Consider the following 142,303-nt stretch of genomic DNA (forward strand, 5'->3'; position numbering starts at 1 on the left):
AGGGGGGATATGGGGCAGGTAGTTCGGGAAGGCTGTACCTTCCAAGTACTTTGGCCAATGGGGAAAGGAAGAGGGCAACGTGCGGCTGGGAGTTTACGGTAAAAGGAGGCTGCACCCTCTGAAACCCCGAGAGAGAAAACCCCGTGGCCATGTGCCCCAGTGAATTCTCTCCTTTTATTCAAATAAAGTTGAAGGACTCCTCTGTCTCCTTTTCAGACATAAACCTCTGGCATTTATGGATTTGCCTGACAGTGACAACATGGAATCTCATGGAACCAAGTGTCCACAGTTTCATGGGGCAGCCTCATAGAGTGCTGAATACCATTGTGTCACAATGGGAACACATGGAACAAAGGCTCCAGAGTGACACTGCAGGGCCTCATGGAATGCAAGAGATCATCCTGATGGAATGGAAACTCATGGAACCAAGGCTCCATTGTTTTACAGCAGGGCCTCATGGAGTGCTGGAGACCATTCTGCCACAATGGAAACACATGGCACAAAGGTTCCACTGTGACCCGGCAGAACCTCATGGAATCCGAGAGACCATTGTGTTTCAATGGAATCTCATGGAACCAAGGCTCCGTTGTGTCAAACCTGGGCCTGATGGAACCAAGGAGTCCACTGTGATGCAATGGAATCTCAAGGAACCAAGGGTCACTTGTCAACACATCAGGCTGTTGGGGGTTGAATTGTTCCCTTTTCTTTCTGTGGAATTCTTCCCATTGTTATGCTAAGTATTTGTGGCTACACCTTAGTAGCAATAGTTTTCTCTCGAAGGGGTGTGGGGGACAGGGTAGGACCAGAAAAGGAAAAATGGGACAGGGGCCTGGGGTCTCTCTCTTGCTCATGGAGTTGGAGGAAGACCACCAAGACTCCTATCTAGCATCCTCCCCGCCATCCTAACACCGGGAACCATGTTCCCTACTGTCGGACATTGCACTGCTGCCTTCCCACTTCATCCTACTACCTCCAGACACTCTGCCGAGCACCACGACCGACACCATGAGGGGGGAGTCGTTCCTCCATCCCTCTCACACCTGGCCACTGCCACCACCACCCAGCCCCCTTCAGCTGTGCGGGACCTGCCCTGCCCACAGCACCGGTAACTGAGCACAGGGAGAGGGAGCCTGTGGCCAAAAAGGGACTGGAACTGAGCTATACTGTTCTGTTTTGTTGTCAATTTTTATAGCTGTTGTTGTTTCTTTTGTTTGCGTTGTTAGATACATTAGTAAAGAACTGTTATTCCTACCTCCCGTATCTTCTGCCTGAAAGCCCCTGATTTCAAACTACAGTAATTGGAAGGGAGGGGATTGCACTCTCCATCTCAGGAAAGGGCTTCTTGCCTTTCCTTAGCAAATACCTGTCTTTCAAACTGAGACACAGGCTCTCATAAAACTAAGGAGAACATTGTGACACAATGGATTCTCATGGAACCAAGGCCCCATTGTGGCCAAGCGCAGCCTGATGGAATCCTGGTGCCACTGGGACATCTCCAGCCTTGGAGGAAGCAAGTGTCCATTGTGGCACAGCACAGCCTCGAGAATCACAGGAGAGCACAGTGACACCTCGGAATCTTGGGGAACCAAATGTCAATTGTAAACACAGTGGGGACTCGTGGAAGCCAGGAGACCATTGTAATGCAATAGAATCTCATGGAACCAAGTCTGAATTGTTACAAAGAGGGACCTCATGGAACCCAGGAGACCATTGTAGCACCATGGAATTACATGGAAGCAAATGTCCACTGCTTCACTTTGCAGCCTTACAGAGCACTGGAGACCATTGTGACACAATCAAAAAATGTGGAACAAAAGCACCCTAGTGACACTGCAGGGCCTCATGGAATGCAAGAGACCATTGTGGTGGAATGAAGTCTCAGGGAAACAGTTATCGATAAGTAAAACTTTACAAAAGGAAGGCCTTCTAAAATCATGGCTCAGGCCTGTTACTTTGGCAAAGTAGAAAAGGACTGTGGGAAAGAGACTCAACTGAATTAGGGGTAGGAAAACGTTACATAACCATCGCATGTTCACATTGTGGTGTATCGTGTTTGGTTGAATTATGTTTGTTATGCTTTAAAACTGTATAACTGATAATGGGCTAACTGCTTTAAAAGGGCTGGTTTTTGACACAAAGCATCTCTCCTTTGCACCTGCCTGGGGACTCTGTGTCACTACCGACCCTCACCCACAGCTGGTGCCTGAATGTGGAAGATCGACCTACCACGAAGAGCGGCCCGCGACTGAGACCAAAGCTCTGCAGACTCAAGGAGCAGCCCCCGGCAGCAGACCCAGACACCCCAAGCGACCCCCACCCTCACCTTACTGCATCTCAGCACACCACTGCATTCATCACTTTGAGGTGAGCAATGCAGTACATCCTGGAAGCAAAGCTGTCAGGTGAGCAAAAGCAGACCCTGAAGAATTTACAGTGGTTTTTACAACGTCAGAATAGAGACATTCCCAATGCTCAATTACTTGTTTTGCTGGATTGGATTTCCACACGTTAAAGACTTCCCCTCAGCCAGCATTTTTCATCTAGATGCCTGGTAGCTATTAGGACACAAACTTTTTAAAATTGCGAGCGCTGATGATGCCGATATGTCCAGGCACCTTGCATCTTGAAGGATTACTACAACAACTCACTCACACAGACTCTCGTTCTCGGCTGTCATCAGAGGCTGCCTGTTCTGGACTGCCGGCTCCTCCAGTGCCACCTTCCCATGGTGAGGCCCCTTTGCACAACACCTCCCCCACATCAGAGGCCCTGCAGCGTGCTGCAGCTCCTCCACTGCCTGCACCCCCCACCGCCGCTTCTTCGCTGCCTACCACAGCACCTCCTTCACCACCTGCCCCCCAGCACAAGCTCCCTCACGGCTACTTTACTAACAGCAACCCCTCAGCTGGTATTGGCCCCTGGGCATGCTTGGCCTCCTGGCTCTTCAAAGCCCCCTGTCCAATGCTGGCCCCTGGGGCATGAATGTCCCACTGACTCTTTGTAGCCCCCTGCCCTTGCTGGGCTCCCAGAATGCTGCAGCTTCTTCATCCCCTCTTGGGCTCCTGGGTGACACAACCCCCCCCTACTTAACCTTTGCCAAGAGCCGCCGGCTGGATCTGTGGCCATCCCACCCCCTGAGGAGATGGTTACTTGGGATAGCTATCCTGAATCATCCTATCCTTCAGACCCAGCACCTGTTGCAGTAGTCGAGATGGACATGACTGGCATCACCAATCCCTTATTATCTTAAAAACTTCTCATACCTTCTCTCTGGACTTCTCTCAGGCAGCTCCACACAGCACTGACTCCTCCCCTCCTTCTCTCTGCAAGTTTCCTTCTTCCTTCTGCATGATCAGCTAACCCCAACCTGTCCCTTACCCAGCTGCCCAACCCAGTCTATCCCTCACACATCGTCTTACCTTGTCTGTCCCTTGCATGACCGCATGTCCCTTCCTCCTCACAGCACAGCCAGCAGATTCCACCTCAAACTAAAGCAGACTCTGAGTTTCAAGCTCCAACTGCCTGATGGTCAGCTAACCCACTCTTTTATAACACCCATTCTCATTGGACAGGCAAGGCTGCTTCCGCTCCTCAGTAATCAATTCAGCTGTAATTCATTAAGGAAAATTGCCCTCTACACTATCCTTACAATATATGATAAACTATCCTTACAAACCATCTTCCCACAATGAGGCCCTGCCATGTCACAATGGACACTTGCTTCCATGAGATTCCATTCTTTCACAGTGCTCTCCTAGGCCCCATGAGGCCTTGCTGTGCAATATATGATTTGTGCTGTGCAATAATTGAGCCTTCTTTTTACTAGGTCTGGCAATGTCCCATCTGGCACCTGTGTCCCATGAGGCCCCACTTTGTCAAAGTAGAGCCTTGGATCCGTTAGATTCCTGGTTGTTTCAATGGTCTGCTGAGTTCCATGAGGCTGTGCTGTGTCACAATGGACATTGTGTTCCATATGCCCTGGCAATATCCAAGTGGCACCTGGCTTCTATGAGGCCCCACTGTGTTTGCAGCTGGCACTTGGTTTCGCCAGTCTGCCTTGTGTCACAGTGGTTTCCTGGGTGCCATGAGACCATGCTGTGCAATAATGGAGCCTTGTTTCCACTAGGCCTGGCAATGTCCCAGAGGCACCTGTGTGCCATGAGGCCCCACTTGGTCAAAGTAGAGCCTTGGGCTGATGTGGGTGAGGGTCAGTAGTGATGCAAACTGCCCGCATTGCACCATTCATTGCTCCAGTCCCGTGTACATTATGGGGACAGGATGTCCTGGGATAGTTTGGAACCTCTGTGAGCATAGACCCTGATTCACGTCACACACTTTTGCGTAGGGGCCATTGAACAATTGTTCCAAACACAAATACGGAACATATGTAAGCTCACATGGAGGACAGATGAGCTTGTCTGGATCTCTCAAAGGCTCCTGTGTCAGGAACGGCTTCAAAACCTACAGCAATTCATAGATGAACAGTGATCTCTTGGGCACCTACAGCCATCCTCTAGCCCTTGGAGCACCCCTGTATTCTGCATGCCCAAGAAAAGTGGTAAATGGAGACTCTTATGTGGCTTGCAGGTGGTAAATGCAGTCATTTAGCCAATGGGAGCTTTACAACCTGGACTTCCTTCTCCAGTGTTGATTCTTCTCGATTGGCCCTTCATAGTCATAGACTTAAAAGACTGCTTTTTTACCATTCCCTTGCATCCTGATGATGCACCTCACTTTGCCTTTTCAGTGCCCACCCTAAACCATGCAGAGCCAATGAAAAGGCATCACTGGAATGTTTTACCACAAGGCTTGTGCAACAGCCCAACGATATGCCAGAGAGTGGTACACATTACTCTGCAACCTTTGTGGCACCAATTTCCTGAGGCAATCATATACCACTACATGGACAGTATTTTACTTGTTGCTAAAGACCATACAGGTTGCTGTCATTCAGGCAATTCAAGCAGCTGGATTAGGTGTTGCACGCAAGAAAGGGCAGCAGCAGGCCCCGTGGCATTACCTAGGGTGGAAAATTACTCAGCAGATTATCTGCCCTCAGCCTGTAAAACTTTGTTAAAGATAACTTGATCTTAAATGATTTGCAGAAATGTTTAGGGTCCTTGAACTTGTTACGTGCCATTCTAGATTTATCCGCAGAGCATTTGCACTCCCTGTTTGCTTCACTCAAAGGTAACCCTGATCTCAACTCTTCCCGACAGCTAATTCCAGAGGCTAAGAAGGCCCTTGAACATTATGCTCAGGTACTGGAAAAGCGTCAGGGCTGGAGATGGGACCCAGATGAACCTATTGCCCTTGCTATCGTAACTAGTAAATTTCAACCTTTTGCAGTCTGGTTTCAGTGGTTTGCTGATGACAGAGATCCCTTACACGTATTAGAATGGCTATTTTTGCCTGATATGGTGACAAAGACTGTATGGACTGTCAATGACATGTTTGCACAGCTCATCATGAAAGGCTGCAAGCGGTTGCAGATGCACAGTGGCCAGGATCCACATGTAATCGATATGAACAAAGAAAACCTGTCATGGTTGTTGTCAGAGGATACTAAGTTTCAGATTGCACTTGCAGACTTTTCAGGACATTTGTCTATTCACTGCCCTTCACATTGCCTGTGAACAGGGGTGGGTAGCTGTTCCGAGCAGTGGCATGAGGCACAGGGTAGGTCTCCAACCATTCAGTGGTGGCTTCCACCATGGTCAGTACATAGCACTTGCCCTGGTGGGTTTGAGGCAGTGTGATGTAGTCAATCTGCCAGGCCTTCCCATACTTATATTTGGACCATCGCCCCCCATACCAGAGAGGCTTGGCCTGCTTGATGGCAGCACACGTCTCACAGTCATGGATAACTTGAGAAATACTGTCCATGGTTAGATCCTTTGGTCTCGTACCCACTTATAGGTGGCATCTCTACCCTGGTGGCCTGAGGCATCATGGGCCCATCGAGCCAGGAACAACTCTCCCTTGTGTTGCCAATCTAAATCTGTCTGCGACACCTCTATCTGTGCAGCCTGATCTACCTGCTCATTGTGTTCCTCATTAGCCCAACTCTTGGGGACATGGGCTTCTACGTGACGGACTTTCACAGGCAGCTTCTCTACCCGGGGGGCAATGTCTTTCCATTCATCGGCAGCCCAGAATGGTTTTCCTCTACGTTGCCAGTTAGCCTCTTTCCACTTTTCCAGCCAACCCCACAGAGCATTGGCTACCATCCATGAATCAGTGTAAAGGTAGAGCTTTGGCCACTTCTCTCTTTCAGCAATGTCCAGGGCCAGCTAAACAGCTTTGAGTTCCACAAGTTGACTCAATCCACCTTTTCCTTTGGTAGCTTGTGCAACCTGTTGTGCAGGGCTCCATATGGCTGCTTTCCACTTCCGGTTCATCCCCACGATGCAGCAGGAACCATCAGTGAAAAGAGCATAGCATGTTTCATCTTCTGGCAGTTGGTTATATGGTGGGGCTTCTTCGGCTCGGGTCACTTATTCCTGTTCCTCATCGTCGGCAAGACCAAAGTTTTCCCCTTCCGGCCAGTTGGTAATTATCTCCAAAATCCCTGGGCAATTTGAGTTTCCAATACGGGCACGTTGTGTGATGAGGGCAATCCACTTGCTCCATGTGGCGTCAGTGGCATGGTGGGTTGAGGGAACCTTTCCTCTGAACATCCACCCCAGCACTAGTAGTCGGGGTGCCAGGAGAAGTTGTGTTTCCATGCCAATCACCTCTGAGGCAGCTTAAACCCCTTCATAGGCGGCCAAGATCTCCTTCTCTGTTGGAGTGTAGTTGGCCTCGGACCCTCTGTAACTTTGGCTCCAGAATCCCAGTGGTTGGCCTCAACTCTCACCAGGCACCTTCTGCCACAGGCTCCAGGACAGACCATGGTTCCCGGCTGCAGAGTAGAGCACGTTCTTCACTTCTGGTCCCATTCTGACTGGGCCAAGGGCAACCGCATGAGCAATCTCCTGCTTGATCTGGGCAAAGGCTTGCTGCTGCTCAGGGCCCCAGTGGAAATCGTTCTTCTTGCGGGTGACCAGGTAAAGAGGGCTCACAATCTGGCTGTACTCAGGAATGTGCATTCTCCAAAAACCTATGACACCTAGGAAAGCTTGTGTTTCCTTCTTGCTGGTTGGTGGAGACATTGCAGTGATCTTATTGATGACCTCACTGGGGATCTGGCACCGTCCATCTTGCCACTTTACTCCTAGGAACTGGATCTCTTGGGCAGGCCCTTTGACTTTGCTCTTTTTAATGGTGAAGCCAGCTCCCAGCAGAAAATGGATGATCTTCTCTCCTTTCTTAAATACCTCCATTGCCTTTTTTTCCCACACAATGATGTCATCGATGTATTGCAGGTGTTCTGGAGCTTCACCCTTTTATAGTGCAGCCTGGATCAGTCCATGGCAGATGGTGGGACTGTGCTTCCACCCCTGGGGCAGTCGGTTCCACGTGTACTGCACAACCCTCCAAATGAAAGCAAACTGAAGCCTGTACTCTGCTGCCAGAGGAATGGAGAAAAATGTATTGGCAATGTCAATGATGGCATAGCATTTCGCTGCCTGGGACTCCAGCTCGTACTGCAGTTCCAGCATGTCCGGCACAGCAGCGCTCAGCGGTGGAGTCACTTCATTCAATGCATGATAGTCCACTGTCAATCTCCATTCCCCTTCAGATTTGTGCACAGGTCAGATGGGGCTGTTGAAGGGTGAATGGGTCTTACTGACCACCCCTTGGCTCTCCAGCTCACGGATCATCTTGTGGATGGGGATCACAGCATCTCTATTTGTCCAGTACTGCTGACTGTGCATGGTTGAGATGACAGTTGGTACTCATTGCTCTTCCACCTTCAGGAGTCCTACTGCAGATGGGTTTTCTGATAGTCCAGGCAAGGTGTTCAACTGCTTAATGCCCTCTGCTGCCACAGCAGCTATTCCAAAAGCCCACCTGAACCTCTTTGGGTCTTTGTAATAGCCATTCCTGAGGAAGTCTATGCCTAGAATACACCGTGCCTCTGGGCCAGTCACAATTGGATGTTTCTGCCACTCCTTCCCAGTCAAGCTCACCTCAGCCTCCAGCAAAGTCAATTCCTGCAATCCTCGTGTCACCCCAGCAATGGAATCAGGTTCTTCCCCCACATGTCCTGATGGTATTAATGTACACTGTGAACCAGTATCAACCAATGCACTGTGTTCCTGTGGCTCTGATGTGCCAGGCCATTGGATCCACACTGTCCAAAAGACCCGTTTTTCCTGTGCCTCTCCCTGGCTAGAGGCAGGGCCTCTCTAGCCCTGGTTATTATTTCTCTCCTGGGCATATGTACTGGAGGTTCCTTCAAGGGGATCTGACAGATCATCCTCCCTTCTGTAATACCCTGCACCTTGGTCATGGCAGGTAGAGGCTCTTTAGTAGAAGTCCCTTGGTTAATGTTCCCCTTCCTGAGTTGGCGCACCCATGCTGCCAGGACAGAAGTGGGTTTCCCATCCCACCTTCTCATGTCTTCCCCATGGTCACGCAGAAAGAACCACAGGTCAGCTTGTGGGGTGTACCCTCTCTCCCTAGCTGGGGGGCGTTGGGCTCTAATTTTGGGGTCCATGACTCGCACTGGTGCTGCATTGATCTTCCTCACCTCTTCCTTTATCTCCTTCATCTCCTCCTTAAACTCCTCTTTGAGTTCCTTAACCACAGCAGAGACATGAGCCTGCACTGGGCCAGCCATCATACTCTGATAATTCCTGAGCCTGTTGGCAACAGAACCCACTGTCACTTGGTTGGTATCAGCATTAATCATTGCAATAAAGGTGGTATATTGAGATGGTCCTAGGTTTACCAGATTCCACAACATCTGCCCTGTGCACCTGACCTTGTCGGAGTCATTGTCATGCTGTCCATCCCTCCCAAAGAGCACCTCCAGTATTGCCACTTCTCTCAGCTGTTGGATCCCTTCCTCAAGGGTATTCCAATGCATTCTATGGTGGTGCTCCTGCATTCTCTCTCTGTAGACAAACCTCTCTCTTACACTCATTAAAAGCTGCTCCCTGAGGGAAAGGAGGCCTGGCTCCCTTAGAAATATCTGATCCACACTTGAGTCTTGGGTTAAGGGTCCCAAATTCCTTGCCTCAGTACCATCTAGTTGCACACCTGTACCCATAAGATCCCAGACCTTCAGTAACCAGGTTGTAAAAGGCTCACGGCCCCATTGTACAATGTCTTTTTGCAGGTTACGGAGACTCGGTGATGACAGGGACTCAGTGATGATCTCCACTTCTGACTCCCCTGCTGGTTGTGAGGGCCCTCCTTCTCAACCCATATTATCTAGGTGCCTTGTTTTCATCTTAGACTTCCTCGTTTCTACCGGGGCAACTGCTGCTGGCTGTGAGTGCCCTTGCAGTTCAGCTGGAACCTGGACAGATGCAATGTCTGTGGGTCCCACTGCTGAACCTTCAGAGTCTCCCTCTTTAAGGCAGGGTGAGAGTTTCTCACCAGCTAGGGAAAGGTACTCCTTCAGCATCTGGCTCATCTCATGCATCTCCTTCACTAGGCCCCTTACCCACTCCCTGTGGTTCCTTTCTGAGATGATCTGTGGGGTAGGATCAGGCTCTAGGGCAGCATCCCTGTTTCCTAGGGTAGGTATCAGAGTGGTAATCCAAACCAATATTCCCTTATCTCTGAATGCTAAATAGAACAGGCATATCAGTAACACCAGCTACTGTATGATATCATTAGCATTTAGAGGAGATTTTAGCCCTTCAAAAACTGGTGGGGTAGACCCAAAAACTGGGTGAAGGGTTGGGAGAAAATTTTCCCTGGTGTCATTCACTCAAAGTAGGTACCATTATTAAAGAAACCTCAAAAACGTACAGTTAGAGTGTGATAGCCCTGAATCCATGTACTTGCCTTTCAAAGGAAGTTAAAAATCCATGAATTCCTTACCTTATTAACCCATGAAACAAATTGGATAACAGCCACAGTAGCTTTAGTTATAGGGCCCATGTTTAGATAAGGACCTGCAAATGGGAGGAATACAGCCACCACCATGTGCCACCTAAACCAGGGTAAGCTAGACCACATGGTGCCACCCAATGAGGTTTCTATATCCAGCACACAAAAAAACAGGTTACCCAAGAACTGTTATTCCTTCTTTCTCTCGACATCTTCACGCCCCACATTGGGCGCCAAAATCTGTCTTGGTTTGAAAGACAAGTGTCTGCCAAGAAAGACAGGAGCCTCTTTTTAAAACAGAGAATGTAAACCCCCTCCCTCCAAATTATTATAATTTTGAAATTAAGGGGGCTCTCAGGCAAAGATATGGGAATAGGAATAATAGTTCTTTACTAGAAAAATTAAAATAGAAATACAGTATTACAGAGAACAAACCCAAAAACACTGACAGTCAGAATATAAGTCAGTCAGGCTGTTGGTAGCAGTCCTATTAAATGGTGGCTGCAGCCCTGCTGGATGACAGATGTGGTTCAGTTGAAGCAGTGGTCCTGTAGAAGGATGCAGTTTTCCTCCAAAAGGTCCAGAGATGATGTGGAAAGGACCAGTTTCTCCTCTAGAATCCAGTGGAAAAAGGCTGCCTTGGAGTTCCAGATCCCAGTTTTTATCTAGGTAGGAAAGGCTTGGCTCCTGCCACTGGCTGCATCATCTCCCAGTGGGATGATGTAATTTGATCAGTCATACAGTGGGACCCAATGGGATTATGTAATTTTACCAGTCATTCAGAGGGACTCAACGGCCCAACATCCCTGCATGACCCTTCAACACCTCGCCAGACATCCCTGGGCCCTGAGCCAAGGTCACTGGATGCTCAGCCCCTCCTAGGTCAGGGCCAGTAGGTGCCACCCCCCCTTCTCTGGGGGCCTTCCCACCACTCTCCAGTGTTGGAGTCAGTAAGTCAGGAGTCTCTCTGATTTCTTCAGAGAGAAATCAGAGTGCAGGGATTGAATGAAAGTCTTTGGATGGAATGAGTAAATGCATAGATGGAGTGAATAAGTAAGTAAGTAAATGGAATAAATTTTAAGTGCTTTTAGTGAGTAAAAGGTCTTAGATGCCTGAGAAATAGTACATGTTCTAGTGAAGGTTGAAAAACATACTAGTGTTTCCTTGGAGGCTCCAAGAACCTAGTTTCAGACATAATAGAGTTAAGAATATTGCTTACATTTTTCAGTTAGAACAAGATAGGCCATGTACCTAGTTTATACATTAGCCTGGTGTGTTAAGAAACTAGAATTCTAATAGGTTAAGTGGTCCGAGTTTGTGTCTTAGCTAGTTGGAAAGTTTCTATAAAAGAACATGCATTAAGCAGAGCTGGTGCTCTACCCCATGGCTTTATGCCCATGTGCATTTTGCCACTGCATTTTGCCACTGCAGTTTTGCCATTACTTTATGCCATTGTTTTTGCCATTGCTTTTATGCCATTGCTTTGCTTTGTTTTTGCCTTTGAGACTGAAGTGCTTCTACAATAAATAACTTTATAGCAACTATTAACTTGCTTGGCTTTTTAAAGAAGAAAATAACCCGACAGTGTGGGTGCCCAAGAAGCACCCAAAGGTCCGCAAAACCTCACATTCCAGGACCCATGTCCCTCATTGTCACCCACCCATATGGATCCACCAGTGAAAGGCCACAATGATACCCATGAGCAGGACCAGGAACAACAAGGACCCAACAACCCTTGCACCCACTGCAGGAAATAGAGGGGGACACATTGGGATGACTGGGGTTACCCCAGAAATTCTGCAATCCCAGTGACCTCATGAGTTCCCCTCCTGTGCCCTGTTCCATTTGTGTCACTGCTAGGGACAGAGCAAAGGTCAGCCTGAGTCATCTATGATCCAGGGGCCTCAGACCCACATAGGAACCCTGTGTGACCCCACCTGTACCTCCTTGTCCCCACGATGTCACCTCCAGGGCCAGCTCTGGGCTGAGTGCCAGGAACACGTGGTGCCCATTCTGTCCCAGTGGGTTGGTGGCCACACACTGGTAGGTGCACAAATATGTCCCATATTGACATCCCCAAGCTCCAGGAGGGGACTCTGGCCCGCCTGCATTGAGCAGCACTGGGTCACAGGGTCACCTGCACGCACCTGGATTGCCGGGGGACCAAGAGTAATGGTGGCATTGTCCACAGGCACTGTGGGGACAGAGACAGAGTTGGCACCTGCCGGGGTTGGATGAGGATGTTCTGGGTGAGGTCACCTCCCAGCCCAAGAGTCCCGCTCACCAAGGACAGTGACCTTCAACTGGGGGCTCTCGGCCACACTGTCACCATTACTGGCCCAACGCTGGTGGTGGCTGCTGTCATTGTTCCCAATGTGCTGCAGCTCCAGGAGGGGGCTGGTGCCTACCAGTGTCCCCGAGCCCCCATGGTGCCAGGAGAAGGACAGGAGACCTGTCCCCATGGCCACGGAGCAGCTCAGCAGCACCAGTGCCACCTGTCCCCCCAGGGGCTGCACCAACAGGGACACCCCTGAGAATGGAAATGCTGTGGGAGACGAGGGACACCATGAGACTGTGAGGGTGCCGGGGGGGGCCGAGAAGGGGCTGGGGGACCCCAGTGAGGGAGAGAGGGCACAAGGATGGGAGAGGCCTGGAAAGGGACCCCAAGGAAAGATGGGGAGTTCAGGGAAGGGACACCAGGGAGGGTTGAAGGGACCCACGACAGAGGCTGGGTGTCCTGGGCAGTGACTGGGGGATGCGGAAAAGATATCAGGGATGGATGGGGGCATCAAGTCATGGCTGGGGGTTGCAGGGCAGGCCCGGGGAAAGGAAGGGCATACTTGGTGGATTGCGGATCCCAAGGCAGGGCTGGGGTTCCCTGGGCAGGGGTAGTGTGGGGGCTGTGCAGGCTCCCCAAGCCAATCTCCTCACTCACTGAGCACTGTGATGCCGAGCAGGGAGCTGCTGAACCACACACCGCCCCCCCCTCGAAGCGCAGCTCATAGCTGTATTTCCCCGAGTCAGAGACCCTCATGGCGGGCACCAGGACCTGCAGGGACCCCTACGGATCACCACCAACTGCCCGTCCCATTAGAAGCGGTAAAGGAGTGGGGCTAGGGTCTGCAGGGGGCTGGGGGTGCTGAGGCAGCTTAGATTGAGAGGAGACCCCTCGGTGAGCTCGGGGGGACCTTCCAGCACCAAGAGAGGCGTGAGTGCTGGGGAGATGGAAGGAGAATTTGTGACCCCAAGTCCCTGGGGAGAGGCTGTGGGGGGTCGGGGAGGTGGCTGTGGGGTGCTCACCTTGCACTATCACTGGCACCTGCCAGACTCCTTCCATCCCCAGTATTTCAGCCAGTGTTATCCTGGGGGATGGTGGCTCCAGTAGATTCCAGACTTCCCCATAATCTCTCGTCCCCGGAAGGAGCTGAGAAGTCAAGAGCAGCTTGGGAATGGAGCCCCAGGCAGGAAGGAGCTCCCAAACTGCTCCTCCTTGAAGCCAGTGGCCATCCAAATGTGGGGCCCAGCCATGGCCCAGCCCCACTGCACAGGGATGGGCATTGGCCAGCCCTGCTCTGGCCAGCCCCAGCTGGCAGCCAGGACCTGAGGCTCCCCCCGCCCCCTTGGCTTTGATTCTCACAGCTTTTGGGCTGCTTCAAAGGTGAGAATTCTGGGGGGAAAAGGCGTGGCTGTGGTTTGCTCAGCTCTGCAAGAAGCACAAAACCAGGGTGAGCCCAAGCAGTGGCTCTGCGAGGGCCTTTGATGGTTTTCAGAGCAGGGCTGGCTGGAAACCCCCCCTGCAGGGGCAGCTGCGAGGGAACCAGTGCGGAAATGCAGCAATTGATCATTTGGTCCCTGTGCCCAAGGCACTGAGAGAGCCCCACAACTGCTGCAAATGCCACAAGGATCTGCTCAACGACCTGACCGGGACCCTCCTCCTTGAACAAAACCTGCAGCCCTCTCAGAAAGAATGTTTGTGTTCTGGATGTGGACAGCAGAAGAGAGGGAAAAGTGTGGAAATATCGAGCAGGGGCTGCACCCGTGGCTCTGGGGCACAGGGGTGTCACAGCAGGAGCAGGGAGTGCCCAGGCAGAGGAATTGAGGGCAGGCTGCAGTGGATTTACCAGGGAATCAGACCCTGAGGAAGACACGGGCATTTCCAGAGATTGCTGTGCCCTGCTCCAAGGATGGACAGAGTTTCTCCCATTTGGGGAGCTGAATCCATGGGAAATAATTTCTAACTCTGGCCCAACAAAAGCCTTCCTTAGGGCTGGGTTGGTGCCCAGCAGGCAGGGAACAATCCCAGGGAAATGTTGGACACTCAGGGAGATTCCACACTCTGTGTTATCCACAAGCAAACACTGCTGTGGGATGCACCAATGGGCTCCTAAAGGGAACGAAGACACCTCATTTCTTTGTGATTTGTGTTTGTATTGTGAGCAACTTGTTGGGAGGGCAACCATTTAAAGGATTCTAGAAAGCAGACCATTTTCTACCTTGTCATATTGATTTTTTACTGAGTTAATTTTTGATTGCAAAAAATGGCCATGGAAAAGATTTTTGCCTTTATTCTATGGATGTATACTTTTGTCTAAATCAATTGGGCATCAGGGAATTGAACGAAATGTAGCCTGTGAATCATCAGAGCACAGTCATAAGACCTCCCCGTAATTTTGTGCATCCCAGAGGTACCAGGGCCCCACTGGGGACAGCAGGAACGTTCAGGGTCCCTCAGAAGGGAAGTGCTCAGGATGTACCACCTCTGTGACAGGAATCCCCAAAGACGTGGCAGTCCAATTCCCCTGGATCCCCATTGTCCTGGACATCCATCCTTGGTTCCCCACATTCCCTGAGCCCGTCACTCCTGGGAGCTCCATACCCCAGACCATAGTATAATGTCCCCAGCCTGTCCCCTGCTCCTTTCCTGTCTCCACCTTTCCCTCACCCTGCCCCCACCAAGGGCCACCTACACGTGGGGACGAGACGTGACCTCGCTTCCTGTCCCTTCATGGGAAGAGCCGCCAGCCAGGGGACAGGTGGCCACAGCAGCGAGTGACAGCCAGTGCCCATGGCCGGGGACAGCGGGATGGCCGGGAAGGTGGCGCTGCTCCTGTGGGGTGAGTGCCCCGGGCACGGGCCTGACATCCCAGGGATGGGCCCCGGTGAGGCAGAGAGCGGTGGGGAGGGGGCACAGGGGGGCTGCGGGGTCCCCTGAGGTCCCCAAGGCCAGCAGAGCCAGGGCACGGGCATGGACCCCAGTGTGACCAGAGTCGTGGGGTGGCCCTGGGGACAGGAAGAGGGGAACTGGGATGTGGGGATGGCAACAGGGGGATCGAGATGGGGGGACAAGGATGTGGCAAAAGGAACCTTGGGGCTGGGGCAGCTGTGGGGACAGGGAGACAGAGATGCAGGGACAGGGACAAGGGTCATGTCCCATGCAGATGGGCCATGGGGACAGGTGCCATGGGGATGTGGCCTTGGAGACAGGTGCTGTAGGGCTGGGGGAGATGACCACGGGGCAGGGAGTGTCCACAGTGTCCCCATGTCCTGCCTCAGCCCAGGGTGACCGAGGTGTCCCTGTCCTCAAAGTCTACGGGCTAGTCCAATTTTCCTGTTGGGACAGTTTAGGGAGAGAAACCACACCTGGTGCCCCAGGTGCTGCTGTCCCCACGGTGCCACCCCCAGCCAGCCCTGTCCCTTCTCCCTTCCAGCCCAGACCCTCGGCCTCGCTGGTGAGTCCTCGCGGGATGCCATGTCCCTGCCCCGCTCTCCCCAGCCCCGTGGTGGCCCTGCCAGGCTGGTGTCCCCTGTCACCCGCAGGTGCCCAGAGCCCCCAGCTCCTGGTGGAGCCCCCCTGGATGCCAGCAGTGCTGTGGGACCGGGTGACACTGACCTGCCAGGGCTCGGGGACTGCCAGTGAAAGCATCTGGTACAGGGACGGGGGGCTCTGGACACAGGTGGGACGCGACCGTTTCATTGTCATCGAGAGTGGCACCTACCAGTGTCAGAGACCCGGCAGTGGGCTCAGCCCCCCCGTGTTGGTGTCAAATGGTAAGCGGCAATCTGAAAGGCTCAGGGTGGCTCCCTGATAGGTCTGGCTGGGCTCCACTCCGTGCACACAGGGACATCCCAGGGCATCCCAGTGTGGTGGGAACCCTGTGGTGACATCTGTGCCACGGGGCTGCTCTTGATGTCCCTGGGACACTCCCGCGCAGTGGACACTCCAACCAGATGTCCCCGGTGCCATGAGCATCCACTTTGGAGCTGTCTCGGGCTCCTCAGTGTGACGGAACCGTCCTGTCCCACAGAGCGGCTGGTGCTGCAGGTGCCAGCACGGGCGCTGCTGGAGGGGGACACGGTGACACTGCGCTGCCGGGGTTGGCAGGACAAGTCGGTTACCAGCGTGCGATTTTACAAGGATGAGAAAGAGCTCAGGGGGTCCCTCAGAGGCACCGAGCTGTCCCTGTCCCCTCTGCAGCTGCACAACAGCGGTCGCTACCGCTGCAGGTGCTCGGTGCGCTCAGGAATGTCACAGTCAGCACCGGTGACAGTGACAGTGCACGGTGAGCACCCCCACGGCTGCAACTCCAATATCCTGACACCCCCAAAGCCACTTCTCAGAGTCACAGTCCCCACCCCCATCTCCTTCCCAGAGCTCTTCTCGGCGCCGCTGCTGGAGGGTCCCCCCGAGCTCCCCGAGGGGTCCCCCCTCAATCTCAGCTGCCTCAGCACCCCCAGCCCTCTGCGGACCCCAGCCCCCCTCCTGTACCGCTTCTACCGGCACGGGCAGTTGGTGGGGGGCCCGCAGGGGTCCCCGCAGCTCCTGGTGCCGGCCGTGGGGGTCTCCCACTCGGGGAATTACACCTGTGAGGTGCGCTCCGAGGGGGGGGCCGTGCGGAAGAGCAGCGCCCGGCTCGGCGTCACGGTGCGCAGTGAGTGCGGGGATGGGCACGGTAAGTCCTCACAGCGCTCCCAGGTCCATTCAGCCTTCCCTGGGTGCATGTCTCCCTGTATGAGGTCCCTCCACTGTCCACAGGTCCCACCATCCCTCTCTAGGCTCCCAAAATCTTCCCTGTGCTTCCCGTCAACACTCCCGATGCTTTGCTTCTCTGAATCTCCCTTTCTCCCACCCCTTTCCAAGCCTCCCCCCGGCTCTGCGCCCCCTTCTTCCTCGTTGTGATTCCCTCGCCCCCCTTTGATCCTCCCCTTCCCTGAGTCCCTCACTTCTCCCTTGTGTCCCCCAGTCCTCCCATGTCGCAGTCCCTCCTGTGTCCCCTCCCTCCCACAGGAATCCCGCTCTCAGGGGTGTCTCTGTCAATGCAGCCCCCCGGGGGACAGGTGGCACTGGGGGATTGCCTGGAGCTGAGCTGGGCAGTGGCGATGGGGACAGGTCCCCTGTCCTTCTCGTGGAATCGGGGGTCTCGGGGGCATCACTGGGCACCGGCCTGGAGCTGCAGCACATTGTGGACAATGACAGCGGCCACTGCCAGTGCCGGGTCAGTGATGGTGACAGCGTGGCCGAGAGCCCCGCACTGAACATCACTGTCCTGGGTGAGCGGGACCCTCGGGCTGAGGGTGACCCCACCCACGGCATCCCCAATTCCACACATTCCCATCCCACCTCATCCCCCCACTCCATCCCCAGCCCAGCCCAGCTCACAGCCCCCACCACTGGGTGTCACAGACCAGGGCAACTGGGACCGTCAGGGTCCAGGGATCCCCACCCAGCACATCCAAGCCCTGCATCCCTAAGCCCAGCTGTCACATCCCCCACTGCACACCAGGTCACATTCACCCTGCTGAGTGTGACCCTCCCAAGGCACTGAGACCCTTGGCATTGGGGTGATGTCCACGTTGATGGCCTCATGGCACCCATCACATCCCACCCATGCCATTCCACACCCCCTGCCGTTGGACACAGCATCCCTCATCCCACCCTCACCTCACCCTCATCCCATCCTCATCCCCCACCCCTCACCCATCACATGTCCTCATCCCACACCACATGATGACCCCCAGCACCACGGGGTCACTGTCCTGGGTGAAGGAGACCCTCTGTCCCCAGGTGCCACCATGCAGACTCCCTCATGACCCCACACCGGGTGCCAGCCCCTCCCCCGGCCTCAGCTGTGTCTGTGTCCCCGCAGTGCCCGTGGCCAATGCCACCATCACCCCCGGTCCCCCGGCACTCCAGGTGCGCCCAGGTGACCCCGTGACCCTGCGCTGCTCGGTGCAGGTGGGCTCAGCCCCTGTCACTTTCACCTGGCTGCGTGACGGGCAGGAGGTGGCCCGGGGTCCCCTCCTGGAGCTTGGGGCCGTCGATGTGGGACATTCGGGCACCTACCAGTGCGTGGCCACCAACCAGCTGGGACAGGACGGGCACGGCGTGTTCCGGGCACGCAGCCCAGAGCTGGCCCTGGAGGTGACACCACAGGGAACCACTGGACACCACTGGAGCAGAGGTGGGGTCACACGGGCTCATTGGGATTGCAGGAGTCCTGCCGTGACAGGTGACCCTGATGTGTCCCTTCTGTCCCCAGCAGTGGCCGCAGGCCTTGGCGGGTCCCTCCTCTTCCTGCTCCTGCTCCTGGCTGGGGCTGTGGGCTGGCACCGGTGCCACAACAGGGGTGGGTGACAATGGGGACAATGGGGACCCCGGGAGCTGGGGGGACACCTAAATGTGGGGGTGATGGGGCGGCACCCAGAGCTCCTGACTTGGGCAGTGATGAGAACTCAGGACCTTTGCTCAGGGTCCTGAAGGATTCGGGGTGGTGTTGGAGGGCCTTGCAGGGATTTTGGGGGTTCCTTCAGTGATCCCAGGGGAATTTGGAGGGTCCCCCTTCTTGCTAGTCCTGAGTATCTGAGATCTCTGGGGATGCAGAGCAGTGGCCTAGTTCTGGGGTTCTGAGGGGACAGGGATGCTCACGGGTCCTGGGAGACATTGAGGGAGCAGTGGGGTTTAAGGATTCATGAGAGGGGTCAGGGTCCTGGGGAACCCCACAGTTACCCCTCCCCTCTTTCCTTTGCAGCCTCCAGGAAGCAGCAGGAAAGGTGAGTGGGGGGCTCAAACCACACTCTCCCCTTTCACCCCAACCCCCAAGACCTCCCATCCCCCCCACACATCCCCTTGATTCCCTCAGGGCCCCCCCGGAGCCCCCGGCCCCCCCAGAGGAGGGGGAGGTGCTGTACACCCACGTCGTGATCACCAAGCAGACGGGGGGTGAGTCCGGGCTGGGACACAGGGACACTTCACCCATGGGTGTCCCCGTGCCCAGATGCCACAGCCAGTGTCTCTCGCAGTGTCCCCCTGTGCCACCACACTCCAGGATCCCGAGGTGACCTACGCAGAGCTGGCAGCAACCCATGGGCGACCACGGGAATGCGGGGACATCTCTGGGAATGTGCTGTGACACTCGGGGCACGGCTGGGAACTGGGGCACTGGAGGTCATTGCCTGAGGCAACCCCCCATGTCCCCCCACCTCCAGGCCCTCATTTGTGCCCACCCTGCCCTGGAGGTTGCCACGAGTGGGGGGTCCCATGTGGGGCTGCCCAGAGCTCCCCATTCCAGTGCTCCCAGTGCCCCCAGTAGCCCCAGGGGCTCCCTATTCCCTCCCCCAGTGCCAGGGGGCACAGGACCCTTGTCCCTCTTATTGGACTGTCTCGGTTTGAAAGACAGGTATTTTCTAAGGAAAGGCGAGAACCCTTTTCCGAGATGCAGAGTGCAACCCCGTCCCTTCTAATTATTTTAGTTTCAAATCAGAGGCTTTCAGGCAGAAGATATGGGGAAAGGAATAACAGTTCTTTACCGATATCTAACAAGGCAAAATAGCAGAAAACAACAGCTATAAAAATTGACAACAGAACAGTATAGCTCAGTTCCAGTCCCTGTTGGCCAAGGCCCTCTCTCCCTGCACTCAGTTATCAGTGCTGTGGGCAGGGCAGGTCCCGTGCAGCTGAAGGGGGCTGGGTGGTGGCACCGGCGGCCCAGGGGTGAGAGGGATGGAGGAGCGACTCCCCCCTCACGGTGTCGGTCGTGGTGCTCGGCAGAGTGTCCGGAGGCAGTAGGATGAGGGGGGAAAACGGCCGAGTGATGTCCAACAGCAGGGAACGTGGCTCCCGGCGCTGGGATGGCAGGGGAGATGGTAGCTAGGAGCACGGGGCGTCCTCCTAGCACTCCACGAGCCAAGCGAGAGCCAGAGAGAGCCTGCTCCAGACCCCCCTCCCCCTTTTCCTTTTCCGGTCTCCCCCCCACCCTCCACACACTCCCTGCGAGAGAACATTATCTATCGTTTGAAGGTGTAGCCACAACTACTTAGCATAACAATGGGAGAAATTCCACAGACAGAAAAGGGAACAATTCAACCCCCAACATGGACACAAAACATAGCTTTTGGATTAAAGTGGAAAAAATGGTTTTTGTTTGTTCAGCTCTGCCTGCTCAGCTCAGGAAGGAGGAGGGTCCCGGTCAGGTCGTTGAGCAGATCCTTGTGGCATTTGCAGCAGTTCTGGGGCTCTCTCAGTGCCTTGGGCACAGGCACCAAATGATCAATTGCTGCATTTCCGCACTGGTTCCCTCGCAGCTGCCCCTGCAGGGGGGGTTTCCAGAAAGCCATGCTCTGAAAACCATCAAAGGCCCTCGCAGAGCCACTGCTTGGGCTCACCCTGGTTTTGTGCTACTTGGGCCTTTTTTCCTCCACAGAAAGAATTCTCACCTTTGCAGCAGCTCGAGAGCTGTGAGAATCAAAGCCAAGGGGGCGGAGGGAGCCTCAGGTCCTGGCTGCCAGCTGGGGCTGGCCAGAGCAGGGCTGGCCAATGCCCATCCCTGTGCAGTGGCCAAGGTGAAAAGCTCCACAAAACCTTCCCGGGAGACAAAAAATCTTCTTGTGGGCAGAGCTGGGGGCATCTGAGCCAATATGTCCAATGCTTCCTCAGTAGCCCAAAATCCCTGGGAGATGCAGCAAAGCCCTGTGTTTGAGCACAGTTATGGTTAGGAGCATGACTGAATTTCAGGAACCCTGGCCCTAATTGCAAAATCTCCTTAAAGGGCCGCTCCTCCTCCCCCTTCAGTTGCTGTATCGGGACCAGCAGTGGCCCAGGAAGAGCAGCAGCTCCAAACGAGCTGTGGAGCCCCTGAGGAGCCCTGGCAGTGTCAGCAAGGAGCACCTGCTTTCCTCAACATCCCAGGGGAATTCAGCATTCCCAAAGCTGCTGTGCCAGGGCTGGAGGAGGAAAAGGCAGTGAAAGGCTGAGGGTTTTCAGGAGTTGTGCTGGAAAGGCCCGAGAGGTGCTGTTGTGGAGCTGAGAGCTGCCTGGGGTTGGGTGGTGCCTTCCTTGCGTTGGGGATCAGGGAGAGCGGTGGCGGGTGTTGCGCAGGGTGTGTGCCTGGCCCCGGGACACTGCTCCGCTGCCCCTGGGCACTGGGATCCAAGCTGCTGCCTTGGTCTCTTCTGCCCGAGCGCTGCCGGTGCTGGTGCCGGGAGCGATTGGTGCAAAGCGTGAGTTTGCAAAAGGAGCGATTTCCCCTGGTCCCTCCCGCCCGAGGCCGCCATGGCCCCTGAGGGGTTCGAGCGGCACCGGGGCGCCCCCTGCTGGCCGGGATTGCTCCCTGCAGCGCCCCCTGCTGGCCGGGAGTGCTCCCTGCAGCGCCCCCTGCTGGCCGTGGCCAGAACTGCACCAAAGATGAACAAACAGCCCTGAGCGCGTTGGAAATTTCTGTTCTCGTGTTGCTGTTTCCTCTGTTCTGTTCTATAAATTTTCCAGCAATGAACTGTTATTCCTTTTCTTACAGTTTTGTCTGCAAGCGCCATAATTTTCACGGTTATACAACTTGGAGGTACAGGTCCTCTTTCCATTCCAGGAACGTTTCTGCTTTCCTTGGCAGACGTTTCTCTTTTAAACCAAGACCATTTCAAACTCCTGGGTCCCCAGCAGACACTGCGGGACAGTGTCTGATGCAGACACTTCAAGACAAGAGAGGGTCAGACACTTGGCCACCTAATGCTCTGCTTTTTAAGCCCTTGGGCCATCAATGGCCCTTTCACAAGCTGGGACACCTGGTCACTTGGCCAATCAGGAGGTGGGTATGGAAGAGGAAAAAGCAAGGGTGGACTGTGGGGACCCCAGGAGCCCTGAACCTTCCTGGGACCTAAGCTCCTCCAACCACCCACGAGACCCCCAAGTCCCTACTGGAGCCCCAATTCCCACCACACTCCTGATTCCCCTCAGATACACCAAGCATCTCTGAACCCTCCAGAAATTCTCCATCACTGCAGTGCCCTTAACTCCCCCATGCCCCCAGCCCTCTGAGCCCCAGAACCCCAAACCTGGCAGGGAGGGGCACCCCCCAAACTCCCCCAGGACCCTAGAAAGATCCCCCAATATCCCTGCACTCCCCCTCTATGAACTTCCTGAATCCTCTAGGAGCTCCCAGTGCCATCCCAATGTTCCGCAAATCCCACCCTGGGCTGCCCCTGGAGCCTGAACACGACCCTCCAAATTGGCCCCACAACCCCCAAGACCCCCAGTTGAGGTCACTGTGGGCTCCGTTTCCCCCAGCCCAGGGGCTTTGGGTGCTGCCCCCACTCTGGGGGCTTTCCCCTCACTCCAGGACCCCCACGCCCCTCCCATTGTCACCCACCCTGGCAGTGCCACCAGTGACAGCCCCCAATGACAGCCAAGAGCAGGAGCAGGTACAGGGGAGTCCTGCCGTAAGGGTCGGTCTGAAATTCCCCTCGATTTTGCCTCCCGACCGTCGCAAGGAGACCTCGAGGACCCCCACCCAGGCTGACTCCCAACAATGGTTTACTGGCCGGGCCAGGTGGATGCTCATGACTGTGTGCTGGTGTATTGTGTTCACTGGACCGTGCTGTTGTGGCACCAACCAGAGGCTGTGTTGTACCAACTGAGGAGTGCTTGTCCGTACCTGTCTCCTGCAGCACCACACAATGGTCCATAAATCTTCCCACCTTTTGGCCAGAAGCCACTCGCTTTGGAGAAGGACTATAAAAGAGCAACCCTCTGGAAAAGACCCTTTTGAGATCTCTCCACTGATGAAGACCCCCTGGAGAAGATCCCTGAGATCTCCCCACGGACGAGGACTCGTCTATCGGATGACCCGCTAGGACGCCCGTCTCGTCTGTTGGTAGCTATTCTCCCATCCCTTCCTTTCCTTCCCCTTTCCCTATCCTATACCTCTCCCCTTTACCGTAACTGAGTTGTTGGCATTTGATGAAATGCATTGCTGTTGTTGAATAAACTGATTTTCTGTTGTTGAATAAACTGATTTTGTCGCCTGCATTTTGCCTGTTTGCACCTTTGAGATCAAAAGAACCATCACGACCCCCGCTATGCATTAATAGAGGATCGTGACACCTGCTGACATTCACAGCCACTGCAGGGGACAGAGGGGGACAGAGCAGTGGTCAGCCTGAACCCTGGAGGTCCTGAACAGCCCGGTGAGCCCGTGTGACCCCACCTGTGATCCAGTGTCCCTGTGGTGTCACCTCCAGGGCCAGCTCCGGGCTGAGTGCCCGGAACACGTGGTGCCCGTCCTGTCCCAGCTGGTTGGTGGCCACGCACTGGTAGGTGCCCGAATGTCCCACATCGACGGCCCCAAGCTCCAGGAGGGGACCCCGGGCCACCTCCTGCCCGTGATGCAGCCAGGTGAAGGTGACAGGGGCTGAGCCCACCTGCACCGAGCAGTGCAGGGTCACGGGGTCACCTGGGTGCATCTGGAGTGCCGGGGGACCGGGGGTGATGGTGGCATTGGCCACGGGCACTGCGGGGACACAGACAGGGCTGAGGCCGGGGGAGGGGCTGGCACCTGGTGTGGGGGGAGGGATACAGTTAGGGGATGGGGTCAATATGGGAGTCTGTGGGTGAAGGACACCCAGAACCAGAGGGCCCTCCTCACAGAGGTGTTGTGTCCTATGCTGGTGGTGGCCATTACTGAAAGTGGCATGCTGTGGGTGGGGTGAGGGTGGAATGGCTAGGATGGGGGGTTGCTGTGGGTCCTGCTCAGACAGGACAGTGATGTTCATTGCGGGGCTGTCAGCCACGCTGTCCCTGTAGCTGACCCAGCACTGGTAGTGGCCGCTGTCATTGTCCCCAGTGTGTTGCAGCTCCGGGTGGGGGTCAGTACCCAGCGGCATATCCAAGTCTGCCGGTGCCAAGAGAAGGACAGGGGACCTGTCCCCATGGCCACTGTGCAGCTCAGCACCAGGCAGTCCCACAGTGCCACCTGTCCCCCGGGGGTTTGCACTGACAGGGATACCTATGAGAATGGAACCCCTTGGGGGGAAACAGCATGGTTGGGGGATACAAGGATATGCAGGGAAGGTGAGGTAGGAGAGGAGTAAAGGGGACCCCAGTGTGGGAGAAGACTGACCCAGGCAGTGACAAGGAACAAGAGAAGGGACAGAGAGGATTCAGGGGCTCAGAGAGATGTGGGGAGTGCTTAGGGTGGAATGAGGGCACTGGGGAAAGAATGGGGAGAAGATGGGGGGTTCCTAAGGCAGGGCGGGGATTATGATGGCCTGGATAAGGGACTCGTGGGGGCTCCCGGTGCCCATCCCCGCATTCACTGCACACTGTGACGCTGAGCCAGGTGCTGCTCTTCAGCACGGTCCCCCTCTCGGAGCACACCTCACAGCTGTAATTCCCCGAGTGGGAGACCCCCAGGTCGGTCACCAGGAGCTGCAGGGACACCTGCGGGATAGCCACCAACTGTCCGTACTAATAGAAGCAGTAAAGGAGGGGAGCTAATGGCTGCAGGGGGTGCTGAGGCAGCAGAAATTTAAGGGGGGCCCCTTGTTGGGCTCGGGGAGACCCTCCAGCACCATAACTGGGAAGAGCTCCGGGAAGGAAAAGACAGGACAGTCATGACCTCCAGACTGGGGAAGGGACTGTGGGAGTTTTTGGTGTGGGGGTGCTGGGGTGCCAGCTGTGGGGGTGCTCACCTTGCACTGTCACTGTAACTGGCACCGACTCCTCCCACCCAGCTGATACCCTGAAGCCCTCTCAGCCCCTGCAGTGGTAGCAGTGACTGTGGTGCATCTTCAGGGTGAGAAGGGACAGCTCGGTCCCTCTGTGGGACCCACGCAGATATTTCTTATTGGGATAGAACCGCACCCCAATGAGTGACCTGGCAGCACAATGTCACCCTGTCCCCCTCCAGCTGTGCTCATGCTGGTACCTGCAGCACCAGCAGGTGGGGGTGGCCCCACAGGGACAGCGGCACCCAGGGTGCAGGTCAGGGGGCTGTCTCCAAACTCTCCCTGTAGGGACAGGAGTTCTTGTGGGAAAGTGGACAGGGATGGTCTCCAAAAGATTTGGAGAGGCTGAGAGACAGCCACCCATGCACCACATCTGTGTGGCACAGATGCCTTGGGGTCAGGGACACTGTGATCACCCTGGACTGAGGCAGAACATGGAGACATTATAGACACCCTGGGCACAAGGACACCATGGACGCACCCCATGCTGGCTCAGGTCACCCCCACCAGCTCATGATCCTATCCCCACGACCCCCTCCCTGTCACCACATCCTCACAGTTCTTCTTCCCCTACTGTCCTTGCATCCCAGTTCCCTTGTCCTTATTCCCAGAGCTACCTCAGCCCAAAAGTGCCAGTCCGCACATTCCTGCCCCCACATCCCCATCCCTAAAGTCCTGCCTCCCTATCCTGTCCCCAAAGCCACCCTGCATGCCCATTCACACCAAGGCCCACTGTAGGTAACACAGACTGCCTCTGCTGGCCTTGGGGTCCTCAGGGAACCCCGCAGCCCCCAGTGCCATCTCCTCACTGGTCTCTGCCTCACCGGGGTCTGTCCCTGGGGTGTCAGGCCTGTGCCTGTGGCACTCATCCCACAGGAGCAGTGCCACCTTCCCAGCCATCCTGGTGTCCCCGACCATGGGCATTGGCTGTCACTCACTGCTGGGGACACCTATCCACTGGCTGGTGGCTCTTCAGATGAAGGGACAGGAAGTGAGGTCAGCTCTTGTCCTCATGTGTAGGTGGCCCTTGGTTGGGGCAGGGTGGGGATCATCATGGGGATGCAGTGGGACATCATTTTCCCAGGACTGGGGGACTCAGGGGAGCTAAGGAGAGGTGTCCAATGGAATGGGATTTCTACAGCAATGGGGGTCAGGTGAATGGGGGTTTTGAGCAGACAGATCACAGGAGAATGAGGTCCGAGAGAGTAGGGGTCCAAGGGAGTGGGGGGGTCTCCATTGGGGGTGCTATAGGAAGGGGTTCTCATTGGAATGTGGGTAACAAGGATTTGGGGCATGGAATGGGGGTACTGGGTGAAAGGCTCTATGAGAACTGGGGTAGTGGGGGGGACATTGTTGAGAATGGAGGTCCTGGGAAATGGCACTCTATAAGGGTCGGTCCAAAGTTTCCCTCGTTTTTGCCTCTCAACCATCGCAAGGAGACCTCAAGGACCCCCACCCAGGCTGACTCCAAACAATGGTTCCCTGGCCTGGCCAAGATGGATGCTTGTCAGGTGACTGTGTGCTGGTGTATTGTGTTCACTGTGCTGTTTTGTCACCAACCAGTGATCGTGTTGTACCAACTGGAGACTGCATGTTCTGCCCAACTGCACCTGTCTTCCACAGCACCACACAATGGTCCATAAATCTTCCCACTTTTTGGCCAGAAGCCACTCACTTTGGAGAAGGACTATAAAAGAGCGACCCTCTGGAGAAGACCCTTGAGATCTCCCCACGGATGAAGACTCATCTATTGGTTGGCCCATGAGGACGTCCATCTTGTCTCGTTTGTAGCTATTTTCCCATCCCCTTCTTTTTCTCTATATATTTTGTTTCCTATATCTCTCCCCTCTATCACAACTGAGTTGTTGGCATTTAATAAAAATGCATTGCTGTTGTTGAATAAACTGATTTTGTCCCCTGCATTTTGCCTGTTTGCACCTTTGAGATCAAACGAACCATCATGACCCCCGCTCTGTATTAATAGCAGATCATGACATTAAATTGGCATCACGGACAGGATATTCTGGCAGACAGAAGCGATGCAAGGTTATGTGTAGTCTGTAGCAGGGGTAGGAAGTCTTACCCCAGCTGCACCTAGCTGGCCACCTTGAAAGGGTGAGCCTGTCTAGAAAGCAAGGGGGGGGTTTTCTGATTTCCCACAGACTGCAGACACCTTGGTGTAAAGCATCCCCAGACTCGTTTGAGGGCTCTGTCGTCAGGATTTCACAAATCAGATCTACCGGTGCAAAAGGCAGGACACTGTTGTTGTTGTTGTTGTTGTTGTTGTTGTTGTTTTCTGATGTTTGACTACTTGGTGTAGTGAAGAGACAACCTGGTGTTTTGTAACTAAGGAGTGCCTCCCAAGTAGTTTGGTCTCTTCTCCCGCACAGGGAAGGGAAGGGGGGCACACAGTGAAAGCTGTTTCGTTGTGTGTGGTAACTTAAGCAATAGACCTCCCTGTTGTGGTTTTTACTTATCCCTTCACAAAATGACTGAGAATTCCACTAGAACAGATAAAGCTGCATTTTATGCTCTATTAGCTAAGTATAGTGCCAGACTGTCACAAGGTGGGGAGGAATGGGAGAACAATAATTGGTTTAATCTGGAGAATGTGCTTGATAGAATATGTTCTTTGCAACATGAATCACAGCTCAAACTGGGCAAAAAAAACCCCATACGCTGCTCAGTTTTGGGAGCTTGTCTTGTAGCTGCCATCGAAACCCGCTCTAAGCGAGGAAGTGAGGAAAGCACAATTATAGATTCTTTACAAAATCTCATTCAAATTTTGCAAAAACAATGAGATAAGAAAGGAATGAGAACTGTTTGTTGTGAGATGAAAATCATTCGTTACAGGCTGCCCTAAGAGAAGAACGTGCCAAAAATTCAAGGCAGAATGAAACACTCACAGAAACAGAGGAGAAGGAAATTGTTCACATTCATCAAATTTATCCCTAAAAGGAGTTAACTATAATGAAAGATCTTGGGGAACACTGCTGCCCGAAATTGAGATCTGTGGTTAAAACACAATATACTTATCTTGGTCCTGATGATTTTGAACCAAACATATCTACAAAAGAAATCCCACATTCTGCTACTGAATTGGCAAAACTGAAAAAGGAATATGGGCGACTCCCTCATGGGACAGAGACTGAATATGTATTTCGAGTGTCTCTTACTGGGGGAGATCAGATTAAATTATCAGAAAGTGAAGCTGGTGGGTATTGGGGACATGGGGTTTTCTTAACAACTGGAGATAGAAACTACCCATGGTCCTTGACCCAACGTGCCGCTTTTTGGGCCAGGGGGCTTAACCCCTTGGAAAGGGGAGACCCTGTAACTTTAGTTGGTACTCCCGACCAACTTTTGGAAAACATTCACAAAGCTGCTTGCCTGCAAATGATACATGAGAGAAAACTGACTACCACCTATGAATCACCTATGCAATTACCTGTAATGCCTGAAATCATGACCCCTTTAATTCGTGGTCTCCCAGAAACACTCAAATCTACAGCAATTCTTCTTCAAAAAACTATTGCATCCATGACACCTGTAGAAAGATTAGAGGTGGGAACTCATGTGAGCTATCTGGTTCCGTGGACTCTTTCCCTCCCTATGAATCCCCCTCGAGACGGACTCCAGATTTTCCTGCCAATAACTGTAAAATTTGGACATGAATCAAAGTTGCAGAGGAGCTGCTGAATTACAGCAGGAAATATGGACCTATAAAAGTTCCAGAGGAAAAACTGGAGAAAACTAAAGGTGTTAGACACATTGTATCTCCTAGTGATAAGCCAGAAAAGGGGAAACAGAGCACTCCCCATCACGATTGGTGATCATGAGGGTTAAAGAAACAAATTCCTAAAGATGTTATGGATGGCTTACCATTTGACAAGTTGATAAAGATTGTTTTAAACTGGCACTGCCCTAGGTTCATTACATCAAACTCCCCTACTGTCCAGCCTAGTGCACCCCCTAATCCACCGGTTGTGGCCAGTGAGTCAAACCAAACCCTCCACACGTTCTGAGCAGTGAGCCAAATCTATCTCCTCCACAGGTTCTGAGAGCTCAGCCAGAGTTTTCTCCTTTTCAGCTTTTGGGATTGGAGCTGAAACAGCTTCAGAAGCAGGGCAACTAGAAACTCTGTCTCTCGTGGGTGAGGAGAGGGATGGGGGGGGGGGGGATTGGTTATTTATTAGAGCGCTCACCAGAAATCCTAATACTAGGCACCTCCTGATAACAGCAATAGTTGGTCCTACAAAGGCACCTGTCACCTTTGTGGTTGACAATGGAGCCCAAATTTCTGCATTAACAAGAAAAGCTGCCCAGAAATGTGGAGTTGTTCCAACAAGGAGACAATGCTTTGTTCTCAATGACTTGAACCACAGAATCTATGGATATAGCTCTGATAAAAATCTTACTACCTGGAGAGGAGAATTTGTTACTTATTAAAATCGTAATTGGAGATATTCCAAATTATTTATTAGGAATGGATGTCCTTGCTGGGAGACAGTGGAAAGATGAAGAGGGTTGTCTCTGGTCTTTTGGCACACCACGTTTTAATATTAATCTCCTCCAAACTGCATCCTCCTTACCTTTCAGTAAAATTACTAATGTGAAACAATACCCACTTCCCACTGGTGCCAAAGAAGGAATCAAGCCAGTTATTCAGGACCTGAGAGATCAGGGAGTGATAATTGACACTCATTCTCCCTTTAACTCTCCAGTGTGGCCAGTCCGTAAACCCAACGGAAAGTGGAGGCTGACAGTAGATTCTTGCAGACTAAATGCAAACACGGATCCTCTCACAGCAGCTGTCCCAAATTTAGCTGAACTGGTAACTTCAATTCAGGAGAAGGCTCATACAATCATGGCAACTATAGATGTCAAAGACATGTTCTTTATGATACTGATACAGCCAGAGGACATGGACCGTTTTGCCTTCACATGGGAAGGACAGCAATACACCTTCACTAGGCTTCCTCAAGGGTATAAACACTCCCCCACTCTGGCCTGCCATGGATTAGCACAGGAATTAGAAAAGATACCCAAACCTGACAATGTAGCTGTCCATAACTACATTGATGATATTCTGGTGGGGGGAGATGAAATAGAAGTAGTGGGGGATACCCAACAGAAAATAAACTCTCATCTGGAAAGCCTTGACTTACAAATTCCCCCAGAGAAAATTCAAAAACCTTCTCAGGAGGTGAAGTTTTTGGAAATTTGGTGGAAAGGAGGTATGACATGTATTGCACCGGATACTCTAACCTCCCTGGATCAAATTAAAATGCCTGGATCCAGGAAAGAGCTTCAACAAGCTTTGGGATTATTAGTGTTTTGGAGAAAACACATCCCTGATTTTTCAATTATTGCCAGGCCTCTTTATGACTTGCTGAGGGAAGGGTTAAAATGGGATTGGACTCCTTCTCAGGAGGAAACACTACAATTGCTGATTTTTGAAGCAACTGCACATGAAGCTCTAGGCCCTATTCATCCCACAGATCCTTTCCAGGTAGAATGGGGATTTGCCACCTCGGGGCTATCAGTGCACATATGGCAACGGGGCCCAGAAGGCCCTACAAGGCCTCTTGGTTTCTATTCCCGTGGTTTTAAAGATGCTGAAAAAAGATACACTACCTGGGAAAAGGGGCTTTTTATTGTTAGCATAGCTCTCATAGAAGTGGAGAAAATTACACGTCAGCAATCAATTGTATTGAGAGGCCCTTTCAAAGTTATTAAAGCAGCTACCAGCGGGACCCCTCCCCCTGACGGGGTGGTCCAGACATCCTCAGTTAGGAAGTGGTATGCCCAGATAGAACATTACTGTAACATCTTCTCAATAACAGAAGGAGCTGCAAAAAATATGGCCATACAAGAAGCTGAGAGCTTGGCTAGCAGCCATGACAAACCTACCTCAGTAATTAAAGTGGCCCCTCCTTTCTCCCCTGAACAATCAGCAAATTCTTGGCTTACTGATGCTTTTGCCAAACGAGAGGGAAAGGTGTAGAAATACAGGGCAGTAGCTCTTCATACTTCATCTGGTGAACGAATTATTACTGAGGAGAAGGCAATGCTTAGGTTGGTGAATTGATTGCTGTTTGGAGTGTTTTCCAGCGTGAGGCACAGAATACCTCTCTTGTTTGTATTTATACTGACTCCTATGCTGTTTTTAAAGGATGTACAGAGCGGCTTCCTTTCTGGCAGCAAAATGATTGGGAAGTCAACAGAATCCCAGTATGGAAAAAGGAAAAATGGCAAGAAATTCGAAATATAGCAAGTCAAGGGAATTTTGCCGTGGGGTGGGTGGCTTCTCATCAGACAGATGGAAATCCAGCTGGTGAGTGGAACAGTGCTGCTGATGAGTTAGCAAGACTAAGTCCCCTGAAAAAGGAACAAATTACAGAGGACTGGGAACAGCTGCTAGAATGGCTGCATATTAAAAGACAACACACTGGTGTGAAAGATTTGTACAAAGAAGCCCTCGCTCGTGGCTGGCCTGTCACCAGGGAAATGTGTAAAACATGCATATCAGCTTGTGAGCAATGCCACAGACGACTAGAAAGACATCCGTTGGAAGATGACCCTTTGCACTTAAGGAAAGGTAAAGGCTTATGGGACGTGTGGCAGGTAGATTCTATTGGTCCCCTTAAGAAGTCTGGTGGTAAACATTTCATGCTGGTAGCAGTGGAAATAATATCAGGGTTAGTTCAAGCTGAAGCCTTTAATAGAGCTACAGGAGAAAACACTGTTAAGGCATTGCAAGAATGGTTTGGAACTTTCCCAAAGCCACAGGAGATTCGATCTGATAATGGGTCTCACTTTACTGCTAAAGTAGTACACGAATGGGCAAGGGAGGAAGGAATAAAGTGGACTTTTCACACCCCCAAGCCAACGGGATTGTAGAAAGGACTAATGGTCTCCTAAAGCAACTCCTAAAACCACATGAGGGAAGTTGGGATCTTCAATTAGGGCAAGCTGTAAAAGGTATAAGTGACAGATGGGAAGTAAATAGGTGTCCCAAAAGAACTGGTTTTTGTCCAAAAGCCCCAAGCATCATTCCTGCACTACGGGTCCTAATGATCCTAAAAATCCAGCCCATTACCTTGGGCAACCTGTTTTAGTAAACCTTCCTACTGTAGGAGAAGTGCCACTAGAGCTAAAACCCCCTTTGAATAAATATGCATGGGTAGCCACCAATGCTCTGGGAAAGGAGCATCGGATAAGTACCCATTGGATTGTTCCATCATTTTGACCTCCTGCCTCTTGGTGGCAGACTCTGTTGTGTTTGCTTTTCACAGAAGAACACCGAGGGACATGTGAACCGGATAAACCATGAGAACCTTTTTGATACTTCTCTGCATCCTACCACAACGCCATGGCCAAAACTTGGCCCAGTGGCCGTGGTCTGAAGCTTCCATCAGGTATACCAGTGCTCTAGGACCCTGCCCCAGAGATCGTCCCCCATTTCGACAGTAGTAATGCACAATTCTGAGGTGTACCATTCCAATGACTGGGGTTGGGACAAAAAGGATTGTGCTATGGTACTAACGGGAACAATTGGTGAAGAAATTAAGGTAGGATGCAGAAAAGTGGAAAAATTCCTTCACGAGAAAGCTACTACTGGGAATTTCTTAAAATCAGATATAACTAGTAGCTTGCACCCTAACATCACGGCAAGTCTCTGCCCCACAACAGTATGGACATGTAAAAAACAAGTCCCCCTAATACTGTGTTGTCGCCAGAGTTAGATTGCTAACTATGTCTTGGACCCTGATGCCAACAATGTCGAAGTTACAAAGCTTTGCGTGGACAAATTTACTGACTGTTGGCATAACTTTACTTTAACCAGACCAACCTATGTAACATGCTCCTGGCAGAATGACACAGCAGATGAGTCCAGCTTGAAAGGTCTAACCTATAGGTTCAAAATAAATGCTGTAGAAAAACCCACACTGACTCCAATAATTACATACCATGGTGTAAGCACCTCCCTAGTGTTGGATGATGTCCTAGGGTGACGTTATGGTGCTTGTATCTCCAATCATGTGTTCTGTTTGTGCTTGGAATTATATTTTGTGCTTTCAGGACTGACTCTGAAAGTGAAGGTTTGTTTTGTTTCGTTATCAGCTGACTCACCTCCCCCATAGTCTGTGTTTAGGAGAGGCTTGCTTGCTTGCTTGCTTGCTTGCTATCGCTCCTACTTTTTGCTTTTGCCCTTGCTTTTGCTTATTAGTTAGTTCAGCTAGGCAGTCCAATTTTTTCCCTGAACTGTGTGTTGTTTTTTTTTTCTCTCCCTTTCCTGAATACCATCTGAACCTGTTCCAGACGGGAACCTGGGAAACACCAAGAAACACCAGGAGTCTGCATTTTGTGAACTGCAGCAGTCATCCCCAGAGCCAGAGACCAATAACTGGGCGACCACTCGCAGGAGAGACTTTCTGAGTTTGTCATCCTTTCAGAGGAGCGAAAGAGTTTTTGTCATCTGGTGTTGTTAATTTTTTTTTTTTTTTGTGCTGGGGAGTGTTTTGCTTGTTAAATAAACAGGTTTTTTCCACTTCTCTCTGAGGAAATTCTTCCCAAACCCGGTGGTGGGGAGTCGTTGGGGTTTGTTTCTGGGGGCTCCTTCTGGAGGTTTTCCCCAAATTTGCCCTAAACCAGGACAGATGACAAAAACAAGGGTTTTCCTCCTTTTGTGGTGACACAAGTTGATGATGTTGCAATAACTTGTAAATTAGTTGCTGGATCCCTCATCGAACCTGCATATAGTCATGGCATAGGACCTCATGGCAGTACCTCATACTGTCGAATCCAAAATTGGGTTTATTGGCTGAATTTAACTGCTGTACGGTTTTCCATAGAGTCATGTGTGGTAAAAACAATACCAGATACTGGGGAGAACTTGATGTTAATATTGTAACACCTGCCATCCAGCCACCGGTTCTGTTGAGTCCTACAATTTTTCGAATTGGACCATATGTAATTAGAAAAACTGGCCGAAACCAAATATTATTTAATCCGGCATGGTCTCTTAAACATATCAAATTGTTGATGCAATGCAATGTCTCAGAAATTCAGCCAGCTGATCACCTTTTTTTCAGACTTCTTTTGAGGGGTAGACAACCTGGTTGCAAAACAGAATTCTTCTAAGAAACAAATGGCAAGAGACATAACTGGTGTTGTGGGAACAGGATTGGGAATTTTAAATAGCATAGGTTCAGAAGTACTAATGAATAATTGGCTACCACAGCTGGAGATGTAACCAAATTACAACAGCCCCCTTGTTGGGGGTTGAATTGTTCCCTTTTCTTTCTGTGGAATTTCTCCCATTGTTATGCTAAGTAGTTGTGACTACACCTTAAACAATAATGTTCTCTCAAAGGGGGGTGGGTGGAGGGGGATGGGGGTGGGGGGAGACACCAGAAAAGGAAAGGTGGGACGGGGGTCTGGAGTGGGCTGGGGCTCTCTTGCTTGGCTCGTGTAGTGGGAGGACACCCCGTGCTCAGATCTGGCATCTCCCCTGCCATCCCAGAGCTGAGATCCACGCTCCCTGCTGTTGGACATCGCTCTGCTGCTCTCCCATCTCACCCTACTATCTCTGGACACTCTGCTGAGCACCACGACCAACACCGTGAGGGGGAGTCATTTTCCCATCCCCTCTCACCCCTGGGCTGCCACCACCATCACCCAGCCCCCTTCAGCTGCCCTGCCTCCAGCACCGATAACTGAGTGCAGGAAGAGAGGGCCTTGGTCAAAAGGGACTTGAACTGAGCTATACTGTTCTGATGTGCTGTCAATTTTTATAGCTGTTGTTATTTCTGCCTTGTTAGATATCAGTAAAGAACTCTTATTCCTATCCCCATATCTCCTGTCTGAAAGCCTCTGATTTGAAACTAAAATAATTAAAAGGGAGGGGGTTGCACTCTGCATCTCAGGAAAGGGGTTCTCGCCTTTCCTTAGCACACACTTGTCTTTCAAACCGAGACACCCCTGAAATCATCCATAACAGCTTTGGGAACCCAACAGTGGTTGGTATCAAACATATTGCCAAATTGGGAAAAGGTAAATGTAAATGACCACAAACTGATAATCGACGCGCTGGGGGCAACACAAAATAACATTTCTCTGGCTCTCAGCTGTATCCAGGCCTAGTTGTGGATGCAGTCGGTTGCTGCTTCAAGTATAAGAGAAGGCGAGGAAGGCACTTTTTGTACTGAAATTCGAAAAAGAGTCTGGGACAGTGCCACCTATTTTGAAAGAGAATTCCTGTCCTGGTGGAACTTAGTAAATTTTACCTATGACCCCAGCACAAATACAGCCACAGCCTTTGCACTGGTGATACACAATGCTTCAGTGCATTCAATATTCCCCATCATTGTATTAGGGTTGAACCATGACAGAGCTATTTTCTATCCTTTTGAGCATAGGGAATGGGCCTGTCAAATTGGTGAGAAATGGCAAACTGTCAATTTGGAAACTTGCATGGTCCAGGAACAACAAGGATTTATCTGTGGAATAATGCAATTAGAGCTCAAGATATCTGCTTGGACACAGAACAGAATGTTTGTAACTTTGAAATTCATCCAAATGAGATTCCTGAAACTGTACTGGGGTATATGGCAATGGATGTGCATGCTTTAGAACTGCTTTATAGAAAATTTGCGAGTGGATACTAAAAATCATTCAAATCTTTGTGTTTGTAACTTTACTAGATTTGCAGGGTGTGATTTTTCCTATGTAGCTCCAGTTACTTCTTACCATCTTTTGCAGTTAAATTACACGCTGATCCACCATCTATTGCCCACTCCAATTGGAATGAACCTCTCTCTGGTGAAGCAATTGTTGCTCCACCAAGATCTGATCGAAATTTTGGAGAAGATCAAGAGAAACGGACAGAAAACTCTAATAGCTGTTCATCACAATGTGGAAAAAATACATCTTGTTTTGGAAAGAGGAAAGACAGATGCTGAACACAGGTGGTGGGATACTCTCTTTGGGTGGTCACCTACTGCTAAAGGTGTCCTGAAGAAATTGTGTCATCCCATCATTGTTCTCTTGATTTTGGTTTTGATTGCTTTTGTTTTATCAGCAATCCTATACATTATGAATTGGAGAATGATGAAACAGTTAGCACGATTGGCATCTGTGATAGATTTACCCAAATCGGTCACTGTTGACATCCCTAAAGTTATTGACACAAGATGAACTACACAGGTATTTAAAAATTAAGATAAAATGTGATATTGACTGAAATTGCTTATTTTTTTCATTGTGTGGTATTTTTGGAATCAAAATCATGTACTTCTTCTTTTTTAATAAAAAAATTGAAAAAATTGCTTATTTCATTGTAATCAAAAGTGAATGTATATTTTAATTGTTGAATTGATGATTTGTTTTGGCCTGTTTTATCTCTCTCTTTCTTTTTCCTTTTCCTTTCCCTTATTCTTTCCTATTTTGTCTGACTCTGTCTCTGTTTTTCGGGATATGCTACCAACTTGGATGCGTCCTGAAGACTTTACAACAACTCCACAAAGGAGCACTCTTGATGAATATCGTGAGTCACAGGGTGGTGTAAGGGTTGGTCCAAAGTTTCCCTCATTTTTGCCTCTCAACCATCGCAAGGAGACCTCGAGGACCCCCACCCAGGCTGACTCCAAACAATGGTTCCCTGGCCTGGCCAAGATGGATGCTTGTCAGGTGACTGTGTGCTGGTGTATTGTGTTCACTGTGCTGTTTTGTCACCAACCAGCGATCGTGTTGTACCAACTGGAGACTGCATGTTCTGCCTGACTGCACCTGTCTTCCACAGCACCACACAATGGTCCATAAATCTTCCCACTTTTTGGCCAGAAGCCACTCACTTTGGAGAAGGACTATAAAAGAGTGACCCTCTGGAGAAGACCCTTGAGATCTCCCCACGGATGAAGACTCATCTATTGATTGGCCCATGAGGACATCCATCTTGTCTCATTGGTAGCTATTTTCCCATCCTCTTCTTTTTTTCTCTCTGTACTTTGTTTCCTATATCTCTCCCCTCTATCACAACTGAGTTATTGGCATTTAATAAAAATGCATTGCTATTGTTGAATAAACTGATTTTGTCCCCTGCATTTTGCCTGTTCACACCTCTGAGATCAAACGAACCATCACGACCCCCGCCCTGTCTTGGTGGATGGTGACAGGTCATTGGTGTGGTCAGTGGGGGGGCAGTGGGCATGGTCAATGGAAGAACACAGTGGGGAGGGATCAGTTGGTGTGGGCATGAGGGTATGGTCAGTTGGGTGATCGGTAGGTGCAGTCAGTGGGTGTGGTGAGTTGGGTGTGATTACTGGAAGTGGTCTGTGAGTGTGGTCGGTGGTATGGTCACAGACTGCTGGCAGTGGATAGGGTCAGTGAATGTGGTCAGTTGGGAAGTCAGGCGGGTGTGTTCAGTTAGGTGGTCAGCGGGGGTGTGGGCATTGGTTTCTTGGATATAGGTGTGGTCAATGGATGTGCTCAGTGTTTATGGTCAGAGAGGTAGTCAGCTGGGGTATGGTCAATTAGGGGGTGTGGTCAGTGGGTGTGGTCAGTGTGATGTGTTCAATGACGGTATGGTCATTTGGGTGGTGAGAGGCATGTGGTCAGTGGATGTAGTCACTGGGTGTGGTCAGTTGGATGATCTCTGGAGGTGGTTGGTGGGTGTGGTCGGGGGTGTAGCAGGTGGGTGTGGTCAGTTAGTACAGTCAGTGGGAAGTGGGCATTGGTTTCTTGGATATGGGTGTGGTCAGTGGATGTGCTAAGTGGTTATGGTCAGGAGGGTGGTCAGTTGGGGTATGGTCAATTGAGGGGCCATTGGAGTGTGGTCAGTGGGTGTGCTCAGTGCAATGTGCTCAGTGGTGGTATGGTCATTTGGGTGGTGAGAAGCATGTGGTCTGTGGATGTGGTCACTGGGTGTCATCAGTGAGTGTGATCGGTGGGTGTGGTCAGTGGTGGTGGCCTGTAGGTTTGAGCAGTGCAGAGTGGTCAGTGGGGTTTGGGCTATAGGTGTGATCTCTGGTATGGTAAATGGGTGTGGTCAGTGGGTGCAGTCAGTGCATCTGGTTATTTGGGTAGCCAGTGGGTGTGGTCAGTTGGTTGCTGGGGGTGGTAAGTGGGTGTGGTCAGTTGGTGTGGTCATTGCAGGTCGTCTGTGGGATGTGGGCAGTGGGGAGTTGTAAGAGTCAGTCCAGAGTTTCCCTCATATGCCTCATGACCGTCGCGAGGATAAAGGCTACCCCAAGGACCCCCCACCTGCTTCTGGACAGGAGTTCTAGCCTGGTCGAGGTGGATGCCCTTGCCAAGGGACTGTTTGCAGGTGCTCTCTGTGCTCGCTGTGCTGTCCACGGCACAATGCCTTTGAAGAGGTACTATGCCTACACTGGTCTCGAGCAGGCACTAGCTGGAGCAGCAGGTTCTGTACATGTGTTTCTCGGAGCAGCCCTCACAATAGTCCATAAATCTTCCCAACCTTTTGGCCGGACGCCACTTGCTTTGGAAAAGGGCTATAGAAGTGACTCTCTGAAGAAATTTTCTGAGATCTCCCCACAGAAGACATGTCTATTGGCTGGGATCACGAGGACGCCGGAGTCTATTGGCAGGACCACGAGGATGACTGCCTCATCTGTTGGTAGCTATTCCCCATTCCCCTCCTTTCTCTCTCTCTCTCTTTACTTTGTTTCCTTTAACTCTCCCTCTGTTGCAAAACTGAGTTGTTTGGCACTCAGTAAAGTGCATTTTGCTTTGAGGAAACTGATTTATCCCCTGTTGCATCTTTTGCACCCCTGAGATCAAAATGAACCATCACGACTCCCGCCTGTATTAACAGTGGATCGTGACAGGAGTGGCCACTGGGGGTGGTCAGTGGGTTTGCTGAGTGAGTGTGTGTAGTGGCTAACAGCTGGCCCTGAAGCCTTACAGTTATAATTAATCCTAAGTATGATTTTATAACTGAAATGTAAGTAATTATTGTCACACAAACACGGAGTTTTGTGTTGATTCTGTCTCAGCTGTGATGAGTGGTGACCCTGACCTGATAGGCAAAAGCCCATCCATGGGGATAGTGGCAGGGACGGAACCCCAGAGGGGGAGGGCGGCCAGGAAGAGCTGCCAGTAGTCAAGAGTTGTGGAGGTACAGACTTAAATAGAAGAACCTGCTGGGGACCCTTGTAAATAGAAGACTCTTATAAAAAGAAGAAGCAGCTGGAGATATGGGAATGCAATATCCACAGAAGAAAGAGAAGGCACTCAGAGCCATGGACTGGACACAGCCACAAGAGCACAGCAGAGACGCTGTGGGTACTGCTCACCAGGGAAGCGATGGAGAGAGTGAGTGCATCCTGAGGTGTGCAGAATGGGAGGAGAGGGAGGAAGTCAAGGGAGGGATGGCCGTTATCAAGGACTGCAGTGCTGCCCTGCCACGTTGCTGCTGGAGCTCCCCTGCCGCAGCTATTGCAGCGCCTGTATCGCTCACAGGTTTGCCCCTGTCCCTGAGCTCCTGAGAACTCTGCAGCCCCTCCTGCCATCTGTCACGATCCTCTATTAATGCAGAGCGGGGGTCGTGATGGTTCTTTTGATCTCAAAGGTGCAAACAGGCAAAATGCAGGCGACAAAATCAGTTTATTCAACAACAGAAAATCAGTTTAATCAACAACAGGAATGCATTTCATCAAATGCCAACAACTCAGTTACGGTAAAGGGGAGAGGTATAGGATAGGGAAAGGGGAAGGAAAGGAAGGGATGGGGGAATAGCTACCAACAGACGAGACGGGCGTCCTAGCGGGTCATCTGATAGACGAGTCCTCGTCCGTGGGGAGATCTCAGGGGTCTTCATCAGTGGAGAGATCTCAAAGGGTTCTTTCCAGAGGGTCGCTCTTTTATAGTCCTTCTCCAAAGCGAGTGGCTTCTGGCCAAAAGGTGGGAAGATTTATGGACCATTGTGTGGTGCTGCAGGACACAGGTATGGACAAGCAGTCCTCAGTTGGTACAACACAGTCTCTGGTTGGTGCCACAACAGCACAGTCCAGTGAACACAATACACCAGCACACAGTCACGAGCATCCACCTGGCCCGGCCAGTAAACCATTGTTGGGAGTCAGCCTGGGTGGGGGTCCTCGAGGTCTCCTTGCGACGGTCGGGAGGCAAAATCGTGGGGAACTTTGGACCGACCCTTACACCATCCCATCTCCACAGACCAGCACAACAGTCTTGGTCTTGGAGCCCTCAAGAGCTATTCCTGCTCCAGGCCCAGGGCCCATCCCAAAGCTGGGGCAGCCAGAAAGCTGTGCCCATTTCTATTCATTCCTGCTCAAATGAGGATGGATCCTCAGCCACTTGGAGGTTGCTGATGAATTTTACTACTGCAGAGGCCTTTTCTTTCTTGAGCACTTCAGTTCAGGAATTCAGTTACAAATGCTCATAAACATTTGTTCAAAACATCCAAACAAGAAAATCCCCTAGGAATAATTTTTCAATTCTTCTGTGCTTAATTACACAGATTTCAGAAGTCTATTTAAAGTGAATATATCATATTGAAAACAATGCAGAGAGAACTGTTTTGTCCTGTTTTCTTTTCCTGTTTGTAAATTGATATCAGCCATGTCCAATTGATACTGATCCCCTTCTATTGAGCACCTTCTAATGCAGTCTAAATAGATATGAAAATCAAGACTCTTCATGGCTGACAGTCAATCAAACTTTGTTCCCTCTCCCTCCCCACCATTTCCCTCATCCAACCCCTGGGACTCCTATGGATCAGGAATGGTGTTGCCAGCAGGACCAAGGCAGTGATTGTTCCCCTGTGCTCAGCATGGTTGGGCAGCATCTCGAGTCCTGTGTCCAGTTCTGAGCCTCCAATTTAGGAAGGACATGGAGAGGATGGACCGTGCCCAGAGAAGGGCAACAAGGCTGGTGAGGGGTCTGGAACACAAGTCCTGTGAGGAGCAGCTGGGAGAGCTAGGTTTGTTTATCCTGGAGAAGAGGAGGCTCAGGGGAGACCTCATCACTCTCTACAACTCCCTGACAGGAGGGTGCAGACAGAGGGGATTGGGCTCTTTTCCCAGGGAACAGTGAAAGGACATGAGGACAGAGCCCTAAACATTTCCAAGGGAAGGTTAGACTGGACATTAGGAATACGTTCTTCAACAAGAGGGTGATTGGACATTGGAATGGGCTGCCCAGGGAGGTGAGTGAGTCACCATCCCTGGAAGTGTTTAAGGAAAGACTGGATGAGGCATTGAGTGGTCTGAGTGACAAGGTGGCGTTAGGTGGCAGGTTGGACTTGATGCTCTCAAAGGTCTTTGTCAGTCTGGCTGATTCTATGATAATTGTGACACTGCAGAGCCCTGGGGAAGCAAGGGGCCATTGTGACACTGCAGGGCCTCGTGGAACTGAGAGGACCAGAGTGACACTGTGTATGACAAGGCATCATAGAGCCAAGGGGCCATTGTGACACTGTGGGGCTACATGGGAGCAACGAGTCCATTGTGACAGTCTGGGTCCTTGTGGAACCACAGAGGCCACTGTGACACTGCAGGGTCTTGTGGAACCAAGGGGCCATTGTGCCACTGTGGAAACAGAGAGAGACCCTTGTGAGAGCCTAGGGCCTAATGGAATCAAGGGACCATTGTTCCCTTGTAAGAACTCTTGGAACTAAGAGAACAATTGCGACACTATGGTGCCCCATGGAACCAAGGGTCCCTTGTGACACTGCAAGATCTTGTGTAACCAGGGCTCCACTGTGACACTGCAGCAGCAAGGAATTCATGGTGGCACTTGGAGGCTTCATGGAACCAAGAGGCCACTGTGACTCTGCAAGGTCTTGTGGATCTACCTGCTTGTTGTTTTGGTGTTCCTCATTAGCCTGACTCTTAGGGACATGGGCAGACTTTCAGAGGCAGCTTGTCTACCCAGGTGGCAATGTCTTTCCACTAATCAGCAGCCCAGATTTGTTTTCCTCTATGTTGCTAGTTAGCCTTTTTCCACCTTTCCAGCCAACCCCACAGAGCATTGGCCACCATCCATGAATCAGTGTAAAGGTAGAGCTTTGGCCACTTCTCTCTTTCAACAATGTCCAGGACCAGCTGAACAGCTTTGAGTTCCACAAGTTGACTCCATCCACCTTCTCCTTCGGTATCTTGTGCAACCTGTCATGTGGGGCTCCATACGGCTGCTTTCCACTTCCGGTTCATCCCCACGATGCGGCAGGAGCCATCAGTGAAAAGAGCATAGCGTGTTTCATCTTCTGGCAGTTGGTTATATGGTGGGACTTCTTCAGCCAGGGTCACTTGTTCCTGTTCCTCTTCCTCGGTGAGACCAAAGTTTTCACCTTCCGGCCAGTTTGCAATTATCTCCAAAATCCTGGGGCAATTCGGATTTCCAATATGGGCACGTTGTGTGATGAGGGCAATCCACTTGCTCCATGTGGCGTTGGTGGCATGGTGGGTTAAGGGAACCTATGCTTTAAACATCCACCCCAGCACTGGTAGTTGGGGTGCCAGAAGGTGTTGTGTTTCCGTGCCAATTACCACTGAGGCAGCTTGAACTCCTTCACAGGCGGCCAAGATCTCCTTCTCTGTTGGAGTATAGCTGGCTCTGTAACTTCAGCTCCAGAATCCCAAAGATCAGCCTAGAGTCTCACCAGGCAGCTTCTGCCAAAGGCTCCAGGACAAACCATTGCTCCTGATTGCAGAGTAAAGCACATTCTTCACCTCTGGTCCTGTCCTGACTGGGCCAAGGGCTACTGCATGAGCAATCTCCTGCTTGCTCTGGGTGAAGGCTTGCTGCTGCTCAGGCCCCCAGTGGAAATCGTTCTTCTTGAAGGGGACCAGGTAAAGAGGGCTCACAATCTGGCTGTACTCAGGAATGTGCATTCTCCAAAAGTCTATAGCACCTAGGAAAGATTGTCTTTCCTTCTTGCTGGTTGGTGGAGACATTATGGAGATCTTATGAATGACCTCATGGGGATCTGGTATCATCCGTCTTGCCACTTTACTCCCAGGAACTGGATCTCTTGGGCAGGTCCTTTGACTTTGCTTTTCTTGACATTGAAGCTGGCTCCCAGCAGAATCTGGATGATCTTCTCTCCTTTCTCAAATACCTCCATTACCAGTTTACCCCACACAATGATGTCATCAATGTACTGTAGATCTTCTGGAACTTCATCCTTTTCTGGTGCAGCCTGGATCAGTCCATGGCAGATGGTGGGACTGTGTTTCCACCCCTGGGGGAGTCAGTTCTACCTGTACTGCACGCCCCTCTAGGTGGAAGCAAACTGAGGCCTGCACTCTGCTGCCAGAGGAATGGAGAAAAATGCATTGGCGATGTCAATGGTGGCGTACCACTTTGCTGCCTGGGACTCCAGCTCGTACTGCAGTTCCAGCATGTCCGGCACGGCAGCGCTCAGCAGTGGAGTCACTTCATTCAATGCATGATAGTCCACAGTCAATCTCCATTCTCCATCAGACTTGTGCACAGGCAAGATGGGGCTGTTGAAGGGTGAGTGGGTTTTTCTGACCACCCCTTGGCTCTCCAGCTCACGGATCATCTTGTGGACGGGGATCATGGCATCCCAATTTGTCCAATACTGTTGGGGGTGTGCCGTCAGGAGGGTAATTGGCACGTGTTGCTCATCCACTTTTGGGAGACCTACTGCAGATGGGTTTTCTGATAGTCCAGGCAAGGTGTTCAACTGCTTAATGCCCTCTGCCTCTACAGCAGCTATTCCAAAAGCCCACCTGAGTCTCTTTGGGTCTTTGTAATAGCTGTTCTGGAGGAAGTCTATGCCTAGAATACACGGTGCCTCTGGACCAGTCACAATTGGATGGTTCTGCCACTCCTTCCCAGTCAGGCTCACCTCAGCCTCCAGTAAAGTCAATTCCTGCGATCCCTTTGTCACCCCAGCAATGGAAACAGGTTCTTCCCCCACATGTCCTGATTGCTTTAGGGTACACTGTGCATTATATTTCTGTGGCTCTGATGTGCCAGGCCATTGAATTCACACTGTCCAAAAGACCTGGTTTTCCCATGCCTCTACCTGGCTAGAGGCAGGGCCCCTCTAGCCCTGGTTATTATTTCTCTCCTGGGCATACATACTGGAGGTTCCTTCAAGGGGATCAGATAGATCATTCTCCGTTCTGTCATACGCAACACATTGGTCATAGTAGGTTGAGGCAACCTTCACTTTAGCCAAAGTCCCTTGGTTAGTGTTTCCCTCCCTGAGTTGACACACCCATGCTGCTAGAACAGAAGTGGGTTTCCCATCCCACTTTCTCATGTCTTCCCCATGATCATGCAGAAAGAGCCACAGTTCAGCTTGTGGGACGTATCCTCTCTTGCTAGCTGGGGGACGTTGCGTTCTAATTTTGGGGGCCTGTGACTTGCACAGGTGCCATATGGAACCTGTTCCTCCTTACCTCCTCCCTCATCTCCCTCATCTCCTCTTGGAGGCTCTTAATCACCGCAGAGACATGGGCCTGCATCGGGCCATTGATCATACTCTCAAAATTTCTAAGCTTGTTGGCAACAGAACCCACTGTCTCTCAGTTTTTATTGGCATTAATAGTCACAATAAAGGTGGTGTAGTGTGGACGCTGGTGAGACCCGGGGAAAACAGCAGTTTGAGTTTTCCCAAGCTACTCAAAGGAAAACAGAAGGGAAAGAATTAATAACAAAGTTTAGCACCTGGTGTTGTGGACAGGAGTCGTAAGTGAGGAAAGTGATATTTTGGTAAGAGCATGTTTACAAGAGGTGTTGTCTTCCTTGGACCAATGAGCTTTTTCTATCCTCAGTTCAGCAAACCAGTCTATAAAAATATGCCTACTCCTGCAATAAATCACTTCTTCTGCTTTCTGGATAAAGCCTGTGTTGCTGTATTTTTTTTGCTACTCCCTAGCCTTACAGCAGCAATGGAGGTTCCACCGAGATCACATTTGGGACATTACTGACGTTCATAGCACTGGGATATATCCAGGTGCTTGGAGTCTGCCAGGACCAGGAGGGATCCTTTGAGGTCTGTCAGAACTGAGGCTACGGCCAGAGCTAGATTAATCCTGGCCAGAGCCATGCCGTGAGCAGACTGAGCAACCCAGAAAATTGGGACAGCAGAGCCTGAGGCCAAAACCAGTGCCATGACGATATGGCCAGAGTTAGAACCATCTGGGAAGCCACAGACTCCCCCTCCCCAGATGCAGTGGGACAGGAGGTCCACGGGATATGTCGGACTGTCTCCTCCCTCGTTAAGAAAGGTACTGTGTTTTCTGTCCTCCTTTGAGAGGATCAATTTTATTGGAACACGAGCATATAGCTCGGGAGCCTATTGGCTTGTTTTGGAGCAGTGAACCCCCTGGCTTAGTTTCTAGGAGGAAAGACCTCTCTTTAAAGATGGGGAGCCAACTATCTAAAAATCAGGAAACTCTACTCTCAACATGGAGAAATGTTTTGGCAGGCATGGAGACTCTGGTCTCAGATGAAGACCTGTGTACTTTGTTAGCTTGGGTGAAAGATTGTGGTTTCTCAGATTATACAGAAGTGGCATTCTCTCCGACACTGTGGGGAAAGCTTGGGGGCCATAGATGGAACGCTTTTTGGAGAGGGGACATTTCAGTTTCCTCTCTAATAGGTACTCGGGGAATTACTTGGGGAATTATTTATAGAAGTATGAGGGGTGGAATCCCATGAAATAGTGAGGCACAGGAGGGAAGTGAATCAGATCTAGCAACCGACCAGGATGAGGAAGAATCTGCCTTCCAGTCTGGCAATGGACAGGACTGCACGGGGGTCCCTTGCTCTGTAACTTCCCCTGGAAATCTGTTGACCCCAGTGACCCCCTGTGCATTGTACCCTTCACGTAAGGACTATGTTCCGCTCATATACCGTTCCCCAAAAGATTGTATTAAACCAATATATCCCTCACCAGCAGGGATGGGGGGGCCAATCAGCAGATAATGGCGTCAATCGCCCCCCCCATTTGCGCCTCAAGGGGCAATTGCCCCCTCTGCCCACAGGCACCTACCCATGCAGGGCCAGCCACCCGCTGACATTGCTGCTACAGTCACTCTCACCGTCCCTCTGCTGCTACCCAAGGGAGCCACGCATGCCCTGTTTTTCCCTATGGATGCGGCCGGCCAAGTGGCAGCAGAGGCTCATATGGCAGCCACAGTGGCAGAGCAGGCAGCAGCCACGGTGTAAACTGCAATGACAGCGTTGGCAGCCGCCTATGTATGGCAGCCTACAAGGGTGTTGTCCACACCTGCAGTGGATGTGAGCCTATGGCATCCATTGGCTGCAGATGGCCTGCAAGTGCCACCTGTCGCAGATATGGGGATGGCACCAGCCCCTCCCTCATCTCTGCTGTCTGAGCTAGGCCCACCCGCCAGGATGGGGCCGCGGGCACCCTCCTCTGCTCCTGCAGGGGTGGAGCTGCCTTCTGCTTTACTCCCAGAATCACGGCCCACCCACTTGGAAATGACAGCCTCTTCATCGGCTTCAGCAGGGGCAGTGCCGGCCCCCCCACCACCTCCGGTGCTGCGTCTCGCCTCACCAGCCAAAGAAGATGTCGCTATTTGTGCACCCATGGGCAGGCCTCTTCCATCAATGCCTCCAGTAGCCATGCCATCTTCTGTCAGGCAGGCACTGCCTTCATCACTCCCACCCCATGCTGACGCCACCGATGGGCAGCATCCCCCCCTCCAGGGGCATGCCTTCGTTTTGTAAAGCTGACACAATGACAGTCCAGAGGTTTCCCCCCAGAGCCATCTCTGGACGCTTCCCCCATGTTCAGACACTGTGAGACCTAAAAATCACTGTGATTTTTGGGAAGCAGTCAAGCTTCAAGCATTGCAACAGGGTGACTGGGACTTGTTAGAACACATGGTGATGCCCAGGGGTGGTGTCCGTCATATGGAGGGGGTGGGGGAGAGTGTTCAAGTGGATGCTTGTGAGCTCAACCTGACCTCTAGGGGGGAATGACCACAAAATTATAGTGAATCCAAATGAAAGGGGAAGCTCAGGCATTTCCCGTGTTTAAAGCTGTCCTTAATACAGGACTACTTGATAGCCACGATGTCATAGCCTGGTGTGTAGTCCAGGATTTCCAGGACAAAGTTGCACAATATGTGCTTGGCTCTACACAAGTTATACAAGTTATCAGGGTATTGAATACAGATTTACTGGCACCATATGACATTAAGCATATAGCCCAAGTGCTGTTCCAGCCTGTTCAATTTACAGTTTTTGAAGATAATTGGAGGCAGATGACTGAAAAGGCAGCTGCAGAGAATATGCAGCACCATCGGACAGATCTTAGGTTTGCAATGGGAAGCAATGCTCTAATGGGCAGCATTGCTTTTCTAATCCTGATTTTCAGGCTACCTTGGACCCTCTGGTCCTTGAACAGTGCCAAAAAATAGGTTTTGCAGCAATGCTAAAGATGATAGAGCTAGCAGCTCCTAAGCCAAGATATGTAAAAATTGTTCAGGGTCCCAGAGAACCATTCTTACAATTTGTTGAAAAGATGGCAGCAGCCTTGGAAAAACAGGTTGAGGATGATAATCTAAGGCAACTGTTATGCAAACAGCTGGCCAGGGACGATGCAAATGTTGATAGTAAGAAGATTATACAGGCTTTGCCAGGAGATCCATCATTAACTGACATGATTGAGGCATGTGCTAATGTAGGTACCATAGACCATGAGGTCTCTACTCTAGCAGCTGCCATGTGGCACCATCATACGATTTCAGGGGGTGGACAATGGAAACTGGGAAAAATAAGGGCAAGGATAAGCAGAAACCAGAGAAGTGAAAGGCTAATGAGCCTACTTTTCTATGTTCCAAGTGCAGAAAACTGGGTCACTTTGTAAACCAATGCAAACCAGACCATGCTAATGGTCAATGATTGGAGGGCCAGGGAAACGGATAGATTAGCACCAACGGGTACAGCGTGCAGACACAAGCAGTGCCTCAGAACCCAGCACTGGCACATGTTTCCTCAGTCAATTTTCAGCCAGTACCGGAGGATCAGCCGGGGTGGATGTACACACCGCAACAACAGTCACCCTAGACTCTAACAGTGTACATAAGATTCCTCTGGATGCCTTTGGACCTTTAGGCCAAGGGCTGAGTGCACTACTAGTTGGATGATCTAGTGCTACTCTTCAAGGAATCTTTGTTCACCCAGATGTCATAGATGCTGACTTTACGGGTCAAATCTCTGCTTTAGTTTCTATGCTTTGTCCCCATCACTATCCCAGCAGGAACTTGTATTGCTCAGCTTGTGCCTTTTTGTTCTTGTGTTCCCAGGGCTGATAAGCAAGATCGCAAAGATGGTGGCTTCAGATCTAAGGGACCACCACAAGTCTTTTGGACTGTGCACATCTCCAAACAGCGCCCACAGATGTGCACTCTGATTTTACCCAGCGCCAGCCTGCCTCAGATTCAGCTAAGAGGTTTGATAGATACTGGGGTGGATGTAACAGTGATGTCCCTTTCTGCCTGGCCTCCCACATGGCCGATGGCCCCTCTTGGCCAAGCCACTGAAGGGCTGGGGGGAGCAACACAGACCTTTCTAAGTCAACGGCCTGTGCTGCTCAAAAATTTTGAGAGGCAGACAGCCACAGTCTGACTCTCCATTACCACAGCCCCTATCAACCTCTGGGGGCAGAATGTTTTGGTGGCCTGGGGAGTGCAAATTGAAACATATTTTTGTTTGGGGCCACTGAAATGAAGGGCAAAAATTATTCTATGATGCCTTTACGGTGCCTGACCAATACCCCTATTTGGAAGAATTAATGGCCCCTAGCAAAAACTAAATTGATGGCCCTTTGTCAATTTGTTCAGGAACAGTTACAGCAGGGACACATAGAACCTTCTAATAGTCCCTGGAATACACCCATTTTTGTTATAAAGAAAAAATCAGGGAAATGGAAATTGTTACAAGATCTCAGAAAGATTAATGCAATGATGGAAAGCATGGGGGCATTGCAGCCTGGTATGCCCTCCCCCACCCTGGTCCCTGCTGGATGGGACATTCTGATCAATGATTTGAAGGATTACTTTTTCACAACTTCTTTGTGTCCTGAGGACAGATGGAAATTTGCTTTTCCAGTGCCTACAATTGACAGTTCTGAGCCAGGACAGAGATATCAATGGAAAGTTTTGACACAAGGCTGTCCTAGTAGCCCAATGCTCTGTCAATGGTATGTGGCTCAAGCCTTGTCTGGAGTCCGCAAGCAGTTTCCTGACACATACTGTTACCATTACATGGACAACATCCTAATAGCAGCTTCCACTCAAGATGAGTTGCTGAGCATAGAGCCTCAGCTGCTCACTGCTTTACACTGTTATGGACTGCAAGTGACCCCAGAAAAGGTCCAGCGACAACCTTCTTGAAAATATTTTGGGGATCAAGATCTTGGATCAAACAATTCAGCACGAAGAGGTGCAATTTGCAGATTCTATTAAAACTCTGAATGATCAAAAATTACTGGGTGCTATAGGTTAGTTACGTCCTTACTTAGGACTAACCACAGCACAGTTGTCCCTCCTTTTCAACATTCTGAAGGGGTGTGGAGGGAGCAGAAAACACAGAAGAAAGTTTCCCTGCATCCTCAGAACAAGCTCCTTGGAAAACCATAGCTTAAAGATAAGAAATGGCTTGTGAAATGACGAATACAAAAGGAATTTAGCTTCCCCGCCTTGGAAGACCCTCTTATCTATCTTCAATATTAGTGGTTCATTTTCTTTTAGTATCCATAGGCCAGCTTTGAATGTAAAATCCCTCAAGGATTGGTTAGAAAGTAGAATTCCCTTGGTGATTGGTGCAAATTGTAAAATCCTCAAAAGATATAAAACCCCTGTAAAACAATAGCCGTTGGTATATGCTAGATAGGATGCCTTCATAGAATAAACTATGGATTTGTGCCTTTCTGCATATGCTGGTTTCTTTTCCCCGCTGGTCTGAGAGCTCACCGCGAGCCAAAATTCCATCTGAGCAAGGCTCGGGAATTTGCTCGGTCACTGAAGGCTGCAGAAGCAGTCTCAGGGATCCCAAAGGGACCCCAAAAACCCCACCAGTGGCAAAGGGGGACTCTCGTTTAGATTCACCTCAGAGAGTGACCCCTGAGGGGCAGCAAGCACTGAAGGAGGTGCAGCAAGCTCTTTCTACTCCTCAGGTATACTGAGTAGATCCTTCCAGTGATATCACCGTGTTTACAACCAATCCAGATTTACATCCTACAGGTATCATTGGCCAATGGAATGACAAATGGTCTGATCCCTTGCACATTCTAGAATGGGTCTTTTTGCCACATCAGTTAAAGAAGACAGCAACTACCTTGCTTGAATTGTTTGCTCGACTGATAATCAAATGCCATCAACGATGCTTGCAATTGATGGCAGCAGATCCCGCGAAAATTATTCTTCCTCTAGAGTGTAGAGAATTCTCTGAAGGGAGCTTTGTTAATAGGGTTCCCTTGCAAAACACACTGCAAGACCTTACAGGACAGATTGCTTATGATCTACTCAGCCATAAGCTACTGTAAATGGCAAAAACAGCCAAGCTGCTGTTGAGACCCAGAAACAGTCGGGTGCCAATGCAAGGCCCTACAGTCTTCAATGATGGGTCAGGCAAAACAGGTAAAGCCATTGTTACCTAAGAGGATGAGTCTGGCTGGCAAATGCTGGAAGGCCATGAGACAGGCTCTGCTCAAATGCTTGAGTTGAAGGCTGTCACCATGGCATTCCAAAAGTTTTCTCAGGTACCCCTGAATTTGGTCATTGACTCTGCTTATGCTGCAGAGATAAGTCAGCATTTGGATTGCTCACTCCTAAAGGAAGTTGACAATGCCGGGTTCTTTCAGCTGTTGAAGGCCCTGTGGTGTGCAATTCAAGCTCAAGTTCATCTGTATTATATTCTGCACATACGGAGTCACACAAACTTACCAGGTTTTCTAATGGAAGGTAATGCCAGGGCTGACAGGTTGGCTAACCCCCACGGGGGTAGCACCTCAGCCTGACAAGATTGCACAAGCCAGAACATCGCATGACTTTTTCCATCAGAATGCACATGCTCTGCAAAAACACTTTCATTTAACAGCAGCTGAGGCTGGTGACAGTGTCAATTCTTGTGTTGACTGTCATGCGCTTGCTGCACCTTTACCAGCGAGGCTGAACCCTAGAGGTCTAAAGGCCCTGCTGTTTTGGCAAACACATGTTACTCACGTCGCTGAATTTGGCAGATTTAAGTATGTGCACTTGTCTATTGACACCTTTTCTTCCACCATATGGGCATCTGCTCATATTGGGGGAAAAGGTCGCAATGTGATTGTCCATTGGAGGATGGCTTTTGTGATTCTGGGCATACCTTCTGCAGTGAAAACTGACAATGGCTCTGCTTACGTCTCACAAAAAATGAGGCAGTTTTTGCAGCTGTGAGGAGTCTCGCATAAATTTGGCATTCCACATTCTCCAACCGGTCAAGCCACTGTTGTACACTCTCATGGTACTCTAAAGTGTGTTTTGGACAAACAGAAAAGGGGAATGGCTGGAGAAACACTACACAGCCCATTGGGAAAAGCTGTTCATACCATCAATCACCTTACAGTGCCACAAGACTGTTATTGTAAATTACTTGACCTCATTACAGACTTCAGATGAGACATGTCTGCCTCAAGCAAAGGTCTTTATACATGACCTAACCACAAACAAGTGGGAGAGCCCACATGAACTTATCGTTTGGGGTCATGGATACTCTTGCATCTCAACAAATACCGGGGTACACTGGCTACCTGCAAGGTGTGTCCACCCTGAACTGCAATGCCAGAAACAGAATATGGCCAATACACAACCTTCAACTGCTGAGCAACATACTGATCACCAACCAGATGGTCCCTCTACAAGTAGAGAATGAATATTCATCTGTTCATGCCTGAACTAATTTGAATTTTTAGACAGATTTTATTAATGTATTAGAAATAGTAATAGATTTTAATTCTAGTAAACAGTAACAGATCTCACTATTGTATTAGAAATAACACTATGGTAATGTACTTCTTGCAGAGAAGAGCAACAGGTTTGAAAATTTCCTAAGCAGTAGAGGTATCCTCAGGTCTCTTGAGTTGTGTTTGTTTTCACTTGCAAGGGGCCCCACAAGGAACCACAAACATTTCTCTTTTTAAATAAAAAAGGGGGACTTTTGGATGCTGGTGAGAGTCAGGGAAAAACAGCAGTCTGATTTTCCCAAGCTACTCAAAGGAAAACAGAAGGGAAAGAATTAATAACAAAGTTTAGCAGCTGGTGTTGACAGGATGAGTGCATGAGGAACATGACGTTTTGGTAAAAGCATGTTTACATGAAGTGTTGCCTTCCTTGGACCAATGACCTTATTCTATCCTTTGATTCTGCAAACCAGTCTATAAAAATGTGTCTACTTTTGCAATAAATGGCTTCTTCTGCTTTTGGGAAGGAGCCTGTGTTGCTGGGTTTCTTGGTCACTCCCTAGCCTTACAGCGACACAGATGTGCCTGTATAGATTGACCCAGGAAAATGAAAATAAAATAAATCCAAAAATTTGGTATCAAAAAGGGAAAATTGAGAAGTTGGAGAAAGAGCCCATAAGTATTGAAATTATGACCCTGAATAACCCAGTAAGGGTGAAACAATATCCTATATCTTCAGAGGGAAGGGACTAAAGCCAGTAATAGATGACTTACTAAGGCAAGGGCCTTTGGAACCCTGTATGTCTCCACATAATACTCCTATGCTCCCAATAAAAAAAAAGAAGCCTAATGGGAGTTAAGGACCTAAAAGATGCCTTTTGGGCTTGCCCCTTGGATGATAAAAGCCGAGACTATTTTGCCTTTGAATGGAAGGATCTCGAGACAAAAAGAAAACAGCAACTCTGATGGACCATTCTTCTCCAGGGATTTACCAATTCCCCAAATCTATTTGGGCAAGCCTTGGAAAAATTGTTGTTATCCTTTGATCACTCAAGAGAAGTTAAATTGTTACAGTATATTGATGACTTGTTAATTGCTGGAAAAACAAAAGAAGTAGTTAAAAAAAAGCACCAAAGACCTTTTAAATTTCTTAGGGGACAAGAGGTTGAAGGTCTCCAGATCAAAACTACAATTTACAGAGCAAGAGGTAAAATACCTGGGTCATTAGATTAGTGAAGGGAAAAAGAAATTAGACCTGGACAGAGTATTAGGAATCTTGGGTTTACCATCCCCTTACAGGGAACAGGAAATAGAAGCCCCCTTTTAACCAAAACCTCATAGCTCCTCCTCCTTTGCCCCCTTCAAGTAGGACTAGAAGTAAAAATCACCTTAGAGAAGTCCCAATGGGAGGGAAATGTAGGGGAGATAGGATTTGTAAGTCTCCCTCAGTACTGGGGATGTGAGGACCTTTAGAAAGGAAATGGGCTGGCTACTTGATAATCCACTCAGAGTAGCCAAACAATTCGATCAATTTCTGGGACCTAACACCTACACCTGGGACGAATTACAGTCTATTTTAGGCATACCATTTACTACAGAAGAAAAAGCAATGGTTAGACAATCTGGAATGTGGAATTGGGAAAGGAGGCATCAACAGAGTCCTCCCGGTGACCAAAAATGGCCTAATCAAAGACCAAATTGGAATCATCAAAGTGCCCAGGATAGCCAGAATATGATAGATCTGAGAGATATCATTATCCAGGGCATCTGAGAAGCAGTGGCTAGGGGACAGAATATTAGTAAAGGTTTTAATGAACATCAAGAAAAAGATGAATCTCCCACCGATTGGTTAGAAAGGCTGAGGAAAGCTTGCAGATGTATTCAGGAGTGAATCCAGCCTCCCCTATGAGGGAAGCACTCTTAAAAACACAATTTGTGGCAAAATCATGGAGAGACATAAGAAAAAAATGGAAAACCAGAACTTGAGCTAAAAATAACTACAGCTAGGAACCTGACTCAATTTCTCTTTGGGAAAACTGACGAAAAATTAAACCATAATTGCATAGAATTAACAGAATTACAGACTAAAGTAAGACCAGACCTAGAAGAGTGGGCTGGTTTCACCTGGGGATGACAGATTCAGAGAGAGGTTTTCTCTATGAGAACTTCCTCTGTGAGTTGACAGGACCAACTGAAGGCGGATTTGGTTATTGACAGCCTGAGGAACCAATTGGAGAAAGTTCGTTCACTCTGTGAACACACATTTTGAAGGAGGTAACCCATAAAAGAGCTCTCTCTCTTTTCCAGTAGCAGTGCAGGTAACACCAGCCCGGCCTGGCTCCACTGCAGGCCTGTGGGCCTGGCAGGGGGGGCACGGCCGGGCCCCCCTGTCTGGGGAGCTGGCATGGCCCGGCAGGGAAGAGGGGTGGCCATGACAGTGACTGCTGCTGCTGCTGAGCCCCAGGGAGGCTGATTGAGATCTCAGCCGTTCCCCCCACACACCTTTTCCAGCACAGTCGGAGTTTCCGAGATCCTGGCACAGCTTCAGCACTGCAGCCTTGCTTTCCCGTGTGAAATCTTAACTCTTTCAATGCTCAGATAAGACTTGCAGACTTTTCAATCCTCCCCAGAGCGAGAAGGGAAAAATAAAAGAGCTAAGTTTCTTTAGATGAAAGGAGAATGAGGAGCTGCTGTGAAGATGGCTGAAAATCCTTTTGTAAGATTGTGGGGATGAACTAATATTGCACTGAATACTCCTATAAACCATGGAGAAAGACATGGGGGGTTGGAGATGTTCCATTTGATAGATTGTTAATCAACAAGCATCTGTGTTGAGAATCCTTCGCCCTGAGGAGAAAAGGGGATCTCTTTTTCTGGAGATGAAGCATGAAGAGAGAGAAAGAGAGATTAAGAGAATTTTTGGTTTGGAACAGTTTATTCTTAGAAGTAAATACCCCATGAGTTTAACATGGCCCATAAGCACATCTTTGGGAAATCTGTGAAGATGGAAGGAGCTTCCCAACTTGCGAGTTCTTTCCTGGGCAGATGTAAATTGTGAAAGTGAAACCACCAGAGAATTGGGTTTTTTCCTTCCCTGTGGAGAAGTCCCTATGGCCTAACAAGAGGAAACTTCTCTCTCTGAAGTGAACTGAATAGGATTATTTAAGTGGAGAACTGACTGAAGTATGTTGTTGTTAAGAAGGAGTGGGAAGAGGGAGAAGGGAGAGGTCTGAAAATCTTATTCTGAATTTGTTTCTTTCTTTCTTTGTCTAGTTAATAAATTTATTGTTATACCCCTTTTAAGTTTTAGGCCTGCCTTGCTCTTTTGCTCCTGTCTCTGTCTCACAACAGGAAAATGACTATATTTAAATTGGCAAGTCAAAACTTTGACATTATTTGGTGCATTGAGCAGGAAATTCAAATTAAACTAAGACAAAGAGGAAGAGCTGACTGAAAGAAAGAGGCTGTTTATAGATGGATCCTTAAGGGTAACAGAAGGAAAACATAAATCTAGATACGCAGTTGTAGATGAGAGAACATGGGAAGTAGTGGTCGACCACAAAGACCGCTACAAGCACCGTGGAAAAGGAGTGGATGCATGCATCTCGGGTAAAAGGACCTATGTGAGACAAAGACTGGAAAATAACTTCTACTCCAAGAGACTTGAAGATAAAGATCATCAGGCCATCAAATCATCCACCAAATGCTGGGTGATAAGATGTTTGCAGAAAGGGTGTAATTGTTATCCATTCCCTTGTGCTAAGTGTAAATATTTTAAAGAGAATGGTATTATCATTGTCTAAGGGGGTACCCTCCAAGGAGGCTGTGCCTAAACTGTTTGTATATTGAACAAATATTATCAAGTAGCATTTTGAAAGAAGCAGTGCAAAAGGAGCTACTTGAATTAGATTCACCGAAGTGGTGGGATATTTGGAACCACGGGTTAAGAGGGAAACTGGATAGCAAGCCATAGGTAATAAGAATAGAGTGTTGCAAGAGAAACCAAATTCCTTGTAACGGACCTCCAGTAAAGGTTAAAAAGTGGGGGGCATTTATAAAGAGGCATGAGATCCATAAAAGCCAGTATGGAGCCCCAAAAAATATCCTTGCTGCCAAAAAGATGATTCACTCGGTAGGCGGAGGAGGCAGAGGGTAAGATTGTTGTGGAGACTAATACTCATTCTGAGCCTTGCCCCGAGTGGGATTACAGATCCAGGCTCAAAGTGTGTCCAAAATGTTAAATACGGCATAAAAACCTTCCAGTCTGTTGCTGTTCACTCCAACATAAATGCAACTTGTTACAACCAAGTGAAATTAGAAACTTGTCGATATGGAGGTCAAGAGTATTGGGTAGCAGAAAAATCTAAGACCGGGGGCCTTAGGCAAGAGGAGTTTACCAAAGCTGTCCTATAGAAAAAGATACTTATTTTACTAAAAGAAATATGTGGGGATATTCAGATTACAGAGAAGTACAGGACGAGTATAAGAAAAAATTTAGTATAAGAAAAAAAGTGTAACTAAACACTTAAAAGGAAGTAACACTACTCAAACAACACACAGAAAGCTTATATGAGCAAATAAAAAAGAGAGTTAGTGAGTGGGATTTACCAGCTTTAGAGAAAAGTTTGTTTGTTGATCTGATACAAAGAGTGGCACAAGAATTAAACATAACCTCCTGTTGGATATGTGGGGCCAGTCAAATAACTGAACAGTGGCCATAGGAAAGGGAAGGGCTAAGCCTAGACCAATTAGTAATTTGGAATAGAACTCATAAATCAAGGGAAAACCACCCTGAGGGATGGGTCATGAGCAACAAAATACTAAGTCAAGTATGTATTACACAAGGAAGTCCCAGTTTTGCAAAATCTCTGGGACACACTGCCTGCAAACTGATATATACCACTAACTCTACATCAGAAAATGGAACTTGGTGGCCAAAATCGCCACAAGGGTATTGTACTATAAATTGTAGCTCTGAAACATTGTGTTAAGTAAATCAAACTAATGCTAACCCCTTTGAAGAGGTATCTAACTTAAATCAAACTAATGCTAACCCCTTTGAAGAGGTATCTAACTTAAAAAAAAAAAAAAAGTACTGGGACAATTCAGGAAAAATCAATGAAAGGTAGAAAGCACCAGACGGGTTATTTTGGATCTGTGGGAATAGAGCATATGCAGAGTTAGAGAAAAAAGTGGAAAGAAACCTGCACCATTGGTGTGATACAACCAGTCTATTTCTTACTCCCAAGGTGGAAGGGGAAGCCAATTAAGAAAACCATTATATGAGACTTTAAAAAGAAGGAAGAGGAATGTTAACATAGATGGTACACAAACATGGAAAAATGATCAAGGGCCACCCCAAAGAATTATTGAATATTATGACCCCACCACCTGGGCACAAGCGGAAGTTGGGGTTACCATACTCCTGTATATATGTTAAATCGTATTATTTGGCTACAAGCAGTGGTTGAAATCAAAACTAACCAGACAGCACAAGAGATAGAATTATAGCAAAACAATTGTTGCAAACCAGAGCCACAGTGTATCAAAATCGATTAGCATTAGACTACTTATTATCAGAAGAAGGAGAAGTATGTTGAAAATTTAATACCTCTGAATGTTGCCTGGAAATTAATGATAATGGGAAAGCTATTACTAAAATAGCTGAAAAAAAAATAAAAATAATTGTCCACGTTCCAGTTCAGAAATGGAACTCTATACTATCTGACCATTAGTGAGTTAAATTATTTGGAGGCTCTTGGTGGAAAAAAGTGGGATTTATGATATTGTGTTCTTTGTTAAGACTATTGTTTGTAGTAGGTATGATTCCATGCTTTATTCAGCTGATTCATTCTGTGATTCAGGGAATGCAGATAGCCACAATGCCTGTAGACCCTGAAGCTGCCAAAAGGGGAAAAACTCACTCTCTTGTAATTATAAAATCAGAACCCAACTAAAGCTTATGGCTGCTCAAAAGACCATTGCATACGAATCAATAAATTAAAGAAAAATGGGAGGGATTGTGAAAAATGTATGTGAGATTCATGTTACGAGGCAATAGTAGAAATGAAACCATGCAAATGCTATGTGATGAGCAGAATAAGTGCCTATAATAATTATAAAAATCAATTTTAAAAAGTCAAATAAAGCACAGAATAATGTCTGCATAAAACTAAGGAACTCGTGGTTACATCAGCTTGCTTGTGCTTATGCTTACTTGCACAAAAAAAAGAGGTACCTTTGGTTATATTTTGCTTGCATAGAACAAAAATTAAGTAAATTGTGAAAACTATATTATGCAAATAACTGTAGATATATAAATATCTGATAATTACACATGCAAAAAGAAAAGGTCATGAAAAAAGACACTGAGGGAGACGCAGAGCCCTCATCCAAAAGACCACCAAAAGAGGGCAAACAACCCCCTAGCAACAACCAACACCTGCACAGAAGATTACCATTGCCGTGAAATTAAGGAAACAAAAGAAGGCGGGGGGTACCAGGAGAACAAAACAAGCTGAACTAATGCTATGTTGTATGCGTCGTTGGTGGAGTGGCTCCCCAGAGCACCCAGAGTTGTTTGCTTGCTGCTTTTTCTATTAATAAATAATTATTGGAGGGATCATAATTTCTCGTGAATTTATAACACCAGCACCCCCTTCACCCCCTTTTTCCTCCACCTCTGAGTCCCCAAAAACTTGTACCTGCTCAAGTGTTCCCTGGGATCAGGAAACTAGGAACTGAGGGGGGGGGCATGAAAGTGAGGAAAATATGGATAAATTAAAAATAAAGAGATGGAAAAGCCTCGTGAAGGGTAGGAGGCACAGCCTTGGAGCCCCCCAGAGCCACCAGGAGTCCCTCTGGAGAGGACCCCAAGCAACGAGCACCCTGAGGGATGCTGCCCTCAACCCTGGGTCACCCAAAAATCTGAGGGACCCAGTGAAGGAGCTGCACCCCCTGTGCCCACCCAGCCACTCCCCAACACTGGGACCCTCATTCTCCTGGGAACTCTACTATGGGACCCCTATTCCTTAGGCCTTCCTTCTTTGATACCCCTGTCCTGGGACTGTGCCATGATCTGCTATTAATACAGAGTGGTCATGATGGTTCGTTTGATCTCAAAGGTGCAAACAGGCAAAATGCAGGGGACAAAATCAGTTTATTCAACAATAGCAATGCATTTTTATTAAATGCCAACAACTCAGTTGTGATAGAGGGGAGAGATATAGGAAACAAAGTATAGAGAGAGAAAAAGAAGAGGATGGGAAAATAGCTACCAATGAGACAAGATGGATGTCCTCATGGGCCAATCAATAGATGAGTCTTCATCCGTGGGGAGATCTCAAGGGTCTTCTCCAGAGGGTCGCTCTTTTATAGTCCTTCTCTAAAGCAAGTGACTTCTGGTCAAAAAGTGGGAAGATTTATGGACCATTGTGTGGTGCTGTGGAAGACAGGTGCAGTTGGGCAGAACATGCAGTCTCCAGTTGGTACAACACGATCGCTGGTTGGTGACAAAACAGCACAGTGAACACAATACACCAGCACACAGTCACCTGACAAGCATCCATCTTGGCCAGGCCAGGGAACCATTGTTTGGAGTCAGCCTGGGTGGGGGTCCTCGAGGTCTCCTTGCAATGGTCGAGAGGCAAAAACGAGGGAAACTTCAGACCAACCCTTACACCACCCTGTGACTCATGATATTCATCAAGAGTGCTCCTTTGTGGAGTTGTTGTGAAGTCTTCAGGACTCATCCAAGCTGGTAGCATATCCCGAAAAACAGAGACAGAGTCAGACAAAATAGAAAAGTAGGAAAGAATAAGGGAGAGGAAAAGGAGAGAGAGAGAGATTAAAACAAAACAAAACAAATAATCAATTCTCAATTAAAATATGCATTCAATTTTGATTACAAAGAAATAAGCAATTTTTTCAATTTTTTTATTAGAAAAGAAGAAGTACATGATTTTGATTCCAAAAATACCACACAATGAAAAAAATAAGCAATTTCAGTCAATATCACCTTTTATCTTATTTTTTAAATACCTGTGCAGTTTGTCTTGTGTCAATAACTTTAGGGATGTCAACAGTGACCGATTTGGGTATTTCTATCAGATGCAAATTGTGCTAACTGTTTCATCATTCTCCAATTCATAATGTATAGGATTGCTGATAAAACAAAAGCAATCAAAACCAAAATCAAGAGAACAATGATGGGATGACACAATTTGTTCAGGACACCTTTAGCAGTAGGTGACCACCCAAAGAGAGTATCCCACCACCTGTGTTCAGCATCTGTCTTTACTCTTTCCAAAACACGATGTATTTTTTCCACATTGTGATGAACAGCTATTAGAGTTTTCTGTCCGTTTCTCTTGATCCTGTCCAAAATTTCGATCAGATCTTGGTGGAGCAACAATTGCTTCACCAGAGAGAGGTTCATTCCAATTGGAGTGGGCAATAGATGGTGGATCAGCGTGTAATTTGACTGCAAAAGATGGTAAGAAGTAACTGGAGCTACATAGGAAAAATCACACCCTGCAATTCTAGTAAAGTTAAAACACAAAGATTTGAATGATTTTTAGTATGCACTCCCAAATTTTCTATAAAGCAGTTCTAAAGCATGCACATCCATTGCCATATACCCCAGTACAGTTTCAGGAATCTCGTTTGGATGAATTTCAAAGTTACAAACATTCTGTTCTGTGTCCAAGCAGATATCTTGAGCTCTAATTGCATTACTTTCATAGATAAATCCTTGTTGTTCCTGGACCATGCAAGTTTCCAAATTGACAGTTTGCCATTTCTCACCAATTTGACAGGCCCATTCCCTATGCTCAAAAGGATAGAGAATAGCTCCGTGTGATGGGTTGACTTGGGAAGAAGAAACTCAGAGAGAAGTTCTCTCTAAGGGAGCTTCCTTTGTGAGGGTTGGGACAACTTCAACAGCCAATGGGAGAAAGTCAGTTCTCTCCGTGAACACACATTTTGAAGGAGGTAATCCAGAACTGAGCCTCTTTGTCTTTCCGGTGGCTGTGCAGGTAACACCAATCCGAGCTTCCCCCCGCCGTGCAGGGGGGAGGCTTGGGAGGCCGCTTGGGCCCCGTTTGCAAATGAGGAGACCCAATGGCCGGGAGGAGGAGAGGCTCCTTGATAAGACCTTCATGGCTTCCTCCTCCATGAGCCTGCGGCTCTGGGGTGGGGTGCCCGGTTCCTGCTGCTGTTGGAAAGACCAGGCCTGCCCAGCCCCGACGTGGCCTGGGGGTGGCAGCCAGGCTTTGTCTGGAAGCAGAGGTGGCCATGGGCAGTGTGGGGCTGCAGCCCAGCCCCAGAAAGGCTGATTAACACCTCAGCGACCCCCCATAGCATGGCCTGGGCCTGGCCCAATTCTTGCAGTTGTGTTAAACTTCAACTCTTTAGTGCTCAGGTAAGATTTGCAAAACCTCTGGCCTTCCTTTGAATATGAAAGGGAATAAGAAGATTTCTGAAGTCAGTGAAGCAAGAGCTAAGTTTTTTAAATGGAAGGAGAAGGAGGAGATGCTGTCCAGATGACTGAAAATCCTTTTGTAAGATTGTAGGGATGAACTGATGTAATGAATATTCCTATTAACCATAGAGAAAGACATGGGGGATTGGAGATGTTCCATTTGATAGATGATTTTAACAAAGAGCACCTGTGTTGAGAATCTTTGCCCTGAGCAAAGAAGAGGAGCTCGGTTTTCTGAGGATGAAGCCTGAACAGAGAGAAAGGAGATGAAGAGAACCTTTGCTGTGCAACATTTCATTCTTAAAAGTAATACCCCATGAGACAGACATGGCCCACATCTACAGCTCTGGGAAGGTTGTGGAGTTGGGAGGAGTGTCACGATTGCAGGTTCCCGGGCAGATGCAAATCGTGAAAAATGAAACCACGAGAGGACTGTTTTCTTCCTTCTTGTGGAAAAATGCCTACAGCTTTCAACAAGAGGACACTTCTCTCTCCAGAAGTGAACTGAAAAAGACTAAACAGGGAACTGACCGAAGTATTTGTTGTCTGTTTGTTTTGTTGTTATGAAGGTTGGGAGAGGGAAGGAAGGAGTGGTCTGAAAAAAAATCTTATTCTGAATTTGGTTCTTTTCCCCTTTCTTTGTTTGTGTAGTTAAGAAATTTTTTTTTATACTCTTAAGTTTTAGGCCTGCCTTGCTTTTTGCTCCTGGTTCTGCCACACAACAGAAAAATGAGTTTATTTAAATTGGCAAATCAAAACAAAGACACTCCGTCATGGTTCAACCTTAATACAATGATGGGGAATATTGAATGCACTGAAGCATTGTGTATCATCAGTACAAAGGCTGTGGCTGTGTTTGTGCTGGGGTCATAGGTAAAATTTACTAAGTTCCACCAGGACAGGAATTCTCTTTCAAAATAGGTGACACTGTCCCAGACTCTTTTTCGAATTTCAGTACAAAAAGTGCCTTCCTCACCTTCTCTTAGACTTGAAGCAGCAACCGACTGCATCCAGAACTGGGCCTGGATACAGCTGAGAGCCAGAGAGATGTTATTTTGTGTAGCACCAAGTGCATCAATTATCAATTTGTGGTCATTTACATTTACCTTTCCCCAACTGGGCAATATGTTTGATACCAACCACTGTTGGGTTCCCAAAGCTGTTAAGGATGATTGCAGTGGTTGCTGTAATTTGGTTACATCTCCAGCTGTGGTAGCCGATTTATTCATTGGTACTTCTGAATCGATGCTATTCAAAATTCCCAATCCTGTTCCCACAACACCAGTTATGACTCTTGCCATTCGTTTCTTAGAAGAATTCCACTTTTGCAACCAGGTTGTCCATCCCTCAAAAGAAGTCTGTAAAAAGGGTGAACAAGCTGGCTGAATTTCTGAGACATTGCATTGCATCAACAATTTGATCTGTTTAAGAGACCATGCCGGATTAAATAATATTTGTTTATGGCCAGTTTTTCTAATTACATACGGTTCAATTCAAAAAGTCATAGGACTCAATAGAACCAGTGGCTGGGTGGTAGGTGTTAAAATATTAAAATCAAGTTCTCCCCAGTATTTTATCTTGTTTTTACCACACATGCTATTATAGGAAAACTGTACAGCAGTTAAGTTTAGCCAACAATCTTGATTTTTTATTCTACAATATGAGGTACCTCCATGAGGTCCTATGCCATAACTCTATGCAGGTTTGGTGAGAGATCCAGCCACTAATTTACAAGTTATTGTGATATCATCACCTTTTGTCACCATGAAAGGAGGAAAAACCTTGTTTTTGTCATCCAACATTAGGGGGGTGCTTACACCATAGTATGTAATTACTGCAGTCAATGTGGGTTTTTCTACAGCATTTATTTTGAACCTATGGGTTAGACGTTTCAAGCTGGACTCATCTGCTATGCCATTCTGCCAGGAGCATGTTACATAGGTTGGTCTGGTTAAAGTAAAGTTATGCCAACGGTCAGTAAATTTGTCCATGCAAAGCTTTGTAACGTCGACATTGTTGGCATCAGGGTCCAAGACATAGTTACCAATCTAACTCTGGCAACAACACAGTATTAGGGGGACTTGTTTTTTACATGTCCATACTGTTGTGGGGCAGAGACTTGCCGTGATGTTATGGTGCAAGCTACTAGTTATATCTGATTTTAAGAAATTCCCAGCAATTGCAATAGTAGTAGCTTTCTCGTGAGGGGATTTTTCCACTTTTCTGCATCCTACCTTAATTTCTTCACCAGTTGTTCTAGTTAACACTCTAGCCCAGTCCTTTTTGTCCCAGCCCCAGTCACTGGAATGGTATACCTCAGAATCGTGCAGTACTACGGTCACAAGGTTTGGGTGACGATCTCTGGGGCAGGGTCCTAGAGCACTGGTATACCTTCCCCACGAGATTACATCCTCCTGAACCACAAATGGCTATGTGTCCTTCAGGGCCCTTAAAACTGATAGAGTATATGCTGCAAAAGCTGGCACAGTGGCCCCTAATACCTGACAGAGTGTCCAGTGATGGAATTATGATCCACTCTGGTGGCCAACGGCATTTGGAGATCAGTGTCACATCAGCTCCAGTGTCAATGAGTCCCCTGCAGACAATGTTTTTTTCCATGTGGCTCACAACACAGATGATCTCTGAGCGTCCACAACTGATCCTACTAATCCAAGCAACAAAGGGAGTACTACACTGTGACTCTGGTAAAAGAAAAGCTTGTGCAATCATTAGTCCATGAGGAATAAAACATGGGGGGTCAGGACACGTGGCAAGGACCGTAATTTCCTGGTTTGCGGTGACTGTCAAAACAAAAGGTATCGCATAAAATCCTTCTGAGTTGGATCTACTAATTCCTATGATTAAGAACTTATGTGTCTGTTATTCTGGGCCTAACTGTCCTGTGGAAATAGTATGATGCACACAATCCGTTATAAGTGCTGGCTGCGCAGTCAGCAGCTCCAGTCTGGTGCCTAGGGGCATTGTGACAGGGAGGTTGGCTATGATGTGCTGCAACTGTGGATTTGTGGGCTGTCAGTCGTTTCTGGCATGCTCAATACAGATTTGTGTGTCATCACGTGCCACTTTCCTGTGCTCCGCTGGCAGTTTCCTGCCCGGTGACCATTGCATCTCTGTACTTGATGAGAGATGTTAGTGCCACAACAATGCCCTTTATACCCACAATGCTTTTGAAACAATTTTCTTTTTGATTTATTACAGCTCTTTGCGAAATGTCCTTCCTTGCCACAATTGTGGCAAGGCCCTAGGTTTTGTCCTTGCTGATTTTTAATGGTCTCTTTAAATGCTATAAAAGCCTCTGCTAACATTCATGTTTGGATCATAGCAGTTTGCATTTGCTGTTTCCTTATTATCCGCTTGAGCAGATGTTAGTGCATCAGCAAGGATTTGTGCTTGCAGTACAGCAGAGTGCTCCGGAGTTGTTATGCGGTTGCATGCCTCGATCATTTGAGCAATGGTGGGCTCAGGATCAGAGGGCAATGCACTTAGTGCCTTTTTACAGTCAGAATTAGCATTTGAGACTGCCAGCCTTTTCAGTAGCTCTTCTCTTGCTCTATCCAAAACTATTTGTTTGCCAAGAGCTATTTTTAGTCTGTCCAGGAGTTTTATATAAAGCTCATTAGGGCCTTGTCTAATATCAGAAAACTCCAAATTTGACTTACTTCCACCTGGGACTTTTAAAAGAGCTTTCCTAGCAGAGTCCTTAATGTCACTTAAAATATGCCTAGGAAGGTTCTCAGCCTGATGATCCAGGTCCACATCATCTCCCTCTCCTGCTAGGTGCTCTATATAGGTAGAAGTTGCCCATGCCTGATCCCCTGCATGGTTCCTTAGCAGGTTTTTTAAAAGCTGTTTCCATGCTAGCTCCCATAAGGAATATTCAGTAGGGGACAGCAGGGTAATCATCATATAACTCAAGTCATGAGGTGTTAACACATGTGCAGAGAGGGTAGCTTGCACCAGGTTGCCAAAGTACCGTGAATCTCTCTTGTATTCCCCAGCGGCTTTACATAGTTCTTTTATTTCCCCGAAGGTGAGGGGTTCCCAATGGGGATTAGCACCTCCCCTCCCATACCAGACTGGCATTACTTAAAGATTGGATACAATTTCCCACTCCCCCTCTCTAGCTGCTTCCCTCTTTATTTTTTCCCAAGGGTCAGTGTGAAACATCCCTGGTTGGAAGTCGTCCTCAGATGAGGAGTAGGAGGAGGAGCAGGAGGAGGGATCATAGTCGGGGGTAGGCCTCAGGATAGGCCTCGGTACCAGTAGGCGAGGTGCTGCCATTTTGTGAGCAGGCCCTTCCGGAGCCCAGGTGGGTGGGGTTCTGTCATGCCAGGAGAGGGTCTGGTCTTTGGGGCAAGTTCCAGTGAGAGCACAAGAGGTGTGGCCCAGGGTGGAAGGGGAGCGGTGTAGGGATGACAGGGTGGAGCTAAGGGCAGGGTTTCCTGACCAGCCAGATAGTCGTCAGAGGAGGAGGAGTTAGTGCTCTTAATATAGCAGTCTTTGCTGGAATGGTGGCCTTTGCTGTGACTCTGGTTGAGATGAAAGGTGGTGGGTTACAACATGTTAGACGAGGGACAAGGGTGACGTGCAGGACTGGGTGGAATGGAACAGTGGGTTCCAGAATGATATGGCCATTACCACTCTGGACCCTGAGTGGACATGATGGAGATGGACACGGGGCAGTGGATCCATCAACTGAACTGTTATTTTCTCTGAGCCATGCCTGGGCGTAGGCCTTCGCCATATTGGCCCCATATCTATCTCTAGGAAAGGTTTTTGGGCGACAGTGTGAGGGGGTGGCTCTCCCAGGCATATCTGAATCTGGAGTGAAAAGTCCCATTAATCTTCATAGGATTGGTAGGAGTTTTTTCATCAAACTATTTCCTTTGGAAGCCAAATTGTGTGATTTATCTTTACCTGAGTCCCAAAAATATTTTGTATTTCCCTTGGGCATAGTCGAGACTGGATGATTTTTAAATGCCCATTTCACAATCAGTTTTAATTCTTGTTTTTGAAATTTGATGTCCCAGGCAGCCAGTTCAAACTTTAAAATTCATATATGTCCCTCTCATCTACTGGCAGTCTGGTACACATCTTAGACAACTGAAAAACTGGTTTCTTTAAGGCTTCTGGCAAAAACCCTCATAGAATTTGGGGCACTCTGGGGACCTTGTAAGGTTAAACTTGAAAGAAAATCGAGTGGGTGGTGGGGCAACTGTCCTCCCTCACAAGTCCTTACCTGTTCCCTGCAGGCTTCTCGTGGGGCTCCTCCCCTGTGCGCTGGGCTGCCCTGCTGTCAGCACCCACGCTGCTGAAGAACAAATTCTTCAGTACTCTGTGCCAGGCCTGTGTGGTTACTGCGCTGCAAAGAGAGAGAAAAGACAGAAACACACGGTCCTCTTTTGGGGAAAAAAGGCCAACTTTATTTTACGACAGCCTGTATTTAAAGTGTGTTACGTGCAGCTAGGACAGGACAGTAGTTCATTGGACAATTGGGAATAACATCCTTGGGACAGCACCTCAGGATGTATCCCACGGGAAAGACACCAGGTGTTAATCTTTATTATGAATTCCACTCTGTTTTTCACCATATTATCACCCTGGGAGATTTCCTCCCTAACTGAAGCTGTAGTCAGCTTGTCAGCCTGGGAATGAACCTGAGAGTCAGGAGAAATCCAGGCCTGAAAAGAATTTCCAAGCTCTAATTCCCTAGCTCTCTATATGTGTGTGTCCACAGGCCTGGCTTTCTCAAAACTCACTGAAGTGAAGGACGAAAAACCTAATTGGCATACCAGGAGACCTTTCCAATGATTATCTCAGCAGATCCTTTGAATATCAAAGGTCTCTGCTTGGGCGCCACGTGCGGCAACTCGGGGTCTGGCCCGGATGGACCATCTGGGAGATTGGTGAGAGGTCTCTAAACTTGGTGATTCAAAATGAGGGATGAGCACAGATAGGTGACCCAAAAAATAAATTTATTAATATAAAAATAGCAAACTGGATGAAGGTGAGCACAGTACTAAGGGGTGCACCAAAACGGCCAAGGGCAAGGGTAAACACAATTTATATAAGGTAGGATAGAGGTGGAGATTGAAGGTGAGGGTCCAATAGGAAAGAGGAATTAGGAATATGCAAAATATTGCAGCACTTTTAAGCCAATAATTCTACAGAGAATGCACAGAGGATGCTGGAAGTGAACCAGTCTCTTCACTGTAACTGTAGTGGGTTCTCCCACGCCCTTTTGCTTCAGTCTCGAAAACTTTCTTTCACTCCAACACACACCTACTGACCACCCCCACTGACCATACCCCAATGACCCCCAGCTAACCATACCATTGACCACACCCACTGACCAAACTCCAATGACAAACCAACTGACCATATTCCCACTGACCACTCCACTGACCACACCCCCTGACCACCCAACTGACAACCCCCACCTGTCTACCCAACTTACCACATTCACTGACCACACCCACTTACCACAGACAGTGACCACACCCACTGACTACACTCACAGACCACCTCAGCTGACCACACCTCAAGGACCACACCCACTGACCACACTGCCACTAACCACACCACCATTGACCACCCCTAATGACCCAACACACTGACCAGCCCACTGACCACCCCAAATGGCCACACCCACTGACAACACCCTACTGACCACCCTCACTGACCACAACTACTGACCACACCCACTGAACATACCCATTCCTAAGACACCTACACCCATACCCCACTGACCACCCAAATGATCATACCCCAACTGACCACACCCACTGACCACACCCCACCAAATTCTCCCACCTGACCACATCAACAGCCCACTCCTACTGACCATAATCCACTGACCACCCAACTGAACAAACTGACTGACCACCCAACTGACTGTACCCCAACTGACCACATGCTACTGAGCACATCCACTGACTGCACCCCCTCATTGACCACACCCACTGACCACACTCCCACTGACCACACCAACCAAACCACCCAACTGACCACTTCCCCATTGACCGCAACCACTGACCATGCCTTCCGCCCATACCAAATGCCCACACCCATTGACCACACCCTACTGTACACTTCCACTGACCACACCCACTGCCTACATCCCACTGACCACCCAGCTTACCACACTTGCTTCCTACAGCCACTAACCACAGCCACTGACCACACTCAATCCCCTCCTTAATGACCACACTTACTGGCAACACCCACTAACTACACCTCATTGATCACACCCACTGACCACACCCACTGACCACCCCACAGACAACTTCAAAGTGACCGCACCCACTGTCCAAACAAACTGACCACACCTCAATGCCCACACCTAACTGACAACACCCACTAACTACACCCACTGACCACACCCCACTCACACCCAAATCACCATACCTGTGCTGAGCACACCCAGTGAGCACATGCACTAACCACAACCACTGACCACACTCCAATGACCATACCACTGACCATACCTCCACTGACCACAGCAACTGGCCGCACAACTGTCCACATCCCAATTCAGCACAACCACTAACCACAGCTTCTCCCCACACCGAATGGCCACACCTAATTACCACACCCCAGGGACCACTCCCACTTAACGTGTCCCCCAGTGCCACCTGTCCCCTGGGAAGCTGCACCGACAGGGGCACCCCCGAGAGCGGGACCCCTGTGGGGAGACACAGGGTGGATTGGGGATATGGGAAGAGTGGGGGGCATCAGGGAGCAGTGAGGGACTCAGGAAGGGGGAGGATCAGAGAGGGGTGGAGGAATCTCAGTGAGGAAGAAGGGGCCCAGAGATGGGGGGGAGGCTTGGAAAGGGGTGGAAGGGACCCCAGGGAAGGACTGGAGATTCAGTGAGGGGACACATTGAGAGGGTTGAAGGGAACCACAGGGAAGATTTTGGAGACCCAGACAAGGATGGTGGGACCTGTGGACAACAGAGGGACATCAGAGAGGGAGAGGTGCACCCAGGGAGTGGTGAGGGGACCTAGTGAGGGATGCAGGCACCAGGAAAGGTGATGGGGGAACCCAAGGAGAGAGCTGGGAAGGCAGGGCAGCACACAGAAGGTTGAGCAGGGATAGGAGACCTGGGAGGGCTGTGGGGGCTCCCCGTGCCCATCCCTGCACTCACTGCCCACCGTGACTCTGAGCCGAGTGCTGCTCTTCTGCATGGGCCTCCCCTCGGAGCGCACCTCGCAGCTCTCATGCTACTCCCCGAGTGGGAGACCCCCACGGCGGGCACCAGGAGCTGTGGGAACTCCTGCAGGCCCCCCACCAACTGCCCGTCCAGGTAGAAGCAGTACAGGAGGGGGGCTGGGGGCTGCAGGGCAGTAGGGGTGCTGAGGCAGTTTAGATTGAGGGAGAACCCCTCAGTGAGCACAGGGGGACCCTCCAGCAGCGGCACCGAGACTGTTTGTGGCTTTCCTTTTATTTCCCTTTTTATTAATTCTTTTCAAACTAAAATGAACAAAGGAAAAAAATTTGGATAGTTTTGTCTCCCTGCTCCACTTTGAGAGTTAATAGGTCTCCAATTTTGTCCCAGGAAGAGACAGAATCTACATTTTGCAGGGTAAACTGAGGGAAATTAAGAGATAACCAGCACACAAACTGCTTTAACTGTTTCCTAGAAATTGCAACATTTCCTCTGCTTAAGATATCCCAAACTTGGGAATATATACTCCTTTTTTGTGCAGAAAGCTGAGAGGCCATACTGCCGTTAAAAACAATCTACACAATTAAATCTACCTTATCTCGCAGTCAGACACAAACAGAAAGTGTTGAAAATAGTCCACAACCAGCTTGGGGACGGGTCTGGCGTCTTCTCTTCCCTGCGTGACGCGGGGATAGGAGGAGAGATTGAGCGCTGGAGAGCCAAGCGGCTTTCAAACTGCAGCCAGCCATGCCCGTAGCCTCCACTGCTGAAACCACGCTGCTCCTCCACCCATCCCCACTGCAGCTCACTGCTGCTTGCAGCGCCACTCCACCACTCAACTCCACCGCTCCGCATGCGTGCTGCTGTGGCTTGCATGCTGCTTGCTCGCAGTTTGGGCAGCACCCTGTGGACCAGCACTGCTGCCTGTGCTACGTGGCTCAGTCCCGCATGTGCTGCACTGTGGGCACTCCCCCCCCATCACGAACGGGGGTTATTTCAGGGCCCTTGCTAACACTCGTGAGGGATATTCACCTCCCTCTTTGGCTGGCTGAAACTGCTGCAAGGTAAGTCCTTTGTCCGAGGCTGACCTACCTTTGGGCTGAAGGCAGGCTGCTGGACTCGTCCTCGTAGGCACAGCTGCACAAAAAGCAGCCTGTTGCCTGCAAGGTAACTGATATTCCAAGGACTCATATAATCCATTCCTGGATACCCAGCCACTGCGCAGGGTCTCTGACCTTGTAGAAAGCCCCACAAGAAGGCCCAGTGCTGGACGCCAGCTGACGGGATTCTTCTTTTCCCCGGGTCCTCTCGTCTACCTCTGGACTGTGGAGATTAAGAATACTCCATCAAGGACATAGGCAAAAGACAAAGAGGCTCCTTCTTCCCAGGAGCAAGGTCCCACTTTAATGGAGAACGCTTCCAAGGGAAGAAGAGAGAGAGGGCAGCAAATGGCGGGCAGTTTTAAACCCTGGGGGAGGGGAGGGGAGGAACAGGATCCCGACAAATGGGGTGTACCCGAAGGGGAGGGACAACGGGAGGGCAGAACCATCACCATAGCTTCGGGAAGTACAGAACAAACCATTTAGTGCAATAGAACCATCATGAGCCCTGTGATACAAGGCAAACTATTTAGTGCAATAAAACACCCCACGGACACCCAGGGGCTTTTTCCTCTCTTCATTTTCTTCTTTTAATTCTTCTTTAATTTTAATTCTTTAATTCTTCCATCTTTTCTTCTTTTAATCCCCCAGTTTCACATCCCCCCAGTTCATACCTTCATTATCCTGATATCTGAGCAGGGAATAGGACTGGGGGAAACCCAGGGTGGGGGAAGCAAGGGGAGGGACCTGCACAGATTGGGGGGGGGGGGCTGTGGGGGATGGGGGTTTCCCACTTTCCCCCCCCAACAAGTTCACTTTCTCTCTCCTGCAACAGAAGGAAGAGGCCGTTTGTGCAGAGAGTCACATGGGTTGGTTCTGTCCTGGGGGGCACATACAGGGGTCCTGTCCTCGGGTTCCTGTTACTGGGGGACACATCCGGCCCACCTGAGTCCTATCTTGGGGGAAGGTGGCTCTAGGGGGATCCTGACTTCCTTATTCTTGCTCATCGCCTGCAGGACCTCAGCCAAGAAGAGCAGCTTAGGTACGGAGCCCCAAAGGAAGCGAGGTGCTCCCAAACTGCTCCTCCTTGAAGCCAGTGGCCATCCAAGTGTGGGGCCCAGCCATGGCCCAGCCCCACTGCACAGGGATGGGCATTGGCCAGCCCTGCTCTGGCCAGCCCCAGCTGGCAGCCAGGACCTGAGGCTCCCCCCGCCCCCTTGGCTTTGATTCTCGCAGCTCTCGAGCTCCTGCAAAGGTGACAATTCTGGGGGGGAAAAGGCGTGGCTGTGGTTTGCTCAGCTCTGCAAGAAGCACAAAACCCAGGGTGAGCCCAAGCAGTGGCTCTGTGAGGGCCTTTGATGGTTTTCAGAGCAGGGCTGGCTGGAAACCCCCCCTGCAGGGGCAGCTGCGAGGGAACCAGTGCGGAAATGCAGCAATTGATCATTTGGTCCCTGTGCCCAAGGCACTGAGAGAGCCCCAGAACTGCTGCAAATGCCACAAGGATCTGCTCAATAATACAAGTGGGACCCTCCTTCTTGAACAAAACCTGCAGCTTTTTAGAACCTCCTGAAAAGAAGGTTTGAGTTCTGGATGTGGACACCACCAGGGAGGGAAAAGTGTGGAAATATCAAGCAGGGGCCCCACATCTGGCTCTGGGGCAGAGTAGTGTCACAGAAGGAGCAAGGATTTGCCCAAGCAGGGCAATTTAGGGCTGGATGCAGTGGATTTACCAGGGAATCAGACCCTGAGGGACACACGGGCATTGCCACAGATTGCTGTGCCCTGCTCCAAGGATGGACAGAGTTCCTCCCTTTTTGGAGTAGAATCCATGGGAAGTAAAACAAATTTCAGGGTGGGAATGAGAAAAATGGGAAGAGTTACTAACTATGGTCCAACAAAAGCCTTCCTTAGGGCTGGATTGCTGCCTAGCAGTCAGAGAACAATCCCATGGAGCTGTTGGACACTCAGGGACATTCCACACTCTGTGTTATCCACAAGCAAACACTGCTGTAGGATGCAACAATGGGCTCCTAAAGGGAACCAAAACACCTCTTTTTTTCTGATTTATTTGTGCTTGTATTGTGAGCGACTTCTTGGGAGAACAATGATTTAAAAGATTCTATACACTAGATCATTTTATACCTTGTCAGATTGATTTTTCTGAGTTCATTTGTGGTTGAAAAAAAGTGGTGAGGGAAAATATTTTTGCCTTTCTTCTACGAATGTATTATTTCGTCTCATCCAATTGGCCATCAGGGTATCCAAGCAAACGTAAGCTGGGATTTCCCATCATCAGGGCAAGGTCGTAATAGGCGTCCCCTTAACTTTGGACACCCCAGAGGTTCCAGGGCCCCACTGGGGACAGAGGGAATGCACAGGGCCCCCCACGACACAGGTGCCCAGGATGTGCCACCTCTGTAACAGGAATCCCCAAAGACGTGGCACCCCAATTCCCCTGGACCCCCACTGTCCTGGATACCCATCCTTGGTTCCCCACATTCCCCGAGCCAGTCACTCCTGGGAGCTCCATCCCGCATCATGTGCCCAGACTATCCCATAATGTCCCCAGCCTGTCCCCTACTCCTTTCCTGTCTCCAAATTTCCCCCACCCTGACCCCACCAAGGGCCACGTAGGTACACGTGGGGACGAGACGTGACCTCGCTTCCTGTCCCTTCATGGGAAGAGCCACCAGCCAGGGGACAGGTGGCCACAGCAGCGAGTGACAGCCAGTGCCCATGGCCGGGGACAGCGGGATGGCCGGGAAGGTGGCGCTGCTCCTGTGGGGTGAGTGCCCCGGGCACGGGCCTGACGCCCCGGGGATGGGCCCCGGTGAGGCAGAGAGCGGTGGGGAGGGGGCACAGGGGGGCTGCGGGGTCCCCTGAGGTCCCCAAGGCCAGCAGAGCCAGGGCATGGGCATGGACCCCAGTGTGACCAGAGTCGTGGGGTGGCCCTGGGGACAGGAAGAGAGGGACAGGAATAGGGGAACTGGGATCTGGAGATGGGAACAGGGGAATAGAGGTGTGGGGACAAGGATGTGGCAATAGGAACACTGTGGCTACTGTGGGGAAAGGAACAAAGAGACAGGGAGGCAGGGACAAGGGAAATGTACATTGGAGATTGGGCATGGGGACAGGTGCCATGGGAATGGGAGCATGGACACAGGGCCATGGGGATGTGGCCGTGGGGACAGGTGCTGTAGGGCTGGGTGAGGTGACCTGTGCACACATGGGGTGTCCACAGTGTCCCCATGTCCTGCCTCAGCCCAGGGTGACCGAGGTGTCCCTGTGCTCAAACCCTCCGTGCTACACCAGTGTTCCCGTGGGGACACTTTGGGGACAGACACCACACCAGGTGCCCCAGGTGCTGCTGTCCCCACGGTGCCACCCCCAGCCAGCCCTGTCCCTTCTCCCTTCCAGCCCAGACCCTCGGCCTCGCTGGTGAGTCCTCGGGGGATGCCATGTCCCTGCCCCGCTGTCCCCAGCCCCGCAATGGCCCGACAGCTGGAGTCCCCTGTCACCCGCAGGTGCCCAGAGCCCCCAGCTTCTCGTAGATCCCCCCTGGACACAGGCGGTGCTGTGGGACCGTGTGACACTGACCTGCCAGGGCTCAAGGACTGCCGGTGTCACCACCTGGTTCAAGGATGGCCGGCTCTGGTGGCAGGAGAGACCCGGCCGCTTCCTTGTCACTGAGAGCAGCACCTACTCATGTGACAGAGCCGGCAGTGGGCTCAGCATCCCCTTGATGGTGGCAAATGGTGAGGGGGGGATCTGAAATGCTCAGGGTGGTTCCCTGATAGGTCTGGATGGTATCTACTCTGTGGGTGGCCTCACAGCACTCGTTTGACAACGGCTTGTTTCCTGCATTCAGGGACATCCCAGTGCATCCCAGTTCATCCCAGTGTGGTGGGAACCCTGTGATGAAAGCTGTGCCAAGGGGCTGCTCCTGGTGTCCCTGGAACCCTCCCACGTGGTGGACACTCCAGACAGATGTCCCAGGTGCCATGGGCACCCAATTTGGAGCTGTCTCGGGCTCCTCAGTGTGACGGGACCCTCCTGTCCCACAGACCCGCTGGTGCTGCAGGTGCCAGTGCAGGTGCCAGCACAGGTGCTGCTGAAGGGGGTCACAGTGACGCTGCGCTGCTGGGGCTGGCAGGACAACCCTGTCACCAGGGTGCGATTTTAGAAGGACAGGAAGGATCTAGGGGGGTCCCTCAGGGGAGCCGAACTGTCTCTGTCGCATATGCAGTTGCACCACAGTGGTCGCTACCACTGTGGGGGCTTGATGGCCTCAGGAATGTCACCAGTGACAGTGACAGTGCAGGGTGAGCACCCCCGCGGCTGGGACTCCAAAATGCTGACACCTCCAAAGCCAGTTTGCATTGCACTCAGAATGACAGTCCCAATCCCAATCTCTTTTTCAGAGCTCTTCAGGGTGCCAGTGCTGGACGGTCCCCCCCGAATCTACAGAGGGGTCCCCCCTCAATCTAAGCTGGCTCAGCACCCCCAGCCCACTGAGGCCCCCAGCCCCCCTCCTGAGACCCTTGGCATTGGGGTGATGCCCCCGTTGATGTGCATCATGACACCCATCACATCCCACCCACGCCATTCCACACCCTCCCCACCAGGTGACGGCCATCCCTGCCCTTGGACACAGCATCCCTCATCCCACCCTCACCTCACCCTCATCCCATCCTCATCCCCCACCCCTCACCCGTCACATGCCCTCATCCCACACCACATGATGACCCCCAGCACCATGGGGTCACTGTCCTGGGTGAAGGAGACCCTCTGTCCCCAGGTGCCACCATGCAGACTCCCCCCTCCCCCCATGCCGGGTGCCAGCTCCTCCCCCGGCCTCAGCCCTGTCTGTGTCCCCGCAGTGCCCGTGGCCAATGCCACCATCACCCCCGGTCCCCCGGCACTCCAGGTGCGCCCAGGTGACCCCGTGACCCTGCGCTGCTCGGTGCAGGTGGGCTCAGCCCCTGTCACCTTCACCTGGCTGCGTGACGGGCACGAGGTGGCCCGGGGTCCCCTCCTGGAGCTTGGGGCCATCAATGTGAGACATTCAGGCACCTACCATTGTGTGGCCACCAACCAGCTGGGACAGGACGTGTGGCTTTGCCTGTCGAGACTTTCACCCTTGTTCCCGACTAGCTCAGATGTTAGAATGAAACATCAGAGATCTGCCACATGAATATGAATAAAAGATAACAAAAGAGGCTCTTTCGCCCCTGGGGAGATTCTTAGTTTTATTTCTTGTGCTCCTCCAGGAGCGAAAAGAGAGCGAGGTCAAGGTGCAGATGTCTTTTCTAGGGTCTGTAAGGGGGAGGGAAGAAATTGGATCTTGGCCAACTAGGCATGGCCAGACGGGAGGGACCAGGCCACAGGATATTGCAGGGGTCACAGAATCTACCATTTCCAATACATCTAGTAAGTTACAACAAGGACTGGCACCATGTTTTCAGGGCACTCAGCCCAGAGCTGGCCCTGGAGGTGATACCACAGGGACACTGGATCATAGGTAAGTTCACAAGAGGTCACTGGGATTGGGGGACCCCTGGAGTGACAGGTGACCCTGATGTGTCCCTTCTGTCCACAGCAGTGGCAGCAGGGCTTGACGGGTCCCTCTTCCTGGTCCTGCTCATGGGTTCAGCTGTGGGCTGGCATAAGTGGAATAATATGGGTGGGTGACAATGGGGACAATGAGGGCCCTGGGGAGCTAGGGGGCTGTAGATTGAGCAGAAAACACTCATAAAGAAGAAAGTCTCTCTCTGTATCCCCAGAATAGGCCCCTTGGAAAACCATAGCTTAAAGATAAGAAAAGGCTTGTTAAATGTCGAATACAAAAAGGAATCCAGTTCCCCCCGTTTGGTAAACCCTCTTATCTATCTCCAGTATTAGTGGTTCATTTTCTTTTAGTATCCATAGGCCAGCTTTGAATGTAAAATCCCTCGGGGATTGGTTAAAATGTAGAATTCCCTTGGTAATTGGTGCGAAATGTAAAACCCTCAAAAGAGATAAAAACCCCTGTAAAACCCTTACCATTGAATATGCTAGATTGGATGCCTTCATAAAATAAACCATGGATTTGTGCCTTTCTGCATATTCCGATCTCTTTACCTTGCTGGTTTGAGAGCTCGCCGTGAAACAAATTCTGTCTGGGAAAGGCTTGAGAATGTGCTCTGTAGCTGAGGACTGCCGAAGCAGTCTCAGGGACCCACGGGGAACCCCAAAAACCCTGCCAGTGATGGGGGCCACCTAAATGTGGGGGTGATGGTGCTGCATCCATAGCCCCTGACATGGGCAGTGATGAGAGCTCAGGACCTTTGCTCAGAGTCATGAAGTATTTGGAATGGTGTTGGGCCTTGCAGAGATTTTCGGGGTTCTTTCTGTGATCCTAAGAAATTTGGATGGTCCCCTTCGCTTCCATGCTTAAGCTCCTGGGGGATCAGGAAGTCCAGAGCACTGGCTTCATTCAGGAATTCTAGGAGGGCACCACGGATGCTCAGGGATCCTGGAAGAAATTGAGGATGCAGTGAATTTTCAGGATTCCTAAGAGGGGTCAGGTCGCTGGGGACCCCACAGTTACCCCTCCCCTCTTTCCTTTGCAGCCTCCAGGAAGCAGCAGGAAAGGTGAGTGGGGGGCTCAAACCACACTTTTGTTTTTCATCCCAACCCCCAAGACCTCCCATTCCCCCACACATCCCCTTGATTCCCTCAGGGCCCCCCCGGAGCCCCCGGCCCCCCCAGAGGAGGGGGAGGTGCTGTACACCCACGTCGTGGTCACCAAGCAGACAGGGGGTGAGTCCGGGCTGGGACACAGGGACACGTCACCCATGGGTGTCCCAGTGCCCAGATGCCACAGCCAGTGTCTCTCGCAGTGTCCCCCTGTGCCACCACACTCCAGGATCCCGAGGTGACCTACACGGAGCTGGCAGCAACCCATGGGTGACGGTGGGAATCAGAGAATATCTATGGGAATGTGCTGTGACACTCGGGGCACCAGAGGGCACTTGGGGGCTCTGGGGGAACTGAGGGCACTGGGTGAAACTGGGGGCACTGGGGGCACTAGTGGTCCCTGTCTGAGGGCAGCCCCCGTGTGTCACCCCCTCCCCCCCTTGTCTCCCTTGGGTGCCCAGCCTGCCTCGGAGTTCGCTATGAGTGGGGGGTCCCATGTGGGGCTGCCCAGAGCTCCACGTTCCAGTGCTCCCAGTGCTCTCAATACCCCCAGGGGCTCCCCATTCCCTCCTTCAATGCCAGGGGGCACAGGACCCTTGTCTCTCTTATTGGACACAAAATGCAGCTATTGTATTAAACCGGGGAAAATTGCTTTTGTTTCTTCAGCTCTGCCTGTGAATCACGGTTTTAAAAAGTTAAAATTTTTGCTAAGAATAGAAGTAGTTTCCATGACCAAGATGTAAGCTAGGTAGGTAAATGGTAGGTTAATAATTTCTAGATGCCTAGGCTAGAGCTAAGTGGTATAATTGTCTGCTATTAGAAATGTACATACAGAAGAACGTAAAATAAGTAAATTGTAAACCATGAAGCACAGGGCCTTGGATTGTGCCACAGGGTCACAGAGACCTGATGAAGACTCTCCTGACTTCATCCTTCGAGACCACTGACCTATTTCGAGACCACCAACCCAATTCAAGAGAAGAACTGCACACGCGTAAAGGACTAATGGGCTCATTTTAATATGGAATGGGGATGGGAGGTACTGGGGTTATGCATATGTATTGTATGTAAGATCTTGGGGAATAAATAGATGGCAAAGAACCTTGCTCGGGGCGGTCACACCTTTCAGAGGTGACTCCCGTGCCACCCGCCAGTGAATAAATATTCCACTTTGTAACTTTCATTAGTTAGAGGGTCTTTGTCCAAGATTATACCACTTTTTGTAATGATTCACCTGCTCAGCTCAGGAAGATGGAGGGTCCTGGTCAGGTTGTTGAGCAGATCCTTGTGGCATTTGCAGCAGTTCTGGGGCTCTCTCAGTGCCTTGGGCACAGGGACCAAATGATCAATTGCTGCATTTCCGCACTGGTTCCCTCGCAGCTGCCCCTGCAGGGGGGGTTTCCAGCCAGCCCTGCTCTGAAAACCATCAAAGGCCCTCGCAGAGCCACTGCTTGGGCTCACCCTGGTTTTGTGCTACTTGGGCCTTTTTTCCTCCACAGAAAGAATTCTCACCTTTGCAGCAGCTCGAGAGCTGTGAGAATCAAAGCCAAGGGGGTGGTGGGAACCCTCAGGTCCTGGCTGCCAGCTGGGGCTGGCCAGAGCAGTGCTGGCCAATGCCCATCCCTGTGCAGTGGCCAAGGTGACAAGCTCCACAAAACATTCCTGGCAGCAAAAAATCTTATTGTGGGCAGAAATGGGGGCATCTGAGCCCCAAAATGTGTGCAATGCTGCCTCAGCAGCCCAAGGTGCCTGGGAGAGGCAGCAGAGCCGAGTGTTTGTGCACAGGGATGGTTTAGCAGCAAGGCTGACATTTTGGAACCCTGGCACAAATTTCAGCTGCTTGTTAAGGGTCTGCAGCCCTCAGAGAAGAATAGGGGCATTGGCCCAAGCAGCTTCAATTTCACCCCATTTTACCATCCCAATGCACTGCTCCCAGCCCAGGCTGTCCCTCTGCACGAGCTGCAGCTGCAGAGTCCTCGGTGCTGTGACTCTGCCCTCCTCCTCCTCCTCATCCCCCACTGACTGCTGTGTTGGGACCAGCAGTGGCCCAGGAAGAGCAGCAGCTCCAAACGAGCTGTGGAGCCCCTGAGGAGCCCTGGCAGTGTCAGCAAGGAGCACCTGCTTTCCTCAACATCCCAGGGCAATTCAGCATTCCCAAAGCTGCTGTGCCAGGGCTGGAGGAGGAAAAGGCAGTGAAAGGCTGAGGGTTTTCAGGAGTTGTGCTGGAAAGGCCCGAGAGGTGCTGTTGTGGAGCTGAGAGCTGCCTGGGGTTGGGTGGTGCCTTCCTTGCGTTGGGGATCAGGGAGAGCGGTGGCGGGTGTTGCGCAGGGTGTGTGCCTGGCCCCGGGACACTGCTCCGCTGCCCCTGGGCACTGGGATCCAAGCTGCTGCCTTGGTCTCTTCTGCCCGGGCGCTGCCGGTGCTGGTGCTGGGAGCGATTGGTGCAAAGCGTGAGTTTGCAAAAGGAGCGATTTCCCCTGGTCCCTCCCGCCCGAGGCCGCCATGGCCCCTGAGGGGTTCGAGCGTCACCGGGGCGCCCCCTGCTGGCCGGGATTGCTCCCTGCAGCGCCCCCTGCTGGCCGGGATTGCTCCCTGCAGCGCCCCCTGCTGGCCGTGGCCAGAACTGCACCAAAGATGAACAAACAGCCCTGAGCAGGTTGGAAATTTCTGTTCTTGTGTTGCTCTTTGTTCTGTTTAGTTCTATAAATTTCCTAGCAATGAACTGTTATTCCTTTTCAGACTTTTTTTGCCTGATAGCTCCATAATTTTTACAATTATAACAATTTGGAGGGATGCGTCCTCTTTCCATTCCAGAGAAGTTCCTACTTTCCTTGGAGATGGTTCTACTTTAAACCAAGACAGTTTGGTCTCTTCAGTTCCAGCACGGATGGGACAGACACTCCTAGAGAACACAGGCTCAGACACTTGGCCACCTCATGCTCTGCCTTCGAAGCCCTTGGGCCACCAAGGGGCCTCTGCCAAGGTGGGACTCCTGGTCCCTTGGCCACTCAGGAGTTGGGTTTGGCAGAGCGTCACTCTGTCCCCAGTGTTCCATGGCTGACAGACTGACTGAAATACAGGAGTCTGTCTCACCCATCCCTGCCACACACAGGTGTTCCAAAATGTCTTGAGACATCAAACTTTTCCTAACCCTGACACCCGTCCCTGCACCATGGCCTGATCCCAACTGCCCTGGGAAAGGGGGAGGCTCCAGATCGCCCCAGGGCCTTTATGACATCATGGTGTGGGGAACACGGCAGAAGAGGGGCTTGAGACAGGGCAGAAGGGAATCTAGAGCACTGGTTTTTAGTGGCAGCCTAAAATTGGAGAATCCCATCCCTAGAGCCTGGCAGATCTGAACAAAGAAACACCATTTTTGCCAGTTTAACCATAAAGCTGCATTTTGGTTCCAATAGAAAGGCAATGAGTCCTGTGTTCCTTGGGCACTGGGAGTGTAACAGCCAGGTGAGGGTTTGCATCACTTTAATTAGTGGTTTGTCATCTGTCTCGACTGTCTTCCCTCAGAGTCAGGATTAACAGGAACACGACGGAAACAGTTTCTCTGGTGTTCAGGCTTGGATGTTTATTATATCTTATCAGAAAGTACATGGAGTAAAACAGCCTTCCACTACTTGCTAGAAGCGAGGAACAATGCCTACAGATGCAACTGCTACAAGGTCTTTTATGGCAAACAGTCCAATAGAGAATTAACACCTACATTATTTATACTTTTGAACCAATAACCAGATTCCCATCACCCTTAGAGTGACACTGACTGACCAACCAGAAATTACTACCAGAAAACCATGAAGAAGAAAGAAGAAGAAGAAAGATGAACAAAGAAAGAGACAACACTCAAAAACCTCCATGTTGTCCCATACCTATTGCTATACTATAAAAACCTCAAATTTAAAACCCATCACCCCATGAAAACACACACTTCTAATTCACTGCACACACTTCTAATTCACTACACACACATGATTTCTATTTCATCATTCATATTTAGAAGATGCGGGGTGACGCGAGCGACGGGGAGGGAAGGCATGCAGACAATCAATATGATTGATAAAGCAAGCTCCGTTTATTCTCTGTTACAATGGTTTTCTATACACTTAGCAAGCAACAAGTGCAGCTGTCATATTTTGATTGGTTGCAGATTCCTGCCTCGCTGCTTCTTCTTGCCAAGTTTCTTCCTTGTTCTCATGAGAAACTTCTGTAAAGTTGCATTAGAGCAGGATGACAAGATTACAGTGCCCTTGTCACATTAAAACATATTGAAACACTTGTGAAATGATGTACAGCCTGTCTTATTCAGATCAACAAGGGGATTGATCGAACAATGCTTCCAAAGACCCATGACCCTGATCAGTAAGCCATTCCTCAACAAGAAGATGTCTCCAAGGCCTCAGGTAAAAAGCAATGTTTTTCAGTGTTTTCTCTGTGTGAAAGCACAGAACTTTCAAAACCTCCAGATTTCAGGGATCCAACATGGGAGGAGACATGAGGAGCCGTGGGTGTACTGGGAGTGCTGAGAGGGGCATTGCAGAGGCACTGGGAGTACAGGGGAACTGGGAGATAGAATGGGAACCACCTGGATCTACTGGGAGCAATGGAGAGGCACTGGGAGGGGAAAGGGAGCCCTTGGGGATACTGGGAACACTGTGGGGAGGAAATAGGGAACTGTCTGAGGGTTCAGGAAGCACTTGGATGTGGAATGGGGAGCCACTGGTTATAATGGAAGGGGGTGGGGAAGCCCTTGAGGGTTCTGGGGGCATGGGGAGCTCTGGGTGCTCTGTGCAGTCGCAAACGTGACCGCCTACTTGTGCGCACTTAGGCGTGAATGTTGGGCACCCACGGGGGCAGTGGGAGGGACACACAGGTGTGGCAGCCCATGAGTGGGGTCCCCTAGTGCCCACAGTACTCCCAGTGCCCCCAGAGCACCCCAGTTCCCAGCCGTGCCCCGAGTGTCACAGCACATTCCCGTAGATGGCCCCACATTCCTGTGGTCGCCCATGGGTGGCTGCCAGCTCTGCGTAGGTCACCTCGGGATCCTGGAGTGTGGTGGCACAGGGGGACACTGCGAGAGACACTGGCTGTGGCATCTGGGCACGGGGACACCCATGGGTGACGTGTCCCTGTGTCCCAGCCCGGACTCACCCCCCGTCTGCTTGGTGACCACGACGTGGGTGTACAGCACCTCCCCCTCCTCTGGGGGGCCGGGGGCTCCGGGGGGGCCCTGAGGGAATCAAGGGGATGTGTGGGGGGGAATGGGAGGTCTTGGGGGTTGGGGTGAAAGGGGCGAGTGTGGTTTGAGCCCCCCACTCACCTTTCCTGCTGCTTCCTGGCAGCTGCAAAGGAAAGAGGGGAGGGGTAACTGTGGGGTTCCCCATGGCCCTGACCCCTCTCAGGAATCCTCAAACCCCACTGCACCTTCAGGTTCTCCCAGGAACCTTGGGCATCCCTGGTGAGCCCCCAGACCCCCTGAACCACCTCAGTGTTCAGGACCTCCTGAGTCTCCAGAAGCTCAAGCCTGACAGGGAAGAGCAACCTCCAAATTCCTCCGGGATCACAGAAAGAACCCTCAAAATACCTGCAAGACCCTCTGACACCACCGCAAATCCTTCAGGATCCTGAGCAGAGGTCCTAAGTGCTCAGCGCTGCCCAAGTCAAGGGCTGTGGGTGCCACCCCACACTTAGCTGGTCCCTCAGCTCCCCAGGGCCCCCATATTCCCCATTGTCACCGACCCATGTAGTTCCACCTGTGCCAGCCCACAGTTACACTCATGAGCAGGACCAGGAAGAGGAGGGACCAACCAAGCCCAGCGGCCACTGCTGGGGACAGAAGTCATCAGGGTCACCTCTCACTCTGAGGATCCTGCAATCCCAATGACCCCGTGTGACCCCACCTGTGATCCAGTGTCCCTGTGGTGTCACCTCCAGGGCCAGCTCTGGGCTGAGTGCCCGGAACACGCGGTGCCCGTCCTGTCCCAGCTGGTTGGTGGCCACGCACTGGTAGGTGCCCGAATGTCCCACATCGACGGCCCCAAGCTCCAGGAGGGGACCCCGGGCCACCTCCTGCCCGTCACGCAGCCAGGTGAAGGTGACAGGGGCTGAGCCCACCTGCACCGAGCAGCTCAGGGTCACGGGGTCACCTGGACGCACCTGGAGTGCCGGGGGACCGGGGGTGTTGGTGGCATTGGCCACGGGCACTGCGGGGACACAGACAGGGCTGAGGCGGGGGGAAGGGGCTGGCACCCGGCATTTGGGGATGAGGGAGTCTGCATGGTGGCACCTGGAGACAGAGGGTCTCCTTCATCCAGGACAGTGACCCCGTGGTGCTGGGGATCATCATGTGGTGTGGGATGAGGGCATGTGATGGGTGAGGGGTGGCAGATGAGGATGGGATGAGGGTGGGATAAGGGACGCTGTGTCCAAGCATGGTGGGGATGGTGGGGAGGGTGCAAAATGGCATGGGTGGGATGTGATGGGTGCCATGAGGCACATCAATGGGGGGATTCACCTCAATGCCAAAGGCCTCAGTCCCCTGAGAGGGTGATGCTCAGTAGGGTGAATGTGACCTGATGTGCCGCGGGTGATATGAGAGCTGGACTTAGAGATGCATGGCTTGGATGTGCTGGGTGGGGATCCCTGGAGCCAGACGGTCCCAGTTGCCCTGGTCTGTGACACCCAGTGGTGGGGTCTGTGAGCTGGGCTGGGCTGGGGATGGTGTTGGGGAGATGAGGTGGAAAGGGAATGTGTGGAATTGGAGATGGTGTGGGTGGGGCAACTCTCAGAGCCCAAACGTACTTTGAGAAGGAGACGGGGGTGAGGTCTGTGACTCTGAGTTTTCTGAGAAGTGGCTTTCTGGGTGTCAGGATATTGGAGTTCCAGCCTTGGAAGTGCTCACCACGCACTGTCACTGTCACTAGTGCTGACAGTGGCATTTTTGAGCCCACCAACCCCCCGCAGTGGTAGCAGCTGCTGTTGTGGAGCTGCAGAGGGGACAGAGATAGCTCAGTGCCCCTGAGGGACCTTCTGAGCTCCTTCCCATCCTTGCAAAAAAATTGCGCCCTGGTGACAGAATTTCCAGCCAGCCCCCGCAGCGCAGTGTCACCGTGTTCCCCTCCAGCAGCGCCCGTGCTGGCGCCTGCAGCACCAGCCGCTCTGTGGGACAGGAGGGTCCCGTCACACTGAGGAACACGAGACAGCTCCAAAGTGGGTGCCCATGGCAGCGGGGACATCTGGCTTGAGTGTCCACAGCATGGGAGGGTCCCAGGGACACCAGGAGCAGTCCCATGGCACAGCTGTCAGCACCAAATCCCACCACATTGGGGTGCACTGGGATGCAAACGAGGGGTGTGAGGCCAAACGAGGGCTGTGAGGCCACCCACAGAGTGGAGCCACCCAGACCTATCAGGGAGCCACCCTGAGCATTTCAGATCCTCCCTCACCATCTGACACCATCACGGTGGGGCTGAGCCCACTGCCGGCTCTGTCACCTGTGTAGGTGCCACTCTCGGTGACAAGGAAGAGGTCGAATCCCTTCTGCCCCTAGAGCTGCCTGTCCTTGTACCAGGAGGTGACACTGGTGGTCCCCGAGCCCTTTTGCCACATCCTTGTCCTCACATCTCGATCTCCCTCTTCCCATCCCCACATCCCAGTTCCTCTGTTCCTGTCCCACTGTTCCTGTCCCCAGGGCCACCCCACGACTCTGCTCACACTGGGGTCCATGCCCATGCCCTGGCTCTGCTGGCCTTGGGGTCCTCAGGGGACCCCGCAGCCCCCCTGTGCCCCCTCCCCACCGCTCTCTGCCTCACCGGGGCCCATCCCCGGGGCGTCAGGCCCGTGCCCGGGGCACTCACCCCACAGGAGCAGCGCCACCTTCCCGGCCATCCCGCTGTCCCCGGCCATGGGCACTGGCTGTCACTCGCTGCTGTGGCCACCTGTCCCCTGGCTGGCGGCTCATAGAAGAAAGGGGTAGGAAGCGGGGTCAGGTCTTCTCCTCATGGGTAGGTGGCCCTTGGTGGGGGCAGCTTGGCCCCAAGCTGGGGACAGGCTGTGGGCAGCTGGGGACAGGCTGGGGACAAGACTGGGTGGCACAAGGTGGGCCATGGCCCTCCAGGAATGGAGGGCTTGGAAGGTGTGTGGAGCCAGGGATGGGTGTTCAGGGGAATGGAAGGGCTTGAGTAGGGGGAGTCACCAGGGGTTGGGGGACTCAGGGATGGGAGTCCCAGGGCAATGGGTGCTTTATGGATTTGGGGACATGGATGGGGGTCCAAGGGATGAGGGTGCAAGGGGAAGGAGGGTCCAGGGATAATCAAGGTTCTGGGAGAAATGGGATTGTAGGGGATGGAATTTGGGTGGAAGAGTTCCTTGGGAATGGGAGTCCTGGGCCATGGAGATCTCGGGGAATGGCAGTCCTGGGATGGGGGTTCCAAGGAAGGGGGACATAAGGAATTGGGGGTCCCTTGATTGGAATCCCAGGGGAATGGGGGTGCCAGAGATGGGCAGTGGCTGGGCAGCCCCATGGGTCACAGCTCCTTCCTTGGGTCCCTCAGATTTTGGGGTGACCCAGGGCCCAGCAGAGCCCGCCCAATGTGCTGGTGTCCTGGGGTCAACCCAGGTGGATTTTGAAGGTCTCTAGGCCTGTGTTCCCCACAGTGAGGAGGCTCTGGGGGACCCCGGGCTGGGATGTAGGACAGGAACCCCCCCCAAGAAGTGTGACCCCCAGAACAGGATCCCCTCAGGCAGGACCCCCTGGATGTGCCCTCCAGGACAGAACCAGCCCCGTGTGACTCTCAGCACAAGCAGCCTCTTCCTTCTACTGCAGGAGAGAGAAAGTTTCCCTCTTGTTGTTGTGGGGGCAACGCCGGACACTCCCATCCCCCGCGGCCTCCCCAACCCTCCTTGCAGACCCCTCACCCCTGCTTCCCCCACCCTGGGGTTCCCTCAACCCATTCCCTGCCCAGGTGCGCCCCAGGCTCATCAAGGCACAAACTGGGGGGTTGTAAAATTGAGGGGTTAAAGGAGGGAAATGGAAAATGAAGAGAGGAAAAAGCCCCGGAGGGATGGGGAGCACAGACCCAGAGCCCTTCAGAATCCACCTGGGGTGTTTCCCCCAAACCAGCAGCACTTTTGGGGCCGGTGCTGGTTCCAGAATCACCCCAAAATCCGTAACCATAGGGGTCTCCCACTCGGGGAATTACAGCTGCGAGGTGCGCTCCAAAGAGGGGACCGCGCAGAAGAGCAGCGCCCGGCTTGGCATCACAGTGCGCAGTGAGTGCGGGGATGGGCACGGGGAGCCCCCACAGCCCCCATGCCACCTGTAGTTGGGGAAACACCGACTTGTCTGCGGACATACAACCCATCGAGTCGCTCCTGCCTTTCCCGGGGCCCTCCCCAGGTCCCCCAGCCCTGATGTGGTGTCCCCATACATCAACATCTTTTCCGCATACCCCCATCACCACCCAGGACTCCTGACCCCTGTCGGAGGTCCCCTCACCCCTCCCTGATGGCCCCTTCCTGAACCCCTCATCCTTCCTTGGGGTCCCTTTGCAGACCCCCCCCATCTCTGTCCCCCTCTCCTGCACTGGGGTCACCAGCCCCTCCCCAACCCCCCCGGGTCCCTCACTGTCCCCATTTGTCTCCTCACTCCTGCAGGGTTTCCAGTCTCAGCGGTGTCCCTGTCAGTGCAGCACCCCAGGGGACAGGTGGCACCTGGGGACCGCCTGGTGTGGAGCTGCGCTGTGGCCACGGGGACAGGTCCCCTGTCCTTCTCCTGGCACCATGGGGGCTCGGCCACACCACTGGGCACTGGCTCTCGCCTGGAGCTGCGGCACGCTGGGGACAATGACAGTGGCCACTACCAGTGCCGGGTCAGTGACAGGGACAGCGTGGCCAAAAGTGCCCCCTTGAATGTCACCGTCCTGGGTGAGCGGGACCCTCGGGCTGGAGGTGACCCCACCCACAGCATTCCCATCCCCCCCTCGCCACTTGCCAGCCCCGTCTGTGTCCCCGCAGTGCCCGTGGCCAATGCCACCATCACCTCCGGTCCCCCGGCACTCCAGGTGCGCCCAGGTGACCCCGTGACCCTGCGCTGCTCGGTGCAGCTGGGCTCAGCCCCTGTCACCTTCACCTGGCTGCACGATGGGCAGGAGGTGGCCCGGGGTCCCCTCCTGGAGCTTGGGGCCGTCGATGTGGGACATTCGGGCACCTACCAGTGCGTGGCCACCAACCAGCTGGGACAGGACGGGCACCGCGTGTTCCGGGCACTCAGCCCAGAGCTGGCCCTGGAGGTGACACCACAGGGACACTGGATCACAGGTGGGGTCACACGGGCTCACCGGGCTGTTCAGGACCCCCAGGATTCAGGGTCACTGCAGTGTGTGTCCCCCTCTGTCCCCGGCAGTGGCTGTGAATGTTGTCATGACACTCCTCTTCCTGCTCCTGGCTGTCACTGGGGGCTCATACTGGTGGCACCGCCGGGGTGGGTGACAATGGGGAGGCATGGGGATCCCAGGGATTGGGGTGAAGCCCCCAGAGTGGGGGAGCCATAGGGTGACACCAACAGCTCTTGACCCAGAGACCTCAGCTGGGGCTCCTGAGGAATTTGGGGAGGTCCTAGAGGGTCGTGCAGGGTTTTTGGGGGTTCTGGGGAGTTTTGGGGCTCAGGGGGCAGTCAGGGGTCTCGTGGGTGTTCAAGGGCCCTGAGGCCCCCACAGTCACCCCTTCCCCCTTTCTTTGCAGCCCTCAGGAAGGAGCAGGAAAGGTGAGTGGGGGTCTCCAGGTCTGACCCCCCATTTTAGCTTCACCACAGGAAGGCCCACACCCCCACAGAGCCCCCCTTATCCCCGCAGGCCTCCCCAGGAGCCCTTGGCCCCCTCGGAGGATGGGGCAGCACTGGAGCCCCTCACTGTGGGCACCAAATGGGCAGGGGGTGAGTACAGGGGGGTACAGAGACACGTCACCTACGTGTGTCACCCCATCCAGGTCCCCATATATGGAGTCTCTCACAGGGCGTCCCCCCGCCCACCCCCATCGTCCAGTTGACCCACGTGAAGCTGCCAGGACTCCTGGTGTGACAGTGAGAACCCAGTGACAGCAGTGAGAAAGTGCTGTGACACTGCAGGGCGCTGGGGCACTGGGGGGCACTTGAGATCCCCCGAGGACACCCCCCCCATATGCCTCCCCCCCTCCCCGGGCCACTGGGTGCCCATCCTGCCCAGGAGGTGGCCACGAGTAGGGGGTCCCATTTGGGGCTGCCCAGAGCTCCCCGTTCCAGTGCTTCCAGTATCCCCAGGGGCCCCCATTCCCTCCCCCAGTGCCAGGAGACACAGGACCCTTGTCCCTCTTATTGGACATAAAACACAGCGATAGGATAAAACCGGGAGAAATTGATTTTGTTTGTTCAGCTCTGCCTGCTCAGCTCGGGAAGGAGGAGGGTCCCGGTCAGGTCGTTGAGCAGATCCTTGTGGCATTTGCAGCAGTTCTGGGGCTCTCTCAGTGCCTTGGGCACAGGCACCAAATGATCAATTGCTGCATTTCCGCACTGGTTCCCTCGCAGCTGCCCCCGCAGGGGGGGTTTCCAGCCAGCCCTGCTCTGAAAACCATCAAAGGCCCTCGCAGAGCCACTGCTTGGGCTCACCCTGGGTTTTGTGCTTCTTGCAGAGCTGAGCAAACCACAGCCACGCCTTTTCCCCCCCAGAATTGTCACCTTTGCAGCAGCTCGAGAGCTGCGAGAATCAAAGCCAAGGGGGCGGGGGGAGCCTCAGGTCCTGGCTGCCAGCTGGGGCTGGCCAGAGCAGGGCTGGCCAATGCCCATCCCTGTGCAGTGGGGCTGGGCCATGGCTGGGCCCCACACTTGGATGGCCACTGGCTTCAAGGAGGAGCACTTTGGGAGCTCCTTCCTGCCTGGGGCTCCATTCCCGAGCTGCTCTTGCCAGCTCAGATCCTGCAGGGGATGAGGGAAAGTGGAGAAGTGTGGAAGAGGATTTCTCCCAAACCCCAATAAAACCATCATGTCCCAATTCATCAGGACAGAAACCCCGTGGGGGGATTGTGGGGAGCAGGAGAGAGAGGGGGAAGCCCCCCAAGAGCTTCTCAAGTGTTTCATGTGCAGGGTCTCATCCATCTCCTGGTTGCCAGCACTGAGGCCCTGCAGGGCTTTTGGGTGTTTTTGGGGTGGCTTTGGGTGTTTTTGGGGTGTCTGTGCCCTCCCTGACTGACACCAGCCCATGTCCATCCCCCTCCCCAGTCAGCCCCGCTGGGGTTTTTCCCCCACAGAATGATCCTGGTGGGCTGTGCAATGGGGCCGAGGTGCTGCACCTGTGAGGGTTCCCAAATGGGGATGGAGGGCTCCCAGATGGGCGGGGGCAGCCAATGAGGGGGTGTAGAGTGGGCGGGTCACACCCCAAATTGGGGCACCCCAGAGGTCACAGAGGTCACAGTGCCCCACTGAGGACAGAGGGGGTCGCCAGGGCCCCCCACCCACCCGGGACAGGGGTGTGCAGGATGTGCCCTACCCTGGACAGGGACTTCCTCAGGGAATGTGTCCAGGGACCCTGCCCAGAACCCCCATCCCCCAGGACAGGATCTCCCCTGCTGGGATGTGTCACCACTGGGACAAAATCCACCCAGAACGTGTCACCCCCAGAACAGGATCCCCTCAGGCAGGACCCCCTGGATGTGCCCCCCAGGACAGAACCCGCCCCCGTGTGACTCTCAGCACAAACGGCCTCTTCCTTCTGCTGCAGGAGAGAGAAAGTGAAAGTGTTGGGGGGGCTCAGCCGGACACCCCCATCCCCCATAGCCTCCCCATCCCTCCCTGCAGACCCCCCACCCCCTTTTCTCCTTCCCTGGGGTTCCCCCAACCCATTACCTGCCCAGGTGCTCCCCAGGGTTTCTGAGCCAGGAATTGGGAATAAGGGAGCATGGCACAAAAGTGAGGAAAATAAGGAAAACAGAGAAATAAAGAGAGGAAAATGTCAAGGCAGGGGAGGGCACAGAAGCAGAGCTACCCAGGACCCCATGTGATGCCTGCCCAGGAAATGAACATCCAATGGAGGCTGCATGGGGCCCTGGGTCACCCCAAAATCAGAGGCACCCAGAGCAGGAGCTGACACCCACGGGCCCACCCAGCAACTGCCCATCCATGGCATCCCCATTCCCCTGGGAATCCAACCATCCCCATTCCTTGTCCACCCTTCCCTAGGACCCTCTTCCCAGGACTGCCATTCCTCAGGATCTCCATTTCCAAGGATCTCCATCCTGGTAGTTCCAGCCCCTGGGACACCCCTTCCCTTGGGTCCATTATTCCCCCAGGACCCCCATTCCCATGGCACCCCCATCCCTGGGATCCATCCCATGATCACAAATCCCTGAAGGCCACATTGTCCTGGGACCCTCATCCCTGAGTCTGAATCCACCCAACTCTTGGGACCCCCATTCCCATGGGAACCAATCCCTGGCACCCCAATCCCCTGCACACCCATCCTTGGCCCCGTGCATCGCCTCAGTGCCCAAATTCGGTCAACATCCTGTTCCCATCATGTCCCACCATCACCCCCATGTCCCACAAGGTCCCCACCCTGCCCCCATCCTGTCCACACCCTGCCCCCACCAAGGGCCACCTACACGTGGGGACGAGACGTGACCTCGCTTCCTGTCCCTTCATCGGAAGAGCCGCCACCCAGGGGACAGGTGGCCACAGCAGCGAGTGACAGCCAGTGCCCATGGCCGGGGACAGCGGGATGGCCGGGAAGGTGGCGCTGCTCCTGTGGGGTGAGTGCCCCGGGCACGGGCCTGACGGCCCGGGGATGGGCCCCGGTGAGGCAGAGAGCGGTGGGGAGGGGGCACAGGGGGGCTGCGGGGTCCCCTGAGGTCCCCAAGGCCAGCAGAGCCAGGGCATGGGCATGGAGCCCAGTGTGACCAGAGTCGTGGGGTAGCCCTGGGGACAGGAGGAGGGGAACTGGGATGTGGGGATGGGAACAGGGGGATCGAGATGGGGGGACAAGGATGTGGCAAAAGGAACCTTGGGGCTGGGGCAGCTGAAGGGACAGGGACAGGGAGACAGGGATGCAGGGACAGGGACAAGGGCCACGTCCCATGCAGATGGGCCATGGGGACAGGTGCCATGGGAATGGGGTCACGGGCACAGGGCTATGGGGATGTGGCCGTGGGGACAGGTGCTGTAGGGCTCAGAGAGGTGACCTGTGCACACATGGGTTGTCCACAGTGTCCCCATGTCCTCCCTCAGCCCAGGGTGACCGAGGTGTCCCTGTGCTCAAAACCTCCGTGCTACACCAGTGTTCCCGTGGGGACACTTTGGGGACAGACACCACACCAGGTGCCCCAGGTGCTGCTGTCCCCACGGTGCCACCCCCAGCCAGCCCGGTCCCTTCTCCCTTCCAGCCCAGACCCTCGGCCTCGCTGGTGAGTCCTCGGGGGATGCCATGTCCCTGCCCCGCTGTCCCCAGCCCCGTGGTGGCCCTGCCAGGCTGGTGTCCCCTGTCACCCGCAGGTGCCCAGAGCCCCCAGCTCCTGGTGGAGCCCCCCTGGACGCCGGCGGTGCTGTGGGACCGGGTGACACTGACCTGCCAGGGCTCGGGGACCGCCGGTGACACCACCTGGTACAAGGACGGGCAGAGATGGGGACAGGAGTGGCGCGACAGCTTCACTGTCACCGAGAATGGCACGTACCACTGTCAGAGACCAGGCAGTGGACTCAGCCTCGCCGTGATGGTGTCAGATGGTGAGGGGGGATCTGAAATGCTCAGGGTGGCTCCCTGATAGGTCTGCGGGGGCTCCACTCCGTGGGTGGCCTCACAGCACTCGTGTGGTCAGAGCCTGTCCTCTGCACACAGGCACATCGCAGGGCATCCCAGTGTGGTGGGACCCCTGTGGGGCAGCTCTATCACGGGGCTGCTCCTGGTGTCCCTGGGACCCTCCCTCGCAGTGGACACTCCAGCCAGATGTCCCCGCTGCCGTGGGCACCCACTTTGGAGCTGTCTCGGGCTCCTCAGTGTGACGGGACCCTCCTGTCCCACAGAGCCGCTGGTGCTGCAGGCGCCAGCACGGGCGCTGCTGGAGGGGGACACGGTGACACTGCACTGCCGGGGCCGGCCGGATAAGCCTGTCAACAGGGCTCGATTTTACAAGGACGAGAAGGATCTGGGAGAGTCCCTCCAGGGTACCGAGTTGTCCCTGTCCCCCCTGCGGATGCATAACAGCGGCCGCTACCGCTGCGAGGGCTGGGTGAGCTCAGGACTGTCAGTGTCAGCACCGGTGACAGTGACAGTGCACGGTGAGCACCCCAACGGCTGCTACTCCAATATCCTGACACCCTCAAAGCCACTTCTCAATGGACTCAGAGTCACAGTCCCCACCCCCATCTCCTTCCCAGAGCTCTTCTCGGTGCCGCTGCTGGAGGGTCCCCCCGAGCTCCCCGAGGGGTCCCCCCTCAATCTCAGCTGCCTCAGCACCCCCAGCCCCCTGCGGCCCCCAGCCCCCCTCCTGTACCGCTTCTACCGGCACGGGCAGTTGGTGGGGGGCCCGCAGGGGTCCCCGCAGCTCCTGGTGCCCGCCGTGGGGGTCTCCCACTCGGGGAATTACAGCTGCGAGGTGCGCTCCGAGGGGGGGGCCGTGCGGAAGAGCAGCGCCCGGCTCGGCGTCACGGTGCGCAGTGAGTGCGGGGATGGGCACGGGGAGCCCCCACAGCCCCCACGGGACCCCCACCTGGCTACATCCCTGACCCCCAGAAATTTTTCTTCTGCCCCCTTGCCTCTGCCCTGTGTCCCCCCATCGCTCTCTGTGTCCCCTCACCCCTCCATGCGGTGACCCCCTCCACCACATTTCCCCATCCAAACCATCTCTCCTTTCCCTCCCTCCCCCCATACCGGGTGCCAGCCCCTCCCTCGGCCTCAGCCCTGTCTGTGTCCCCGCAGTGCCCGTGGCCAATGCCACCATCATCCCCGGTCCCCCGGCACTCCAGGTGCGCCCAGGTGACCCCGTGACCCTGCGCTGCTCGGTGCAGGTGGGCTCAGCCCCTGTCACCTTCACCTGGCTGCGTGACGGGCACGAGGTGGCCCGGGGTCCCCTCCTGGAGCTTGGGGCCGTCGATGTGGGACATTCGGGCACCTACCAGTGCGTGGCCACCAACCAGCTGGGACAGGACGGGCACCGCGTGTTCCGGGCACTCAGCCCAGAGCTGGCCCTGGAGGTGACACCACAGGGACACTGGATCACAGGTGGGGTCACACGGGCTCATTGGGATTGCAGGAGCCCTGCAGTGACAGGTGACCCTGATGTGTCCCTTCTGTCCCCAGCAGTGGCCGCAGGCCTTGGCGGGTCCCTCCTCTTCCTGCTCCTGCTCCTGGCTGCAGCTGTGGGCTGGCACCGGTGCCACAACAGGGGTGGGTGACAATGGGGACAATGGGGACCCCGGGAGCTGGGGGGACACCTAAATGTGGGGGTGATGGGGTGGCACCCAGAGCCCCTGACTTGGACAGTGCTGAGAGCTCAGGACCTTTGCTCAGGGTCCGGAAGGATTTGTGGTGGTGTTGGAGGGACTTGCAGGGATTTTGGGGGTTCTTTCAGTGATCCCAGGGGAATTTAGAGGGTCCCCCTCCCTGTCAGGCTTGAGCTTCTGGGACCTCAGGGTGTGCAGAGCACTGGGGTGGTTCAGGGGTTCTGGGGACCTCCAGGGATGCTCAAGGGTCCTGGGGAAAACTGAGGGTGCAGTGGGGTTTGAGGATTCCTGAGAGGGGTCGGGGCCATGGGGACCCCACAGTTACCCCTCCCCTCTTTCCTTTGCAGCTGCCAGGAAGCAGCAGGAAAGGTGAGTGGGGGGCTCAAACCACACTCGCCCCTTTCACCCCAACCCCCAAGACCTCCCATCCCCCCCACATATCCCCTTGATTCCCTCAGGGCCCCCCCGGAGCCCCCGGCCCCCCCAGAGGAGGGGGAGGTGCTGTACACCCACGTCGTGATCCCCAAGCAGACGGGGGGTGAGTCCGGGCTGGGACACAGGGACACGTCACCCATGGGTGTCCCCGTGCCCAGATGCCACAGCCAGTGTCTCTCGCAGTGTCCCCCTGTGCCACCACACTCCAGGATCCCGAGGTGACCTACACAGAGCTGGCAGCAACCCATGGGCGACCTCGGGAATGCGGGGACATCTCCGGGAATGTGCTGTGACACTCGGGGCATGGCTGGGAACTGGGGGAACTGGGGGACCCCACCCATGGGCAACCACCCGTGGGTGTCCCCCCCACTGATCCCGTGGCTTCCCAACATTCACGGGTAGGTGGGCACAAGTGAGGGGTCACCAGGGCACCCAGAGCTCCCCATGGCCCTTGAACCCCCAAGGGCCTCCCCACTCCCTTTCCACTGCCACCAGTGCCTCCCCATTCCATATTCAAGTGCTCCCAGTACCTTCAGAGATTTCCCCATTCCCTCCCCACCGTGCTCCCAGTACCCCCAAGAGCTCCCTGTTTCCCCTCCCAGTGCCTCTCCATTGCTCCCAGTAGATCCAGGTGGTTCCCATTCTCTCTCCCAGTTCCCCTGTACTCCCAGTGCCTCTGCAATGCCCCTCTCAGCACTCCCAGTACACCCACGGCTCCTCATCCCTCCTCCCAGTGCCAGGGGAACACAGGACTCGTTTCCCTCTTTTTGGCGACAAAATGCAGCTTTTTGGTTCAACTGGCAGAGATGGTGTTTCTTTGTTCAGCTCTGTGGCGCTTTAGGAATGGGATTCTCCAATTTTGGGCTGCCACTAAAAACCAGTGCTCTGGATTCCCTTCTGCCCTGTCTCAATCCCCTCCTGTGCCCTATTCCCCACACCATGAGGTCACAAAGGACCTGGGGGGGTTCCGCAGCCTCCCCCTTTCCCAGGGCACTGGGGATCAGGCCATGGCACAGGGTGGGGTGTCAGGGACAGGAAAAGTTGGATGTCTCGAGACATTTTGGAACACCTGTGTGTGGCAGGGCTGGGTCAGGCCTTGCTGTTGGTGACACAGGGCCCCGTGTGCCAGTCAGTCTGTCAGCCATGGCACACTGGGAACAGTGTGATGTTCTCTGTTAAACCCAGCTCCTGAGTGGTTGAGGGACCAGGATTCCACCGTGGCAGAGGGCCCTTTGTGGCCCAAGGGCATAGAAAGCAGAGCTTTAGGTGGCCAATTGTCTGACCCTGTATGCCCTTGGAGTGTCGGGTCCATCCACACTGTGGATCCAGGAACAAAAAACTGTCTTGGTTTAAAAGAGAAACGTCTGCCAAGGAAAGCAGGAATGTTCCTGGAATGGAAAGAGTACCCGTCCCTCCAAATTGTTATAACTGTGAAAATTATGGAGCTTCCAGGCAAAAATGTAAGAAAAGGAATCACAGTTCATTGCTGGGAAATTTATAGAACAGAACAGAACAAACAACACGAGAACAGAAATTTCCAACCCGCTCAGGGCTGTTTGTTCATCCTTGGTGCAGTTCTGGCCACGGCCAGCAGGGGGCGCTGCAGGGAGCACTCCCGGCCAGCAGGGGGCGCTGCAGGGAGCAATCCCGGCCAGCAGGGGGCGCCCCGGTGCCGCTCGAACCCCTCAGGGGCCATGGCGGCCTCGGGCGGGAGGGACCAGGGGAAATCGCTCCTTTTGCAAACTCACGCTTTGCACCAATCGCTCCCGGCACCAGCACCGGCAGCGCCCGGGCAGAAGAGACCAAGGCAGCAGCTTGGATCCCAGTGCCCAGGGGCAGCGCAGCAGTGTCCCGGGGCCAGGCACACACCCTGCGCAACACCCGCCACCGCTCTCCCTGATCCCCAACGCAAGGAAGGCACCACCCAACCCCAGGCAGCTCTCAGCTCCACAACAGCACCTCTCGGGCCTTTCCAGCACAACTCCTGAAAACCCTCAGCCTTTCACTGCCTTTTCCTCCTCCAGCCCTGGCACAGCAGCTTTGGGAATGCTGAATTGCCCTGGGATGTTGAGGAAAGCAGGTGCTCCTTGCTGACACTGCCAGGGCTCCTCAGGGGCTCCAGAGCTCGTTTGGAGCTGCTGCTCTTCCTGGGCCACTGCTGGTCCCGATACAGCAGCCCCAGGAGAGGGAGGTGGAGCAGACTCTTAACGAGCTGTTGGAATTTGGGCCGGGGGTCCTGAAGTTCAGCTGTGCTGCTAAACCATCGCTGTGCACAAACACTCGGTTCTGCTGCCTCTCCCAGGGATTTTGGGCTACTGTGGCAGCACTGGACACATTTAGGGGATGACAGGGTCCCAGCTCTGCCACCAAGAATTTTTTTGGTTGCCGGCAAGGTTTTGTGGAGCTTCTCACCTTGGGCACTGCACAGGGATGGGCATTGGCCAGCCCTGCTCTGGCCAGCCCCAGCTGGCAGCCAGGACCTGAGGCTCCCCCCGCCCCCTTGGCTTTGATTCTCGCAGCTCTCGAGCTCCTGCAAAGGTGACAATTCTAAGGGGGGAAAAGGCGTGGCTGTGGTTTGCTCAGCTCTGCAAGAAGCACAAAACCCAGGGTGAGCCCAAGCAGTGGCTCTGCGAGGGCCTTTGATGGTTTTCAGAGCAGGGCTGGCTGGAAACCCCCCCTGCGGGGGCAGCTGCGAGGGAACCAGTGCGGAAATGCAGCAATTGATCATTTGGTGCCTGTGCCCAAGGCACTGAGAGAGCCCCAGAACTGCTGCAAATGCCACAAGGATCTGCTCAACGACCTGACCGGGACCCTCCTCCTTCCTGAGCTGAGCAGGCAGAGCTGAATAAACCAAAACCATTTCTGCCGCTTTAATCCAAAAGCTGCGTTTGTGTCCAATAAGACGGACAAGGGTCCTGTGCCCCCTGGCACTGGGGGAGGGAATGGGGAGCCCTGGGAGTACTGGGAGCACTGGGAGCACTGGAACGGGGAGCTCTGGGCAGCCCCACATGGGACCCCCCAGTCGTGGCCACCTCCCGGGCACGGTGGGCAACCACAGGAGCCGAGGGGGTGGGGACACAAGGGGTGTGCCCTCGGTTAGGGAACTCCAGTGTCCCCATTGTCCCCATTGTCCCCAGTGTCCCCAGTGTCCCCATTGTCCCCAGTGTCCCCATTGTCCCCAGTGTCCCCAGTGCCCCCATTGTCCCCAGTGTCCCCATTGTCCCCAGTGTCCCCAGTGTCCCCAGTGTCCCCAGTGTCCCCATTGTCCCCATTGTCCCCAGTGTCCCCAGTGTCCCCAGTGTCCCCAGTGTCCCCAGTGTCCCCAGTGTCCCCAGTGTCACTGCTCGTTCTCGTAGCTGTCCCTGCGGTGCCGCTGTCGCCCGTGGGGTCCCGGCAGCTCCTCGTGGTCCCCTGGGGCTGTGGAGTGTCCTGAGTGAGGCTCCGGGGCTGGGGACCTGGGTGGGGGTGACACCCGTGGGTGACGTGTCCCTGTGCCCCCCTGTACTCACCCCCTGCCCTCTCGGTGCCCACGATGTGCGGGTCCAGCACCGCCCCCTCCTCCGGGGGGGCCGAGGGCTCCTGGGGAGGCCTGCGGGGATAAGGGGGGGTCTGTCGGGGTGCGGGGCTTCCTGCGCTGAGGGTAAAATGGGGGGTCAGACCTGGAGCCCCCCACTCACCTTTCCTGCTCCTTCCTGAGGGCTGCAAAGGAAAGAGGGGGGAGGGGTGACTGAGGGGGCCTCAGGGCCCTTGAACACCCTCGGGACCCCTGACTGCCCCCTGAGCCCCCAAACTCCCCCAAAACCCCTGACAGAACCCCCAACATCCCTGCACGACCCTCCAGGACATCCCCAAATCCCCCAGGAGCCCCAGCTGAGGTGTCTGGGGGCTCAGCTTCACCCAAGTCAGGAGCTGTTGCTGACACCCAATGGCCCCCCCACTCTGGGGACTTCACCCCAATTCCTGGGACCCCCATGTCCCCACATTGTCACCCACCCCGGCGGTGCCACCAGCGACAGCCCCCGATGACAGCCAGGAGCAGGAGCAGGTACAGGAGGGCCCTGCCGACATTCACAGCCACTGCCGGGGACAGAGGGGGACACACCGGGGTCACCCTGAGCCCCGGGGGTCCTGAACAGCCCGGTGAGCCCGTGTGACCCCACCTGTGATCCAGTGTCCCTGTGGTGTCACCTCCAGGGCCAGCTCTGGGCTGAGTGCCCGGAACACGCGGTGCCCGTCCTGTCCCAGCTGGTTGGTGGCCACGCACTGGTAGGTGCCCGAATGTCCCACATCGACGGCCCCAAGCTCCAGGAGGGGACCCCGGGCCACCTCCTGCCCATCGTGCAGCCAGGTGAAGGTGACAGGGGCTGAGCCCACCTGCACCGAGCAGCGCAGGGTCACGGGGTCACCTGGACGCACCTGGATTGCCGGGGGACCGGGGGTGATGGTGGCATTGGCCACGGGCACTGCGGGGACACAGACAGGGCTGAGGCCGGGGGGAGGGGCTGGCACCTGGTGTGAGGGGAGGGGGGGACGGGAGGGATGGGTTTGATGGGGAAATGTGGTGGATGGGGACACCCCATGGAGGGGTGAGGGGACACAGAGAGCGATGAGGGGACATAGGGCAGAGGCGGGGGGGGTAAAAGAAAAATTTCTGGGGGTCAGGAGTTGTCTTGGTTTGAAAGACAGGTATGGTCTAAGGAAAGGCAGGAGCCCCTTTTCTGCGATGCAGAGTGCAACCCCCCTCCTTTTAATTATTTTAGGTCCAATTCAGACACCTTCAGGCAGGAGATATGGGGATAAGAATAACAGTTCTTTACTGGTATCTAACAAAGCAGAAAAACAACAACAGCTATAAAAATTGGCAACAGAAACAGTCTAGCTCCGCTCCAGTCCCTTCTGGCCGCAGGCCGTCTCCCTGTGCTGTTACCGGTGCTGTGGGCGCAGGGCAGGTCCCGCGCAGTTGAAGCGGGCTGGGTGATGGCGGCCGCGGCCCAGGGGTGAGAGGGGATGGGGAAAGTTACTCCCCCCTCACGGTGTCGGTCGTGGTGCTCAGCAGAGTGTCCAGAGGCAGTAGGGTGAGCTAGGAGAGCAGCAGAGCGATGTCCAAAGGCAGGGAGCGTGGATCTCAGTGCTGGGATGGCAGGGGAAGATGCCAGAGCAGAGCCCAGGTTGTCTTCCCACTCCAGGAGCCAAGCGAGAGAGAGAGCCCAGCTCCAGACCCCCCCCGTCCCACCTTTCCTTTTCCGGTTCCCCCCCCCTCCCCCTCCAGCCACCCCCCCTACGAGAGAACATTATCTGTCGTTTTAAGGTGTAGCCACAATTACTTAGCATAACAATGGGAGAAAATTCCACTGAAAGAAAAGGGCGTAATTCAACCTCCAACAGGAGTGTAGCCAGGTGGGGGTCCCGTGGGGGCTGTGGGGGCTCCCCGTGCCCATCCCCGCACTCACTGCGCACCGTGACGCCGAGCCGGGCGCTGCTCTTCCACACGGCCCCCCCCTCGTAGCGCACCTCGCAGCTGTAATTCCCCGACTGGGAGACCCCCACGGCGGGCACCAGGAGCTGCGGGGACCCCTGCGGGCCCCCCACCAACTGCCCGTGCCGGTAGAAGCGGTACAGGAGGGGGGCTGGGGTCCGCAGGGGGCTGGGGGTGCTGAGGCAGCTGAGATTGAGGGGGGACCCCTCGAGGAGCTCGGGGGACCCTCCAGCAGCGGCACCGAGAAGAGCTCTGGGAAGGAGATGGGGGTGGGGACTGTGACTCTGAGTCCATTGAGAAGTGGCTTTGGGGGTGTCAGGATATTGGAGTTGCAGCCGTGGGGGTGCTCACCGTGCACTGTCACTGTCACCGGTGCTGACTGTGTCGCTCCTGAACCCACCCAGCCCTCTCAGAGGTAGCGGCCGCTGTTCTGCAGCCACAGGGGGACAGGGACAGCTCGGTCCCACGGTGCTGCCGCCACAGACGCTCCCCATCGCGGTAGAAGCGCACTGCAGGGACTGGCTCCTTCTACCAGCCCCGACAGCGCAGTGTCACCGTGTCCCCCTCCAGCAGCGCCCGTGCTGGCACCTGCAGCACCAGCTGCTCTGTGGGACAGGAGGGTCCCGTCACACTGAGGGTCCCGAGACAGCTCCAAAGTGGGTGCCCATGGCAGCGGGGACATCTGGCTGGAGTGTCCACTGCGAGGGAGGGTCCCAGGGACACCAGGAGCAGCCCCGTGGCACAGCTGCCCCCACGGGAGTCCCACCACACTAGGATGCCCTGGGATGCACTGGGATGTCCCTGTGTGCACGGAACAGGCTCTGGCCACACGAGGGCTGTGAGGCCACCCATGGAGTGGAGCCCACGCAGACCTATCAGGGAGCCACCCTGAGCATTTCAGATCTTCCTCACCATCTGACACCTCACGGGGGTCTGAGCCCACTGCCGGGTCTCTGACACTGCTAGGTGCCACTCTCGGTGACAAGGAAGTGGTCCCGTGGCTCCAGTCCCCACTACTGCCCGTCCTTGTGCCAGGTGGTGTCACCGGCAGTCCCCGAGCCCTGGCAGGTCAGTGTCACCCGGTCCCACAGCACCGCCGGCCTCCAGGGGGGCTGTACGAGGAGCTGGGGGGTCTGGGCACCAGTGGGTGACAGGGGACACCAGCCTGCCAGGGCCACCACGGGGCTGGGGACATGGCATCCCCCGAGGGTCTGGGCTGGAAGGGAGAAGGGACAGGACTGGCTGTGGAACCAGGTGTGGTCTTTGTCCCCAAACTGTCTGTCTTTGGTTGCAATACAGGATGTAACCAAAAGTATGCATTCTATCACCATCTGTTAAAATCAGCTGAGGTAGTATCCTTATCTCTCTGGGAGATAATCTTTGCTAAGAGGCCATCTCATAAAACCCAGTAGAACCGTCATCTTTTTCTTTTCCACAACTCATTCTTTTTCCAAAAAATATTGTCTGTTAATGGGCCATTGGGTCCCACTGTATGACTGATCAAATTACATCATCCCACTGGGAGATGATCCAGCCAGTGGCAGGAGCCAAGCCTTTCCTACCTAGATACAAACTGAGATTTGGAACACCAAGGCAACCTTCTTCCCCTGGAACCCAGAGGAGAAACCAGTCCTTTCCACATCATCACTGGACCTTCGGGGAAAACTGCACCTTCTACAGGACCACTGCTTCAACTGAGCCACATCTGTCATCCAGCAGGGCTGCAGCCACCATTTAATAGGACTGCTACCAACAGCCTGACTGACGGGGTGTCAGAGTTATATTCTGACTGTCAGTGTTTTGGGTTTGTTCCCTGTAATACTGTATTTCTATTTTAATTTTCCTAGTAAAGAACAGTTATTCCTATTCCCATATCTTTGCATGAGAGCACCTTAATTTCAAAATTATAATAATTTGGAGGGAGGGGATTTACATTCTCTTTTTTAAAAAAAAGAGGCTCCTGCCTTTCTTGGCAGACACCTGTCTTTCAAACCAAGACACCGTCCCCACAGGAACAGTGGTGTAGCACACAGGTTTTGAAGAACAGGTCACCTCGGACACCCTGGCCTGAGGCAGGCCATGGGGACACTGTGGACACCCCATGTGTGCACAGGTCACCTCCCCCAGCACTACAGCACCTGTCCCCACGGCCACATCCCCATGGCCCTGTGCCCGTGATCCCATTCCCATGGCACCTGTCCCCATGGCCCATCTGCATGGGACGTGGCCCTTGTCCCTGTCCCTGCATCCCTGTCTCCCTGTCCCTGTCCCTACAGCTGCTCCAGCCCCAAGGTTCCTTTTGACACGTCCTTATCCCCACATCTCTATTCCCCTGTTCCCATCCCCACATCCCAGTTCCCCTCTTCCTGTCCCCAGGGCCACCCCACGACTCTGCTCACACTGGGGTCCATGCCCATGCCCTGGCTCTGCTGGCCTTGGGGACCTCAGGGGACCCCGCAGCCCCCCTGTGCCCCCTCCCCACCGCTCTCTGCCTCACCAGGGCCCATCCCCGGGGCGTCAGGCCCGTGCCCGGGGCACTCACCCCACAGGAGCAGCGCCACCTTCCCGGCCATCCCGCTGTCCCCGGCCATGGGCACTGGCTGTCACTCGCTGCTGTGGCCACCTGTCCCCTGGCTGGCGGCTCTTCCCATGAAGGGACAGGAAGCGAGGTCACGTCTCGTCCCCACGTGTAGGTGGCCCTTGGTGGGGTCAGGGTGGGGGAAAGGTGGAGACAGGAGAGGAGCAGGGGACAGGCTGGGGACATGATGGGATAGTCTGGCAACATGGTGGGGGATGGAGTTCCCAGGAGTTGGGGGCTCAGGGCATGTGGGGAACCAAGGATGGGTGTCCAGGACAGTGGGGGTCCAGGGGAATTGAGAGCTCCATGCCTAGGGGGATTCAGGGATGGGGGTCCTCTGGGAACATGGTGCCCAGGGATTTGTGATCATGCCATGTGGGTCCCAGGGTAGGGAGTGCAGGGGGGAAAAAGGCACCCTCAGGAATGGGGGTTCTGGGGTAGAAGCATCCCATGGGATGGGAACAAGACAACGGTGGTGCTGGGCAATGGGAGTGCTGAGATGGTGGTCCCCAGGGAGGAGCGACCATGGGAATGGGGATGCCAGGGATGCCAGGGTTGGGCTCCCAGGGGAATGGGGGTGCCATAGTTGGGTTCCCAGGGAAATGAGGATCCCAGCAATGGGCAGTGGCTGGGTGGGCAGCAAGGTCACAGCTCCTTCATGGGGTGTCTCAGATTTTGAGGGGACTCAGAACCCAGCATAGCTCCCACAGGGTGCTCATGGCCAGGAGGGAACACCAGGCTTTTCATGGGAGGCTGTGGCTCTCTGCCTCACACACCCCTGGGCTTTTTCCCATCCCCTCATTTCCTGGCTCAGCCATCCCAGGGAAAACCGGAGCAGAAAACAGGTGGGGATCCCAGGAAGGGGAAAAGAGGGCTGGGGGGTGCAGGCAGAGACTGGGGGGCTGTGAGGGTTGGGGCTCTCTGGCTGTGTTCCCCCAATATATTAATTTTCTCTTTCCTGAGCAGAAGGAAGAGGCCGTTTATGCTGAGGCCAGGACATGGATTCTGTCCTGGGAGGGCACATCCAGAGAGGGATCCTGCCCTGACAGAAAAGGGCTCCTCTGGGGTGGATGCCTGGGTCTTGTCCCAGGGTCTTGTCCCAGGGAGGTCCTAGTTCTAGGGGTGGCAGCTGCTCTTGCAGGCTCAGATCCTGCAGGGAAGGAGCAAGAATGGAGAAGTCTGGAATCCCCCAGAGCCACCATCCCCCAGGACAGCATCACTTCCTTCTGCTTCAGGAGAGAGAAAATGAAAGTGTTGGGGGACAAAGCTGGACACCCCCATCCCCCAGAGCCCTCAACCCCTCCCTGCAGACCCCCTACCCCCTTTTGTCCCAGCCTGGGGTTTCCCCAACCCATTTCCTGCTGAGGTGCCCTCCAAGATCATCAAGTCACGAACTGGAGGGTTGTAAAATTGAGGAATTAAAATAAGGAAATTCAATTGAAGACAGGAAGAAGCCCCTGAGTGGTGGGAGGGGCACCTGGGTGGTAAGGAGGCACAGACCCAGAGACCCATGGAATCCACCGTTGGGGTTTAGGTGACCCCCCAAACCAGGGGCACCCCGGGAGACAGCACTGGGCTTGGGTCACCCCAAGCTCTGAGGCATCCAGGGAAGGAACTGTGACCCACGGGCCTGCCCAGCAACTGCCCATCCCTGGCACTTCCATTCCCCTGGCACTCCAATCAAGGGACCCCCTTCATTATGTCCTTTCTCCCTGGGACCCCATCCCAGGACTGCCATTTCCCAGGATCTCCATGGCCCAGGACCCCCCGTTCCCAAGGAACCCTCTCCCCAAAATTCCATCCCCTACAAGCCCCCTTCCTGCAGAACCTTGATTATCCCAGGACCCTCCATTTCACTGGGGCCCCCTCATTCTCCCAGCACCATCATCCCTCGGACCCCCATCCATGACCCCAAATACCTGGAGCCCAAATTCCCCTGGGACTCTGATCCCTGAGTCTCCCTGGCCCTGGTGACTCCCTCTCCTCAGGACCCCCATTCCCCTAGACACCCATTCCTGGCTCCCCACTCCCTCTGAGCCCTCCACTCCCGAGAACTCCATCTCCCACCTTGTGCCACCCAGCCTTGTCCCCATTCTGCCCACAGCCTGTCCCCAGCTTGTGGCCACCCTGCCCCCACCACAGGCCACCTACACAATGAGATGAGACGTGACCTCGCTTCCTTCCCCTTCATGAGAGGAGCCGCCAGCCAGGGGACAGGTGGCCACAGCAGCGAGTGACAGCCAGTGCCCATGGCCGGGGACAGCGGGATGGCCGGGAAGGTGGCGCTGCTCCTGTGGGGTGAGTGCCCCGGGCACGGGCCTGACGGCCCGGGGATGGGCCCCTGTGAGGCAGAGAGCGGTGGGGAGGGGGCACAGGGGGGCTGCGGGGTCCCCTGAGGACCCCAAGGCCAGCAGAGCCAATCTAAGAGGTGACCGGGGTAATGGGGTGGCCCTGGGGACAGGAGAGGGGGACAAGAACGTGGAGACAATAATGGTGGGACCGGGATATAGCGAGGCATTATGGGGCTGATGGAGATGACCTGTGCCAGCAGGACGTGCCCATGGCATCCCCAATTCCAGGCTGTCCACACTGCCCCCGTGTCCTGCTGGAGCATGGGGTGCATTCAGCGTCCCTGTCCTTGAGGGACCCATGCCACACAAGCACAGTTTGGGGACAGACACCAAACTCTGTGTCCCCGTGCGCCTGTCCCCACATTGCTATCCCCAGCCAGCCCTGTCCCTTCTCCCTTCCAGCCCAGACCCTCGGCCTCGCTGGTGAGTCCTCGGGGGATGCCATGTCCCTGCCCCGCTGTCCCCAGCCCCGTGGTGGCCCTGCCAGGCTGGTGTCCCCTGTCACCCGCAGGCGCTCAGAGCCCCCAGCTCCTGGTGGAGCCCCCCTGGAGGCCGGCGGTGCTGTGGGACCTGGTGACACTGACCTGCCAGGGCTCGGGGACCGCCGGTGCCACCACCTGGTACAAGGGCGGGTGGCTCTGGTGGCAAAAGGGACCCAAACGCTTCGTTGTCAACGAGAGTGGCACCTACACGTGTGGCAGACCCGGCAGTGGGCTCAGCCTCCCCGTGAGGGTGTTAAATGGTGAGGGGGGATGTGTGCCCTGGCACCCTTGGGGTCCCCGACAGCTCTGGGTGGGCTCCTTTCCTGGGTCACACCCCCCCATGTGCTGAGAGCCTGTCCCCTGCTCACGGGGACATCCCAGAGCATCCCAGTGCACTGAGACCCCCTCAATGCAAGGGGGGACCCCTGGTGCCTCCCAAGGCCTTTGGGAACCCCCAGAGTCCCCAGATGTGACAGGTCCTTCCTGTCCCACAGAGCGTCTTGTGCTGCAGCTGCCGGCACGGGCGCTGCTGGAGGGGGACACGGTGACACTGCGCTGCCGGGGCTGGCACGATGGCACAGTCACTGGAGTACGATTTTACCATGGGGACAGGGATCTGGGGAGGACCCTCTGCGGGACCCAGCTGTCCCTGTCCCCCCTGCAGCTGCACCACAGTGGCCGCTACCGCTGTGGGGGCTGGGTGAACTCTGGGCCATCACCGTGCTGGGAGAAGTCAGCCCCAGTGACAGTGACAGTACATGGTGAATGTGGGAATGGGGACGGGAAACCCCCAAATCCTCCCAGCTTTCACCCACCAGTGCCTGGGTCCCTCAGCCTTCCTTTCATCCCTCCCTGGCTCACCCAGACCTTCCCATGTCCGTCTCGGGTCCCTCCATCTCTGTCCGGGTCCTTCTCCAGGTCCCCCCATTCCTACCTGGCATCCTATACCCCTCCCGAATTCCCAGCTCCATCCTCTACTCTCCCTTCCCTACCCAGCTTGCTTCCACCCCTCCCTGCTTCCCTCCAGTCCCTCCCTGGGCTCCTCCCGCCCTTCTCTGAGCCACCCCACATCCCCCCCGGGGTCTCCTCTGTCCTAGCTCGTGTCCCTCATCCCTGCCTGCCTCAACTCCACCCGTCCCTGGATTCACTTCTCCCTCAATGGGGTCCACTCCCCATATGTTTCACCCCTCCCATGTCCCCAGTCCCTCCTGTGTCCCCTCGCAGGGGTCCCGCCCTCGGGGGTGTCGCTGTCGGTGCAGACCCCCGGGGCACAGGTGGCACTGGGGGACTGCCTGGTGCTGAGCTGTGCGGTGGCCATGGGGACAGGTCCCCTGTTCTTCTCCTGGCACCGGGGGGGTTCGGGGACACCACTGGGCACTGGCTCCAACGTGGAGGTGTGGCACGCTGGGGACAATGACAGTGGCCACTACCACTGGAGACAACATGGCCAAGAGTGTCCCCCTGAATGTCACCATCCTGGGTGAGCAGGACCCTCGGGCTGGGCGTGACCTCATCCACAGCATTCACATCCCACCCATCCCACCCTTATTCCCCCCTCGGGTCCTCTCCCCTAGTGGGTGCCAGCCCCTCCCCCGGCCTCAGCCCTGTCTGTGTCCCCGCAGTGCCCGTGGCCAATGCCACCATCACCCCCGGTCCCCCGGCACTCCAGGTGCGCCCAGGTGACCCCGTGACCCTGCGCTGCTCGGTGCAGGTGGGCTCAGCCCCTGTCACCTTCACCTGGCTGCGTGACGGGCACGAGGTGGCCCGGGGTCCCCTCCTGGAGCTTGGGGCCGTCGATGTGGGACATTCGGGCACCTACCAGTGCGTGGCCACCAACCAGCTGGGACAGGACGGGCACCGCGTGTTCCGGGCACTCAGCCCAGAGCTGGCCCTGGAGGTGACACCACAGGGAACCACTGGACAGCACCGGAACACAGGTGGGGTCACACGGGTCCTAATTGGGTCTGAGACCCTCGGATCATTGATGACCCAGGTTCACCCCTCGCTCTGTCCCTGCCAGTGACACAAACGGAACAGGGCACAGGAAGGGAACTCCTGAGGTCACTGGGATTGGTAAAAAACCTCTGGGGTGACCCCAGTGACCCCAGTCTGTCCCCCTCTATTTCCTGCAGTGGTTGCAGTGGTCCTTGGGTCCTTGTTGTTCCTGGTCCTGTTCATGGGCATCATTGTGGCCTTTCACTGGTGGATCCACATGCGTGGGTGACAATGGGGGACATGGGTCCTGGAGAGTGGTGGGAAGGCGCTCAGAGAAGGGGGGGTTGGCACCCACAGCCCCTCACTTGGGAGGGGCTGAGCTCCCAGTGACCTTGGCTGAGGGCCCTGGGGTGTGTGGGGAGGTGCTGAAGGGTCGTACAGGGATGTTGGGGGTCCTATCAGGGCTTTTTGGGGAATTCACAGAGTGCCCTTCCCTGCCAGGCTTGGGGTTCTGGGAGTTCAGGATGTTGGGGAAGTGGTGTGGTTCAGGGATTCTGAGGTGACCTGAAGGGAATTGAGGTTCTGGTGGCAGTTCAGGATTCCTGAGGGTGGATGGGGAATCAAAGTCACCCCTCCAGTTTTCCTTTGCAGCTGCCAGGAAGCACCAGCAAAGGTGAGTGCAGGCTCCAACCGTGATTTGGGTTTTCCCCAAACCCCCAGGACCTCCCATTCCCTTCCACACACCCCCTTGTTCCCACAGGGCCCCCCCGCTGAAGGATCCTCAGGCGACCTACATGGAGCTACAGGGGCCACATGGGCAACCATGGGATCCCAGTGACATCTATGACAATCTACAACAAAAGTTGTGACACTCTGGGAAGCCAGAGGCACTGGGTGACACGGGGTGCTCCCTCCATGGCTCCTGTGGTTGCCCGTCCTTCCAAGGGAGGTGGTCATGAGTCAGGAGGAGGCTACACAGGGCACCCTGTGCTCCCCATTTCCTCTCCCAGTACCCCCAGGGGCTCCCCCATCCCCTTGCCCGTACCTGCAGGGACTCCCCACCCCCCATCCGAGCGCTCCAAGTACCCTCAGTGACTTCCCCATTCTCTGGCCACAGTGCTCGCAGTACACCCAGGGGTTCCCCATCCCCCCTCCCACACCCCCTGTCCCATCCCGCTCTCAAAGGGGGAGTCGCGAGGATTCTTTCTGATCGATTTCTCAGATGAAAATGAAGCACAAATGCGGCAATATCATATCTGAGAAGTGTTTATTGATAAAGGAGGGGAAGTGTTCTCACCAACGGGCACAGATGAGAGAGCAGAGAGGGAAAAAGCGAGACAGAGAGAGAAACAGAAGACAGGGACAGTGTTACTGCAAGAACCCCAGGTGCTCTGTTGGCATCAGCTCGGCAGGTGCAGTGTGAGTGCTGAAATCCACAGCGAGCCCACGTGGCTTTTGTGAGTGCCTGGGTGCGATTTCCAAGCGGCGGCACCTGCGTGTCTGTGGTTTGGCCAACGATGGCCATGGGCTGGTGATGCAGCACTGGTGGCCATGAGCTGGTGATGCAGCACTGGTGGCCATGGGCTGGTGATGCAGCACGGGTGGCCATGAGCTGGTGATGCAGCACGGGTGGCCATGGGCTGGTGATGCAGCACTGGTGGCCATGAGCTGGTGATGCAGCACTGGTGGCCATGGGCTGGTGATGCAGCCCTGGTGGCCATGGGCTGGTGATGCAGCACGGGTGGTCATGGGCTGGTGATGCAGCACTGGTGGCCATGGGCCGGTGATGCAGCCCTGGTGGCCATGGGCTGGCTGCTGCAGCACGGGTGGTCATGGGCTGGTGATGCAGCACGGGTGGCCATGGGCCGGTGATGCAGCACTGGTGGCTATGGGCTGGTGATGCAGCACTGGTGGCTATGGGCTGGTGATGCAGCACGGGTGGCCATGGGCTGGTGATGCAGCACTGGTGGCCATGAGCTGGTGATGCAGCACGGGTGGCTATGGGCTGGTGATGCAGCACTGGTGGCTATGGGCTGGCTGCTGCAGGTTGGTGCTGCAGGGCTTGTGCAGCTCCTGGCTGTGGGCAACACGGGAATCACGGCAGAGGCGGTGGGTGCGTGCAGGCTTCTTGATAAGTCCTTTTGTAAGTTTCCAGACAGGGCTGTTTTGGCACTCCTGCCCCTGTTCAGGTCATGAAAGCTGCACGGTGGTTTGGTAATTTCTCTTCTGACTGGGCCTCATTTTCCTGGTGCCAAGTGATGTCTGGTCAATTGAATAGATCCCTACTTTGAACCTGCTGATGATGAAAACACATGCATATCTTCTCTTTAACTTAGTGAATCAATTATGCGCTGTCATTGTACATTCAATTGAGGGGATTTATCTAAAAATCGTTTAACAATTTTTTATATATAAATTTTGCATTACTCAGACTTCTTTAGAAGCTAATTCCCCTTTCTTTTTGTTTTAAAAGCGGTATGCATGACTCTTGCTAAGAACATGAAGAGAATAACAAAGCAATATGTCTAGTGAGACCAGAAACTTACAGCAGTCAGGAATAATTCAGATATAACAATCCAAAACATTTCCAATAACAGACATAATTAATAACACATGTGAAATTAGATGATTACCAAGCACTAAAACATTGTGCTATCATCCCAGTGTCTGCAAGAGCTGATAAACCTCAAATCAGTGAAGAACTGGATAATCATCTCTGGAAAACGATTCCCAAGCTCACTTGAAAAATAGGTCCAGCTCTCATATTGATAGGGTCAAATTGCCAAGTCAAAGTGACTCGAGTGTTGTTTTGATACAGAAAACATCTGAGTGTGTTGGCAGTTTCCCATCCAGGTAGAGCCAGGGCATGGCCAGAGTCCTGGCTCTAATTGGAAAAGAATTCCCTGATATAATTTAAAAAACAGGACTCTTAAGAGTAGAAGTTATGAGTACATTGAGAATATGAGAATATTCAGAATATTGAAAATTGAGAACAAATTGAAAAGATGAGAATTTTTGAGTAAAGGTCTTGGGGTGAAAGACTAATCAAACCCATCCAATAGGTGGTTCCCTCCAAAGATTTCCTCAGGATAGAGATGAGAAAAGCAGCAAACTGCTGGAGTGCTTCTGTAAGAAATAATTGGGATTGCATCTGTGCTCTGTCCTCTCTCACAATAACCACAAGATCATCAGTTTAGAGGAGGTTTTCAACAAAGCTCAGATACTGTTTCTTGGAATTCTTAAAAGACTGACAACCATGAGACAAGAGAGAGGTAGCCTGGATAAAGGAGATGCATATGCAACTAGAGGAGAAAAAGAAAAGATCCTGACAATGACACGTGTCTCATAGAGAATTACATCATGAGATGTTAAAACATATGAAAAAGCCAGCTATAAATCCGATATTAATATCTTAGGAATTATGCCTTTTACAAAATCGGTAAATTCACACCATGCAATCAATAGTGTTGCAGCAGACCTTAGATTTGAGATAGAAATGAATCAAGACACAGACTCTTGTTTAACACATGAAAAGGTCCCGGTTTATTCTTAATTATCACTTGAGTAGAACAAAAAGCACACTTAAGAGAACTCAGTGAATCAGTATTAATACCGAACATAACATGATCTAAATAAAACTGGAACAGAACGATGTCTAAATTTAGTGGTACTGAAACTTACAGAAATGAAACTTAACAGAATGAACCTAATAGAACTTAGCCTTAGTCAATCTTAACAGAACGTAACTGGACATTACAATACTGGACCTTGACAGGAATAGAAACCAACATCTATTACAAGTTATAGACATAACTTACTCTAATGCTAGTAATACAAAAAGGCACTAAAAGGTTCGAACAATCTGCGAACAGGATGATTTTACTGGAGGGATTAAAATGGATGTGATAAGTATCTTGTGATTCTATGTCGTTTGGATCATGATAATTGCAATTATTAAGTATAGCTCTTATTAGGATTTTTCAAAGTACAGTTTTAATCATTCGTAAATTACTGAAGAGGTATACATAATCAAAATGTTGATACATCTGTTATGGCAATAAGGATTTTCAGTCTGGGCTTAAATATTGATTGCTGTTCTACTAACATTTAATTAAAAACATTTGGGAAGAAAGAGTCCCCCGAATTAAGGAGGCAGAAACATTATCCGCCTGTAAATATTGTTGGGTATGTAAATTTCCAGTTATTATAGTAAAAGCCAATACCATTATAATGTGCCACAGTGCACGTAGTTTTAAATTCCTCCAGTAAAACAATAAAAATAATTCCTTTCCCGCTTTTTTTCTTTTTTTTTTTTTTTTTTTTCTTTTTTCTGATAGAAGGGATTTGCAGACACAGTCGCCTGTGGGCTGTGGTAAAGAGAGGTAGCTCAGAAGTCGGGCAGCAGACGGCGGGGGGGCAGCTCCGGGCCCCGCGGGGAAAACGGAGCCGCCCCGAGAGCGGGGGCAGAGGGGGACAGGGAAAAAAAACTTTTGCTGTATGGCATCTATATTCGTAGGGGTTGCATCCCTACATTTGGAACGAGCAGGTGGCGCTGGAAGCCGTGCGGACCCGCCACGGCACCGAGCCCGAAGCGAGCCCGGCACAGCCCCCCGGGGCTGCTGCACCCCCAAGGACACGCGGGGGAAAAAGAGGAGGGGAAAAGGCAGTAAAAACAAACCCTAAAACTGCACACAGGAGCGGGAAAAAACACCGGGAAATGAAGGCAGAACAAGGCTAAAAAGGCACAAAGCCCCCCCACCCCTCACCCCCCGCCCCAGCAGAGCCGCCGGCTCCGCCAAAAGCCGCGCCCCGAGACCACGAGAGAATGCGAGCGGAGCCCCCAGCTCCGGAAAGGAGCCGTGCCGCAGGAAATGCCGCCCGGCCCCCGCAGCTCCGGAGCCCGCACACTCCCCGCAAAGCCGCGGCCAGGCGCAGCCGGGGCTTCGGGGGGCTCTGGAGCACAGGACTCACCCGGACGCTGCTGCGCCACGGCCGCGGCTCCCCAGAGGGCGGGAGCGGCTGCCCCGCGCTATCGGGGGCAACTAAACCGCGCCCCGGCTATTGTGCAGGCGCACGCAATGGAATTCCGGATCCCGGTTTCTTTGTCCCTCTCCATGCATCTTCACGTGGCTGGATTAAAAGCAGTTTCAAAAGCGACTATAACATTTTCTAGTAGTTTTTTCAACATGACAAACGGACTTAGAAGGTAATCTTTCCATCATTCGTGGGCAAAGGGAACAGAAACAGAGCCACAGACACGGGGGGCACCGTTCGAAAGTTTTCCGGCACCCTAGGGGGGGCGTCGAGAGCCGCAGCGGCAAGCGGCAAGCCGTCTGTAATTTTTTCTTTTTTTATACCATGTAGGTAGCGATTTTGTGGCTGCCATGTCATCCCCTATGGCCTCTGTCTCCCCGGCTCGCTGGCCCTATCTCTCCCACGATTCCAGATCGCGGCTCCGCGGTTGCTTTGCTCATGTGTTCCCCGGTTCTTCAGACCGTGCCTCGCGTCGCCTTGGACACTTTTTATTTTTATTTTTTTTTTCCGGCTCTCGTCTGTTCCCTCACCAGGGTTCTTGAGACCGCTGTCCCCACGACTCGCTCGGCCGTGCTCCCACGCTCAAGGGCGTGATATATTTTCCGGTTCGTGACCTTTTCTTGTTTCTTGCTGTCCTGTGGCTGGCTGTAGCCGTAGCCTTTCGCTACTTTATATATTCCATTTCTGAGTCCCTTGGTTTCTTTTGACCCATCGCTTACGGCATCCCAGAGTTATTTCTGTGACAATTGATAAAAGATTCGCGTTAATCACAAAAGCATTGGGGTTTGCATAAACCAGAATACTAAGCTCTGAAGTGAAGCATGGACACTAGATAAAGAAAATTATATGATTAAATAATTCTGTTTAAAATCACCTTGTTATGTTATATTTTGTTGTATTATGTTACATTACATTATGCTATATTATGTTATGTTTTTCAAATAAGTTGTATCGGCTACCAGCTTGCGAAATCAGATTTCCCAAAAAGCCCTTCCTGCCTTTGTCTGATCAATGCTGCCTATCTCAAGGACCAGACTTCCAGAACTTCTCTGGTGGTTGTCTACAAGGACCAGATGACTATCTGTGACTGATTATCGGCCGGAGGCTTTGTAAATTTGTGTAAGGATGTTTATTCAACCACCACTCCTTACCTGGCAAAATTATGACAGCAAAAACCCCCAAAAATTATTGATTACAATGAGAACCCACAGTATAAGAAGAGACTGCAAACCAAGGTTGGGTGGAGCGTGGAGTGGGCGGTGACCCCTCACGTTCCCCAGCGCGCTGCTTGCTCTTTCTATATCAAATAAAGCAACCCAAAATTTTACTGAATATCGAGACTTTTGTCTCTCATTTATAACATTTCCCACTTGAGGTTGTCGAAAACATTCCTGGGGGTGGCAAAAAATCCTCTCTCCTGAGCCCATCACAACAGTCTTTTGAAGACCTGCGGGTCATACTTAACTGCTCTCTTAGAGAGAATAAGCTGGAGGACATTCAGCGTGGCCTGTTCTTCTTTTGACAGTGCCTTTCCCATCCTTCCAGCCCCTGCTGCTCACCTTTTCCCGATGTACCCTGGGCAGTGTGCATATTTTTCCCGGAGCCTTTCTCCCGAGCCTTCTTTCTCCTGCACTCCTTGGAGCCGCCCTCCGGCTCCCCCAGCACGGTCCTGTAGCGGCGATCTCCGACCGAGCCCCCGCCTTTTCACCCTGCAGAGCCACCTGCAGAGTCCAAAGGGGCCGATGCTCTGCTTCATTATCACCGTGTTAATCACATCGTGGAGTCACCAACATGCAGGAACTCAGGACTTCTGAACAGCTAGGCAGTGGGATTAAGCAGAAGCCACTTTATTGTTTACATTATGCATTACTTACACATTCTAAACCCAGTACTTGATTTGAAATGAATGGGGCAGGAGACCTGCTCCTTTTTAAGGCCTTTATTAAAAGTCAGGTTTGGGTGGGGAACCCGAAGGGCTGTGCACACCGCTGCTCTTCCCCCGGATGACGCGAAGGAGCAGAAGTACAGCTTTGTCTTTGGGCAGAGCTGGGCCTTCCATTCTCACAGGGTCTGTAAGAAAACAAGTGTCCCTCATAGTCAAGGAAGGTCATGTTAGTTGGTGCTATTAAGTCATGGCAGTGGAACAAAACAACTCTGGATGGTAAATTCGTTCTCTGCACTAATTTCCTGACCTGGAAACAGTATTCTCAGTTCCAGATGTTATTTGGGCTCGTTGTTTTAGGGGTTTTTAACTCTGAATAGTGTCCCATGAACACGTGCGGTTGCATCTCGTTTAACTGGTTTCGGGGAGGTGGGCGTGGATACCAAGTATAGGTACGGGAACTGGGAAGGGACAAACAACTTGGAGCATTATGGCTGGGCATGGATACAAGGTAGGTACCGGGAAAAGGAAAGGACAGACAGCTGGGGACATTTACAGTTTACAAAAACATAAAGCATTAACAAACAAACAGTTAACATAAAAGACAACAACCTCCTAGAGACAAACTTGCATCTGGGAATTTATTCCCCACATGATTGGTGCCTCTATCTTGTCCACGTGCTCTACTTGCACCTTGTAGGAAATAGGATTGGTTACAGTCCAGTGCTTCCAAGGCCTTCTTTATCTTAGTTCTTACAATCTTGGTATTGTGTTTTTCAGCCTCTTCTTTCCCAGTGTCACAGCATGTTTCTCGTAGCTGTCACTGGGGTCCCAGCAGCTCCTTGTGGTCACCTGGGGGGATGTGGCGGGGGGAGGTCCTGAGAGAGACTCTGGGGTTGGGGACCTGGGTGGGGGTGACACTCGTGAGTGATGTGTTCCTGCTCCCCCTGTACTCACCCCCTGCCCACTTGGAGCCCACAGCATGGGGGTCCAGCACCGCCTCCTCCTCCAGGGGGTCCTGTAGGGATAAGGGGAGGTCTGGATGGTGACTGGGGAGGGGGTAAAGGGGAGTCCCAGTCAGAGCCTCACACTGACCTGTCCCGGGGCTTCCTGGCAGCTGCAAGGAAAAGGGGAGGGGGTGACCGTGGGGACCCTGGGAACCCTTCCTGGGACCTAAGCAGCTCCAACTACCCAAAGATCAAACCCCCAAATTCCCATGGAGCCCCAATTCCCACCGTACCCCTGATTTCCCCCCAGACACTCCAAGCATCCCTGAACTCCCCAGAACTTCTGCACCACCACAGTACCCCCAACGCCCCCCCGTGCCTCTGACTCTCTTAGCAACAAAACTCAAAGCCTTGCAGGGAGGGGCACCCCCCAAACTCCCCCAGGATCCCAAAAAGATCCCCCAACATCCCCGCATGACAGTCCAAGAGCTCCTCAAACCCTCCAGGAGCTCCCAGTGCCACCCCAATGTTCCTCAAAGCCCACCCAGGGATTCCCCTGGAGCCCAAACAAGACCCTCAAAATTCCCCCCAACCCCCAGGACCCCCAGCCGAGGTCACTGTGGGTTCCGTTTCCCCCAGCCCAGGGACCCTGGGTGCTGCCTGATCTCTGCCAAAACTCTAGGGGTTTCCCCTCACAATGATGTTTCTTTGTGGACAATATGAATAAAGTAGAACAAAGTAAAAGAAGCTCCAAAATGAAACCAACAAGAAGTATCAAAGATGACTTTTATTGTAAGTGTTTTGTAGATATTTGCCAGCAATTTAATGTTTCTGAAACCATCCAGTCATTGGTATCCACACTGCAGCCTTGAGCTCCTGGTTCCTCAGGCTGTAATGAGGGGGTTCAGGGTTTGAGGCACCATTGAGTACAGAACTGACAGTGCCAGATCCAGGGATGAGGAGGACATGGAAGGGGGCTTCATGTAGGAAAGTATACCATTACTAAGGAACAGGGAGAGCACGGCCAGGTGAGGGAGGCAAGTGGAAAAGGCTTTGTGCCATCCCTGCTCAGAGGGGATCCTCAGCACAGCCCTGAAGATCTGCACATAGGAGAAAACAATGAACGTAAAACAGCCGAGTGTTAAGCAGAGACCAACAGCAAGAAGTCCAAGTTCCCTGAGGCTGGAGTGTGAGCAGGAGAACTTGAGGATGTGTGGAATTTCACAGAACTGGCCCAGAGCATTGCCCTGGCACAGAGGCAGGGAAAATGTACTGGCCGTGAGCAGCAGAGCATTAAGAAAGTCACTGGCCCAGGCAGCTGCTGCCATGTGGGAACAAGCTCTGCTGCCCAGGAGGGTCCTGTAGTGCAGGGGTTTGCAAATGGACACTTAGTTGTTGCAGTACATGATGGTCAGGAGGAAAGAAGAACAGAAACAAAAATAGTTGTGCAGCACGTCCTGCATAAGAGATGGTCCTGGTGTCCCAGAGGGAATTGTGCATGGCTTTGGGGACAGTGGTGCAGATGGAGCCCAGGTCACTGAGGGCCAAGTTGAGCAGGAAGAAGAACATGGGGGTGTGCAGGTGGTGGCCACAGGCTATGGCACTGATGATGAGGCCGTTGGTCAGGAGGGCAGCCAGGGAGATGGCCAGGAAGAGGCAGAAGTGCAGGAGCTGCAGCTGCCGCGTGTCTGCCAATGCCAGCAGGAGGAAGTCGCTGATGGAGCTGCTGTTGGACATTTCTTCACTATGGGCAAGGAGTCCTGTTGAAGGAGGGCACAGTGAAAAGTCAGGGCAGACTTTGTTGAGTAATATGTAAACCCCTTCTCCCAGCCCTGCCTCGGCTGCTCTGTGCCACTCCATTTTCCTTTTCTTTGAGCTTTTCCTTCAGCTCCGTGCCTCGAGCTCTACTGGGATCTGGCCCCGTTGCTGTGACGAGCAGGGGCTCTGCCCATGGACACCAAGGGGTCAGCTCTGCTCTGCCACAGTAGGGTCATGGGAACAGGGACAGGGCCCAGTCCTGGGGCTGGACTTCAACAGCCCAAACTGCTCCTGAGGCAGAGGAGCTTGGCAGCATCTCCTGTCCCAGGGCTAAGGAATGGTGATGACCAAAGGCAGTTTGAGAGGGTTTCTTGCTCTGCCCAGGGAGAACAGAGAGAACTGTGCAATACAGAAGCATTGGCTGTAACTCAGTGGAGGGTGATGGGAGCTGCTCTGTCACTCCATCTTTCCCCAGCTGCCCTTTCTGAGATCAAGGGTAGTCACTGTGTTCCCCTGAAAATCAGCTTGACACAGCTGAGAGCAGGACCCACAGCAGAGCAACCTGGCTCAGCCTTTCTCAGAATCTCAGCCCCACTCCTGTCCAAGGACATTCCTGTCCCCTAGTGTTCCCTGGAGGCAGCTCCCAGCTTGGATGGCATCCCGAGGACACACCAAGAGTCCTGTTCATGGCACTGCTTGAAGAGAGTCAGCTCATTCCCAGCCTCCCAGCCTGCCCTGCCCTGAGCTCCCCGGAGCTGGGACACCCCATTGCTGTGCTCAGCCTGTACAGGAGGAGCCCAGGGGCTGGGCCTGAGCCTGCAGCTCAAACTGCCATTCCCAGAGAGCCCGTCAGCAATGCCAGGAGCATCTGGGCAAGGCAAGGAGAGAGAGCTGGGCCCTGAGGAAAAGCCTTTTCCTGAAAGCCCTGCCCAGCCCCTCCCAGGCAGCACCAGGGCAAGACAAAGGCCCTCAGGCCGTGGTCAGCAGGGATTGGGCACATGGCAGAGATGCCCTTCATGTCTGGTGCTGCTCTGCTGGCCTAGGAGGGGACTGAGGGGCCTGAGCCCCCGGGCTGAGGGCTGTACTGGCTGGGAGGGGACACAAGAGCTGTGCTGCTCAAGGCAGTATCAGCCCTGCAGGGCAGGGCCGGCAGGTGCCACATCTGCCCTGCAGCAGGGCTTCCCTCAGCAGTGCTTCCCTCTTTCCCTGCTGTCACGATCCGCTATTAATGCAGAGCGGGGGTCGTGATGGTTCTTTTGATCTTAAAGGTGCAAACAGGCAAAATGCAGGGGACAAAATCAGTTTATTCAACAGCAGAAAATCAGTTTATTCAACAACAGCAATGCATTTCATCAAATGCCAACAACTCAGTTACGGTAAAGGGGAGAGGTATAGGATAGGGAAAGGGGAAGGAAAGGAAGGGATGGGAGAATAGCTACCAACAGATGAGACGGGCGTCCTAGCGGGTCATCCGATAGACGAGTCTTCATCCGTGGGGAGATCTCAGAGGTCTTCTCCAGGGGGTCTTCATCAGTGGAGAGATCTCAAAGGGTTCTTTCCAGAGGGTCGCTCTTTTATAGTCCTTCTCCAAAGCGAGTGGCTTCTGGCCAAGAGGTGGGAAGATTTATGGACCATTGTGTGGTGCTGCAGGAGACAGGTACGGACAAGCAGTCCTCAGTTGATACAACACAGCCTCTGGTTGGTGCCACAACAGCACAGTCCAGTGAACACAATACACCAGCACACAGTCATGAGCATCCACCTGGCCCGGCCAGTAAACCATTGTTGGGAGTCAGCCTGGGTGGGGGTCCTCGAGGTCTCCTTGCGACGGTCGGGAGGCAAAATCGAGGGGAACTTCGGACCGACCCTTACACCTGCCCATGGCTCTGCTGCTGGAACTGTCCCTACCAGAGCTGCCAGAGCCCAGCCCAGCCCCTGGGCCAGCTCTGTCCTGCAGCTGCTCAGTGTTCAGAGATTAAAAAACAGCTCCCCCAGGCCTAGAGAGCATGGAAAGGTGATGCTGGATGGATCTGGAGGCTGGGGAGGTGAAGGCACCTGCTGAGGTAATCACAGTGTGATGGTTTAAGAGCTTCAGCCTCTGCTCTACCCTGCACAGCGGAGTTTCCATTGCCACCAAGCTGAACCTGGGAAAAGTGTGAGCACAGATTCAGGAAAGCAGAGACCCAAGCAGGAAAACCCTGCCCTGAATGACCCCATGAAAAGTCTTCTCGGAAATGACCTGGGCATGAGCTGGAGCTGTGAGCAGCCCTGGCCCACACAGCACCCTCTGCATAGCAGCAGGACCTGCCCTAGCAGGAGTCACTCGTCACACCCACAGTTCCCCTCCATCATCCATGGGGAGCTCCTAGGCAGGCTGAGAGCTGCACTTGCCAGGTGGCACATGCCCTGGCCTGGCCCACCCACACACCCAACCATGTCAAGCACTGTGAAGATCTTTCCTCAAGTGAACTCTCAGCTCAATGTCTTCCCAATTCTGATTGCCTTTAGCCTGAATCTGCCTGGCTCCTGTCCCCTCAGTGCCTGCAGACAGTGCTCTCAGCCCTGCTAGGCTGGGACAGGAGCTGCTCCTCAGCAGAAATGTCTTTTTGAAGCTCTTCTTGGTTTAGCTTGGGAGCTGCCTCTGAACCAGGAACCCGGCCCAGCTCAGCAGCACAGACACAGCACAAGGACTTTAATGACCTTCTCAGGGCTTTGGTGCTGTTTACGTCAGACTCAGTCCCTGAGTCCCTAAGAGAGTGTTTTCAAAAAAAAAACTGCTCAAGAACTCAAAGTCAGATTGAAACACCGATGTTTCTTGAAGTTTTAATGTGTCCCACTGAGGGACAAAACTAAGAAAGTGCCCCACGTTCCAGTTAGAGCAGGACATTGGATGTAGTGAGGGCGTGAGGGCGGGAGAGGCAAACAAAGTAAAGGTGTCTGTGATGCTGAGCAAACCTGGATGTGTTTCAGGAATGCAAAGGGCCAAGGCCTGAGCCCCAGCCCCTGGCAAGGCAGATGCTGTCCCTCCCTCATTGCTCAGGGCTCTTCCCGGCCCACTGGGCTCTGGGCATGTGCAATGCCAAGGGCAGCACCATGGGGCGGCCCCTGCCAGGCTGCTGAGCAGGGACAAGGAGGCAATGAGGCCCCAGCACAGCAAGGCTCACTTGTCCCCTGCTGGCCTCAGGCCCAGGGCCAGCCTGCATGGCCCAAGTGCTGCAGGAGTTGGCTGTGTCAGGGCCTTTCAGCTGCTGCCCATCCCTGTGCCCTCTGCAGCCCAGGCTGTCCTACGGTGTCCATGCCCTGCACCTCTGTCCCTGCAGGCTGTCGTCATCCCCCGGCTGCCCCACCTCGCTGGCCCCTTCCTTTGCTGACAGCTCTGCCTCCTGCCTGCCTCTGCCTGGACACACAGAGCCTTGGGCTGCTCCAGACTCCTCCTGGGGGATGTGTCGCACCCCAACCCTGCCCTGGGAGGGAAATTCCTTTCTCCTTGTGTCCATTCTGGATATCCCCAGCTGCCCTTGGTGCCATTATTTCTTCCTCAGGCTCATTCCCACTATAAAGAAAAGCTCCAGCCTTTCTGGAACCACCCTTCAATCCCTCTCAGGCTACTCCTGTTCTGTCCTCAATCTCCAAACCACCATGCCCAGGGCCCTCAGCCTCTGCCTGCTGTTTATGTGATGAGGCCTCCAAACCCCATCTTGGGAGATTTTTGGGTGCTCTCCAAGGTCTGTTAAAATGAAAACACTGGTCAAAGTTTTTTTCTCCCAAATCTTGCAGTGACAGAACAAGGGTCAATATCTTTAAATTGAATGAGGATGCATTTAGATTTGTTAGAAGGAGGAAATATTTTACAATGAGAGTGACACAAAACTGCAACTGCTTTTCCAGGGAAGTGGGTGACCCATGCTAGGAATGCTCCAAGAGCAGGAGTTTTGTGCAACCCAACATAGTGAAACCCCCTTCCCTCCCCAAGGATGGAATCCCTGTTGTGTGGGTTCTCTGATGTGCTGGGTGACCTTACAACACTTCTGGCCAGAATGTCTGCTGAGGGCCAGCCAGGCTGCTGCATTGGCACTGACCTCACAGCCATCACCATTGCAGCCTTGTACCCTGGGCCTGGCTCCCCCCATCCTCTATCCCTGTCCTGTCTCTGCTGGGATGAAGAGTTTCGTTATTAATAACTTGTCCCCAAGGTGCTGGGGCCAATTGCTTCCCAGTCAGGCTCCTGGAGCAGAAGTGGCTTTTCAGAGACCAGCCAGAAATTATCCCCTGACCCAGCAGCTCTGCAGTGGTGGCCACCAGGCTGGCTTGCCAAGGGAGGCTTCTGGCCATGCCCTGCAGGGATCTGCTGCCGCCGCCAAAGTGTCTTGGATGTCTCAGGCTCTCCCTGGCACAGGTCCCACCATGGCACTCTGCATTTATGCTCGAGGCCTTCCCTGTGTTGGTGCTGGCCTGGGGCTTTTCCCGCTGTGAAAATTCGTAATTTGGAATTTTTAAAAGTTTAATAAGGGATAAAACAAGGACAAAACAATTAACCAGTTCTGGGGTGATGTCTTGGGGTGACTGTATGATGCCTATATCCACAAATCATCTGTTCTGTTGGTGTTGAATATTAAATTCTGCAACTTTAAAACTGGCTCCAGGAGTGAAGAGGGGGAAAGAAGAAGTACAGAGTTTGTTATCAGAGACTGCACTGGCTCCCCCGCATTCCTGCAGACAGACTGTGTTGTCTGCAGTGGACAGCAGGAGAGAGCTCTCCTTTGCCCTTGGTTAGTTTCTGGCTAGCTGAGGCAGAGAAGCCCCCTGGATTGTTTATTTCCTTTTTCTCTTTTTTTTTTTTTTTTTTTCCTGGACCTGTTTGAACCCGCTCTGGACTAAAACCCAGAAGAGCACTGGGAGCTCACACCTGTGGCCCACCAGGCCTGGCCTGGGCCGTGGCATTCCCCAGCACCGGAGGGACTGAGAACAGTCTGAGTGAGCCGGGCAGCCCACAGAAAGAACTCTTCTAAATCTGTCATCTCTTCAGAACAGTGAGAGGTTTTGCTGTTTGGTATTGTTCATTTTTGTGCTGGGAGGTGTGTTGCCTGTTGAATAAACAGTTTTTCTTTTTTCCACTTCTCTCCAAGGAATTTCTTTTTCCCCGAGACAACTCAGGGAGGGACTGCTTAGATCTTTTATTTTTTCCTAGAGGGACCTCATTCAGAGGTTTCTTCCCAAATTTGCCCTAAACTAGGACAGGTGCCTTTGGCGATTAGCCAAAGAATAGATGGCTACATTTAGTGTTATCTCTATACTGTTATATTACTGAGGTACATGCATATTCATGTGTTTTATACATTATTCAAACATTCTTGTGAGTTTTTAATGTTTCAGGAACTCTTTTGTTTGTTTTTTTACACTCTAACTTATCTGCATGACATCCTGTGAATCAGGTTGATGTTTTATTTATTCTTGTGTCTCCATCCTGTTGTTCCACATCCTCTGATAAAGAGTTAACAAGTTCTCATCAAGTTTAACATGGTATTTTCTAATTGTCCTCTGGTGCTGTGGCTTGTGTCAGTTACCACTTGGAGAGGTCAGTTAGCAGATGTGGGGGAAGCATCTTAAAATTTAGTGTTTTGCTAAGGCCTATGGTATGATATATTCATCATACTACCACTTCTATAAGCTAGGCATTACATACTTAAACTGATTATGTTATACTAACAGACAGCTAAATAGAGTTATACATTGTACTGTATCCAGATATTCATGGTCAATACCAACATGCAAAAGCTAATACATAAATGCAAAAGCTAATATTATATTGCAGTTTTTTAACAATATTGATCCAGGGTCTCTCCTCAGAAGATCCGGCCTGCTCAGAGAAGCTGTGCCTTGAGGTCTGACCCGGTATGGACAGCCTTGCTCCACATTCCCCAACCCCATCCTGCTTGTCCTCACTCACCTGGGACCTGCTTTGCTTGGAGAACTGGCTGCACTCAGGCAAACAGGGGTTTTCTTTTCTTTTCTTTTTTTTTTTTTTTTTTGAAGCAATCTAAAATTCTTGAGTTTCCCCATTGAAAACAGACACACTTCTTAATTGTGTGCCAGCATAAGGTGCCACCATGGAGGCTTCCCTTCCCAAAGGCAGAATCTTGCAAGGAATGTTTGAGACCTTTGGACGCCTTGGTTCCCTGAGGCCTTGCAGTGTTACAAAGGTCCCTTGGTTCCATGAGGTTCTGTACTGTCACAATGGAGATTTGGGTCCCTGGGGCCCCACAGTGTCACAGTGCTCTTTTTGATTCCATGAGGCCTTGATCTGTCACAATGGACTTTTGGTTCCATGAGGTTCTGTACTCTCAAAAATGGTCTCCTTAGTTCCAAATGTCACAATGGACCCTTGGTACTATGAGGTTCTTCAGTGTCAAAATGGAATTCTTTGTTCTATGTGGCTCCACAGTGTCACCATGATCTCCTTGGTTACAAGAGGCCATGCAGTGTCACAATAGCCCATAGGTTTCAAGAGGCTCCAGAATGTCACAGTAGACACTTGGTTCCATGAGTTACCCCAGTGTCACAATGGTCTCCTTGGATCTGCAGTGTCACAATGGTTCCTTGGCTTCATGTGGCCCTGCTGTGTCACAATGGATGTTTGGTTCCATGGGGACCCACGGTGTGACAGCGGTCTCCTGACAGCAGTGGAAATGAAGAGACAAGGTCTTCATGAATTGCATGCATGAAGCCGTTTATTGATACACAAAGCAAAGTTTATATACCTTTCTCAACTATTGCTAAAAATAGCGCACCAATAATATTTGCATTACCAAGATATATTGCTTATTCGTAACTAAATAATCTATGCTTTGCTGTAAGTTGACGAGGTACATTGTGTGATATTCCATAATATTGCAAGTTCAGAACCTCGTACCTAGCACTTTCTTATCTCTTGCATTCCTTCTTAAAATCCCGCTTACTCTTGCCAAGGCTTGCGGCCTACTATGGCTAACATATCCATGTTGGTTGTGACAAGCTGAGCAGTGCTCACAGTTCTGCTCTCTAGCTGCATTCTCACAGTCTCTTTTTCCTACAGCACCCAGCAGCAAACCCCACTAGCAGGGCCAAATTCCTGGGAAGAAGGAGAAGGGGGGACATTTGAAGTGATGGTTTTTGTCTTCCCAGGGCACAGTGAGTGGGGTGGGACCCTGCTGTCCTGGAGATGGCTGAACACCGGCCTGCCCATGGAAGGGCTGAGAGACAACAACCTCTGTGCATGGAACTACAACAACAGAGAGGTCAGGCTGAAGGCTGGGTTTAAAAGACTGTCACCAGCACAGGAAACATCAATCTGAGAGGAAAGATGTGTGTTAATATCTTTACAAATCATTTGATGGATGAAGGGATGGGAGTTAAGGTCTTGAAAATGGGTTGTAACATTTCTACTGACTTTGGGCATCAGGTTTGTTACTGGCTCCTGAAGCAGACAAGGGTCTACACAAGGCTGAACTTCTGAACTTCGGAGGGAAATGCCAAGTTCAAGGGGGGATATGGGGCAGGTAGTTAGGGGAAGGCTGTACCTTCCAAGTACTTTGGCCAATGGGGAAAGGAAGAGGGCAACGTGCGGCTGGGAGTTTACGGTAAAAGGAGGCTGCACCCTCTGAAACCCCGAGAGAGAAAACCCCGTGGCCATGTGCCCCAGTGAATTCTCTCCTTTTATTCAAATAAAGTTGAAGGACTCCTCTGTCTCCTTTTCAGACATAAACCTCTGGCATTTATGGATTTGCCTGACAGTGACAACATGGAATCTCATGGAACCAAGTGTCCACAGTTTCATGGGGCAGCCTCATAGAGTGCTGAATACCATTGTGTCACAATGGGAACACATGGAACAAAGGCTCCAGAGTGACACTGCAGGGCCTCATGGAATGCAAGAGATCATCCTGATGGAATGGAAACTCATGGAACCAAGGCTCCATTGTTTTACAGCAGGGCCTCATGGAGTGCTGGAGACCATTCTGCCGCAATGGAAACACATGGCACAAAGGTTCCACTGTGACCCGGCAGAACCTCATGGAATCCGAGAGACCATTGTGTTTCAATGGAATCTCATGGAACCAAGGCTCCGTTGTGTCAAACCTGGGCCTGATGGAACCAAGGAGTCCACTGTGATGCAATGGAATCTCAAGGAACCAAGGGTCACTTGTCAACACATCAGGCTGTTGGGGGTTGAATTGTTCCCTTTTCTTTCTGTGGAATTCTTCCCATTGTTATGCTAAGTATTTGTGGCTACACCTTAGTAGCAATAGTTTTCTCTCGCAGGGGTGTGGGGGACAGGGTGGGACCAGAAAAGGAAAAATGGGACAGGGGCCTGGGGTCTCTCTCTTGCTCATGGAGTTGGAGGAAGACCACCAAGACTCCTATCTAGCATCCTCCCCGCCATCCTAACACCGGGAACCATGTTCCCTACTGTCGGACATCGCACTGCTGCCTTCCCACTTCATCCTACTACCTCCAGACACTCTGCCGAGCACCACGACCGACACCATGAGGGGGGAGTCACTCCTCCATCCCTCTCACACCTGGCCACTGCCACCACCACCCAGCCCCCTTCAGCTGCACGGGACCTGCCCTGCCCACAGCACCGGTAACTGAGCGCAGGGAGAGGGAGCCTGTGGCCAAAAAGGGACTAGAACTGAGCTATACTGTTCTGTTTTGTTGTCAATTTTTATAGCTGTTGTTGTTTCTTTTGTTTGTGTTGTTAGATACATTAGTAAAGAACTGTTATTCCTACCTCCCGTATCTTCTGCCTGAAAGCCCCTGATTTCAAACGACAGTAATTGGAAGGGAGGGGATTGCACTCTCCATCTCAGGAAAGGGCTTCTTGCCTTTCCTTAGCAAATACCTGTCTTTCAAACTGAGACACAGGCTCTTATAAAACTAAGGAGAACATTGTGACACAATGGATTCTCATGGAACCAAGGCCCCATTGTGGCCAAGCGCAGCCTGATGGAATCCTGGTGCCACTGGGACATCTCCAGCCTTGGAGGAAGCAAGTGTCCATTGTGGCACAGCACAGCCTCGAGAATCACAGGAGAGCACAGTGACACCTCGGAATCTTGGGGAACCAAATGTCAATTGTAAACACAGTGGGGACTCGTGGAAGCCAGGAGACCATTGTAATGCAATAGAATCTCATGGAACCAAGTCTGAATTGTTACAAAGAGGGACCTCATGGAACCCAGGAGACCATTGTAGCACCATGGAATTACATGGAAGCAAATGTCCACTGCTTCATTTTGCAGCCTTACAGAGCACTGGAGACCATTGTGACACAATCAAAAAATGTGGAACAAAAGCACCCTAGTGACACTGCAGGGCCTCATGGAATGCAAGAGACCATTGTGGTGGAATGAAGTCTCAGGGAAACAGTTACCGATAAGTAAAACTTTACAAAAGGAAGGCCTTCTAAAATCATGGCTCAGGCCTGTTACTTTGGCAAAGTAGGAAAGGACTGTGGGAAAGAGACTCAACTGAATTAGGGGTAGGAAAACGTTACATAACCATCGCATGTTCACATTGTGGTGTATCGTGTTTGGTTGAATTATGTTTGTTATGCTTTAAAACTGTATAACTGATAATGGGCTAACTGCTTTAAAAGGGCTGGTTTTTGACACAAAGCATCTCTCCTTTGCACCTGCCTGGGGACTCTGTGTCACTACCGACCCTCACCCACAGCTGGTACCTGAATGTGGAAGATCGACCTACTACGAAGAGCGGCCCGCAACTGAGACCAAAGCTCTGCAGACTCAAGGAGCAGCCCCCGGCAGCAGACCCAGACACCCCAAGCGACCCCCACCCTCACCTTACTGCATCTCAGCACACCACTGCATTCATCACTTTGAGGTGAGCAATGCAGTACATCCTGGAAGCAAAGCTGTCAGGCGAGCAAAAGCAGACCCTGAAGAATTTACAGTGGCTTTTACAACGTCAGAATAGAGACATTCCCAATGCTCAATTACTTGTTTTGCTGGATTGGATTTCCACACGTTAAAGACTTCCCCTCAGCCAGCATTTTTCATCTAGATGCCTGGTAGCTATTAGGACACAAACTTTTAAAAATTGCGAGCGCTGATGATACCGATATGTCCAGGCACCTTGCATCTTGAAGGATTACTACAACAACTCACTCACACAGACTCTCATTCTCGGCTGTCATCAGAGGCTGCCTGTTCTGGACTGCCGGCTCTTCCAGTGCCACCTTCCCATGGTGAGGCCCCTTTGCACAACACCTCCCCCACATCAGAGGCCCTGCAGCGTGCTGCAGCTCCTCCACTGCCTGCACCCCCCACCGCCGCTTCTTCGCTGCCTACCACAGCACCTCCTTCACCACCTGCCCCCCAGCACAAGCTCCCTCACGGCTACTTTACTAACAGCAACCCCTCAGCTGGTATTGGCCCCTGGGCATGCTTGGCCTCCTGGCTCTTCAAAGCCCCCTGTCCAATGCTGGCCCCTGGGGCATGAATGTCCCACTGACTCTTTGTAGCCCCCTGCCCTTGCTGGGCTCCCAGAATGCTGCAGCTTCTTCATCCCCTCTTGGGCTCCTGGGTGACACAACCCCCCCCACTTAACCTTTGCCAAGAGCCGCCGGCTGGATCTGTGGCCATCCCACCCCCTGAGGAGATGGTTACTTGGGATAGCTATCCTGAATCATCCTATCCTTCAGACCCAGCACCTGTTGCAGTAGTCGAGATGGACATGACTGGCATCACCAATCCCTTATTATCTTAAAAACTTCTCATACCTTCTCTCTGGACTTCTCTCAGGCAGCTCCACACAGCACTGACTCCTCCCCTCCTTCTCTCTGCAAGTTTCCTTCTGCCTTCTGCATGATCAGCTAACCCCAACCTGTCCCTTACCCAGCTGCCCAACCCAGTCTATCCCTCACACATTGTCTTACCTTGTCTGTCCCTTGCATGACCGCATGTCCCTTCCTCCTCACAGCACAGCCAGCAGATTCCACCTCAAACTAAAGCAGACTCTGAGTTTCAAGCTCCAACTGCCTGATGGTCAGCTAACCCACTCTTTTATAACACCCATTCTCATTGGACAGGCAAGGCTGCTTCCACTCCTCAGTAATCAATTCAGCTGTAATTCATTAAGGAAAATTGCCCTCTACACTATCCTTACAATATATGAAAAACTATCCTTACAAACCATCTTCCCACAATGAGGCCCTGCCATGTCACAATGGACACTTGCTTCCATGAGATTCCATTCTTTCACAGTGCTCTCCTAGGCCCCAGGAGGCCTTGCTGTGCAATATATGATTTGTGCTGTGCAATAATTGAGCCTTCTTTTTACTAGGTCTGGCAATGTCCCATCTGGCACCTGTGTCCCATGAGGCCCCACGTTGTCAAAGTAGAGCCTTGGATCCGTTAGATTCCGGGTTGTTTCAATGGTCTGCTGAGTTCCATGAGGCTGTGCTGTGTCACAATGGACATTGTGTTCCATATGCCCTGGCAATATCCAAGTGGCACCTGGCTTCTATGAGGCCCCACTGTGTTTGCAGCTGGCACTTGGTTTCGCCAGTCTGCCTTGTGTCACAGTGGTTTCCTGGGTGCCATGAGACCATGCTGTGCAATAATGGAGCCTTGTTTCCACTAGGCCTGGCAATGTCCCAGAGGCACCTGTGTGCCATGAGGCCCCACTTGGTCAAAGGAGAGCCTTGGGCTGATATGGGTGAGGGTCAGTAGTGATGCAAACTGCCCGCATTGCACCATTCATTGCTCCAGTCCTGTGTACATTATGGGGACAGGATGTCCTGGGATAGTTTGGAACCTCTGTGAGCATAGACCCTGATTCACGTCACACACTTTTGCGTAGGGGCCATTGAACAATTGTTCCAAACACAAATACGGAACATATGTAAGCTCACATGGAGGACAGATGAGCTTGTCTGGATCTCTCAAAGGCTCCTGTGTCAGGAACGGCTTCAAAACCTACAGCAATTCATAGATGAACAGTGATCTCTTGGGCACCTACAGCCATCCTCTAGCCCTTGGAGCACCCCTGTATTCTGCATGCCCAAGAAAAGTGGTAAATGGAGACTCTTATGTGGCTTGCAGGTGGTAAATGCAGTCATTGAGCCAATGGGAGCTTTACAACCTGGACTTCCTTCTCCAGTGTTGATTCTTCTCGATTGGCCCTTCATAGTCATAGACTTAAAAGACTGCTTTTTTACCATTCCCTTGCATCCTGATGATGCACCTCACTTTGCCTTTTCAGTGCCCACCCTAAACCATGCAGAGCCAATGAAAAGGCATCACTGGAATGTTTTACCACAAGGCTTGTGCAACAGCCCAATGATATGCCAGAGAGTGGTACACATTACTCTGCAACCTTTGTGGCACCAATTTCCTGAGGCAATCATATACCACTACATGGACAGTATTTTACTTGCTGCTAAAGACCATACAGGTTGCTGTCATTCAGGCAATTCAAGCAGCTGGATTAGGTGTTGCACGCAAGAAAGGGCAGCAGCAGGCCCCGTGGCATTACCTAGGGTGGAAAATTACTCAGCAGATTATCTGCCCTCAGCCTGTAAAACTTTGTTAAAGATAACTTGATCTTAAATGATTTGCAGAAATGTTTAGGGTCCTTGAACTTGTTACGTGCCATTCTAGATTTATCCACAGAGCTTTTGCACTCCCTGTTTGCTTCACTCAAAGGTAACCCTGATCTCAACTCTTCCCGACAGCTAATTCCAGAGGCTAAGAAGGCCCTTGAACATTATGCTCAGGTACTGGAAAAGCGTCAGGGCTGGAGATGGGACCCAGATGAACCTATTGCCCTTGCTATCGTAGCTAGTAAATTTCAACCTTTTGCAGTCTGGTTTCAGTGGTTTGCTGATGACAGTGATCCCTTACACGTATTAGAATGGCTATTTTTGCCTGATATGGTGACAAAGACTGTATGGACTGTCAATGACATGTTTGCACAGCTCATCATGAAAGGCTGCAAGCGGTTGCAGATGCACAGTGGCCAGGATCCACATGTAATCGATATGAACAAAGAAAACCTGTCATGGTTGTTGTCAGAGGATACTAAGTTTCAGATTGCACTTGCAGACTTTTCAGGACATTTGTCTATTCACTGCCCTTCACATTGCCTGTGAACAGGGGTGGGTAGCTGTTCTGAGCAGTGGCATGAGGCACAGGGTAGGTCTCCAACCATTCAGTGGTGGCTTCCACCATGGTCAGTACATAGCACTTGCCCTGGTGGGTTTGAGGCAGTGTGATGTAGTCAATCTGCCAGGCCTCTCCATACTTATATTTGGACCATCGCCCCCCATACCAGAGAGGCTTGGCCTGCTTGATGGCAGCACACGTCTCACAGTCATGGATAACTTGAGAAATACTGTCCATGGTTAGATCCTTTGGTCTCGTACCCACTTATAGGTGGCATCTCTACCCTGGTGGCCTGAGGCATCATGGGCCCATTGAGCCAGGAACAACTCTCCCTTGTGTTGCCAATCTAAATCTGTCTTTGACACCTCTATCTGTGCCGCCTGATCTACCTGCTCATTGTGTTCCTCATGAGCCCAACTCTTGGGGACATGGGCTTCTACGTGACGGACTTTCACAGGCAGCATCTCTACCCGGGGGGCAATGTCTTTCCATTCATTGGCAGCCCAGATTGGTTTTCTCCTACGTTGCCAGTTAGCCTCTTTCCACCTTTCCAGCCAATCCCACAGAGCATTGGCTACCATCCATGAATCAGTGTAAAGGTAGAGCTTTGGCCACTTCTCTCTTTCAGCAATGTCCAGGGCCAGCTAAACAGCTTTGAGTTCCACAAGTTGACTCAATCCACCTTTTCCTTTGGTAGCTTGTGCAACCTGTTGTGCAGGGCTCCATATGGCTGCTTTCCACTTCCAGTTCATCCCCACGATGCGGCAGGAACCATCAGTGAAAAGAGCATAGCATGTTTCATCTTCTGGCAGTTGGTTATATGGTGGGGCTTCTTCGGCTCAGGTCACTTATTCCTGTTCCTCTTCGTCGGCAAGACCAAAGTTTTCCCCTTCCGGCCATTTTGTAATTATCTCCAAAATCCCTGGGCAATTTGAGTTTCCAATATGGGCACGTTGTGTGATGAGGGCAATCCACTTGCTCCATGTGGCGTCAGTGGCATGGTGGGTTGAGGGAACCTTTCCTCTGAACATCCACCCCAGCACTGGTAGTCGGGGTGCCAGGAGAAGTTGTGTTTCCATGCCAATCACCTCTGAGGCAGCTTGGACCCCTTCATAGGCGGCCAAGATCTCCTTCTCTGTTGGAGTGTAGTTGGCCTCAGACCCTCTGTAACTTCGGCTCCAGAATCCCAGTGGTTGGCCTCAACTCTCACCAGGCACCTTCTGCCACAGGCTCCAGGACAGACCATGGTTCCTGGCTGCAGAGTAGAGCACGTTCTTCACTTCTGGTCCCGTTCTGACTGGGCCAAGGGCAACCGCATGAGCAATCTCCTGCTTGATCTGGGCAAAGGCTTGCTGCTGCTCAGGGCCCCAGTGGAAATCGTTCTTCTTGCGGGTGACCAGGTAAAGAGGGCTCACAATCTGGCTGTACTCAGGAATGTGCATGCTCCAAAAACCTATGACACCTAGGAAAGCTTGTGTTTCCTTCTTGTTGGTAGGTGGAGACATTGCAGTGATCTTATTGATGACCTCACTGGGGATCTGGCGCCGTCCATCTTGCCACTTTACTCCTAGGAACTGGATCTCTTGGGCAGGCCCTTTGACTTTGCTCTTTTTAATGGTGAAGCCAGCTCCCAGCAGAAAATGGATGATCTTCTCTCCTTTCTTAAATACCTCCATTGCCTTTTTTTCCCACACAATGATGTCATCGATGTATTGCAGGTGTTCTGGAGCTTCACCCTTTTATAGTGCAGCCTGGATCAGTCCATGGCAGATGGTGGGACTGTGCTTCCACCCCTGGGGCAGTCGGTTCCACGTGTACTGCACAACCCTCCAAATGAAAGCAAACTGAAGCCTGCACTTTGCTGCCAGAGGAATGGAGAAAAATGTATTGGCAATGTCAATGATGGCATAGCATTTCGCTGCCTGGGACTCCAGCTCGTACTGCAGTTCCAGCATGTCCGGCACGGCAGCGCTCAGCGGTGGAGTCACTTCATTCAATGCATGATAGTCCACTGTCAATCTCCATTTCCCTTCAGATTTGTGCACAGGTCAGATGGGGCTGTTGAAGGGTGAATGGGTCTTACTGACCACCCCTTGGCTCTCCAGCTCACAGATCATCTTGTGGATGGGGATGACCGCATCTCTATTTGTCCAGTACTGCTGACTGTGCATGGTTGAGATGACAGTTGGTACTCATTGCTCTTCCACCTTCAGGAGTCCTACTGCAGATGGGTTTTCTGATAGTCCAGGCAAGGTGTTCAGCTGCTTAATGCCCTCTGCCTCTACAGCAGCTGTTCCAAAAGCCCACCTGAATCTCTTTGGGTCTTTTGTAATAGCCATTCCTGAGGAAGTCTATGCCTAGAATACACGGTGCCTCTGGGCCAGTCACAATTGGATGTTTCTGCCACTCCTTCCCAGTCAGGCTCACCTCAGCCTCCAGTAAAGTCAATTCCTGAGATCCCCCTGTAACCTCAGCAATGGAAACAGGTTCTTCCCCCACATGTCCTGATGGTATTAATGTACACTGTGAACCAGTATCAACCAATGCACTGTGTTCCTGTGGCTCTGATGTGCCAGGCCATTGGATCCACACTGTCCAAAAGACCCGTTTTTCCCGTGCCTCTCCCTGGCTAGAGGCAGGGCCTCTCTAGCCCTGGTTATTATTTCTCTGCTGGGCATACATACTGGAGGTTCCTTCAAGGGGATCTGACAGATCATCCTCCCTTCTGTAATACCCTGCACCTTGGTCATGGCAGGTAGAGGCTCTTTAGTAGAAGTCCCTTGGTTAATGTTCCCCTTCCTGAGTTGGCGCACCCATGCTGCCAGGACAGAAGTGGGTTTCCTATCCCACCTTCTCATGTCTTCCCCATGGTCACGCAGAAAGAACCACAGGTCAGCACGTGGGGTGTACCCTCTCTCCCTAGCTGGGGGGCGTTTGGCTCTAATTTTGGGGTCCATGACTCGCACTGGTGCTGCACTGATCTTCCTCACCTCTTCCCTTATCTCCTTCATCTCCTCCTTAAACTCCTCTTTGAGTTCCTTAACCACAGCAGAGACATGAGCCTGCACTGGGCCAGCCATCATACTCTCAAAATTTCGGAACCTGTTGGCAACAGAACCCACTGTCACTTGGTTGGTATCAGCATTAATCATTGCAATAAAGGTGGTATATTGAGATGGGCCCAGGTTTACCAGATTCCACAACATCTGCCCTGTGCACCTGACCTTGTCGGAGTCATTGTCATGCTGTCCATCCCTCCCAAAGAGCACCTCCAGTATTGCCACTTCTCTCAGCTGTTGGATCCCTTCCTCAAGGGTATTCCAATGCATTCTATGGTGGTGCTCCTGCATTCTCTCTCTGTAGACAAACCTCTCTCTCACACTCATTAAAAGCTGCTCCCTGAGGGAAAGGAGGCCTGGCTCCCTTAGAAATATCTGATCCACACTTGAGTCTTGGGTTAAGGGTCCCAAATTCCTTGCCTCAGTACCATCTAGTTGCACACCTGTACCCATAAGATCCCAGACCTTCAGTAACCAGGTTGTAAAAGGCTCACGGCCCCGTTGTACAATGTCTTTTCGCAGGTTACGGAGACTCGGTGATGACAGGGACTCGGTGATGATCTCCACTTCTGACTCCCCTGCTGGTTGTGAGGGCCCTCCTTCTCAACCCACATTATCTAGGTGCCTTGTTTTCATCTTTGACTTCCTCGTTTCTACCGGGGCAACTGCTGCTGGCTGTGAGTGCCCTTGCAGTTCAGCTGGAACCTGGACAGATGTAATGTCTGTGGGTCCCACTGCTGAACCTTCAGAGTCTCCCTCTTTAAGGCAGGGTGAGAGTTTCTCACCAGCTAGGGAAAGGTACTCCTTCAGCATCTGGCTCATCTCATGCATCTCCTTCACTAGGCCCCTTACCCACTCCCTGTGGTTCCTTTCTGAGATGATCTGTGGGGTAGGATCAGGCTCTAGGGCAGCATCCCTGTTTCCTAGGGTAGGTATCAGAGTGGTAATCCAAACCAATATTCCCTTATCTCTGAATGCTAAATAGAACAGGCATATCAGTAACACCAGCTACTGTATGATATCATTAGCATTTAGAGGAGATTTTAGCCCTTCAAAAACTGGTGGGGTAGACCCAAAAACTGGGTGAAGGGTTGGGAGAAAATTTTCCCTGGTGTCATTCACTCAAAGTAGGTACCATTATTAAAGAAACCTCAAAAACGTACAGTTAGAGTGTGATAGCCCTGAATCCATGTAGTTGCCTTTCAAAGGAAGTTAAAAATCCATGAATTCCTTACCTTATTAACCCATGAAACAAATTGGATAACAGCCACAGTAGCTTTAGTTATAGGGCCCATGTTTAGATAAGGACCTGCAAATGGGAGGAATACAGCCACCACCATGTGCCACCTAAACCAGGGTAAGCTAGACCACATGGTGCCACCCAATGAGGTTTCTATATCCAGCACACAAAAAAACAGGTTACCCAAGAACTGTTATTCCTTCTTTCTCTCGACATCTTCACGCCCCACATTGGGCGCCAAAATCTGTCTTGGTTTGAAAGACAAGTGTCTGCCAAGAAAGACAGGAGCCTCTTTTTAAAACAGAGAATGTAAACCCCCTCCCTCCAAATTATTATAATTTTGAAATTAAGGGGGCTCTCAGGCAAAGATATGGGAATAGGAATAATAGTTCTTTACTAGAAAAATTAAAATAGAAATACAGTATTACAGAGAACAAACCCAAAAACACTGACAGTCAGAATATAAGTCAGTCAGGGTGTTGGTAGCAGTCCTATTAAATGGTGGCTGCAGCCCTGCTGGATGACAGATGTGGTTCAGTTGAAGCAGTGGTCCTGTAGAAGGATGCAGTTTTCCTCCGAAAGGTCCAGAGATGATGTGGAAAGGACCAGTTTCTCCTCTAGAATCCAGTGGAAAAAGGCTGCCTTGGAGTTCCAGATCCCAGTTTTTATCTAGGTAGGAAAGGCTTGGCTCCTGCCCCTGGCTGGATCATCTCCCAGTGGGATGATGTAATTTGATCAGTCATACAGTGGGACCCAATGGGATTATGTAATTTTACCAGTCATTCAGAGGGACTCAACGGCCCAACATCCCTGCATGACCCTTCAACACCTCGCCAGACATCCCTGGGCCCTGAGCCAAGGTCACTGGATGCTCAGCCCCTCCTAGGTCAGGGCCAGTAGGTGCCACCCCCCCTTCTCTGGGGGCCTTCCCACCACTCTCCAGTGTTGGAGTCAGTAAGTCAGGAGTCTCTCTGATTTCTTCAGAGAGAAATCAGAGTGCAGGGATTGAATTAAAGTCTTTGGATGGAATGAGTAAATGCATAGATGGAGTGAATAAGTAAGTAAGTAAATGGAATAAATTTTAAGTGCTTTTAGTGAGTAAAAGGTCTTAGATGCCTGAGAAATAGTACATGTTCTAGTGAAGGTTGAAAAACATACTAGTGTTTCCTTGGAGGCTCCAAGAACCTAGTTTCAGACATAATAGAGTTAAGAATATTGCTTACATTTTTCAGTTAGAACAAGATAGGCCATGTACCTAGTTTATAATTAGCCTGGTGTGTTAAGAAACTAGAATTCTAATAGGTTAAGTGGTCCGAGTTTGTGTCTTAGCTAGTTGGAAAGTTTCTATAAAAGAACATGCATTAAGCAGAGCTGGTGCTCTACCCCATGGCTTTATGCCCATGTGCATTTTGCCATTGCATTTTGCCACTGCAGTTTTGCCATTACTTTATGCCATTGCTTTTGCCATTGCTTTTATGCCATTGCTTTGCTTTGTTTTTGCCTTTGAGACTGAAGTGCTTCTACAATAAATAACTTTATAGCAACTATTAACTTGCTTGGCTTTTTAAAGAAGAAAATAACCCGACAGTGTGGGTGCCCAAGAAGCACCCAAAGGTCCGCAAAACCTCACATTCCAGGACCCATGTCCCTCATTGTCACCCACCCGTATGGATCCACCAGTGAAAGGCCACAATGATACCCATGAGCAGGACCAGGAACAACAAGGACCCAACAACCCTTGCACCCACTGCAGGAAATAGAGGGGGACACATTGGGATGACTGGGGTTACCCCAGAAATTCTGCAATCCCAGTGACCTCATGAGTTCCCCTCCTGTGCCCTGTTCCATTTGTGTCACTGCTAGGGACAGAGCAAAGGTCAGCCTGAGTCATCTATGATCCAGGGGCCTCAGACCCACATAGGAACCCTGTGTGACCCCACCTGTACCTCCTTGTCCCCACGATGTCACCTCCAGGGCCAGCTCTGGGCTGAGTGCCAGGAACACGTGGTGCCCATTCTGTCCCAGTGGGTTGGTGGCCACACACTGGTAGGTGCACAAATATGTCCCATATTGACATCCCCAAGCTCCAGGAGGGGACTCTGGCCCGCCTGCATTGAGCAGCACTGGGTCACAGGGTCACCTGCACGCACCTGGATTGCCGGGGGACCAAGAGTAATGGTGGCATTGTCCACAGGCACTGTGGGGACAGAGACAGAGTTGGCACCTGCCGGGGTTGGATGAGGATGTTCTGGGTGAGGTCACCTCCCAGCCCAAGAGTCCCGCTCACCAAGGACAGTGACCTTCAACTGGGGGCTCTCGGCCACACTGTCACCATTACTGGCCCAACGCTGGTGGTGGCTGCTGTCATTGTTCCCAATGTGCTGCAGCTCCAGGCGGGGGCTGGTGCCTACCAGTGTCCCCGAGCCCCCGTGGTGCCAGGAGAAGGACAGGAGACCTGTCCCCATGGCCATGGAGCAGCTCAGCAGCACCAGTGCCACCTGTCCCCCCAGGGGCTGCACCAACAGGGACACCCCTGAGAATGGAAATGCTGTGGGAGACGAGGGACACCATGAGACTGTGAGGGTGCCGGGGAGGGCCGAGAAGGGGCTGGGGGACCCCAGTGAGGGAGAGAGGGCACAAGGATGGGAGAGGCCTGGAAAGGGACCCCAAGGAAAGATGGGGAGTTCAGGGAAGGGACACCAGGGAGGGTTGAAGGGACCCACGACAGAGGCTGGGTGTCCTGGGCAGTGACTGGGGGATGCGGAAAAGATATCAGGGATGGATGGGGGCATCAAGTCATGGCTGGGGGTTGCAGGGCAGGCCCGGGGAAAGGAAGGGCATACTTGGTGGATTGCGGATCCCAAGGCAGGGCTGGGGTTCCCTGGGCAGGGGTAGTGTGGGGGCTGTGCAGGCTCCCCAAGCCAATCTCCTCACTCACTGAGCACTGTGATGCCGAGCAGGGAGCTGCTGAACCACACACCGACCCCCCCTCGAAGCGCAGCTCATAGCTGTATTTCCCCGAGTCAGAGACCCTCATGGCGGGCACCAGGACCTGCAGGGACCCCTACGGTATCACCACCAACTGCCCGTCCCATTAGAAGCGGTAAAGGAGTGGGGCTAGGGTCTGCAGGGGGCTGGGGGTGCTGAGGCAGCTTAGATTGAGAGGAGACCCCTCGGTGAGCTCGGGGGGACCTTTCAGCACCAAGAGAGGCGTGAGTGCTGGGGAGATGGAAGGAGAATTTGTGACCCCAAGTCCCTGGGGAGAGGCTGTGGGGGGTCGGGGAGGTGGCTGTGGGGTGCTCACCTTGCACTATCACTGGCACCTGCCAGACTCCTTCCATCCCCAGTATTTCAGCCAGTGTTATCCTGGGGGATGGTGGCTCCAGTAGATTCCAGACTTCCCCATAATCTCTCGTCCCCTGAAGGAGCTGAGCAGTCAAGAGCAGCTTGGGAATGGAGCCCCAGGCAGGAAGGAGCTCCCAAACTGCTCCTCCTTGAAGCCAGTGGCCATCCAAATGTGGGGCCCAGCCATGGCCCAGCCCCACTGCACAGGGATGGGCATTGGCCAGTCCTGCTCTGGCCAGCCCCAGCTGGCAGCCAGGACCTGAGGCTCCCCCCGCCCTTTGGCTTTGATTCTCACAGCTTTTGGGCTGCTTCAAAGGTGACAATTCTGGGGGGAAAAGGCGTGGCTGTGGTTTGCTCAGCTCTGCAAGAAGCACAAAACCCAGGGTGAGCCCAAGCAGTGGCTCTGCGAGGGCCTTTGATGGTTTTCAGAGCAGGGCTGGCTGGAAACCCCCCCTGCAGGGGCAGCTGCGAGGGAACCAGTGCGGAAATGCAGCAATTGATCATTTGGTCCCTGTGCCCAAGGCACTGAGAGAGCCCCACAACTGCTGCAAATGCCACAAGGATCTGCTCAACGACCTGACCAGGACCCTCCTCCTTGAACAAAACCTGCAGCCCTCTCAGAAAGAATGTTTGTGTTCTGGATGTGGACAGCAGAAGAGAGGGAAAAGTGTGGAAATATCAAGCAGGGGCTGCACCCGTGGCTCTGGGGCACAGGGGTGTCACAGCAGGAGCAGGGAGTGCCCAGGCAGAGGAATTGAGGGCAGGCTGCAGTGGATTTACCAGGGAATCAGACCCTGAGGAAGACACGGGCATTTCCACAGATTGCTGTGCCCTGCTCCAAGGATGGACAGAGTTTCTCCCATTTGGGGAGCTGAATCCATGGGAAATAATTTCTAACTCTGGCCCAACAAAAGCCTTCCTTATGGGCTAAGTTGCTGCCCAGCAGGCAGGGAACAATCCCAAGGAAATGTTGGACACTCAGGGAGATTCCACACTCTGTGTTATCCACAAGCAAACACTGCTGTGGGATGCACCAATGGGCTCCTAAAGGGAACGAAGACACCTCATTTCTTTGTGATTTGTGTTTGTATTGTGAGCAACATGTTGGGAGGGCAACCATTTAAAGGATTCTAGAAAGCAGACCATTTTCTACCTTGTCATATTGATTTTTTACTGAGTTAATTTTTGATTGCAAAAAATGGCCATGGAAAAGATTTTTGCCTTTATTCTATGGATGTATACTTTTGTCTAAATCAATTGGGCATCAGGGAATTGAACGAAATGTAGCCTGTGAATCATCAGAGCACAGTCATAAGACCTCCCCGTAATTTTGTGCATCCCAGAGGTACCAGGGCCCCACTGGGGACAGCGGGAACGTTCAGGGTCCCTCAGAAGGGAAGTGCTCAGGATGTACCACCTCTGTGACAGGAATCCCCAAAGACGTGGCAGTCCAATTCCCCTGGATCCCCATTGTCCTGGACATCCATCCTTGGTTCCCCACATTCCCTGAGCCCGTCACTCCTGGGAGCTCCATACCCCAGACCATAGTATAATGTCCCCAGCCTGTCCCCTGCTCCTTTCCTGTCTCCACCTTTCCCTCACCCTGCCCCCACCAAGGGCCACCTACACGTGGGGACGAGACGTGACCTCGCTTCCTGTCCCTTCATGGGAAGAGCCGCCAGCCAGGGGACAGGTGGCCACAGCAGCGAGTGACAGCCAGTGCCCATGGCCGGGGACAGCGGGATGGCCGGGAAGGTGGCGCTGCTCCTGTGGGGTGAGTGCCCCGGGCACGGGCCTGACGCCCCGGGGATGGGCCCCGGTGAGGCAGAGAGCGGTGGGGAGGGGGCACAGGGGGGCTGCCGGGTCCCCTGAGGTCCCCAAGGCCAGCAGAGCCAGTGCATGGGCATGGAGCCCAGTGTGACCAGAGTCGTGGGGTGGCCCTGGGGACAGGAAGAGGGGAACTGGGATGTGGGGATGGCAACAGGGGGATCGAGATGGGGGGCCATGGGGATGTGGCAAAAGGAACCTTGGGGCTGGGGCAGCTGTGGGGACAGGGAGACAGAGATGCAGGGACAGGGTCATGTCCCATGCAGATGGGCCATGGGGACAGGTGCCATGGGGATGTGGCCTTGGAGACAGGTGCTGTAGGGCTGGGGGAGATGACCACGGGGCAGGGAGTGTCCACAGTGTCCCCATGTCCTGCCTCAGCCCAGGGTGACCGAGGTGTCCCTGTCCTCAAAGTCTACGGGCTAGTCCAATTTTCCTGTTGGGACAGTTTAGGGAGAGAAACCACACCTGGTGCCCCAGGTGCTGCTGTCCCCACGGTGCCACCCCCAGCCAGCCCTGTCCCTTCTCCCTTCCAGCCCAGACCCTCGGCCTCGCTGGTGAGTCCTCGCGGGATGCCATGTCCCTGCCCCGCTCTCCCCAGCCCCGTGGTGGCCCTGCCAGGCTGGTGTCCCCTGTCACCCGCAGGTGCCCAGAGCCCCCAGCTTCTCGTGGAGCCCCCCTGGATGCCAGCAGTGCTGTGGGACCGGGTGACACTGACCTGCCAGGGCTCGGGGACTGCCAGTGAAAGCATCTGGTACAGGGACGGGGGGCTCTGGACACAGGTGGGACGCGACCGTTTCATTGTCATCGAGAGTGGCACCTACCAGTGTCAGAGACCCGGCAGTGGGCTCAGCCCCCCCGTGTTGGTGTCAAATGGTAAGCGGCAATCTGAAAGGCTCAGGGTGGCTCCCTGATAGGTCTGGCTGGGCTCCACTCCGTGCACACAGGGACATCCCAGGGCATCCCAGTGTGGTGGGAACCCTGTGGTGACATCTGTGCCACGGGGCTGCTCTTGATGTCCCTGGGACACTCCTGCGCAGTGGACACTCCAACCAGATGTCCCCGGTGCCATGAGCATCCACTTTGGAGCTGTCTCGGGCTCCTCAGTGTGACGGGACCCTCCTGTCCCACAGAGCGGCTGGTGCTGCAGGTGCCAGCACGGGCGCTGCTGGAGGGGGACACGGTGACACTGCGCTGCCGGGGTTGGCAGGACAAGTCGGTTACCAGCGTGCGATTTTACAAGGATGAGAAGGAGCTCAGGGGGTCCCTCAGAGGCACCGAGCTGTCCCTGTCCCCTCTGCAGCTGCACAACAGCGGTCGCTACCGCTGCAGGTGCTCGGTGCGCTCAGGAATGTCACAGTCAGCACCGGTGACAGTGACAGTGCACGGTGAGCACCCCCACGGCTGCAACTCCAATATCCTGACACCCCCAAAGCCACTTCTCAGAGTCACAGTCCCCACCCCCATCTCCTTCCCAGAGCTCTTCTCGGCGCCGCTGCTGGAGGGTCCCCCCGAGCTCCCCGAGGGGTCCCCCCTCAATCTCAGCTGCCTCAGCACCCCCAGCCCCCTGCGGACCCCAGCCCCCCTCCTGTACCGCTTCTACCGGCACGGGCAGTTGGTGGGGGGCCCGCAGGGGTCCCCGCAGCTCCTGGTGCCGGCCGTGGGGGTCTCCCACTCGGGGAATTACACCTGTGAGGTGCGCTCCGAGGGGGGGGCCGTGCGGAAGAGCAGCGCCCGGCTCGGCGTCACGGTGCGCAGTGAGTGCGGGGATGGGCACGGTAAGTCCTCACAGCGCTCCCAGGTCCATTCAGCCTTCCCTGGGTGCATGTCTCCCTGTATGAGGTCCCTCCACTGTCCACAGGTCCCACCATCCCTCTCTAGGCTCCCAAAATCTTCCCTGTGCTTCCCGTCAACACTCCCGATGCTTTCCTTCTCTGAATCTCCCTTTCTCCCACCCCTTTCCAAACCTCCCCCCGGCTCTGCGCCCCCTTCTTCCTCGTTGTGATTCCCTCACCCCTCTTTGATCCTCCCCTTCCCTGAGTCCCTCACTTCTCCCTTGTGTCCCCCAGTCCTCCCATGTCGCAGTCCCTCCTGTGTCCCCTCCCTCCCACAGAAATCCCGCTCTCAGGGGTGTCTCTGTCAATGCAGCCCCCCGGGGGACAGGTGGCACTGGGGGATTGCCTGGAGCTGAGCTGGGCAGTGGCGATGGGGACAGGTCCCCTGTCCTTCTCGTGGAATCGGGGGTCTCGGGGGCACCACTGGGCACCGGCCTGGAGCTGCAGCACATTGTAGACAATGACAGCGGCCACTGCCAGTGCCGGGTCAGTGATGGTGACAGCGTGGCCGAGAGCCCCGCACTGAACATCACTGTCCTGGGTGAGCGGGACCCTCGGGCTGAGGGTGACCCCACCCACGGCATCCCCAATTCCACACATTCCCATCCCACCTCATCCCCCCACACCATCCCCAGCCCAGCCCAGCTCACAGCCCCCACCACTGGGTGTCACCGACCAGGGCAACTGGGACCGTCTGGCTCCAGGGATCCCCACCCAGCACATCCAAGCCCTGCATCCCTAAGCCCAGCTGTCACATCCCCCACTGCACACCAGGTCACATTCACCCTGCTGAGCGTGACCCTCCCAGGGCACTGAGACCCTTGGCATTGGGGTGACGCCCCCGTTGATGTGCCCCATGGACCCCATCACATCCCACCCATGCCATTCCACACCCCCTGCCGTTGGACACAGCATCCCTCATCCCACCCTCACCTCACCCTCATCCCATCAGCATCCCCCACCCCTCACCCATCACATGTCCTCATCCCACACCACATGATGACCCCCAGCACCACGGGGTCACTGTCCTGGGTGAAGGAGACCCTCTGTCCCCAGCTGCCACCATGCAGACTCCCTCATGACCCCACACCGGGTGCCAGCCCCTCCCCCGGCCTCAGCCCTGTCTGTGTCCCCGCAGTGCCCGTGGCCAAT

General features: G+C 52.7%; 3 protein-coding genes, 1 long non-coding RNA gene and 2 pseudogenes across 4 annotated transcripts in view; all 6 read left to right on the forward strand.

The window, feature by feature from the left end:
* The first annotated feature begins 15,016 nt into the window (after window positions 1-15,016).
* LOC148220720 (Fc receptor-like protein 3) lies at window positions 15,017-94,529 on the forward strand. The gene is made up of 12 exons (XM_088181051.1): window positions 15,017-15,065; window positions 15,660-15,680; window positions 15,769-15,999; window positions 16,257-16,511; window positions 16,602-16,880; window positions 17,237-17,286; window positions 87,047-87,266; window positions 87,357-87,659; window positions 93,662-93,745; window positions 94,149-94,170; window positions 94,260-94,339; window positions 94,420-94,529. Exons 1-12 carry the CDS (start codon window positions 15,017-15,019, stop codon window positions 94,527-94,529), a joined length of 1,704 nt encoding a protein of 567 aa, XP_088037177.1.
* On the forward strand, window positions 27,913-44,977 carry LOC148220721 (uncharacterized; annotated as a pseudogene).
* LOC148220722 (endogenous retrovirus group K member 9 Gag polyprotein-like) lies at window positions 46,944-47,868 on the forward strand (annotated as a pseudogene).
* LOC148220723 (Fc receptor-like protein 3) lies at window positions 88,225-93,071 on the forward strand (the record flags this gene model as incomplete). Its single annotated transcript, XM_088180980.1, has 4 exons — window positions 88,225-88,272; window positions 91,872-92,085; window positions 92,383-92,637; window positions 92,737-93,071. Coding segments are annotated over exons 1-4 (852 nt in total), but the record flags the coding sequence as incomplete, so codon positions are not given.
* A 13,067-nt stretch (window positions 94,530-107,596) lies between the features above and the next one.
* On the forward strand, window positions 107,597-108,311 carry LOC148220724 (uncharacterized). Its single transcript, XR_015798665.1, has 2 exons — window positions 107,597-107,731; window positions 107,819-108,311. It is a non-coding gene; the product is annotated as an uncharacterized LOC148220724 (long non-coding RNA).
* A 30,903-nt stretch (window positions 108,312-139,214) lies between these two features.
* Window positions 139,215-142,303, forward strand: part of LOC148220725 (high affinity immunoglobulin gamma Fc receptor I-like) — a 4,326-nt gene continuing 1,237 nt past the window's right edge. The window contains exons 1-5 of the mRNA XM_088154785.1: window positions 139,215-139,263; window positions 139,853-139,873; window positions 139,962-140,192; window positions 140,450-140,704; window positions 142,290-142,303. The exon at window positions 142,290-142,303 is cut by the window's right edge and continues 289 nt beyond it. Coding sequence (XP_088010911.1) covers window positions 139,215-139,263; window positions 139,853-139,873; window positions 139,962-140,192; window positions 140,450-140,704; window positions 142,290-142,303 — 570 coding nt within the window. The remainder of the gene's footprint in view (window positions 139,264-139,852; window positions 139,874-139,961; window positions 140,193-140,449; window positions 140,705-142,289) is intronic.

This window comes from Sturnus vulgaris, chromosome 31, assembly GCF_052056855.1.
Source record: "Sturnus vulgaris isolate bStuVul1 chromosome 31, bStuVul1.hap1, whole genome shotgun sequence".
Classification (NCBI taxonomy): domain Eukaryota; kingdom Metazoa; phylum Chordata; class Aves; order Passeriformes; family Sturnidae; genus Sturnus; species Sturnus vulgaris.

What these genes read in the sequence shown, in the direction of transcription:
- LOC148220720 (XM_088181051.1), top strand. Translation starts at nt 15,017, where the DNA reads ATGGCCGGGGACAGCGGGATGGCCGGGAAGGTGGCGCTGCTCCTGTGG. An exon ending in GGTGGCGCTGCTCCTGTGGG is followed by an intron (nt 15,066 to 15,659) that starts GTGAGTGCCCCG and finishes TCTCCCTTCCAG; the next exon opens with CCCAGACCCTCGGCCTCGCT. An exon ending in GCACCGGTGCCACAACAGGG is followed by an intron (nt 93,746 to 94,148) that starts GTGGGTGACAAT and finishes TTTCCTTTGCAG; the next exon opens with CTGCCAGGAAGCAGCAGGAA.